The sequence below is a fragment of the Anoplopoma fimbria genome, chromosome 9 (genome assembly GCF_027596085.1).
Source record: "Anoplopoma fimbria isolate UVic2021 breed Golden Eagle Sablefish chromosome 9, Afim_UVic_2022, whole genome shotgun sequence".
NCBI lineage: Eukaryota > Metazoa > Chordata > Actinopteri > Perciformes > Anoplopomatidae > Anoplopoma > Anoplopoma fimbria.
In genome coordinates, this window is record NC_072457.1 from 20,418,013 (window position 1) to 20,562,191 (window position 144,179).

Consider the following 144,179-nt stretch of genomic DNA (forward strand, 5'->3'; position numbering starts at 1 on the left):
CACAGAGGAAGTCAGCGCCTAGGAGGGGAGTGGACACCTTGGCCAAAACAAAATCCCAGGTGAAACGCTGGTCAGCAAAACACAAGCGCTGCCATTGGCAGCCTCGAGGGCGGGGCCCTGTTTCGCCCGATAGACGTCCATAGCCATGCAGGCAGCACGCTCACCTGGGCACCCGTGTCGCACAGGAACCGGAGGCCGGAGAGGGAGTCGGTGACGTACAGCAAGCCTGCAGGATGGCCGACACTCACGGCTGCTAGCGAGTGGTGGCCAGTGCGTTTCCCGATGCACTGAAGTTGCATGGTGGCAGGCACTTTTTGGCTTTGTTACCGAACCTAGCGTGATAAAAACACAACCCTGATGGCTTCGCATGGCGGGCCACAGCGGTGGCGGAGACGGAGAAAGGTTGCGGCACACACTCAGCAATGGCGGCGTTGGGGGTGGTGGCGGGCGTCGCTGCAAAACACTTTTTCCCGGCCAAGAAAAATGTATCCGCCTCCCTGGCCAACTGGCGAAACTCAGTCTTGACAGAATTGGTCACGGCCAAACGAACCTGGTCTGGGAGCTGTTGCAGGAAAAGTTCCTTAAACAGGAAACATGGCTGGTGGTCACCAAGCAGAGCCAACATGTGGTCCATCAGTTCAGAGGGCTTCGAGTCACCGAGCCCAGGGAGGGAAAGGAGCTGGCGAGCACGCTCAGATTCGGACAGTCCAAACGTCTCTTTCAGGTGTGCTTTTAAGGTGGCATACTTGTTGTCTGCTGGTGGATTTTCAATCAGACTCACCACCCTCCCCGCAGTTGAGCTGGTAAGAGCCGCCACTACAGAGTAGTATTTGGTGGTGTCCGCGGTAATGTCCCTGAGGGCGAACTGCGCCTCCGCCTGAGCAAACCATGCGCCTGCATTCTGTTCCCAAAACTCGGGCAACTTGAGAGAAATCGCGTTCGTTGCCATGTTCAGTCAACTCTGGAAACGTCCAGAGAAAATCGGGGTCACCAATGTAGGAGTGTGGGAAACAAAAAGGGCTGAGAAAGGCTTTTTGTGGACGGAGTAAATAAACGTCGGCTTTATTTCACACTCTGCATTCGCACTCACTACACAACAAGCGCTCCCCCGTCCCACATCATTAACTCATCAACCCGCTAACGGTCATGGGTAATGTAGTTGAATAAACCTAACAAGTAAATATAACGTCAACAAGGCTAGCTCGCTGTGAATTCTAACCAATATTGTCCTGCTAGTGAGTGGTCACTACATTTGATTAAATAATATAATAATTAACATAATATAGGGTAATATAAAATAATATAAACAGTCCAACAACGTAACAGTTTTACTGAGGGTGTCACTCTACACTGTACAAATAAAAAGGCACTATTTAAAGTAATGTTCAGCTGGCATCTACTATTATCACTATGAGAGGAAACACCAGAATAACAAATGTTCAACACGGATGCGTTCTGCTTAAGGTCCCCAAATTCCTATTCTTATTTTGAGCTTTTGCCTTGTTAGTCAAATTTAAAACTGAACTGAACTTTTAAACAAAAGTCTGGTTTACACATCAAAATGGTTGATTTAAACTTAGATCCCGCCCCTAAAACAGCAGATAGCCAATGACTTTAGAATGATGAGGATATGTTTCGCTGTCTTCTAACTCTCGGTCAGTGAGTATGCTGGCCTTTTCGACTTCTCCAAATCTTTCTAACCCGTCTTCAACTATCTCCACCAATAAGCAGACATTGACGACAGAAGAACCTTCTTTCGTATGTTAATGGTAACCGTTAGCAACTTTTTCCTCGAAAGCAGCTCCACCTAAAACCCGAACTTAACTTTACAAGCAATTTGAGCACGACGATATTAATTGACTGGTGGGCACTGAGGCACTTTAATGACATTATTTACTCCAGTTTAAGGGTTCAAGTCTGTCCTCTTGAAGTAGGTTATGTAGCTAGCTAATCCACTTCGTTCATGTTCTCTATGGTGCCCTGGCGTTCGCCGAGGGAAGTGACCGCAAATTAGCGTTCGCGCCCGACAGATCAGCCAATCAAATCTGAAACATGACTTGACACTGCAGTGGGGCTACGGGGTTTCCCTGAACACAACCATGGGCCACGGCAACGGGTATGGTCAACAAGTTCATATGATTGAACACTCTGAGCATGCATGTTTAGATTTTTCAAACTACAATCTATCACGCAATCTACACACACAATTAACTGTTACTAGTGTTACGAGAGATGAAATGGCCCCACAGGCCACCGTATGCCTATTACGGACACGAATCGCAGTCTGAAGCACTATCAAACATTAATTAAAATCTTAACACTAATTATATTAATAGATAATGAATTATAGCAAAAAGTGGGCAATTCTTTGATATTAATAGTATTAAAAAGAATGTACACTCAGTTTTTTTAGTGAATTTCTGGCATAACCCCAACTGCCCCTATTGACCAGTCAACACTGTTGCACATATTGTTAAATGTTTTACCACATATGTTTGTGTTCCAGATTCCCGCCCTCACTTCAGTGTGGCTGACCCAAGCCCTGTGTTTGCTGAGCCCTGGATGGTGTTCACTATAGTCTTCACTATTCTCTCCTCCGTCATCTCCTTTATTTTGGTTTATCACTTCTGTCAGGAAACAGGTGTAGTTTACTCAAGCAGAAAACCAAATGAAGTGAAATGATTTCCACTTCCTCTTGTTTGTTGTCCTGTGGTTTATGAAACGCCTCAAGCAAGTGGGTGCAGGCTTTTGGGCCAATCTGTTATCAGGCTTATAATCAACCAGACAGCAATGGTCTCTTTTTTTTTTCAAACTTACATGTAGATACATTTTTAGAAACTGTTTAAAATGTACTTTTCTAACTTTGTCGCATGTTAAGCTAAAGCATTGTACCTTGCTTTTATTTCTGATTAGTTAAAATGAAATATAAGTAATAGCTGTACCATTTTACATGTAGAAAATGTAATGAGTTTCATACTTTTGCACTTGCTTCATTCTTGTTTACAAGTTGTGCGCTAATAAAAACAAAATATTAACAAAAATCATTAGAAGGCTACCTCCTTCATATAAATTGACATTAATTTATGCATGTGACATATCACTACATAATGTGATTGCTGATTAAAACAATATGTAGTCCATTTGATCAGTAAAGCTTGGCAGGAAACCCACAGTGACAAAGCCCTCGTACAACTGCAGAACTCAACACGCAGACAGCCGGAAGCTGCAGACAAGTAACCCTGATGAAGGTGTCGGTGTTCTGCTGTGTTTTGTTTTACAAATAATTTGAGTGTTGTAAACTTCTGTTACATATGCATCCAAAAATCTATGTCTATAAGAAAATGCTGACCCAAAACACTGTTATTCCTACAAAAGGCACTATTTAAAGTAATGTTCAGCGGGCATCTACTATTATCACTATTAGAGGAAACACCAGAATAACAAATGTTCAACACGGATGCGTTCTGCTTAAGGTCCCCAAATTCCTATTCTTATTTTGAGATTTTGGCTTGTTAGTCAAATTTAAGACTGAACTGAACTTTTAAACAAAAGTCTGGTTTACACATCAAAATGGTTGATTTAAACTTAGATCCCGCCTCCAAAACAGCAGATAGCCAATGACAGTTTAGAATGATGGGGTCCCTTCATTTAGGCCGCTCCCTGGACACGGCCCAGCTTTTATCTGGACATTTTCCACTCAAACTTCTGAGTGGAGGTAAAATCATCCAGAGTTTGTAATTGTAGATCTCGAATGGAAATTTTAATTTAGTCCCTCCAAGAGTATTATATCCTCAAAATTAATTTTAAAAGTTGGGTTGAAATCAATAATGAATTATTGGTGAAGATCCTTGTTAATTATATATTTGCAAATGAGATATCAGATCTATTCTCATTGGTGAAAGTGTCAAACTGCTGCAGCAGGCTGACCGGGAAACAGGTTAAAAGATGCTATACTGCAATTTAGTATAAAAATAAATGTTTCTTGCCACAGGAGATGGAAAAAATTGACCTTCATCAAGGACAGGTTTTGTTCTCATACAGTCGCACTGAACAGCTTATATGTGGTGAGTAAAACAACAGAGCACCAAAGGCAGCACGGCATCACACCTTTAAGTTTGGACATCTATACAGCAATGTGTAGACACGCACTCACATAGTTGCATCACAGCAACCACTGTATCAGTGCTATTACACTGTGTCAAAAGACAAGTGTGTTTGGTGGTTCCCACCATGAACCTTTGACACTTTGTGTATTGTTCATCTCACCTCATAAGTCCTCTGAGATATGTGCTGTCAGAAACTGTGAAAGTGTAGCCAAACATACTTCTCATGTTGTTGTGTTTGAATACATCAAACCTACAAAATAACTTTTTTTGTGGGCCTTTTCTGAAAAAACTGATGATGACGGTTTTCCTGGGAGGAAATCTTCTACGGAAGAGGTTGTATTTGTTTGAGTCACGGTTTCGGATCAGCAGAAAAAAAAGGGAGAAAAAATAACTTTTAGAGATGCCACCAATACCCATTGTTGATGAGCCATATCTCAATGGAACTTCTGTATGTAAATCTGTTTCAACACAGATTTGCTGTTCATAATGTAAATGATCAAATATCAGCAACTAGAAAGCAGTAATGTCATAATACGATCTCCTGATATTTTTACTGAATATTTATTTCACACTATGTTGGTTAAAACCTTTGATCAAACCGCGGTTCAGATGTTTGCCGAACCCAAAGTTGACTGTTACACCACTATACGACATAAACTCAGAGTTTTTGAATGGGTCCTACAAATGTGAGCATTTTTGGCCAGTCCAGTGGTAGTCAACACTACTGACCCCCAGCCGAACGCTGCCTACCACATGTTCTGCTTGTAGTGATGGCAGAACATGTGGTAGGTGTCCTCATAAAAGCCTTTTAATCCATTTTAAATACATACTCATCTGTGTTAATTAACTAAGCCAACCATTTACGTGAGTTACTACGAGCAACCACGGATGCGTTCGGCTTAAGGTCCCTAGTTGACACGGTCACTTGTTAAACTGAAACACCTGTTGCTCCGATACGGTCGTAATCCTGTCTGAATTCTGTAGGACTTGAGTCTGCTGTTGGAATATCGATTCTGCCAACTGAACATGCAACAACCAGACATTTTGACACTGTTAAAAGTTTTAATTCAGCTTGCAAATTCTTGGCTGGGGCAAAATGCCACTTCTGTTCCAAACATGCGCATGTGTATTTTTTATGACGTTGACGGTTGTAAAAATGGTCTATATGACAACTTGTTGGAATTGGAAGTTTCTGCCCACTGTACACTGTCTACTTCTCTTCCTTATTCATAAGAGCCTCCAAGTCTTTGATAACCATCAGAATACTGCAAGTCCTACAAAGGCACTACTGCAAGTATTACAAGGTCGGAATCTACCATGTAATGGCAACACCTCAGTTAGATGCTGGGGCGTAGTGTGGTTTATCTTATTGTGTCTGTTATTTAGTGATCACGCATGGGAAACATAAAAGCCCAGACTGCTACATGACTTTACACCAATAGAAAACAACCACAGAAGAAAATGTTCCACTAGACTGGCCAATCACATCGTATATTTCCTTTGACAGAAACGTCTGCAGGGGGCATGATATCTTTGAGAAAGAATGTTTCGCTGTCTTCTAACTCTTGGTCATCATCACACATGGAGAACCTGCACATTTTTCTGGTCGCTCTCCTAGGTGAGTCTTTTGAGACAAATTTTTATTGCAATTTTTAGCTTGCAATATGAGAATAATTCATATACATTCTCATTGTTGTTGTGTTGAGCAGGAAACTACACCTGTTGCAATGTGAACACTGCGCACATTTCAATCTGCTTCTACTATTGTGTTTGTATTCCAGGAGTTGCATCCCACGGTCATGATTTGATTTCTGGATCAGTGTTGGAGAAAACGGTCAGACCAGGAGAAAACATCACTCTCTACTGCGACTGTACATTATCAAGTGGAGTATACATAATGTGGTACAGGAACTGTTCTCATGAGAACCAGCCTTCTCTTGTCCTTAGATCAAGACCATTACCAGAATCCGACGACTTCACTGACAGTAGGTTTCAACTGAAACTTCCCCCTCGTTTTCATTTGGTGAGAAACTATTCTTCCTATGACCTGCTGATCCTGAACATCACTGATTCTGATGAGGGCTTCTACTACTGTGGAACTGAACAGAAAACAGTGGAGAATGAAGGATACATTCAACACAAAATGGATTACAGATATGGCAACGTCACCACAAGGATCCTATTCAGTGAGTATGCTGGCCTGACTTTGTTCCTGTAAGATCTATGTGTGACTGCATTGAATGTATAATTTGACTAAATGATTAGCATACTATAGGAAAATGTTCGCAGGCCCCAGATATACTTATATTAACGATCAAAAAGGGGAACTATCATGAAATCCTAGAGGAAGGTTATGGGTGTCAACAGCGGTCAATCTGTAGTGAAACAGTATAATGGTTTATACAAATAATTATATTGTCAAATCTGAGAGCGCATGTATCTTAAGGGTTGTAAGTAATCCTTAAATGTGCATTTCCATATGTATTTTGACGTATAGTGAGCTTTGTGAACATTTCACATTTTGAATCTGACGCTCCATCAAAGTTAAAGGTTGCACTTTGCACTTCATTCTGAAAGATCTGAACATCTTAGCAGAACAAAAAGTAGTGTCGATGCAGTATAATGTTTTGCTCTGCTCAATGAAAACTTGAGTTAACAAACTTCACTGAATATAATTCAAGTCCAACAGTGTTTTTATTCTTGGGGCTCTAGGTTCCAGGGGTAATGGAACAGCTTTAAAACTGAACAAAGCAAAAGAGCTTTGTTCAGGAAAATTGTGAAAAATATTTTTGACATTTTGGTGAGATCAGGGTTTAATGAAGCTAACTGACACAACTTTGTTTTTGATTTAGACTCCATTGAGCCTCACCATGAGACTCCACGAGACTGTGGTGAATGTTGCATTCTGCTGTTCTCCCTTTGTCCAGCTTTTGCTGTTCTCTCCTCTCTCCTCTCCTCTCTTCTGGTGTATCATCTCTGTCGGAAAAAAGGTAACCACTGTTTTTCTCTCCTTATGAGCTAAATGTCAGAAATATCCATGATAATCTACAAGATGAATTTTTATCACAAAGAACAGACACGTCTCTTTTTTCAATCTGTGTTTGAGTTAGGATGCACCATGTTGTCTGTAGTGATGTTGTATTGTATTTTTGCAGCTAAAGACCTTCAAGCTGATCAGAGAAGACCTGAAACAAGCCCGCATCAGGTAGGTGTAACAGTAAAATATACTGAGTCATGGTAATAAATCAGTACACGATCTTGATTCTAAACAACAAATGTCAATTTTAGGATGAAGATGTGTGTTATGCTGCGCTGGAAATCCGCCAGGCATCACAGAGACCAAAGAAGAAGAAAACCCAGAGTTCTGACTTCAGCACCTATTCAGCCATCAATACTTCTAGGGTGTAGAGAGTCTAAAACAAAACCACAACCATTACTATAAAACATCTAAGGATGGGATCAAACCAAGCGCAACACCAAATCAGGCCATGTAGCTGTAAAGTGTGAGGTGGAAATGGCCTCTTCACCCCCCTTTCGGTTTTCCGTTTGATCACAACTACACATCTATAAAGTTTCCTGAATGCACAGTTACGACGCTATTCAGGTCACAAAATCTGTCCATAGGCATACTAACAGATGGCAAAGTACTACAACCGCCCCTCTGTGGTAGTTCCCCCTTCAGTTGGTGTCTCCAGGACCACATTTTGCCTTGATGACACGCTCAGACTCTCAGGGTGAAAACAATAGACGCCTTGCAGCTGACGGTTACTGCTGGATGCCCCGTATTGTCTTACAGGTTCAAGTCCACTGTCAAACTTTAACATGCTTTCTATAAATCTACTGTGTGACATCAAAAAAGTAGACCTAAATATTTCTTATTATAGACTAACGTCAAAACCCAGCTCAGAAATGGTGTGCAGCATTTAAGAATGCAGAGTGAAAACCGACAGATAGCCATCGTCTATGCAATGCACATTTTGTCTTAGGTCCCAACGCAGTATAATGTATTGTAGCGAGCTAACGTTAGCTAACCTAAGTGTTAGCCGGCTGAATCAGCAGTCTCCTGAGGGGAGATTCCGTCAGGATCACATCCAATTCTGTTCTTTGATATCAAGGTGAGAAATCAGGTACCTCAGTTAACATTGTAAACATTATGGTCTCAATTACTTGTTTCAAGTCTTCTTCAATACAGCATGATGTTCATTCAGTAAATGATGGTTCCATTCAGAGTCAAACAAACCATGAAGCAGGTTATGCTTCACGTTGTGGCTACCATCTAGTTTTCCGGTTTTGGAGTTGTGCCTGTTTTTGTTCAAACAACTTTAAACCTTTCTCAGTGTGTTTTTCAAGCTCATGAAATGTAATTGTAGCCCTTTTGATCGCCTAAAATGTCTTATTCAGCGTTGGGTTGTACTTAGCTCCACCCTCCCTTGTCATCTCTGGCTGCAAAAACAACAACATTGTGACAGCCAAAAAACAATATGGTGAAGGCCTAAAGCGGCAAATTCAAGGCTTCAAAGCGGCAGACCACAAACTTATACAAATTCAATTGTATAAAGATCAGTAATATTGAATGTAATTCCTTTGTAGGGATACGTATTGGCCATTCTGTCACTTATATTCTCCAATTCAAATCTGAGTGACAATCATTACCTAGAAATGATTTGTATAATAAAATGTTATGCAGAAAAAACTGTTGCTTTGTTGTTTGCTGTTTTTGAAGTTGGAAAGCAATGATCGATTTCTTTACACCACTTATAATAAATAGTTTTTCAAAAAAAAAATCCTGTTTGTTGTTGTTGATTACAATTCTGGTTCAGATTCATATTTTTTATTGAAATCGATCTGTAACATATAATAATGCTTTCAGGCAATTTCCTGTTTATATCTCAAGTTTGCCATCAGCCCTCACATATATCCTTCACCGGTGGTGTGATACAATTCCGAATAAGCTTTACAGGAAACCCACAGCGAGAAACAGCTCAGCATACGGCCGCAGAGCTCAACAGCCTGAAGCGGCGGACAACTGGCCTGCTGAAGGTGTTGGTGGAATCGAGTTCCATCTGAGAAAATGTTTTTGCTTATTGTGAAACATACTATAAATAGTACACATGGTAGGAATCTCCACTAGCTCAGTGAAAACAGTGGTTGGTTGTTAGTTCAGATGTTATTTATGTCTACGACAGACGGGCCAAAGCTTTGCAGCTCTCTCAGCTACATTTAGAAGTTTATTTCTGAATCTATGTCATATTAGTGACCACATCCTGGCTTTGTGAGATCGACTGAGGTCTGCTCTGCGCTGCGTGAGCGTTATTTGTTTGCAGAGAGATGCAGAGTGTGGTTTCATACACAGATACTGTGGACAGTGTGGTTATAGTCTCGCTCAACATTTGCTGTTTGTCTGCAACCTGATATCTAAACATCTTATGGCATTTTTGGATGGATGATTGTTGAAATTTGAATTTTTCCACACTATTTGAAGATGTTGTACCAGTACACACATTTTCATACGCAATTACTTGCAATGAGGACGGAGTGGTATTTTGGGAAACACTTATACTTACATACTTTTTTTTCAAGGAAAACAGAAAAGGAAGGGGAAATGCTGATGGTGACCTCTCACTCCTAGTAACAGTTAACCAAACCAGTAAAACTCTCCTGACCTCTAGTGGAGATGTTAAGTAGTAAAGCAGAAAGTACCCAAGAGAAGGGCCAAAGCTAATTGACTTTATTTGCACAGAACAGGTAATGCAATTATCATATGTATGCAATGAATTATCATGAAATCTTTTGGTATATACAATGATAAAATACTTACTAGAAGACAAGTTTACAGATAACAGGGTTTCTGTTCAGCACAGTGATAAAAGATTAAAATAAAGGGGTGAGTGTAGTAAAAAGCAAAAAGATAATGTGCTTAAAACAACGCTTAGCACACCTAAAACAGGATTATGTATATTTATGAGGCTCTTATACTCATTGCTATTTCAACTAAAAGAAATGGCAACTCTAACAACTACTCTTATGTTGGCATATCTTTAGTAGCAGCAGCTAATACTGTAATACTTTAACTCAACAAAAACAAAAATGTCAGTATCGAGATGTTAAACAAAGATTTGTCAAAATGCAAACAGGGTTTTTCAGGTGGAAAAAGTCCTACCATGTGGGCAATAGAAACGTCAACACCAGTATCAAGCAGTGAGTTTGGCAAATCACACATTTTTATGAAACTGAAGTCATTGTTTCAGTAGAAATATCCACATGGAAAATCAAAGCATCTGCGCACATACAGTAACTCCTTTAGAGAAATCCAGTTTATCACATTATGTGAGTGTTGTCGTTGTTAGCAAGACACCAAAACCATGAGCACAAGGAACAAATACTCTACAGGGGGAAGAGGAGTCCTTGTGTATCAGTTAGCACACCTGAGCCGACAGATCACACTCTAGATCTTTTTATCCCATCTTACTCTTGTATTTTAGCAAAGATATATATATATATATATATATATATATATATATATTTTTTTTTCATCATAGGTATACCTAAACTATGAGAGACAAAATGAGAAAAAAAAAATCCTGAAAATCACATTGTCTGATTTTTAAAGAATATATTTGCAAATTATGGTGGAAAATAAGTATTTGGTCAATAACAAAACTTTGTTATTTACCCTTTGTTGGCAATGACAGAGGTCAAACGTTTTCTGTAAGTCTTCACAAGCTTTTCACACACTGTTGCTGGTATTTTGGCCCATTCCTCCATGCAGATCTCCTCTAGAGCAGTGATGTTTTGGGGCTGTCGCTGGGCAACACGGACTTTCAACTCCCTCCACAGATTTTCTATGGGGTTGAGATCTGGAGACTGGCTAGGCCACTCCAGGACCTTGAAATGCTTCTTACGAAGCCACTCCTTCGTTGCCCGGGCGGAGTGTTTGGGATCATTGTCATGCTGAAAGACCCAGCCACGTTTCATCTTCAATGCCCTTGCTGATGGAAGGAGGTTTTCACTCAAAATCTCACGATACATGGCCCCATTCATTCTTTCCTTTACACGGATCAGTCATCCTGGTCCCCTTGCAGAAAAACAGCCCCAAAGCATGATGTTTCCACCCCCATGCTTCACAGTAGGTATGGTGTTCTTTGGATGCAACTCGGTATTCTTTCTCCTCCAAACACGACGAGTTGAGTTTTTACCAAAAAGTTCTATTTTGGTTTCATCTGACCATATGACATTCTCCCAATCCTCTTCTGGATCATCCAAATGCTCTCTAGCAAACTTCAGACGGGCCTGGACATGTATTGGCTTAAGCAGGGGGACACGTCTGGCACTGCAGGATTTGAGTCCCTGGCGGCGTAGTGTGTTACTGATGGTAGCCTTTGTTACTTTGGTCCCAGCTCTCTGCAGGTCATTCAATAGGTCCCCCCGTGTGGTTCTGGGATTTTTGTTCACCGTTCTTGTGATCATTTTGGCCCCACGGGGTGAGATCTTGCGTGGAGCCCCAGATCGAGGGAGATTATCAGTGGTCTTTAATGTCTTCCATTTTCTAATAATTGCTCCCACAGTTGATTTCTTCACACCAAGCTGCTTACCTATTGCAGATTCAGTCTTCCCAGCCTGGTGCAGGTCTACAATTTTGTTTCTGGTGTCCTTTGACAGCTCTTTGGTCTTGGCCATAGTGGAGTTTGGAGTGTGACTGTTTGAGGTTGTGGACAGGTGTCTTTTATACTGATAACAAGTTCAAACAGGTGCCATTAATACAGGTAACGAGTGGAGGACAGAGGAGCCTCTTAAAGAAGAAGTTACAGGTCTGTGAGAGCCAGAAATCTTGCTTGTTTGTAGGTGACCAAATACTTATTTTACCGAGGAATTTACCAATTAATTCATTAAAAGTTCTACAATGTGATTTCCTGGATTCTTTCCCCCCATTCTGTCTCTCATAGTTGAAGTGTACCTATGATGAAAATTACAGGCGTCTCTCATCTTTTTAAGTGGGAGAACTTGCACAATTGGTGGCTGACTAAATACTTTTTTGCCCCACTGTATATATATATATCAGGTAACCAACAAGAAGAACCATTTCTCTTCTCTCTTTCTCTATTTATTGTCTTCATATATCTTAATCTGCATTATAATGATTAGAATGATTCTAAATGTTAAATTGCCTCTCAGGATTAAGATGTGATTTTTAGGACTTGGGTTCTGGGCTCGTGGCCAGTTGAAACTAGTCCCGAGCTGTTCGTTTAACAATGAATCCGTAGTCATTTTCCCATTGAAAATAAATAAGTAAATGTGGTTGTTGCAAGTTATCACCATGGAGGTTTGACACCAGAAGCATCATCTCCCCTCCCCAGGCAGATACACTCTGACGTGAAATGCGCTGTCAGGGACAGAAAGTCAAGACGAGTGTCAGGTTTTACAGACCATTGGGGTCTGATGATAATGTCACTTGTTGACATGTGACCTTTGAAGGAGTAGAGAAAACGTGGGCTGCTGTTGTGCTTCTGTTAAAGAAGGTCGAAATCTCTCTGATCTTTGCTAGGAGGCGACAGATCTGCGGCAGTGCCATTGCTTTCTGAGATGCTAGCTTAATGGCAAAGCATACTATTTGTGGCCCTACACCAGCAATTGTAAATAAAGCGATTGCTTTAGCCCTGTTTTAATCAGCAGGGAATAGCTGCTTAAACGCTGCGGGGATAGTTTGTAGTGTTTGTGCTGCTCTTGGTTTTCATAGTTAGCTAGCTTAGCGCAGCGTGCCTACTAGCGCAAACGAGCCTAAACAGAGTAGAATGTTTTTTGGGTAGTGTAGGAACACCACGTTAAATCATGTGGGTTGACTTGTTGAGCGCAATGGCTCCACCGAGAATATTATAGTTCCCACAATGTAAGATGTTTTACATTTTCCAAATGCAATAGGGTTATACTAAGGAATTGTTCGTTGCCAAGCCAAAAGCTGCGTACCGAACGGTTCGGTACGAAAACGTTTATTATTACACCCCTATTCCTTTCTGATCCACTTCCTTTTCTATTGATTTATCAAGGATTCAAAACATTGATCAAGTAGCAGGGTCTAAAATGAGATAATGTAAAGTCTGTATTACTTTACAGCCACTGTGACATTACCCCAAAACATCGTCATACAGTCATCTTGATTTTCTGCTAAATCTGCAAAAGTGCAAAAGCACCTGGAGGGATTCAGTCCCCAGTTACAAGGTCTGTACAGGTAGAGTCATTTGAAAACATGTTGTTTCTACAACACCACAGCCACATACACCAATAGGAACAACCACAGAAGAAACATTTCCAATCAACCAGCCAATCACAACTTACATTTCCTTTAACGGAAAAGTCATGACATCAGGCAGTCAGACCACTTTTGGTGTCTTTTTACACCAGGCCATCATCTCACATGGACGAGCTGCTTATTTTTCTGATCATTCTCCGAGGTAATTTTTTTAAACTTATTGAGTTATTGATGTTTTTGTTTTGAGCGGTAGTCTGCATCCAGTGTACTGGAAAAACAACCTTTAACCACTCATCTCACTTCTTGCTTTTGCAATTGTTTTGTTTTTCAAATAGTAGCATCCTGCAGTCATGATTGGATCTCTGGATCAGTGTTGGAGGCAACAGTCAGACCAGGGGACAACATCACTCTCTACTGTGACTGCAAATTATCAAGTGGAGTATACATAGTGTGGTACAGGAACTGCTCTCATGAGAACCAGCCTTCTCTTGTCCTTAAAGTAACCCTTGAATCGAGGACTATCGTTGATGCGGCACGATTGATGAACCCCCTTCCTCGTTTCCACTATGTGAGGAACTATTCCTCTAACTCCTACGACTTGCTGATCATAAACACCACTGACTCTGATGAAGGCTTCTACTACTGCGGAACTGGACGTAATAAGGTGGAGGGTAACACAACAATTACTTCCAGACCTGTTTACAGATATGGCAACATAACAACAAAGATCCTATTCAGTAAGTACTCCGATCTGACTTCCTTTTGTGTCGTACTTGAGTGAGAGCAGATAGTAAAGGTGATGCAGCACTAGTTCACTGTTACCGAATAGAAGTCAAGCAACAGAAAACCTAACTAACCCCTAACTCTAACAGAAATATCTTATGATAAACATGCTTTTATGTCTGGGAATATCTAGGTTTCTTGGTTACTGGAGTAGAGGAAAAGCTAATACCTATGTGACTATGTAGAAAGCAACAATGTGTTTGAAAAGTTGATCAACTCTTTTCTCTTTGTCAGTTTGTCTGTGAAAATAAATATATATATATTTATCTAGCAGTTCATCAAGTCATCCCTGCAAACAGTGTTTAAGAATGAATAGTGGTAAACAAAGGTATGTTGGATGGGGGGGGGTGTACTTCTTCCAAGAAGTAACAACATAATACAGAGAAGCAAGAACTTTCCGTCACACACATTCTGTCACACTTCATCAAGCCACAGGAAACCCACATAGCGTATTAGCAACTGATACAGGCGGACTAGAGTTGCAGAGCACACTACTCTGTGACAAAAATACAGATGAAAACACTGATGCAGGATGCCAACATGACCTATATGAAGAAGGTATTGTCTCCCTACAGCTGGAGCAAGACAAGGCCCCCCTCAGGCCCATCATCAACAGCATCAGCTCAGTCACATGCAACAGAAGAAAACACCTTTTACATTAGGTTGGCAACACTGCACCCCACATCCAAAATGTCCAAGGGCTTTGTCATAAGACACAGATGAAACAGTGGTATGTTACAATTCCACCTGTCTTTCTATATGTGTACCAAACACTGGGAACTGTAAGGAAACAGAATAACAACCGAGACAACAGAACCAACCTCAGCCCAGATCAGGTATGTGCCCGCCTTCAGGTCAAAGTACGCATTAAAATGCATAGTAAACATTAAAAATATGGTATGTGATAGCACGGTTAAATTAAAGAACATCTTAAGGCTACAAAATAGACTGCATTTGATGACAACTTCTACACAAGGAACAACATCAGCAACAACCTTTTGTTTAAAACAAATAGACAGGCAGTCTCTGCAGTCTATGCATACAAGTGATTCTGTTTTCAATTATCAACATACAACTGCCTTCATCAGAGTGGCCGCAGAAGAAATAACCAGAAAAGTGACAAAACTCAGACAATTAGACAAATCGATCACCTGAAACTTCTCTTAGAATCAATGATGAATTAACTCATCTCTATATAACCATATAAACTCTATAAACAGATTCTGCATTCACATGAAACGGGGCAGGATTTTGTTATCGGAAGGCTTCTTGTTTTGATTGGTAGTAAATGTAGTATAAAACAAATCATGCTTAATACTACAAATGAAAGCTTACCTAAGTAAAAGTATGCAAGTATATAATCAAGATAATGTACTACAGTATAAAGGCAAGTGGTATAGTATAGTAGGTAGTTTATAAAAGTAAAACTAGCGACTCACTTTGCAGCTAAATGGGTTCTTAAGTTAATAATATTATTAGTGATGCAGTAACATGCTAAATGCAATTTAATGTTTAAACTGGCTGCAATAGAGCTAATTTTATTCATTATTATCTTCATCCACTATTAAACTGTGATCTCTAGGCTTTAGCTTTCAGTGCTGAATGTTTGACATCCTGGAAAAGTCCTTCAAACACATATCGTAGACTCTTCTGTCTGCTTCTCTCTGAAGTTGCTTTTTGGATTTTGAATGACTTTGGTGATCAGATGATTAATCCTCTAATTCCACCATCAGGTTCCAAATCATGGTTTTGCAAGAAATTACAAGTTTTGTATTATGTGGTTTTGGGACGGCTGTGGCACATGAGGTAGAGCGCTTGACCCGCAACCACAAGTTTGGTGGTTTAAACCCCTCTACAAGCAACATGCCAAGGTGTCCTTGAGCAAGACACCTAACCCCAAATTGCTCCCTGGGCACTTCATTGCAGCCCACTGCTCCTCTGTGATGGGTCAAATATAGATAATTGTAATTTCCCCATTGTCAGACTAATAAAGGCTTAATTATTATTATTATTATTATTATTATTTTAGCTTCAGCATTTTCATATCATATAACAAAAAAAATATATAGATTACTTTTTATAAATATTAATTTGATTTGATTGAATAATATAATTATTAATAAAATATAGGGTAATATAAAAGAATATAAACAGTCCAACAACGTAACAGTTTTACTGAGGGTGTCACTCTACACTGTACAAACAGGAAATTTACCCCATAAATGACAAATTTGAGCGTTGTAAACTTCTGTTACATATGCATCAAAATATCTATGCATTAAAAATGGTCTATATGACCATTTGTTGGAATTGGAAGTTTCTGCCCACTGTACACCGTCTACTTCTCTTCCTTATTCATCAGAGCCTCCAGGTCTATAATAACCATCAGAATACTGCAAGTCCTACAAAGGCACTACTGCAAGTATTACATGGCTGGAATCTACCATGTAATGGCAACACCTCAGTTAGATGCTGGGGCGTAGTGTGGTTTATCTTATTGTGTCTGTTATTTAGTGATCACTTATGGGAAACATAAAAGCCCAGACTGCTACATGACTTTACACCAATAGAAAACAACCACGGAAGAAAACGTTCCACTTGACTGGCCAATCACATCGTATACTTCCTTTGACAAAAGAAAGTTCTGCGTCGCTGTCTTCTAAATCTCACTCTCATCTCTCATCATCGCACATGGAGAAGCTGTACATTTTTCTGGTCGCTCTCTTAGGTAATTCTTCTAAATACGATTGTTAAGTTCCAAGATGAGAATAATTCATATGCATTCTCACTGTTGTTGTGTTGAGCAGGAAACTGCACCTGTTGTAATGTGAACACTGCGCACATTTCAATCTGCTTCTACTATTGTGTTTGTATTCCAGGAGTTGCATCCCACGGTCATGATTTGATTTCTGGATCAGTGTTGGAGAAAACGGTCAGACCAGGAGAAAACATCACTCTCTACTGCGACTGTACATTATCAATGGGAGTATACATAGTGTGGTACAGGAACTGTTCTCATGAGAACCAGCCTTCTCTTGTCCTTAGATCAAGACCATTACCAGAATCCGACGACTTCACTCACGATAGGTTTCAACTGAAACTTCCTCCTCGTTTTCATTTGGTGAGAAACTATTCTTCTGAATCCTATGACCTGCTGATCCTGAACATCACTGATTCTGATGAGGGCTTCTACTACTGTGGAACTGAACAGACAACAGTGGAGAATGAAGGATACATTCAACACAAAATGGATTACAGATATGGCAACGTCACCACAAGGATCCTATTCAGTGAGTATGCTGGCCTTTTGGACTTCTCTTTTTATATTAATCTTTAGTATGCAGTAAATGTAACAACTTCACTAGATAGTACAATAATGTGTGACCATGATGTTAAGTCCAAAAAACTAAATTGCTCAAACTGTATGAGCAAAAGGGCCATATTTTTTATTAACATGTTGTTAAATTGAATCCAGAGATATACAGTCATTATTCTTAAATTATGTATGATTCATTCCAATTCCAAAGAGACCTCTTGGGTTTTATATGGGTTGTTTTTAAAGTGCAATATTTTCCACTATGATATTTTTATGCATCTTCAGTTTTTGGAAAAACAATGCATTTGAGCTGCACTTCAATAGTTAATCTACATACCAGGAAAACTATAGAACTATCTTTTGCTACTGATGTGTTTTGTTTTTTTAAACCTCATGAGTCCAAAGCATGCATGGCTGCACAAAATGCATTTAAGTGGAAAGGTCTTGTAAACATGCACAGAGAGAGACAGAGAGAGAGAGAGAGAGAGAGAGAGAGATAGAGAGAGAGCAAAATTACACAAGTAACATAATCGCTGCAACAAGCCTAAACTTAGAATTAAATATTCCGTCGTCATCAACCGACACAACCAATCACCAGACAAATGAGCCTTCAGGGCAATCAGTGAAGAGCTCGAGCCCTATACTGAGGGCCACAACGCAGTGCACAGACAACTTTTTAGAAATATCCATCATCAATCTTATTACAACAACTTTAACAATATGGCAATTGTGCAGACCAGCAGCAGAAAAGCTTCCACTCACCAAAGCTGAGGGCTCACTTGAGAAGACAGGCCGTGAGGCGGTTTCTTCTGGGCAAACTTAAGACAAACTTTATCCTCTTCAAAAGTTCCTTCTGACTGGCTATTATTTCTAGCAGTGGTGCTGTCCTCTCTGTTGTTTTGGTGGATGGATGTTAACTGTGACAGGGACGTCTCACCAGTATGAAGCTCAGTGTGCACGGTGCAGACTTCAACTTAGCAAAGTGTACCTGTCCAAGTAAGCCGAGTTTCACAGCATTAGCTATCCACATGACTCTCACTGCTCTCACTTATTACTATCCTCTCATTAAGATGTTTAATATCTTTCTAACCCGTCTTCAACTATCTCCACCAATAAGCAGACATTGACAACAGAAGAACCTTCTTTCGTATGTTAATGGTAACCGTTAGCAACTTTTTCTTCGAAAGCAGCTCCACCTAAAACCCGAGCTTAACTTTACAAGCAATTTGAGCACAATATAAATTGACTGGTGGGCACTGAGGCGCTTTAATGACATTATTTACTCCAGTTTAAGGGTTCAAGTCTGTCCTCTTGAAGTAGGTTATGTAGCTAGCTAATCCACTTCGTTCATGTTCTCTATGGTGCCCTGGCGTTCGCCGAGGGAAGTGACCGCAAATTAGCGTTCGCGCCCGACAGATCAGCCAATCAAATCTGAAACATGACTTGACACTGCAGTGGGGCTACGGGGTTTCCCTGAACACACCCATGGGCCACGGCAACGGGTATGGTCAACAAGTTCATGTGATTGAACACTCTGAGCATGCATGTTATTATTTTTCCAAGTACAATCTATCGCGCAACCTATGCGCACAATTAACATTGCGTTGTGAGAGAGGAAATGGCCCCACAGGCCACCGTATGTCTATTACGGACACAAATTGCAGTCTGAAGCACTATTAAACATGAATTAAAATCTTTGCACTAATTGTATTCATAAACAATGAATTATAGCAAAAAGGGGGCTACGCTTTGATAATTAATAATATAAAAAAAAATGTACACTCAGTTTTTTTAAGTGAATTTCTGGCATAACCCCAACTGCCCCTATTGACCAGTCAACACTGTTGCACATATTGTTAAATGTTTTACCACATATGTTTGTGTTCCAGATTCCAGCCCTCACCTCAGTGTGGCTGACCCAAGCCCTGTGTTTGCTGAGCCCTGGATGGTGTTCACTATAGCCTTCACTATTCTCTCCTCCGTCATCTCCTTTATTTTGGTTTATCACTTCTGTCAGGAAACAGGTGTAGTTTCACAGTTGTTGTCCCAAATTTTGTTTCAAAGTAAATGATGTTAAATCAATAATTTAAACATGTAGGCAAGCTGTTATTATATCACTTTATTTGCAAGGAAGCAGTAGCTATGCTGTAATCATGTTGTATTCATTTTCACAGACAAAGAATCTCAAGTTCTCCAGGAAAGACCAGACACCAGGGGACAAACGAGACGGGATCAGGTAATGAACAGTGAGAATAAGAAACTTTAATGAGTCTATGTTAAGTACATTAGGTGCTACTCAGCATCTCACACATTTAGCAGCCATCTCTTCTTTGCAGTTGTCTTAACGTGTCACAGTCACACATCTTTTGATATGACAGCACAACAGGTGAACATAATACTTCTTAATAACAAATGTCAAATTGTCTCTCAGGATGAAGATGCGTGTTTCACACGAGTTGTGTTCCGGGCTAAGGATGGACAAACACGCCAATAGGCAGAGGGTGGACGGCACAAGCACGCCTGCTTTACTCAAGCAGAAAACCAAATGAAGTGAAATGATTTCCACTTCCTCTTGTTTGTTGTCCTGTGGTTTAAGAAACGCCTCAAGCAAGTGGGTGCAGGCTTTTGGGCCAATCTGTTATCAGGCTTATAATCAACCAGACAGCAATGGTCTCTTTTTTTTTCAAACTTACATATAGATACATTTTTAGAAACTGTTTAAAATGTACTTTTCTAACTTTGTCGCATGTTAAGCTAAAGCATTGTACCTTGCTTTTATTACTGATTAGTTAAAATGAAATATAAGAAATAGCTGTACTATTTTACATGTAGAAAATGTAATGAGTTTCATACTTTTACACTTGCTTAATTCTTGTTTACAAATTGTGCGCTAATAAAAACAAAATATTAACAGAGTCAGTAAAAGGCTACCTCCTTAATATAAATTTACATTAATTAATGCATGTGACATTTCACTACATAATGTGATTGCTGATTAAAACAATATGTAGTCCATGTGATTAGTAAAGCTTGGCAGGAAATGAAGAGCTTCGTTCTAAAATCACATCACGTGTGTTTACTGGGGAAAATGTAGCCTATTCCTAGCCACTCTCCTGACCTCTAGTGGCCCTTCAATAGAGGTTCGGCCCTGAGATGTCACCCAACAGTTCAAACTGCATTATATGTTGTCATGTTCATAAATTCACTTTTGCTGTTAGAAGTTCAATTTTCAAATTTTCTGTCAGTCATTTTGCTAACTGTGGTAAGTGTGTTATTTGTTTGCAATTTGGAGTATCTTCTTTCTTTTTTTTAAGAAAGAAAAATTCATACTATTCATACTTCATACTTTATTCATTTTTAAGCTGCATTTTAACTTGCTACATTCCCTTCACAAAGGTTTGAAAGAATTTACATGCTGGCAATGTTTAGATTCCTTAATGTTGAATCATGCACAATATTTCCTAATTTCATTTCCTCTGTTGTCACTTGTTAAATCATTAGATAACAACAGCCTTTGAAATCTTACATTCATATTACAATTCAGTGCTTGTCCTTGTCTAAGACAAAGGACACGATTTTATTCATATATTTCTTTCAATTGAAATAACAAAAAATAATGACATGAAAAAAGTATAACCATGAGCAATTTTCAAATCAATTAAAATCTATTTCTGAATTATTTGAATTCCAATAAACTACTCAAGGTACTGACTTTATGCCTGTAAACAATAAAAGAACCATAAAACAAATCAACTATTAAAAAAAATAATATTTAGCAAGCAAACTGTTGATCAACATTGGCAAATCAATGCTGAACATTTGAATAGAACTTGGCTTGTCCCAGAGGATCCACAGGATCAGGACAGATGCTTTTTTTAAATGGGTCAGTATTGGCTATGTTAAGGTTGACCCATTTCCAAGCTCAGAAAATTAAGAAAAAGCAGTCTGCAGTTTACATTATGATGAGTATGTGCATCAGGAAACAATGTGATCAAAAAATGTATTTTTGTGTCTAATTCAGAAACTCTTTAGCAGGTTATCCTTTAAAAGTGTTGGCTTTTTAACTTTTTCCTTTTCTGGCGAGATAAAAAGGCTGTCTAAACCCTAACTAAAGCTTCCTGCCACAACAGATCCACCAAGACACACTCTTTTTCGATAAATAAGCAAATGCATCAGACAATCTGATACAAAATCTGATATGAAAGCATTAAGATTTTTTTTTTCAATTTTGTTATAAAATGAACTATTTGCTGGAGGCTATATATTCCTAGTGCAGACCTATTCAGCTGTCAAATATTTAGGGCATTCAAAACTTGGTAACGAACCCTAAATAAATCCTGAGTAACAATAAATAGTCAAGAGTAAATAAGCAACAATAAAATATGGAGTTAAGAAAAATCGTATTATTTATTAAGAGTCAAAACCTGAAAACTTAACTTATCTGCTGTATGTGCGGTTTCGTTAATATGATGTTAAAACATCCCACAACTGTGCTCAGATTCTGATTGAAATGCTTCTAAATCCTGATCGATGCATAAGATACGTTTTTACAACTTAACTTCAAACCAGTGAGAAGAACACAGAGAAAACACAAACAACACAGAATTCTCTCAATTGAAATAATCAAAACTGTTGCTGTCTTCAAATGTCTTAATTGGAGGTTTATGTTAAATTCAAGCATTGCCTCTGTTAAACAAAAGAACAGTGCAATGTCATACTCTATACGCCATAGGCCAACCATACGCAAAGCCTCAAAAAATCTTCATCTAAAATAATATATGGTATCAACTATATGTCTACATAAGACTTAATAATAAAAAACAAATCAACTTCAGCTTTCCATACCAGATATCCTCAATGAGGTTCTCTCATTTTCTGGTTCAATAAAAAAAGGGAAAACATTCTTAGCTTGTCGTCAGAGTTTTTGTAGACCACTTTGAGGCTTCTCTGGAGTTGACTCAGTTTTCTTTTTGAAAAGATTTTTGAGCTTCAAGGATTTCTTGCTCTTTTCCTTATGTTTGTTTTTCTCATCTCCAGTCTCAGGGGGCGATGAGGGAGATGGGAAAGCAATCATTGATGGCGGCAATGGTGGCTCCACCTCTGCTAGCAGCCCGCTCTGGGGCAGGTTGGGTGTTGAGGAGGAGAGGCTGGTTGGGGTTGTAGCCCCGGAGTCGCAAGACTTCTCCAGGATTCCATCATACACAAGCTGGCTCAGTGGGCCAGTGAAAAGTTCTGATGACGAATCCCATGGTACCTTGGAGGTCACCATGAGGTCTGGCTGTCCAGACCTCATGGTGCGTCCTGGAGATGAACTTGATTCGGATGCTCCAGACTCCTCTCTGAGTATTGATTGTTTAGATATTTCCATTGGAACATCAACTATATCCCAGGAGATTTTTCCTGTGGGAGTGTCTATGGAAGTGTCAATGTCAACTCTTAACTTTCTTGGTATTCTCCTTTTGAGAGAACCAGCAGACATCTCAAGTTCATCTCTCAGTATCCTCCTACTTGTTGATGGTTCTAAACTGAACTCTTGCTTCTCTGGAGAGGACGAGGTATCCATAAGTGCTTCAAATCTCTCTCTGGGCAGCAAATTTATGGAAGCAGTATCCGTCAAATACTCCAGCTCATCTCTGGATATCTTTCTTGGTGGTGTTCTAGTGGCCTCAAACATTTTGTCCATTGCTAACGCCCTTACAGAGGAATCAAGCTGGCAGTCCTCTTTTTCCATACAAACTTTCTGGAACCTGTGTCAAAGGATGTTTCCATTGAACCTCTTGTGATCCTTCTGGACACTGAGTCAAACGGATGATCACCATCATCATCGTCTAGACAAGCTTCAAGTTCTTCTGCCGAAGTTTTGCGAACTGGAGATTCAACAACAGCTTCTTCTTCTTGACTCAAATGCTTTGTGATGGTACTGTCCAAAAACAGTTCAGTTTCATCATGATAGAGCTTTTGAGAGGACGTGTCAACAGTAGGACTAGGGAACATTTTGCTGAGAGGAGGTGAAGTCATATGTTCTGTGTCGGAAAACATCTCTTGGGAGTCTCTATTATTTAGGGAAATGAAAAGTGGAATAGGGGAAGGAAAGGAGATGGAAGAGAAGAAAGAGGGAATCAAGGAATTAACAAAGACTGTGTCATGGATAAATAGTGTTTTAGCATGAGGAGTGTGTAAAAACAAATTGGCCTCTTAAACTGATGGGCAGAAAAACATACTGTTTCTTTAGAGTTTTGAGGAAAAGCCCCTCTTCCTCACAAGGGTATTGTGCTCTGAAGGGGGTAAGAAGGTCTGGGTCTGGCGAGATCATTGCGGCCGCTGGCTGAGTGATCGTGCCGGGACGACGTGACCGACATATGGTGGATCCACGTGTTTGAGGAGAGCGCATCACTGGTTGAACTGGAGGAAGATCAAAGATGAACAAATCATCAGAACAGATTAGACAATTCATAACTTGAAAAATAAGCAATGAATATATAGCCCCACTTTACAACCATAAAGGTCTTTTGTCCGCATATCTTTGAAAAATATATGATTCTATAGGTGTAGAAACTCAGCTAGCCCCCTAGTTAATGCTGCCTTCAAATAGGGTCGTGTTAACTGTGTTCACGAGTAGAGTCCATAGAAACAGCCCCCAATCTTGTGGTGTTCACAACTGCGTAAGTAAAAAAATTAAACAAAGCTCAGAGTTCATAAGTTTTTCCATGAGTTTTCAGAAATGGTAGAGGCCATTGAAGTTCCGTTTACGGTGGATGAAAGGTAAATATATTGTAATTTTAATCAGTTTTTTCTTCCTGATTCCTGAGTCCGTGGAAGATGTTAATATTCCTAATAGCCTTTTCCTTCTTGTCATTATGCCTTTGTATTTCTCAAATTACGTTTCCCGCTCGCTAGCTTACTAAATTGTTAGCATCGGTGGCTTAAAGGCGACGACTCCCTCCATCTTTATGTATTAATCTCCTATTTATGCACATTACTGATTTTGCTTCTTCCCCGGAGTTCTTGTGCTTTCTCGCCTCGCAGGTTCCCAGGAATCGGGGTTATATTTGGACTGTCATCGTGCCACCTACTGAGGCCCTGCTGACACCCACTACTACTACCACTATAATTATTAGTCACATTACTATTATTATTGCCTGTACTATTACGCTTATTGACTTGCTTGTACCCTGGAGTCTTTGTGCTTTCTCGCTTCGCAGGCTTCTATAAATCGTGGCTGTACCTGGACCGTGGTCGTGCATCCTGCTACGGCCCTGCTGACACCGACTGCTACCACCATTATTATTACTAGTCACATTACTATTACTATTACCTGTACCATTAAGCATTTTAGCTTTACTTCCACCCTGAAGCCCTTTTGCTTTCTCGTTCTGCAGGTTTTCATGAATCGTTGTGGTACCTGGACCGTAGTCGTGCCTCCTGCTGTGAGCCGACTGACACCCACTGCTACTTCGATTATTATTATTAATCACATTACTATCCCTATTTTCATAACTATAATTCTACTGTAATAATTGCTGCTGTTATTATAAGTAGTCTTATTATATGAATCATTTATGTCATATACATTGAATGTGTTGTATCTCTGTTATGCTGTTCATTCTGTACACATGACATCTATTGCATTCTGTCCATCCTGGGAGAAGGATCCCTCCTCTGTCGTTCTCCCAGAGGTTTCTTCCTTTTTTCTCCCTGTTAAAGGGGTTTTTTAGGGGAGTTTTTCCTGTGCCGATGTGAGGGAAGGACAGAGGATGTCGCATGTGCACAGATTGTAAAGCCCTCTGAGGCAAATTTGTAATTTGTGATTCTGGGCTATACAAAATAAACTGAATTGAATTGAATTGAATTGACTGTAGCATCCATGTTGCCGTTGCCTAGCAGTGGTGGTATCAGGACTTTACCATTTGAGTGCCAGTCCTATCATGTACAAAACTTCCAAAGTCGTACCCACAAGCTCACAAGTTCCATTTTAAGGTAGCATCAGTTTCAGTTAGCAACACTGTTAGCTCAATAGCTGAAAGGACAATAAGTTCACACTGGTTTTTTAAATGATGTACCATACCATTGACTCCTGGTTCATACCTGCCTACAAGCCATACCAATTGTGGAGCAGTTCTACAAGGGTTTAGTCTGATCATTTAACTCACTGAACACATTTGCAGATTTCTAAAGACTGATAGCAAACATCCCTTGGCTATGCAGAGCATAATAATAATAATAATAATTAATCCTTTATTAGTCCCACAATGGGGAAATTACAATTCTCTGCATTTAACCCATCCCGGAGGAGCAGTGGGCTGCTAAGAAGCGCCCAGTTAGGTGTCTTGCTCAAGGACACCTCGGCACAGTTGACTGTAGAGGGGTTCAAACCACCAACCTTGTGGTTGCGGGACGAGCGCTCTACCTCGTGTGCCACAGCCACCCCAAATAGAGATGGGTGACAAATTAAAAGAAAAACCCATGATGAGTAGAGACACATAAAAAGTGCAGATGTTTCCATACAGAACATGAAGGGTCACTCAATGGTTTAATGTGTATCGAAAGGTTATGTGAATCACATGCTATTGCATGTCATCAGATCCGAACACTTTGTGGACACTGATGGGGATTCAAATAAAGATTCAAAAAGCCACCATTGCTGTTACTCACCTGGCATCTGAGGTATGATTGGAGAAGTGGACTCCTCTAACAGATCCTCCACTGATCCATGGACGGAGCTGTGGCATGACCAAGATGGCTTGGGCACTCTGGGAAACCCCAGGGGGATGGAGTCTGAGTAGAGCTGAGCAGTGAGGTTGGCTATGCCGGGATTCCTGATGATGGGGAAGCCGCAGAAGCGCTCGATCTGCTGCCAGCGATGGAGGCGCTCCCGTAGGCAGGCTGTTACTTCAAACAAGGCATTCCTTTGGGATGTACAAAGACCATATGTTGCATTACTGTGGCGGACGCAGACAAAACCTGCAGAGGTTATTTCTTACTCACTTCGCCTCCAGGATCTTTTGGTCAACTTGGTCTAGAGATGAGCTGTGTGCGACATGGAGAGTCCCGAACAGAGAACTCCTCTTCTTCTTAATCCTCTCTGCCTGCAAGGAAACACAGGTGAAGGTCAGTTGATGTAGTAAAAGGAGAAATTAAAAATGTAAAATGCCCTTTACATGTTTTGTAATCACTTGCTTACGTTAGCGCAGTCCCTCTAAATATCACTACTGTGTTTTTCATGTGTGCCCCCCCTTTTCTCCATGCATTACCTCTTCCTTTGCGATGGCAAGCTGTAGTTCTGCTCTGTGCCTCTTGACGTTGTAGTACTGGACCTCGACCTCATGGGTCAGCTGCAACCATAGCTGGAGGGCCTCGGAGGCAGTCGAGCTAGCCTGCATGTCCTTCTCCGCCTGCTTCAGTGCACCGCGGACCTAAAGGAGGGCGCATCGGTCAAATGTTAGAGATCAGTACGTAGACAAATTGTTAAAAACTGCTGTAAAAGTTTGTATTCTTTCCTTTAAATCCTGAAAACTTTCCAAACTAAACCAAGTAGGACGAGCGTCGGCATTCCTCGAGTGGCGTGTCTACCTGTAGCAGCTCCTCCTCTGCGTATCGGAGCCGGCTGAGCTCGCTGACGGCTCCCTGCCTCAGCTCGTGCAGGCGGTAAGCCTCCTCCTGCGCCCCCATGATCTCATCCCTCATCTTCTCCTCCAGGTTCTGTTTCTCCTCTGCGACGTTGCGTTTCTCCTCCTGCGCTCGCTCGAGCCTGAGCAAGTGAAAGGTTTTTTAAGGCAACCAAACAAAACAAAGTCAACTCAATAATAAACAGTAGGTAAGGGACGCTAATAGCTGAATACTTACTGTTCCTGCAGATCTGTGAGGCTCTGCTCAGCCCTCTGCAGACTTTCCAAATCTTTCATCATCCTGGCTATGTGGAATTTACTGGATTTGTTCTGGGCCGTGGCAAACCAGCAGCCTCCAATTCCCATCACCACCGATACAATGAGCAGCAGGTCCTTCATGTAGTTATGAGGGGGGCCTGTGGGTCAATGGAAGGTCATGAATATTAATGGTGGATGGATCATAAATGCATCATAGATGATGGGATGGGACCATGTCAGTAGTTGTGCTTTATACTGAAAAAAATCTCAAAGACTTGTCCTTACGTGTAGGCGGTCCAAACAGGACAACGTCCAGAGCTTTGATGTTGAGCTTCTGTTTGTCTCTTTGGTCCTGAACCCTCAGATGACCACTCAGGAATGAAGGCTCATTGGCTGCAATCCTGCACACATGTATCAAAGTTTAGCACGTTGATGTGACTCCTCGCAGCAACTGACTACATTTTACAACGACTCGCTCTGACAACAGCAAAACAAGAGATATCCTCACCTGGGGAGAGTGTTTCCATTGACCTTAAAGTCCTTAAAGTTCCTTTCGTACTGGGGCAACTCGACAAAATCCTTCAGCCAGCGAAGCACGTCATCCTGGGTCCAATTATGCACTGAGAGGTGAGACGAGGAAAGGAGACAACGTGAGACAAAGTAGAGCTGGACACTTTGTAACACACACACACACTCTTTTTCTCTCTCTCATACACACACACACACACACACACACACACACACACACACACACACACACACACACACACACACACACACACACACACACACACACACACACACACACCTTCAGACGACTTCCAGCCCCTCCAGAGCTCCTCAATTGTGATGTGTTGGTCTTCTCTGTGCAGGTGGCTGTGTTTGTTGGTCTGCTGCTGCTTCATGTCCTCAATGATGAACTACAAAACGACAAGAGAGGGACAGAAGGACCAAGTGACAACTTTGAAGAGCAAGGTTAGGGGTCACACACTAGCTGAGCATAAACCTCTCTGTCCAAAATAAATTGGGTCTATGTGGCGGTGTGTTATTTATAGTACTTGGATTTCAATCAAGAAATAATTTGTGTTTGTTTTGAGTCTGTATTTATTTAGAAGGCAAGCAGAAGCATATGTGTGTGTTGCAAACATGTGTTTGTGTGTGTGTGTGTGTGTTGTGTGTGTGTGGGTGTGTTTTTGTGTGTGTTGGTGCTGTCTTGGAATGTGTCCTTGGCTGTAAACGGAGGCTACATGTGATGGCTAGAGGGAATCTTGGGGACCGTGTTCTGACGAGCCCAGCCCAGCGCCCCCCTTAAGTCTCTATGGCAACCGCAACCGGAGCCCCTGGATACTGTATCCCTGAACTGCATTCTAGAAGGCAAAGGCATTCTAGAATTTTGGATTCACAACCACTGTAACATACAACCGGAGACTCACACAGTCATTAGACAAAATACTTATTCACTTTGGATATAATTTACTTGGAAACAGTGAACTCAACACAAAAAAATAACAAAGGCAACAATGTGCACAAACAAGCGTCTACATGCAGCAAATGTGCTTTTACACACACGTACCGATCCGTATGCAGAGATGAGCGACTAATCATTTGTTTACATGACCAAATCATTTTTGGTTTGTTTTTGGTTAAGTAACTAAATGTCTTTGTAGAGAAAAAAATATATGTTTGGGGGGGTGCAAAATGTTATATGTCTGCAAAAAAAGATAAGCTTTAACAGATATTTGTATCAGACCTTGCTTTGCAACATCATTATGTAAAATTTAGGAATTCATTGTTCCATTAACTGGTATTTTTTCATCGAATTTCCTGCAGTTAACAAACAAATAATAAGTTTGACATTGGCAGGGTATCTTTTCAGGTTTGTTTCTGACAACTTAAAGAAACTGGCAGAAGAATAAGGAAAGCTAGAGTCAGGAAATATTAAAAGGAGTTATGTTGTCAAGTATGACTATGAAGGTCACCAGTGTTGCAGTATTCTATTAGTGCAAACCCATTTTGTCACTGAGCCAGAAGCAAAAGTTATACCGTTGCTATCCTTGACTCTTCCACCAGCCTGAACACCTGTTGTAGAACTGCATTACCGTGTCTGCCTTGTGTAAATCCTTGTGCGTACATGGATTTACACACAGCTGAGAAAAAGGGGAAAACATCTCATGAAGAGCGAGTTCTGTACCTCCACACTCTCCTCCACCTCAATCCCTCCGTCTTGGTCATCGTCCATCATCTGATGGATGCTCCGCAGGGCCTCCAGGCTGTAGCGATCCGCCTCGCTCATGCATGGTGGATACACCACCATGCAGGGGTCTACATGGCAATCACATTATATCAATTATTATTTCACTAAACTTATCAAACATTCATCCTTTAATGAAGCTCAGCTGTTAAATTAAACTGATGTATAGATTGGTACATACTTTTCTATATTCACTGCTCCTTTTAGAGCAGATGCAAGGAATTCTGTCAGTACTGAGTCATTGTGATTATTTTAGTTACACTTTGAAAGCACATTCCCATTTGTAGGAGCAACAAAAAGGTTCACATTAACTTATTCATCCGTATCTGCTACTGTACATCAGAAAAGTCTCCATTTCTACCTATCCTTAAAATACAAACAAAGTTTGGGCCAGCAATGTCTGTCTCAGTCAATAAAACTAACTCCCGGAACAGTCTTTTTTTAGCTGAAGAACAATGTATATGGATATGTATGGTGTTTTTAATGGATCCCGGTTATAATCATGACATTTTAGTGCAAAGTAATCTACATATTGTAAACCCTACACTGGTTGAAACCTGTCTATTAGCTGATCTGGAGCCAGGTGATGTATATGGAGTCAGCTTTTCGACACCAATGACCTCCCCTCCCCAGCCGTCCCATATAACGAACCGCTAATGCTTATCGCTAGCATTCACATATCCCAGCCTTGCATGTTATCTCAAAGTCATAAATGTTTATAACAGTTTATATTGTATTTTGACAATATAACTGACTCTTTTCAGCACTTAGCAACCAAAAAATCATCAAAACAATAGTCAGCATGCTAACAATTAGCATAAGCGCTAGCAATTAGCAAAAGCTAATTGAAAAGGCAACGGCCATCATGAACGGTAAGTTAAAAACAGCAAAGTCTGGCTACATGTAAAAGTAACATAAACACAGCAGTTCATATGATGCTTTAACTGTGACTGTAGCATGAAATCATGGTGGAATTAGCAAGATAGCTAGCCAACTAATAATTTAGGATTAGCTTCATCCACACACTCTTGTCATAGCTTAGGAAAGCACATTGTTATTGCCAGAGAATTAGTCAATAACACTGAAAAGTCCACAGAAAAGAGAGAACTGGCTTGTGCTTTGCTGTGATTGTAATGCCACACTGGTTACGAAATGAGCTGATGATAGATGCAACTGGGCGTTTTGCCCCCAGCCCTAACCACTTTTAGTTTCAAGGGGAAGAGGCACTTTTCCACAGTCCATTTGCAAAACAATCTCATCTCAAGATGCATGAAGTAGCTACATGGACCTTGCACTGCTGTTTCCAAGGTCAACAATTGAATAGAAATAATGCCATTCAGTCATTCGAAGTTTGTTTTTTGTTAACCACCGTTATCAAGGAAAGTGTTAAAACTTAAACCTTAAGCATCATATTAAAGTCCAAATGTCAGTCTGCAGAGAACCAGGGCTTCCATGTACTTCTCATATTGTTTATTTAAAGATTGAATTAACCATTGAACCTAGAGCCCAGTTTTAACCAACTGTGAACTGGCAACACATATTGCCAATTACAACACAAAAGTAAAATATGTTTATTACAACTTGAACAACCTCGGGCCACATGCCAGCCAGTGTTTAAGAAAATCGTCCATCAGGGCCAAAAACAACTGTTGTAATTAGACTTTAAACCGTACAGTGTGTCCCAGGCTTGGATATAATACGGGAACACTAATGCAAGGGAAGATGACACACGGCTTTCCATCATCGCCACCGTACTTAGTCAGTGCCCATTTTTGTCTCTGTGACTCTTCAGGGAGATGAAGAGCCCTGAGGTCAAAGGTCTAGTTAAGCCCACTATCAAATCCAGTACGGTGACACTCCTCCGCCCCCCCATGTAAGGAAAATTAAAGCTATGGGAAAAAGTGACTTATGAGAAATAAAGTGAATTAATATCTGTCAGGAGGTCTGACATCAATCTCAGAACATTTTGGAAAAATAACAGCATTAATCTCAGAAGTAGCATCTTTATCTCCTTGCACAACTCCTCGTGCAACCAGCCGACGTCAGCACAGGACCGAGGAGTATGCTGTAGGCCTAAATGATGCTGTGACACGGACCACTAGACTGCTAGATAAGCATCGGTCATGCTTGGAGAAAGCACACAAACTGATCATAAGGGGACGAAATTACTGAAAATGATGGTAATAAGTTGTTGAATTTTTTGACAATCTGCTGCTTCACTTGAATTTAAGCCCTTTGAAAGTAATTATCTATGATCCATGATCTCATTACCACAGCCAAGTCGGTACCAGCGTACAGAGCAAAGACATTGATCCCCTGGTTGTTGATGAAACTTGCATTTCTCAACAGTGAGGAAAGCTCTCCGCTGGCAGGGCTATTAAATATCAAGGGTGTTTGCAATGCGTGTTTGTGTGTTTGTGTGTGTGTGCTTGTGTGTGTGTGTGTGTGTGTGTGTGTGTGTGTGTTATCTGTGTCCCTGGGGGACCTCCAAATATGACCTGCTTTTCACTCTTTCCACAGGTGAACTGCAACTCTGGCACAAAGCAGCCATATAAACTTGAGGTTACACTGTTATTATAAAACCCACTGCGAGATTTAGAGTGGGTAGGTTTATTTCTAATGTAATTAGAAAGAAAAGATTCTTGTTTCCAAAATATATTTTTGGTAAAGACTCAAAATTCACATTTCTACCAAATAAGGGTTCTGATATGCCGATGATGATTCACTCTACCTCTCAGTGACATAAAAAGGGCCTGAATGGCCTTAAAAACAAGGTAATCCTACCAAGTCAAATGAATAGATTAACACTTTTAGAAACCATGAATGGTTCAAATGTTTTTGAATGGTTTAGAAATGGAATTATAGTTGGAAAAACAATCACAAATCACGAAAAACCAGTACAGACGCACTACATGTCTGTCATTTTCGGCCTGTGATCATTGGCATATTATTTGCATTAACTGGGCAGATTATAAATACGTTTTAAATACTTTGACACGAGGTTGAGAACTGAGTTTTCCTTTTTTGGATTCTTGTGTTTATACCTGTTGGGTCGAAGCCTGCACTCCCGCCGTGGAAGGCGAAACCTTGGAGGTCCCCGGCGCCGTGCGCGGCCACAAGGAGCGCGGCGGGGAAAACGAGGAGCAGGAGAGGGGACAGGGCCAGCATTTCAGAGAGGGCGGGTGGTACCGTCGTCCAGAGGGATGACTCCAAATGTGTGACAGCGCACACAACACAAGTTCCAACACTCTTCAGAAAGTGTGCAGTGGTGATGTGCAGGCTCATCCAAACACGAGAGGGCCGTGCGTAAATAACACTCCAAACGTGAGCGACGGTATTCCAAATGACAGATACTGCTTTTTTTTTTTTATAAATCCACACTTGGGCCTAATTAAAAAGTTAGGATAAAAGCTTCCCGAGGCTCATCCATCATATTTCAGGAGCCGATTTTAAGGGCGCATGAAAAACGGTTGTTGTTTAAAAAGAAGACAAAAAAAAATAATCCTGTAATCCCGCTGGTGGTGCGGAGGAGCGCTCCTCTGCTCCTCGGGTCTGCTTGGAGAGTGTTTTGGCGAGACACATGATCGCGCCTGTCCTGTCCTGTCCTCTCTTCCTCTCACCCCCTTTCCCAAAAACAGACGTGGAGATGTGACGCTTTTACGCGCAGTGGGATCTGACCGCCCCCCCACCCTCTCCCTCTCCCTCTCCCTCTCTCTAGCAACAGGGCCCCTAACACTTAATTATGTGTCCTAACCCCCCCCCCGACCCAACGCAAGGAGATGCAGCGTTGATCCAGTCACCTCCATATGTAGTTTTATATAGTCTGCCATTTGTAACCGAGCTGAGCAACTGCTTTCTAATCCCCAACATGCGCATACGCGTAAAACCAACAGTCTCTCCCACCAGATGACTGCTCCTTTTACCACCTGTCTGTTTTTTTATGGCTTTATTGGAGGGTCAATTGAAGCCCTCTGAAGCCACTGTGGGAGGTGAAGATCAAGACTATCATTGCTCGGGGAGAGCGTGTCGTGGACAGGCTGTTTTGGTTCCAACACCTGTGTCCTTGTTCGCAGCTCTCCGAGCTACATGGATGGACTTAACAAACGACTGCGCACCTGTTTATCCAGTGCACGAAGACACACACACACACACACACACACACACACACACACACACACACACACACACACACACACACACACACACACACACACACACACACACACAGTACCGTCTCCTCAAACTAGAGTGTGAGGGACACAGACAGATCACAGCAGTACACACACACACACACACACACACACACACACACACACACACACACACACACACACACACACACACACACACACAACAACTTAAAACAGTAACAAAGTGTCAGGTTTCTTTCCAGCAATTCGACTCCTGGTTTAAAAATAGTGGGGCAGCTTTGACCTCTTTAGCCTGTAAAGCATGCCAAAGTGGCACATGTCCAATAAAGCCTCTGCAGGGTCTGAGAGTGGAGAGTACATATATATACATATATATATATATGTACCAGGGGTGATAAAATACACACATATATATATATATATGTGAACTTTGGATATGCTTTTGTTCAGAATCAAACTATTCAATCGTCTTCTCTCTTTTCAAGTATCGTACATTGTAATGGATTCTGTCTCCTCGCTATATATATGTATATATATATATATGTACTAGGGGTGATAAAATACACATATATATATGTGTGTATTTTAAATAATTGCACATACTGTACTCGTTGATAATGAGAGAAAAGGAGGAAAACCGTAAAAAAGTCACATATCATCTCTTAGAAAAGGCAACCAAAACGCTTATGAGTGACGTTCAGCTTCAGCTTGTTTTATTCATCACATTTCACCCAAAAACCTTGGCGAATTGATTTACTTATAAAAGACTAATACAGCAGAATGAAAAGACGGAGTGATGTCATCATGGGGGGGGAATGAAGAATGTGAGTCACTTATTTCCATGAAGAAAGCTGAGCACAAAAAGCTGCAAGGATGCATTTTTAGTTTAGCGCATGGCGACTTGACCGAGCAAAACACAACAGTGAGGCACAGTTGAGAATGCAGACGCAAAGAAAGAGACCAAGCATCCCGACACATCTGCAGAAGCAAACGACCGCTGTGGCCGATTCGAAATTAAAACACTGAATCCAACCAAGAGATGGATGCATCAGTATGACTGTTCTTTACCTGCAGCACAGAAATAAAATGATGGAGAACGCACTGTTTGGATGGGACTTTGTGGTACCATCTTCCATGAAAACTTGCAGCCAGCTGGCCAACCTTCCACATTTCCTTGTAACATGAGCATGCGACACAAACATCCTGATGGAAATCGGCGAGCGTCAGAAGAAAGTGACATTTTTTATTCTCAGGATGCTCAACAAAGTAGGATTGATTCTCTACAAATCATTGCCTCATCGCGTAAAACCACAATCGCCGCATAAAATGAGTTCTGTCGTATTGTCGCACGTAAAACGCCATATTTGACAAAAACAAACCAGATACAAAAAGACTCTATCCCAACGTGACATCGCCGAGTTGAGGCGGACTTTGAACATTGTGGCATACAAGTGACATACATTGTGACGATGTTAAAACTCTTCTTTGACACATGAGCACAAACTCAAAAAACACTTATTTTCCCCCTCTCCTGTAGTGCTCTTTAGCAATCGTCGATTGTTTTGGTGTTAAGTCCCCTTGTTGTCTGCCTTCTCTCTAAATTAACAGGACTATATGGCACTATGCACGCAAAGCAGAAAACTGCTCATATGAGACCTTGTTGAGAGCAGTTTCATGCTGTGGCGATTTTCTTTCAACCAACGTTTCCACACAAAACTGCTCACAATAAAGTCTGTGAATTATCTTGAATAAGCGTAATGAGTCTGTGTTTTTAACATCACATGTATTTTCTTTAAGAGGAACAATAAGTATTGTTGATTTTGGGGTGAACTGTCCTTTTAAGTCCCCTCCAAAATGGCTGTACCACATGAACAGAATGAAATCTTTACTGAGACCAGACGTATGTTAGTTCTCACCTTCCTTCTTAGTTCCATGACTGGTTAGTAATTTACATAATATTGTTACTGTAATAAAAAATAAAAAAGGCTTCACCACTGTGGAAATAAGAAGCACCGCTGAGTCCATAGCTGTGGTAAAAGAGGCACTGATTAGATTTGAGTCAAAGCACTCTGGTACAAAAAACTGCACAGTGATTAGAAAACACCCACCTTGGTCTCCCAGAATACACTGAGAGTGTATTACAAGTTATCACACACACATACATACACTACACTCATGAAAAAATGTAATCTTTGATATAAAAAGTTGGGGAAAGTTTTTTGGGAGTGACCATAAAGATTGAGACAAAAAATACAAATTCTATTTGGTAACAAAAGTGAACTTACTATGCGGTATCATACCGGAAAGAAAAACAAAGTCAACATGTACCTCGGCACAAGCTTATAAAATATTATATGAATAAAATAAAAATAATGATATTCCTTGGTCCGTAAAAACTATGTTACTATTACAACATTTCCCTTGCACACAACAGATGAATCAACCAGCTTTTCAGTCAGAACATGGTTTTCTCAGTAGAAAGATAGCATAGTGGAAATAGCCTACAAACCCACAGTCATTATAAAAAACAAGATGGCTCTTGTATAAATCAGTTTGTTGTGAGAGTTAGATGGCAGATTAGTCTTCTTTCTGGGGAAGATCTTGAATATCAAAGTCCTTTGAGTGCAGCTGTTGACATGTCCAAAACAAACCAGGAGAGGGAGCTAAAGAGTCTTCAGTTATCCCAAGTATTCTCATTAAGCTTGTCTTTTTTTTTTAACCCCCAAACTCTCTTTAGCATCACAGCTGCTCTCTGATGAAGAGCATCCAAGTCTTGGTACGATCCCTCACAGGTCCACGAGCCTCTTCAGCTCACAAGTCCGTGCGCGCATTCTCCCGCTCAGTCATTCAAAGGCACGCACACACACACACACACACACACACACACACACACACACACACACACACACGACAACGACGCACGCGTCCGAGTCACTAGGATAGCAACGACATGGTCGACGCCCCTGACGAGACACCAGAGTCGCTGCCGCTGTAACCCCGTGGCCATCCCCGAGCCCGCCCAGGGAGGACGCCGGCGAGGAAGAAGACGCCGGCGAAGACGAGGAGGCGCTGCGCGTCCGCAGGATGGCCCCCGTGGCGCTGCAGTGGGGCCGCGGCCCGGGCTCGGGGGTGTAGGTGAAGGTGAGGGCGGTGGAGTAGATGACTCCGTCGTTGCGGACCAGCGTGACCGGGACCTGGACCGGCTGTCTCACCCAGCGCCAGCCCTCCCTGAAGGCCGAGATGTCCGGCACCACGCACAGGACGCTCTCCCCACATCTGAGGGAGACAGACAGAGGGGAAAAGGGTTTTATGATAGGAGCCGTTCACACACACATTACACACACACACACACACACACACATCACACACACACACACACACACACACACACACACACACACACACACATTACACACACACACACACACAGATGTGAACGCTCACCTGTACATGGTGTCAGCCTCCACGTCTCCGAACCACACCCTCAGCTTGGGGGTGAAGTTCTGTCCGGTCAGCTCCAACATCGCCACGTCTCCTCCTCCGTTTAACTACAGACACACAAAAATGTTTTGCCCCCTTTTAAAAAAAGGTCCCTACATCTGAGTAAAAACTAAAACAGGAAGTAGTCGGTAACCAGAAAGGCACAAAAAGGTTTGCGTGCCTACCTGCAGACTCTCCACCACGGGGACAGGTGTGACCGGTGTGGGGACGGGGCCCATGCCCTCATAAAAGGTGTACTCTGCCTTGTCGGTGCTAATGATAGTCCAGGAGGCCCCATCGTTGACGATCTCCTTGTTAGTCTCTTTGGAGCACTGTGTGGCCTGGAGAAAAACAACAACATAGAAAAAACAATTCACTACCTACTTTTTTATTTTTATTTTAACAAGAAGAAGAACAAGTGTGCAAGCTACATTGGTGTCAGGCAGGAGACAAAGACTAGACACTTTTCTTCTGTTGCCCCGGAATGCTCATTAAAATAAATGGGTAGAGCTCTCAAGTGGGTACTAATTTCACCTCAAGTAAATATTCTGCTGTGTACAAGCAGAAACAGCAGCACTGTCCCAGCTCACTGTAACACTCTTTTGAAAAGCAACAGACAGAAACTTCACACAGGTAACAAACTACCAGTTTATACATAATACTTATACTTAATACAGCATGATGTTCATTTAGTAAATGATGCTCCATTTAGAGTCAAATAGACCATAAAGCAGGGTATGCTTTAGGGCGGGGCTGCCTTGTGATTGACAGGTCGCTACCACGGCGTTGTCTGGTCTGGGTTAACGGGTTGTCTTCTTACAACATCAACCCCTTAACCGTTTGTTTTCGGTTGATTAAAGTAAGTTATCATTTTTTTTATCTCCTAAAAATGTCTTATTCAGCGTTCGGTTGTAGGTAGCTCCACCCTCACCTGTCAATCCTTGTTGCCAAAACTCAAGGCTTCATAACGGCAATCTACAAACCAATGGGTGACGCCACGGTCACTACTTGCACTTCTTAGTAACAGTGTTTGGGTTCTTACTTAGCAGTAACAATGTTGCCATATTTTTCTACCAAATACCTCTTTTTAATTAACTTAAAATTTCAAATTTGAAAAAAAGGTGAGTCACATTTCAGATCATAATCTCTTAGTTTACACTGAATTTGGTTAATAGAGTGGCAAACTGGGAGGAGATTTGACCCCGGCTTAGATCAGCATGAAACCCTCCCAGCTGAACCATCGGTACGAAAGATGAACTGCTTTAAAAAATATCTGGATAAAATGTTGAATGACGAGCTTGTGTATGTGGAAAATGAACTATGACTCCTAAAGGTGCATTCCAACAAACATCCTCCAATCCTAAAGTTTAAAAATTTGTTTTGACGATGCTAAGAGCAGGTCCAAGCTAAAGTTAAAATGAGATAAGTGATAATACAAGCAGCAGATTAAACCACTTTATGTTTGAATTCTGGGGCAATTTCAAATAGAATTTGGCAACTGTGTTTTTCCGCCAAATGCCCTGACAAAGCCTTTTGAATTTACTACGGCACTGATTGGCGCCGCTGGAAGGCTTTATTTAATTTAATTTAATGGGTGTTGTATTTAGAGCTGACGGTCACAGAAAGACAAACTTGTTTTCTCAGAGGCGGAGTATTCAAATAATTAAAACTGATGACCAAAACATTCATCTGTAGCAACATAACATTATGCAGAGGAGTTACATGTTTCTACGGTCAGTGACATTGAAAGTATTATTGAAAAAAATTGTATATTCAGAAATAACACATTCAGAACAGAACTGCTGCCTGTATAGGAAAACTCAAGATTAAGAAAAATAAGGAACCAAGATCAGGAAGCAGAATTAAAATCCCTCAAAAAAAGAGATCCTGGAACACGTGTGTGTGTGTGTGTGTGTGTGTGTGTGTGTGTGTGTGTGTGTGTGTGTGTGTGTGTGTGTGTGTGTGTGTGGGGGGGGGGGGGGGGGGATTGCACACCTGGAACTGGATGATCCTCTCCTGGGAGAGACAGAGATACATTTTGTCAGTATCCTTCAGGTAGAAGGCACACTTGTGAAGCTGGGACACCGGGTCATCTGCATCCATCGAGGCCGCCTGCTTGTCCACTTTGCGAATGACCTGAGGAAGCGAGGCGATCACACCCATCGGACATAAGCAGAATTAAAAAAATGTACACTTTAGGAGTTACTAACACTCCTACATTACATGTACTGTAAGCACATCAGCGGTGTGACTGTGCTTTTTCTCGCTGACAACAGACGGCTGACACATGAATAGACACAGACATATGCATACCAGTCTGGGCAGGGCCATGCCAGTGACAGAACAGACCAATTTGACCGTCTGGCCGTAGTGAATATAGCCGTCTCTCACAGCAAACTCCTCTCCTTCAGACTCCTCGTCGTCCACTAAAACAAAAAATAACACAAAACTAATTTACATTCCCTCTTTACCTTTGAATAGGTGTTTCAGATCAGCCCAAACAGTGGAGGGACACAAGAAGAAAAACTACCAATAATCAATTATGGAAAATAGGAAAATGGTCCACAGAGATAAAAAAAAAAAAAAATAAAACGCAGCTAAAGACTTACAGAGGTGAATGTAGAAGGCTCCCCACTGTTGGGAGCTAGCGAGAAAGTTTCCCCCCTCCACATGAAGATACCTGGTGCTGACCGTCTGGGAACGCAGACGGTTAAACAACGCCACCTTAGTCCCTGAGGCTATACACACTGGGGAGAAAAGAAAGAGCGAGAAGAAGGAGAGATAAGTGTCAAGTGCGTGGTGAAACCGTACAGCTGTCTATTTTTTTTTCCTGCAAGCTGGTTCAACTCACAATCTGCATTCTTCAGGGACTGCTTCTTCTTGGAAGGCTTGGAGATGACCTTGATCCTCTTGCTGAGGAAGAAGCCGATGTTGGCGCTGTTGCCGTACAACATCTTCACCGACAGCATGAAGTGTTTCCTTTTGTCTGAGTCGCTGATGTACAGTGTCTTAGCCGTGCAGTAGTGCTGAAAGAAAATACAAAATACAAGTTTTTGTCCCTGTTTCACTTCCCTCTCGTATCCTTTGGGGAGTACATTGGTGCAGTACTGCATCGTCATAAAATCCTTCCCACCTTCCCCTCCAGATGGAGTTGCTGCATCTCCTGCTCGCTGTTGCCGATCCCTATGAACGCACACGGCTGGGCCTCCTGCTCCGTACAGCCCTCCTTCTCCATGCTCTCCAACTTCTTCTTCCAGCCACTGCCCATCAGGTACACGCACGGCGGAGGGCAGAAAAACCTGATTGAAGCAAGCAGACGTTTTAAAAAAAAAACAAACAAAAAAAAAAAAAAAACATACAGTGTGTGCATTTGAGATTTTCCAACTAAGTCCTCCCACACCAACCTCTTTTCATTGCCGTATGACTTTTGTGCAACTTTTGCGTGCAGTATGAGCACCGTTTGGTCATCTTTGTCCTTCAAGTAATTCCTCATAGCCTCCCTGAAATGAGGGTGGGGAAACAGAAGAGAGAACAAATTATTACATAACATCCACATGAGTCAAGTTGTTTGTACTTCAGATTCTCGCCCCCGATGTGAATGTTTTTGGGGTGGTTTCTGCACTGTGAAGGGGTTGCCCGTGTTTCTCTCTCTCTCTCTCTCTCTCTCTCTACCTTGTCAAACGCTGAGGTCTCTCACCGAACTTCCTGCGAAAACAAAAAGAGAGAACATCAGGGTGTTTACATGTGGTTTCAGTGCTGGGTGTAATGTGGAAGATAAGACAACAGCAACAAACTAGACATTACCTGGGGGAGTAAAGTGAGTTGGCAAAGTGACATCTGTAGGTAATGTAAAGGCATTAAGCCATCATACTGTGTGTAAAGGTGTTATCCCTCTGATCCACACTTAATAAAGGACTTACCTCTGTTGGTTTCTAAGCAGTTATAACACTTATAATAATAGTGTAACAGTACAATGGCACAGCAACATTATGAACTTCTCAATTAAACCTATTTGTTTTCGGACTAACATGTATTTAAACCACTATACGTGTGCTGGAATAATGCAGAACCAGTGTAGCAATGCTCTGCTGAGGCTGATTGGCGCAACTGCTGTAATGACTGTAACGCAACAATGTAGCGCTGCGTGACGCGTAGGTCTAACATGTTACATTGTAGCCGTGCTCGAGCAGTTCAAACGCACCTTTAGAAACACAGTAGATATGAGAGATCAGCAGCACAACTGTTACGAGCTCCAACCACAGAAAGAAATAATAAATAAAAGTTTCACAAAATAGTTCATGTCGCGCGGACAACTCAACCAGTGGCAGAGAAAGCTGGCGACACCACGGAGAATAGTTCAGCACAACCGGACCCCACGTCAAGCCGCAGAGTAGCGCAGCGTGCGGGGAGGTCACCGCGCGCTCCCAGCGCCCCGCAAACGTCGCACTCTGAGACCCCCGCAAAGTGGCGGTAGTTCACCGCGAGAAAAAACTTTTTTTAATATCATTATGCTTTTGAATTTCAGCACTTACCCCGTAACAACGGGCGCCATCTTCCAAATAAAGTCGTCGTTCCCCCCCCCACCCCACACCCCCCCCAGAAAGAAAAAAAAAAAAAAAAAAAAAAAAAAAAAAAAAAAAAGGAGTCCAACAATCGCGAGATCCCTCCCACGAGCCCCCTCACCAGAGCCTGCGGTAACAACAGAAGAAGCAGACTGAGAGGAAGAGCGAGAGAGAGAGAGAGAGAGAGAGAAGAGAGGGGGAGGTGTGACGGGGCAAAGGGGTGAGAAAAGGGGGAGGGAGGGAGGGGCGACGGGCAGACGCCAAAACAACAGGCGTGGGAAAGTTGCAAAGTCGCGCGAGAGAGCAAAAACTCTCACAATAGACACGAATGAAGAGAGACCGAAGGTATCGCGAGACCGAGAGACACTTTTTTTTTTTCTCTCACAAGGCACCCACACTGTAACTCGATTCCCACGGCTTATTGAGCAATAAAGCAAACTACACCTGTCTCCACGCAGAAGAGCTGGAAACACAGCATGAAGAAAAAATAATAATGTTCCGAGATCTCTAACTCGAAAAAATATATTCTTATGTAAAAGGTTTCACATGTCAGTTATATAACTAGTCATCAATCTTAGAGACAGTCAGAATGTGCCCTGTTTTAAAAAGGCCTAAAGACTGATCAGAAGGAACGGATTAAATCAACATTACAACTCAAACAGAAATATTTTGGATATCTACATTTTATTACATAAACTTATTTTCCAAAACTGTGAATATAAAAAACGATGTATAAAAGATTGGAAAAAATGGAATTTCAGCAATTAAGACAGTACTGGATACAGTTTTTTTTTCCAAAAATCACACACAGCATTTGGATATAACACAGAACATGTGATTTTGTAGAAAGAGTTATAAGTAATACCTGCCAATTGTACATGTATACAATATTGTTGAGAGTAATGGCAACTTTTTTATGGTGACATAAGACATCATCCAATCTCTGAATCCCATAATTAAACTACTGTGCAGCATAATTGCTTTCTATAAACTTGTGAAGAAATGGTGACTCAAAAATAGCAAACTTTTGCCATGAGAAGGGCAAATTACTTCTGCCAATGCCAACAGGGCCATGTGTTACAAAAAAAAAGATGGTTCTGCATTAACCAAAATGCAAAGCAAGTGGGTTATAGTCATCTGACATGCCCTCCTCCACTTCCTCTCAGCACTTGGTAACACGCAGCTTCATATGTGACACCACTGTGGGAGCAGAGGATTTTAAATTTAAAAGAAAAGACAAAACTGAGGCATCATCTAGTGCAGCAGATAGTTTAACTTTCATATTTTAAAACCTCTGGGTTTCCCCTTGTATAAATATCCCTTCCATCTTCCACTGCGCAGTGGAAATAACAAGAGATCACAATGCATTATTGGTAGCCTTTTCTCTCGAGGGTGCATGATTTAATGTCTCCTGCTCTTGAAGGGTCCGTCTCATAAAAACCCACTTCAGCTTTTCAGAGTAATGCGACAGTACTTAAGATGGCAGCAGGGATTCTCCCGAAAGGGAAGTCGACAAACCACTACTGCAACAGCCTGCTGCTGCTGCTGCTGTCGTCTGCGGTGCTAGATGAGGAATGAAAACCAGCCTCTATAACAGTCAGATGGCAGATTAACAACGTCAGTATTCACAAATTCTCACACTATCCTTGTAGGCGACCTTCCTGAGTCAGTTAAGATGTTGTGCAGCCACTTCTTTTCTGGAGATCTTTGGAAAAAAGTCTGGTAAATTAGTGACTGAAATTAAAAAGAAATTAAAAAACAAAAAGATGTGCTGTTTGAAAGAAGAACCCTCCGATATGTTCAGAGACAGATAACCACCATAGTTTCGACAAACTCAATCAAGTCTCCAGTCTCCTGCTCTCCAAATGTTTTCAGATTTGAACTCTTTCGAATCCGATGTCAACATTGTCCTCCGCTTTTCAGAGTGTCCCATCGTTTCGGGGCCTCCGCCTTTAAATCTTCCAGAAAATCTTCTTCCTGTAGAGCATGTAGGAGATGAAGACCCAACAGGACGTGGCCACGAGGTTCTGCGTGAGGTGCTCGGCGTGGGATTGGCTGTCGGCCATGCGCCAACGGAAGGGGAAGTACTCCTCGAACACTTCGTGGCCCACGTACACGAGGATGGAGTTCATACCTGGGATAGGAGTGAAGAGTGGATTTAAAAAGGTGGAGTATTTGGTGGATCTAAATTCTCTGTGCCCTGACATACAGAGCTTAGTCACATCGATGGTTGTGTAGACTAAATAATCATACAAGTACTAATACTGAACAACATCTCCACAATCGCCTGGCCTAAATTGGTTTTAACGTTAAAAACAACACTGGGTTGCAGGCCCATCCAGTCTCTACTCTGCTCACCAGGGTAGTAGAAAGGTGCTCCGGACCACCACCTCTTTACATCCACCACGTAGTAGACCAGCACCAGCAGCACGTACGCAAAACAGGCCAGTGTGGTAACATAAGAGAGAGACCTGGAAGAGAAAAGAACAGACACAGCACTGTCAAAGACATTCTGCAACCATTGATCAAGGATATCCCTGTATGTGTGGGGAGCTTTTTTAATTATTTCTTTACAACAAAACAAAAATTGTTTAATAAAAAAAAAAAAATGGAAAAAATTCCATTATTTGCAGTAGCTGAAGGTTAAACACGTCTGACTATGTGCCAGTTATCTCATGCACTGGCGTTGCCTCGGGCTAACATTTGAGCTAGTTACACTGTTGGACTTGTTTTCTGGTGGAACATTTGTGTGTTCAGTATTGAGGACGAGGGAGGCTAGGAGTGAAACGCAAATGTGGAATACCTGGAACACACTGGGATTTTGTTAATTCTATGCAAATGTGAAGTTGGGGAGGGATCTCACATAGCACGCATATAAAACAGAAAAACGTAGGCACCACAAAATGAATTGTCCGTCCACAAAGCCGGCCCACCAAAAAACAGAAAATTGAAGTAGCAAAAACAAAACAAAACACACCATATAGCAGAACAAGTAAAAGTATCAAAGCCGCAATCATTTTGTTTTTTTACTGCCTTTTCCTTGCAGCTTCTTCCTCAAACATTCAGAGTCTTTACCAGAGGTTTTTGTTGACAGGAATGAAGCCCTGGTCCGTGGAACACTTGGTCAGAACTGCTGATATGACTCCCTGTGTGTCACAAGAGACTTTATTATTCACTCAGGAAAGCAAAATTAAACTCAATCAAATATTGAGACGCGGATCATATTTAAAAAAAACAAAAAACAATGACTTATTTAAAATAATTAAAAGACAACAATAAATTGATACAGGTGTGTGCAGACACTGTAGAAGCATAAGACGTGATTAAACAAGTGAATGTGCTTACCAGGAAGAGACCCCATATGAGAAATCTTGACATGATACTTGTGTGGAGATCTCTGTAGTGTAAGATTATTTTTCCTGCCTGGGGACAATAAAAAGAAAAAAAGAAAATTACCGGCTTTATCGTTGTGAATTAGGACTTCAGAAATCTGAATAAACACAGGAGACAAAAAGCAAGAGAGAACCAGACAAATAGACATTACATACCTGCAATCCAAGAAAAGCCATGAGGACGGAGTTGATGCTGCCAAGAACACCTTCTGGATCGTATGGCATATGTGTTGCGTAAATCACCTTTTTGTTTTGATAGAGAAACAGAATTTGAACTCCAGTATAAAGTACAGTATTGTATGACTATTCTTGGCATGGTTTGCGTTGTGTTGCTGGTCACTCACCCGAGAAGAGGGAGTCTGGTAGATGTGGCTCTCTCCAAGCAGCCATCGGTCAATGAAAGCGGCAGCGCCACCAGTACAGTTGGCGTACTGGCCCATGTCCCCGATCCCACCTGGACCCAGATAGCCGCTGTTCAGAACCAGAGGAGACGGCAAGTCAGTGTTATCAATGCGGGATAAAGCATGGGCCTCTCAACCTTTTGTTCACATCCCTTTCACTGTTTTTCATTTCTTTGAATGTTGAGCTCATTTAGATTTACATATATTACTTTGTAAATGACCAAAAACATATACAGCGGGTATTATAAGTATTGAACACGTCAACATTTTTCTCAGTAAATATATTTCTAAAGGTGCCATTGACATGAAATTTTCACCAGATGTCGGTAACAACCCAAGTAATCCATACATGCAAAGAAAACCAAACAAATAAATTCAGAAATTAAGTTATGTGTAATAAAACGGAATGACACAGGGAAAAAGTATTGAACACATGAAGAAAGGGAGGTGCAAAAAGGCATGGAAAGCCAAGACACCAGCTGAAATCTATCAGTAATTAGAAAGCAATCCTGCCCCTTGTCAGTGCAAATTAATATCAGCTGGTTCAGTCCCAACTGATGGCCTTTAAAAAGGTGTCTCATTACCAAGGTGTCACACAACAAACATCTCATGATGGGTAAAAGCAAAAAGCTCTCTCAAGACCTTCGCAACCTTATTGTTGCAAAACATACTGATGGCATTGGTTACAGAACGATTTCTAAACGTTCCAGCGAGCACTGTTGGGGCCATAATCCGGAAGTGGAAAGAACATCATTTCACCATAAACCGGCCACGACCAGGTGCTCCTTGCAAGACTTCTGACAGAGGAGTGAAATAATTATCAGAAGAGTTGTCCAAGAGCCAAGGACCACTTGTGGAGAGCTTCAGAAAAACGTGGAATTAGCAGGTACAATTGTTTCAAAGAAAACAATAAGTAATGCACTCAACCGCCGTGGCCTGTATGCACGCTCACCACGCTCACCACGCAAGACATCATGGTGTGTGGCTGTTTTTCAGCATACAGCACTGGCAAACTTCACATAATTGAAGGAAGGATAAAAATCTGCTGCCATCTACCAGGATGATGAAGATGAAACGAGGGTGGACATTTCAGCAAGACAATGATCTCAAACACACAGCCAAGGAAACTCTCCATTGGTTTCAGAGAAAGAAAATAAAGCTGCTAGAATGGCCCAGCCAATCACCTGACTTGAATCCAATAGAAAATCTATGGAAAGAACTAAAGATCAGAGTTCATAGAAGAGGCCCACGGAACCTTCAATATTTGAAGACTGTTTGTGTTTGAGCAATGCATGCGACTAGTTTCTCCATACAGGAGGCGTCTTGAAGCCGTCATTACCAACAAAGGCTTTTGTACGAAGTATTAAATACATTTCAGTAAGCGTGTTCAATACTTTTCCCCTGTGTCATTCTATTTTATTACACATTACTTAATTTATGAACTTATTTGTTTGGTTTTCTTTGTGTGTATGGATTCCTTGGGTTGTTACCGACATCTAGTGGAAATTTCATGTCAATAGCACCTTTTAGAAATATATTTACTGAGAAGAATGGTGACGTGTTCAATACTTATTTTACCCGCTGTATATTAAATTTAATCTAACAATTTGGCAGTACTTCTGCAGCCCACTAGATGGTGCTCTGAGGCTGACTGGTGGGCCAGCAAAGTGGTAAAGAAAAGATGGGAATAATGGTGTGGTTTGAAAACAGACACAAACCTATAGATAACATTTTAAGGGATTCTAGGGTTTCTTATTTAAGCAATCCCTTTATGATATTGGCTCAGTTATTCCCTAAATATATTTCAGCGACAGAAAATCTTAAAACCTCGCTCTGAATTAAAAATGTCCTTGTAGACACTAGTAAAGCATCGCCTGATAATCACACTGAACTGCCATTACATTTCACCCAGACACATACAAACACCAAAGAAGACACGTAGACAAAAATTTCAGAAGTGGTCAAATCCTCGTGGCTTGCTGAGCGTTTCTCTTTTTTACATGGACACAAACATGCCCGGTTTTACTCACGTGGGGCAATCTGGCACAGGAAGTAGGAAAGTGAGGCACAGCCACATGACTTCTAAGAGAAGCACACACAGCCAGGCAGGCCAGTACAGCAAGATGTCAAGGCCAGGGGACCACCAAGCATCCTGGAGCACAGAGACACAGCTTCAAGCAAACACTTTTGAAACACACATATTAAAATACATCAAAGTTAAACAAGAAATCAGAGCATCGGAACTCATTTGCTGGCTAACCGTTGTAAGGATGTCAAGATGACCTCTCGCCACCAGCAGATCCAGGCTGGCCACAGCTAAGTAAGACCAGGCCAGGCGCTGCAACACACCAGGGATCCTCAGGTTGTCCCAAAATACTGTGGAGTGGACGAGTGTCAGCGTGAGGCAGAAAAAATTGGAACGATATCAAACAACATGGCTTAATTAATCGTCTAAATGTTTTTTTGGGGGTATTGAAGCGGTGTGCTTATACTCACACGGTCCCTGGCAGTAGTTTGGGTTGATGATGAAGACGCCGATGATGAAGAGCTGCACACTCCTCCACACAACTTTCCTCAGCAGCGATTTGCGGGTGGAGCCGGCGCGGAGCATGGAGTTGATCGACAGGGCGACGGACGTCCCCATTATGAACACGAACCTGGTGAAGGAGGCAAAACGCTACGTGTGAGAAAAATGAGGAAGGAGGTGAAAATGACATAAAAAGGATCCAATTCTAATTAGCTCACCAAGGGAAGACTAGATCCGCCACAGTCAGGCCTGGAAGAAGACAAAACGGGAAAAACAGAGGCTTTAAAATCAACAGCAATGCCAAGATGGGCGACAAAAGATCTGTGAATTTTTTTCTGCTTGATTAAAAATATAAAAGTAGAACCAGGCGGGGCTCACCATTCCAGCTTTCGTGTCTGAAGAACCAGTATCGCCCTCCTCCGTAGTTCACAAACACCATGATGACTAAGGACAAACTGACAGCACAGAGAGAAAAAGCATTGAGGTTATACCAAATGAGTCTAAAGTTACATGGACATATTTGTTTTTAAAATGATGCATCAACATTAAAATATGACAGGAATACAACCACACGGTTCACATTAGGAGGAAAACTACGACGTCAAGTCTGCATCAATGTTAATCTCATCAGTAGAGGCTCATTTATGAGTCGCATTTCCAGCGTCAGTCGTACTAAAATGTCCCTTTGCAGTGAATATCACATGATATGACGGATCAAACCCTGTGGTAATTAAGTTAATATCTAATAAGTTAATATTGAGGAAGCGGAGCTGGAGGGCTGATGACTGGAGGGGGGGGGAGGAGGACCTTACCCTCTGAATGTGTCCAGAGATCGCAGCCTCTTGCTGGGGCTGGGAGATGGAGGGAGGATGTTGTCAGCAACTAGTGACACCGCCCTGCCAGGGGAGCCCAGCTCCTGAATGAGGAAAGTTAGATGTCAACACTGGAGTAACAAACCATGGTTAATAAAAAATCCCATGAACATTTGACCACTATGAGGTTTTTTTGAAGAACATTTTTAGACACATGCAATATTCAATATTTTTGTTTTATTTTGAAAGAGTATTAAAACTCTCCACCAAAACCTTAAATCGTATACTGTTAAGAGCCAATGAGAGCCATGTGATACATAAGAAATAATACATTTTATTCGTGTCACATGTTTCACACTCTTAAAGAGCTTTTTAATGCAGAATAAAAATTCAGACCCCAATAAATAAATCGAACATATTTGGTCGGCAAAATCAGGTACTGGAGTTTGTTGTTGGAATAAATATCCTCTGTACACAAACACTCACGGAGTTGATGAGCCTCTCCGTTTCCATGGAGCCGGCCATTCGGAACAGGATACCCCTCACTATGTCAAGCCTGGACAAGAAGGGAATCAACCAGTTTAGGACTAAGTCTATAATACGCACACGCTCTAGACACACAAATACAACAGGAGGGTTTATCTGTACTTGGCAGAAATCTTAGCAAGACATGTTTATCACTTTACCCTAATACTTTTGTTCCGATGGCAGAAGCCAAGGCCAGCCCAGCGAAGACCAGGAAAGCTACCAAGATGGCTGTGTGGAGGGAGAGAGGAGCGTTATTTAAACGTGCCATGTTGTATGTACAGCGCGACAGGGATGAAAATGGCATCAAAACAGTGGACATATGTGCAGGTCAAACATGCGTATGTGTGTGAGGGACTCACGCATGTAGCTGTTGACGGGGTCCGCATCAGTCACTACGGAGCAGTTGTACACTAAGGAGTCGTTCAGATCTTTCACCCACAGAGAGTAGTTCCCGTGCTCCTCAAAGTGGAATGGAACCCTGAAATGAAGAATGATGTGTCATAACCGCCAGCAAACCAACCAGACCGACATATGCTCATAGTCATTCCACGGTGCATTCATTTTATAAATGTAGATTGTCATTCAACAATGGGGAAAAAGTTTGGCAAATACACGATCAATCAATCAATTCTACTGATATAGCACCTTTCAAACTAATCACATGCCATTCAAAAGGGCTTTACAAGTGATTGATATAAATATAGGAAAAAAAAGACAAAAATGAGGCTAGATGGAGAGATTAACGCACACTAAACGAAATTATGAAGATAATAAGAAATAAAATATGTATAAACTATAGCCTTAAAAACACACCAGACACTGTAATATCAGAAAAAATAATAAGCAATAATAATTATTAAAACCCTTAAAATATAAAAGACTAGATAAAAGCCAATGAAGCAAATAAATGTAAATTACGTCCACTGCCATGTAGAATTTAAGGGTCTGCTCTTTGTAAATATGTATTTCCCTTATTTGCTGCATGCTTTGACAGTGAATATTATTATTTAGATGTACAACAGCATCTCAACTGTGAAGTGGAACTGTGAAGGATCTGTAAAGACCTTCAGATGTTATATTCATGCATAGCCCTGCTGTACTATCATGTCCACGAGGGCATACCGCATGGTAAAACCCCATCACAAATCGTATTCAATACCCCTAAAAATATTTGTTTAGTTACATATAAAGCTCAGAAATGTGTTGTAACATATTTCATGAAACATGTTTAGGCTCATTTATAGATTTACTGTAAATGAGACTTTAAGAATGGATTACAAGGCAACATATCTGAAACGTTTACACAGTATATGTTTTATTATGTTGCCAGTTCTGGTGATTGTGAAAGCAATGTCTTAGTTCTTAAACTCACGTGCAGAACTCCAGGTTGCCAGAAGTGCCGTTGAGCTGCAGTGTAATTTCATGCTGTGTGCTCACAACGAAGTCTGCCGAACTGGGCCGACCAGGACCGGGCGCTGCGGGCAGCACCCCCAGCTGCTGATACAAACACTAGCACACAGGGACACAATGGGCTCCAGATCACAACACCGTCCTCCTCTGAAACAAATCATACAGCCACAGAGAATACATGGTGTGTGTGCGTGTGTGTGTGTGTGTGTGCCTACCTGATAGCATCGCTCTGACACCCAGGACACCACCACCTCTTTGTCCAGCTCATTGTTGACTGTCAGTATCGCCTCATCCATCTTCCAAGCTGTGTGCTTCTGATGAGGGCGGCCAGCTGGAGTAAGAAACAGCAGCACACATTAGATAAAACCCTTTCCCTCTCCACATGCATCAGCATGAAGTGTAGCCGACCACACCCAGCTGTGTGAAGCCACTGTTCACTGAGCCAACCTTGTGATCAGCATTCACATAAACCAGAGACCGATAGTGCTAGTGATCTGGTTGGAACCAAAGGGCACATGTGTAAAATAATCCCCAGCTTCCCTGATTCCTCGTTGACCTACATACCTTTTGAACAAAACACAAAAAAAAAAACCTTTGCAGAGGCTACAGATGTGCAGATGGCTTTTCTGTAACTTACCCCAAACTCACTGCTACCCTTATGGACGAGGAGCCTCTTCCATACCAGAGTGACTACTGCCGGGACAGGAGAGCATGTGAGAGGGCTGGAGGTTTGGCCCCGTGGTCACATGCTCTCTGCTAATCCGCCAACCACCCCCAGGAGGGACGATTAAACCACTGGGACTGACAGCTGTGCCTTTCAGCTGTTTGAGCTCAGCTACGGGTAGCCACGAGCTTCATGGCTCGATACTTAAACGACATATCTACATACATAGGACACTCAGATACCTACAGGCAGACACGGCGGCGGTCAGCGGGACCACGCACACGGCTACGACCAAGGCCAGGGCAGCGAGGGACCACATGCGTGTGTCTGGCTGGGTCGTTTCTTTCCGGCTTGCCTGGTTCTTCCCTGAGCCTGAAGATGCGTCTTCTCTGGTTTCCCTTTTGCCATAACAGATGCTACTTCCTGACATCGTAGTGGGAGCGACGAGGGTCAAAGTACATCGGTGACGCTTTACTTAGTTACCTGTCTGTCGCCGGTCACTAGGCTGTCTGTTACTATGGTAACGTGTATATATTAATATATATTCTTAGATTTATTTATTATGATTAAATTAATTCATTTATTTTATTGTTTTTTTTAGCGTTTTATTATTATTATATTTGATTATTGTGATTGTTTTACCCTGTACAGCACCTTGAGATTTCATTGTATTTTAAAGTGTGCTATATCAATTATTATTATTATTTATTATTATTATTTCATCCAATAATGAACACGTTTGCGTCTGTATTTATAAGATTTTTCTTTTTAGTTATTGTGGATTTTTTATTTATTTTTCTTACTTACTTATTTAAAATACTTGTTTGTTTTTATCTACTATGTACCTTGTTTGCACTATATCTATGCTGCTGTAATCCTGTAAATGTCCCCGCTGCAGCACTAATAAAGTATTATCTTATCTTATTATTTCATCCAATAATGAACACGCTTGCCTCTGTATTTTTGAGAGTCTCCCCGACAGACTTTGGACGTTTCTCAAGTGAGCAGAACTCTCCTCAACCCCGACCTTTAACCAGATAATCACCATGAGCGACTGACGCATGCGCACTGCGATGCGACAGCAAGGACACCCAATCGATAACCGAGTGATTCATCCGTGCGCCTCCCTTCTGATTCCATCCGTCACAATGGCTGATAAACAGAAAAGGTAAACATAATGTTAGCCCACTTGTAATGTTTAACTGCTCAACACAGTGTATGATACACAATGATGACTAAATAGTCACGTTGAAGTAACTATGAATATAGTTTAGGAGGCTAGCAAACTGGCTAGCTAGCATCGTTAGCTAACATTTGCACCCTGTTTTTCTCTCTCGTGACCTACACTGTTGTACTTTTTTCTTGTTTACAGTGTCAAAATAGCAGCTGGAGCCGTAGTGTGTGTCGAAAGTGAAATCAGAGGAGATGTCACCATAGGTAAGAGGTTTCCAAGTAGTCACTGCTGCTGCTGACTGGACAAAACTTGCATTTCTTAAGTCTTAACTTGTTATTATTGTTATTTAAATGATCTGTGTTTGCTCAGGCCCCAGGACAGTAGTCCACCCAAAAGCTCGCATCATCGCAGAGGCAGGACCCATCGTGATTGGAGAGGGCAATCTGATCGAGGAGCAAGCTCTGATCATTAACGGGTAAATCAATGATCCCTCTGTACCTGAATGTACAACATGTCGACTGTAACACTGTTTTATATATGTCTCTGTATTCAAACTACCCGTACCTGCATCATGATGGCGATAATAAACTATGTTTGTTCTGCCCCACAGTTACCCAGAAAACATCACACCAGAGTCCGAGGTGGAACCAAAGACGATGACCATTGGCATGAACAATGTGTTTGAAGTTGGCTGTGGTATCCTTTATAATAATAATAATAATAATTAAGCCTTTATTAGTCCCACAATGGGGAAATTCGGTTCTCTGCATTTGACCCATCCCGGAGGAGCAGTGGGCTGCAATGAAGCGCCCGGGGAGCAATTTTTGGGGTTAGGTGTCTCGCTCAAGGACACCTCGGCATGTTGCCTGTAGAGGGATTCGAACCACCGACCTTGTGGTTGTGGGTCAAGCGCTCTACCTCATGTGCCACAGCCGCCCCAATGATGACCTACACGACCAGTCGTATGCTAGAAGTCACATTGTTAGGGCCCCGAGCCGACAAGTAATCCAAAGAATTCTTCTTTTTTGGTTATTCACCCTCTTTTCAGGGCCTAATCATATTCAAAGTCTCACCACATTATTCAAAAATGATATATTATGTTAACCATTAACTATATATATCTAAAAAAAAAATCCTTAGCTGACAACTTACAGTATCACAAGCCCTGAAGATTGGTGACAACAACATGATTGAATCCAAAGGTAGGATGTTTTGTGTCTGTATGTTCATGTGTGAGTAACCCACATCTGCAGGACCGCAATAGAAATAAGCCTCTGGCCTCAATTGCGTTTTTCATCTTTGTTTTTGACATGTGTTATGACTGCAGTGCATAGTTGTGTTGTTTTTTTTTTTACATGATCAAGTGAAATCAATCAACTCACCTTATCAGAATGTCCTCTCTTTTGTTGTCTAGCTGACGTTGGCAGGAATGTGATCCTCACCAGTGGCTGTATCATCGGAGCCTTCTGTCAGGTCAACACGTGTGAGGTCATACCTGAGAACACGGTCATCTACGGCTCTGGATGTATGAGGCGGGTCCAGACGGAGAGACCGCAGGTACGGAGGTGTCCCATTACGTTTTCCGCTCACAGGGGGACCATTAAAATGTGGTTTTCTTTACTGAACCTGTAAATCTTTGCTCTGATCTAACTAATGGAAGGATGGAAGGAGTCTTTTGCCTGTCCTTTGATATTCTCCACAGCCGTTCATCCGATCAACTTCACACCTCCGGGTGTGTTGCTCAGGACCAAAAGAAGTGCAGCATCCAGTGTGAAGTTGTTTGGATGAGCCGTTGCCTGTTTGAATAGGCCCCGCCCCTAGTGTTTATATGATCACAGATCTTGCTCTTCTTTGAAGCACATCTTTTTTTATGTCAGAGCTCCTACATTAATCCATTTTTGAAAGAAGTTGTCTTTTTTCAACCATGCCTTTTGCAAAAACACATTGTGTGGAATACATAGTACATGTATTGTTTTTACAGCCCTGGAGGTTCCTATGAGAATTTGGACATTACTGCATCTGCATGGAAGGAATAACAGTTAGACCTCTGGGCACCATACATTTAAGAAATGTGTTCCAGCATGGCAGCTTCTAATTTGCACTGAGAATGTTTTTCCCCCCCATAGTCTACTCAACTTGATCAGGAAAACCAATTATTAGTCATGGTTCTTCTGATCTACTGTGGTTTTAGGAGTGAAATATTTTAAAATCGCCAATGTCTGATTTTGAGAGCATTGTGAAAAAACAACTCCTATATCCTCAGCTTACTAACGAGTCTTTATTGTCACCTTTACAGCCCCAAACTCTTCAGCTCGACTTTCTGATGAAGATTTTGCCAAACTACCACCATCTGAAGAAAACAGTTAAAGCCGGACACATTGCCAGCTAGAATGTAACTTAATGCCTTTTGAAGTCGACTTGTAAATGGCTAGCAAACCTGTATTTAAATAGGTAATTCTGGAATGAAGCGTGAATGTATATAATTATATAATATGTACCTAGCTTGTCACTCTCTGAGAAATATTTTCTACTCTAACCACAATGCATTTCATCTTCATCCTGCTGGGCTCATGCATCCTTTTCTATGATTGATTCATTAAATAACCTCAGAAAGGTTGATGGTGTGCTTCATGTTGTTTTTGATCACTAGGTTGTAATAGTGCAGTTAGAATAAATACAATTTAGAGTAAGAATGTTTTCAGTGTTTATCCACATTTCTCTGAATCAGACATTTTATATATTTTCATTGATTTTCAATATGACTTTAATATATATATATATAAAAACTTAAATGTTAGCATTTAAAAAGGGAAACTTTTTTCACGGCAGTGCATGTAAATCAAGCATAGAGGCTTTATCTTGTAACAGTGTCATTTATTAAAATAAGTTCCAAAAAGTTTTAGTATTTTAAACCACTACGCCGCATCTTGCTGCAAAGTGAAAAGAATTGAAATACTTTGAAAGTCCACGAGAAGTAAGACGGTTCATGCTGGATGAGGGAGCTCAATGTGTGATGCACTGCACAACACAAGCCTGTCTTCTGGTGAGGACCGCTGCCCTTCAAAGTAAAAGCTTCCACACACACCCTCACCAACCCTTTGCGATACACTAAATAAAATGAAGAAACCTCATTTCAAGAGAGGTGCTTTTGGTTAAATGGTCTCAGTACTTTTTTTTTTTTTTTTTTTTTTCTTTTTCCTCCAGTTATCACTGATCAATAAACAAACTAAAAGGGATTCCACAACACAGCTGCTGTACACTCCATGTAATACACGACCACTGATCACTGAGAGGAGTGCAAAGAAAGGAAAACAAGCTTAACAGACAGCCATGAGAAAGTCTCTGTTGTCGTGTGTGGCCGGGGGCTCCATCACGTCTCTGAGGGGACGAGGCAGCGAGGGGAAAGCGTCTCACTTCTTAACGGGGACGCCCTCTGAATAATCCTGCAGAACGCCTGCCAAATGGTTGTTGTGGGTCTTGAAGTGTCTCTTCCTCTGCCCTTGCTTCTTTCTCTTTAGAATTGGTAACTGCAGGGAGCACAGGGACACAAACAGCACTGATTAAGATACTGGATTAACAAAGTACAAATGTCAACTCCCAGTGTTAAAATGTTAAAAAAACCTTTGTTTCCAGTAGAAATAAACCAGGGAAACGTATATACAGAGTCGGGAAGTTAGAATGATAATCAAGCAGGTGGGAGACCCGGGGAACACTGACCACTTTCTTTGGTCCGGTTTCTTGCATGGAGGAGATGCCCTGTTTCTTCAGGTACTCATCAATCTTCTCGTCATCAATGGAATCAACTGGAACACTCCTCCACAATTTCTGGAATTCTACAAGGGAAAGGGCAATTGTTTTTTGATTCCAGAAACATACAAATCCAAAAGATGGTCCCACAATTATTTCAGGATTTTGACCAAACATATTAGATAACAAACCAGGCCTGGATGAAATGGACAAAATTATGATATGAAAGTAAGCTTAGATAATGATATTGGTAAAGATCTATAGCTATATATCTGTGTGCTAAAGTTAGGTGGACTAAACATGACAATGAGTAAATTGCATACATACAGTGTCTGTCTGTATATTTAGATATATAAAAATATATAATTATATATAATTTGTAAAGTCAAAAAAGTAGGAAAATGCTTATTTTATATGACCAGCAGTTTAAACTGAAATATTAAATTGGTAAACATATTTATTTTCCAATGACATCAAATGGATTGAGGGAAAATCTAAACCCAAATCTTTTGTGTGTAAGAGGCTAGTCTGAACATCTAGCAGCCAAATCTTATAAATACAGAGTGTCAATAACAAACAGAAACACAGCCAAGACAGACAACAGGGGGGGGGATAAAGAGAGAGAGAGAGAGAGAGAGAGAGAGAGAGAGAGAGAGAGAGAGAGAGAGAGAGAGAGAGAGAGCCATGTTACAGTTGACTGACTGATTAAGCTCACCTTCGTCTACCGTAAACTGGCAGTGTTTGTCGTTGTAGAAGAGGATCTTCTTCTTATCTGGTTTTGTGACAAAGATGATCTGATCCCCTAAAGCCTGCGAACACACCAGAGCTTATGTTTCTGTTCATGGTTCCCACAGTGTTCACTCACCATACAAAAGGCGTGACACACAAACGGATGTCCCTTTCCATTAATAAACACAATGCACAGCATGCACTAGCTGGCAGACACACGTGTGCTTTAGCCTAAACTTTATTTATCGAGTGTCACCTTGATGGCCTTGGCTGAATTGGGCAGCCCCTCCTCCACGTCGTCCAGCAGCACTCCTCCCAGGCCCAGCTGGTCGTGTTTGTCCAGCAGCCTCAGGAGGGCTTTCTTGTCCTTCAGGTTGTATTTGGGCTTGAAGCCGTACGTCCCGTCGCGGACGTCGATTTTGGGGTTGTTGACCAAGGCCTGACATTGTCAGAAAGGGAAGCGGTAGATGTCAAGCCTCTAGTTCAAGCTACTGTGAGGAACTTTTAACTGGTTATGAAACGGTCTCAATTTAATACTGGTTCCTCTATATGACCAAAACAACAGAGAAAAGGTTATCTATTTCCGTATAGTCGTGCTCAATGCTCGTCATCAGCGCCATCAGGTCGGATCTGTGCAAAACCCGACGAAATCAGGAATGAACCTTTAGACCCCGCTGCAGTAAAATGGGAGGTTTTCTGAAAGGACTCCGGTGCTCTGAAACACTACCACGTTTCTCCACAGGGACAGACGAAATGATGCAAAAAGTAACTTTAATTAGTGGACCAGCTGGGATATGTGCATATAAGTCAGGGAATAAACACTCCCCCTGCATCTGTTTCAGCATCCAACTGAACAACTGAAGTCAGATGTGGGAGAATAAACACTTACCCAAATGCATTCACCCTCTAAAAAATGCACACACAGTATTGGATGATGGGTTAAGTGTGTGAATGCTCAAGAAAATGTAAAGCGCACCTCGGTCATGAGCCACTGTTTCTGTTTCATGCTGATGTCGAGAAGTTTGGTCTCATCCAGGATCTCCTCCAGGGTCAGGTGGTGTGTATCGCCATTCTGATGCCGTGTCTGAGAGAGAAGCAGAGAGAAGCACGCAGATTTACATAAAGAAAAAAACGCACACACATTCACAGAGTCAACAAGTACAAAAAACTTCCTGAGCACTCCTATTAAGATGTCAGCGGTTCTCAGCTCCCAACTTTCGGCCAAATGTCGCCGACGATCTTTGCGGCACACATCCAAATGTCATGGTGCGTTAAAACGGTTTACGAAACTGTGCGCTCAACAGATGGCACAACAAATGCACACATTAAAAGAAAAATCTGTCGAGCCGAGTTTCTGTAGCGAGGGATGACTCAGGACAGCTAATGTGACGGGGCCTGGCTGCCTCTTTGCAGTGTCACAGCATGACAAACAAGCTGTTAACATACCAAAAGAAAGACTGGGGACCAAATGTTACGCAGCGGACTGACTCACTGGACACGCAACACACAACAAGACACGCTTCTCAAGAGCTTTGATGGAGATGACGACGAGCTTAAAATCTAGCACATACATGCCTAAGAGTTCCAAAACGATCTAGATTGATAAATAGCACTTCAGGTAAGAGGGAGAATATGTAGTTTTGACTACAGGGTGAACTCTCCCTTTCATACAATACCCACTTAATTGCTAAGTTCCTTTTCTGGGGGGGCTTACCTTCATGTAATTGACTATCTTGGCGAGGCAGCCAAACTTGTACCCAGAGCTCGTCTTGATGTTAATGTTGCCATTACTGGACTCTGTGGAGAAAGAGAGAAAGAAAAAGGTTGAGGTAGAAATATTTAAATGTCACACATTATTGATAGTAAAGGCTGACACTATTAACCTAAATGGACGGACAGAAAACGATCATGAGCCAAAGCCCAAATGGCATTCATTTCTAAGGAGGTCATTTATCTTTATTTAATGGGTCGAATATTTTAATTACATCCCTGTTATCGTCAACAAATCCCATGAAAAGACTAAAACCAACATACAGTACAGTCTGTGGCAGTCAGGTCGATTTGATCCTACTGAAGATATCATTCGTTTAAAAAGGATCACAATACGTACAGTAGCGGTCAAAAGTTTGGACGCACCTTCTCATTCAACTACTTTGAAGAATGTAAAATATAAAACATATTCTAGTTTGTTGAGCATTTGTTTGTTTACCACACAATTCCATATGTGTTCCTTCATAGTTTGGATGTCTTCAATATTAATCTACAATGTAGAAAAAAATAAAATAAAGAAAAATAGTAAAACCATTGAATGAGAAGGTGTGTCCAAACTTTTGACTGGTACTGTATATCAACCAATCAAATCCATGGCACGAGAGGGAAAATGACACTTTTTTTGTGTGTGTGTGTGTGTGTGTGTGTGTGTGTGTGTGTGTGTGTGTGTGTGTGTGTGTGTGGTGGGGATGGATTCGGTGACCATAGGAAAAAACTACAGAACATCATCAGCCTCATCCTTTAATGTAACCCAAAGACACTATAAATACTGCAGGAGTGGTACATGAGGCCTGTTCTCTGAGGCCCCGCCCCCGGCTCCTGAATGATTCACGGTGTGGGCGGGACGCTGAACAATTGTGACAGGCCGGTTAACGAATGGTGCAGAGGCTGGGCTACCGGGGGAGAGAGAGAGAGAGAGAGAGAGAGAGAGAGAGAGAGAGAGAGAGAGAGAGAGAGAGAATGACGGGGAGACGGTTTTGAGACCAGCGAGGGAGCCGCAAGGAGTGGAGGGGGTGCACGAGCGGCGGCTGGAAGTGCGCGGTCCGAGAGCGGCTGGAGAGAGAGAGAGAGAGAGAGACGGGAGCGGTAGGTGGAGCAGTAGAAGCACGGGAGAGCCGCATCTGTTGACTTGCATCTTTGCATCTTCTGGAGACTGAGCCGCATACACCGGTGAGTGTGCATATCTCTCTCCCTCTCTCTCTCTCTCTCTCCCCCTATAATAACACCATCAGAACAATGTGCGCACGTCTGACATCATCACATCACATCAGTCCACAGGCTCTCCTGGCTCTCACTGTGCGGCTATGATGACCGTCATAGGTGTGTGATCCAGCATCCACAGGGGCAATCATGCTTTTCTTTTTTTTTTTCTTCAATTCTTTCCTGCATCAGGAAAAAAAAAAAAATCAAAAATTGCAAATCATTATATCTATTAACTATGTATGGAAAAAAAAAAAAAAAAAGGGTGATTTATATACTGTAACAATAACTATACGCTGAGAGCTTTTAGGTGGCACCTGTAATATTGAGGCCGAGGCTGAGCAGGCACGCAATGGATTAAATAAACATGGATATGTGTCTGCACTCTTCCCCGCTGGAATACCAAACATCAGAAACTCTCTCTCCCTCCCTCCCTCCCTCCCTCTGTTTGTATCTGTGGATGTGTGGGTACTCCTATGCATCCTGTCTGTTGTTTGTGGAGATGCAAACTGCAGCTCTCAGGACAAAATCAATGAGGGGCCGACAGCTGTGAGGAGCCAGCCAGGGGCATTAGGAGTGCATAAGTGTGTTTGGTGTGTGTGTGTGTGTGTGTGTGTGTGTGTGTGTGTGTGTGTGTGTGTGTGTGTGTGTGTGTGTGTGTGAGAGCAATACACGATCCCCCCCCCAACACCTTAAGAGCCCGACTGGGGTGGGGCTCATTTTGAGGGGGGATAACAGATGCTGTAAGGAGCCAATCTGTCATTGTGTATGTGACGGAAGAAAAGGAGCAGAGGGACCACGAGGGGGGCAGTACCAGCCGAGACAAATTGGTAAAAAAAAGAGGTTGTTGTCATGGCAATGAGTTGATGTTATGAGCTTGTGAGAGGATGCTAAAGAGGGAGTAAAGTTGCAGTCACATTCCGTGCGTTTAACGGATGCGCTTCAGTCTGCTCCCTTAAACCGATCTACCCCTTGACAGTCATTATGCCTCACCTAGCCTACTTAAAAATAACCGCACCATCATGTAAGTATTTGGGCTTTTAGCTTATTTCCTGAGTTGAAAATCTCTTGAGACAACTGAAGCCACGACAACAAACGGGGTTCAATCCCATTAGTGTCAAGTAACATGGAGAAAAAAAAAAAACCTCACACAAGAAGAAGCACTCATCCGAATACACACTCTCACACACGCAGGGTCATACGAGACGCCAAAACCTATTGCTTTCGTACACGGTAATGTGTGTTTTTACACGCAGTAAGCCAAGTTGCAATAATCGTAGAACAAAAAATACGCAAAAAAAAAGAAAAAAAGAGTAACCTTTCAGCCTAAAGAGAAGCACTTATGCGTCCTCAACTCATTTCTGTGGCTCATTCGAGTGTAATCTGGGTCAGCTTCCTTGCTCCCAGTGTGACATAAAAATGTCTGTGCTTGTGTGTGTGCATATGTGTGTTTAGAGCATGCATGTGTACACGAGTGAATGTGTGTGTGTGTGTGTGTGTGTGTGTGTGTGTGTGTGTGTGTGTGTGTGTGTGTGTGTGTGTGTGTATATCGGGGCAGAGATACTGGCATGGATTTGGCTTGAAATGTAAAAGGATATCTGAGGAAAGACAAATGACCTGACAATGTTAAAAATTGCAGAGCACCTTTTAGCTTCATTACTAGATCACTACATTCCCTTTTCAGGTTTTGTGGCCAAAGAGTCGCAAACCACAGAGCGCAAAAGCCACATTTCCTCCTGCAGCCATCCTTTTAAGTCTATTTTGGTTCCGAGCAGATGGCCTCAGTGGGGTTTTTTTGCTCCTCTGCCATAAAAAAAACTTTTTCTCGAATAACACATTGTCTTCTCATTTAACTCACGACTATTTCTCTGGTTGGACTAATGTACTCGTTAAACAGTACATTATCTGCGTAAAAGTGAAAATGAAAAATTCAGGCACACGATCTGTAGGGAGACATTCTTCTACTTCTACTTTCATTTCTTAAATCATCCTCTCACCATGGAAACAAGTGTTTACTCTCGAGGTTGTGCTCCCTGCTGCCGTCACCGAAAACCCCCAGAACTAAACACCGCCACAGCCGTTTAACAATCTGTCTCTCTCCCTGTTTTTTTTTCTTGCTCCGACCAGAAATCATGGCCAACAGCACTGCCGCCATACACCCGAGCAATCTCCCATGGCACCCGGAGGCGATCCCTCTCCCCCGCGTCTCCCTGCAGGTCCAGGAGGTCTACCCTTTCCACGACGGCTGGAACGTGGCCTGCTTCATCATCCTGCTGCTCTTCATCCTCACCGTCGTGTCTCTGGCCGCCCTGGCCGTGCTCTATGAGCTGCTGGACTGCGGGTGCTGCGCCAAAGGGAAGACACACCACCAGCTACAGGAGGAGGGACAGGGAGGCTGCGGCAAGCTCATGACCAGCATTTGCAAGGAGCCCGAATCCCACACTGAGGTGGTGTAGTGGGGCGGCGGGGACGAAGATGAGGAAGAGTAGGAATTCAGGTTTCTGAACTGGGCCAATACCCCAGCGGTGACCCCGACGCCATGAGAAAAGAACTTCTAATAAAAAGTGCCCAATGGTGGTTCAGTTGCTCACACTTAAGAGGAGACGGAGGATAGATATCAGAAGAGGTAACAGAGCAATGTTGACAAAGGAAGGGGGCAGTTTGTCACTGATTTGGGGTCAGTCTAATTAGCTTTTTATTTTGGGAAGGAGGGAATCTTCACACAAATACATTCACTGCCACAAACACACAGGTTGGACCCTGAAATATATATTTTACACTAGAAACAGACAGAGCACCGGGCAGTCGATCAATATTATTGCTAGACATTATTCTCATAGGGTGGCCATGTTGACATAAAAACACTAATATGATCCGATATCAGCTAGTTTAACAAAAAAAAGAAAAGAAAAAAGTATTATTGTCCTTTGGCATCTGCCCTGTGAGTACTGCACTGAGCCGGCTGCAAATGGGCTTATAAGAAATACGGTAAATTGTTGTGTACAGTTAGAAAATGCTGTCCTAACTTAAAGACACCATCCATTGTTTTGCAACAGGACTTGAGGAACAACGAACAAAAGATCAAGCTTGCTTGGACAACATTGTTGCTTTGAATAAATCCTGCGTATCTCTGTTCTTTAGTAAACTGTATGCCAGTGTTGTAAACATGCTTAGCTTTGCAGCATTATCTCATGACACTTGGTTACTGCACAGTGATGTAATTTATCATGCCGTTTTGAGCACAATGTATGATTTCGTAGGCCTAACCGCAAAATGCCTAATAAATTGTCACTGAATTATGTAAAAGCCTTTTTTTTCCCCCTAGGAAGACGGATTAAGTGTTACTCGAGAAAGTTGACATTGAAAAGCAGATGAGAGCATCGGGGAGGACGACTGGCTAGTTAGCTAGCTAGCTAGCTAGCTCCTTTTCTGTAACCAGAATTAGCAAGGTATCTAGCTAACCAGCTAGCCAGCTGCTAAATGCTAAAATATAACAACAGTGCCATCGCCTGATGAGTGACCTTGTTCAGCTCCTTTTTCTGTTCCCAGGGTACCATGAAAGCATGGGGAGCTTGACAGTTCCACCACGCTTTCATGCTACCCCTCTTACAGAAAATGAGCCCCACAGCGAGTGTTGGCTAGCAGCAGCACTGTAAGGACATAGTTAAGACAAATTGAGAGTCAATAAATAATTCGATGCCTGTAACTGAAACGCTTCGCCGATTTTGTAGCTTGAATCATTGTTTGACATCTCAGATGTATGAAGTATCTATCAATTATCGGCAGGATGAGATTTTAGATGTCTAACTTTAGCCCAGGCGATTGGTGTTTGCCTCCAGTCTTTCCATCGTTTCGCCTCTCGCTTACATGGTGACGTAATCATGACGTAGGCTGTAAGGGTCTGTAAAGGGTACGGGAAATGTAGTCCTAGGTGATGAAAATGAAGACGTGTTTTGTTGTTGTTTCACTTTTTAAATTGCTTCACCAGAGCCTTCAGATTCTCAAAGAGCAGTGCTTGCTGACTTTGATCATTTGTGCTGACCCTGGGGTGTGCCTACCATGCTGTGCTAGTTGGAGGCGTCTCTTCAGGAGGCACCGATCAGATCAAAGGCAGTTCTTGGCCACAAACATGACAGACTCATACTTGTGTGGACATTGATCAGACAAGCAAAGTTTCTATTTCTGTATTTACTTGTATGTATGTGTGGGTGGGTGTGGAACACAACAGTGATCACACTGCAGCTTTCGCTCTAATTAACTCTAATGCATACCTCGGGTCTTTAGCAACCCGGGAATTACACCCTGCATAATTTATTCATTTAATTCCGTTAGACCCTCAACTGCCTGCTGTTTCTCTAACTATTTCTTTAACAATGTTCTGGCATCAAAATGTCTAAAATGCTTTTGTTTATTTTAAGCATTGTTTTTTTCTACAAAATGTTTTGGGTCTCTAGAGACCTGAGGTATATAAGAGTCTTCATGTTACATTTGTTATTCTTGGTATAGCAGCAGGTAACGTGTTTACACTGTCTGGCCTCATGGTGGCACTGTTGTTCCACTGTTAACTATGAATAAATGCTGACACAATGGTGAAAAGGTTTGCTTACTGTCTCTGTCAAACGATGGTGCAGCACCTGAGTGTCGGTATAGTGCATTTATAGCAGCATTTTCTCGGATATCGGAGGGCTGTGATGACAGTAGCCCTGGAGATGAGGAGGTACCTGAGGCTACCGATTATGAGGAATTTGTTTTTGTGCCATTTATGAATCAGGTGAGTTAAAAGCAGGACTAAAGCATGAGAATGACAAAGGTAGCTCCGACGACGAGCTGTGAATGGGACAACGGTCAAGATTCTGTCAAAGTGGTGGTCCAAAGGGAAGTTGGGGCTGATGAGGGAACCACATGGAGCTACATCAACTGCACTTTCCTGGAAAACAGCCCTTAAGCTGATGGGTGCTTAAAGCAGAAGAAACAGAACCAGTCCAGCTGAGGAACTCCCACCATAAAAACGCAATGTGCATGCAACAGGGCCCTCCATTTCTTCAAACCCATCCAAAATCTGTTTCCTACTCTTCTGACATAAATATAAAACTGCAATACATTCACCGAGTAAGAAGGTCAGAAGTATGAAACTGATAATAGAGATATACATTATTTTGGTGGAGCAACTCAGATTTGGAAACGTAACGCAAGTCAAAAGCTACGTCTTGTACAGGGGCTCTTGTGTTTGAGCTTGCTGTTAAAAATCAAAACCATTTAGACTGGGATTGCTAATAATGATGTTAAGAAACAATCTGTAGCTGCTCTAAAAATGGTGATGGGTGAATCTCTACCGATACTTAAAAGCACATCGATGGATGGGCACCACAATTACATGTTTCAGTGGTGGTGCGTGTCAGCGGCACCGTGGCTTCCCTCCCTACGCAACCCACTAGCAGCACTCTGGAAGTCTTCTTCACTTACCGGCGCCGTGTTTGGAACCAGAGGAGCCCTCCTTGTCAACTTTGGGCTTCTTCTTCTTGTGCGAGTCGGAGGCAGCCTGTCTCCTCTCTACAGCCGGATTGGACAGCGCCCGTTTCTTGAACAGCTCCCGCTCCCTCAGTAAAGCTGGATCCATCCTGGCTGACAGGGCACACAAAACATATATATACATTAAAAAAAAACAGCAATGGTAATGGTAAATGGACTGTACTTGTATAGCGCTTTTCTAGTCTTCCGACCACTCAAAGCGCTTTTACATTACTAATCATTCACCCATTCATACACTGATGACAGGGGCTGCCATGCACGGTGCCACCTGCCCACCAGGATCTATCAGCCTTCGGGAGCAACTCGGGGTTAAGTGTCTTGCCCAGGGACACATCGACATGGACTGCCAGAGCCGGGGGGATCAAACCGCCGATCCTCTGATTGGAGGACGACCCTGCTCTCCACCGAGCCACAGTCGCCCTTATAGTCGCCCAATAGCTTTAAGACAAAATCAGCAAGTGGTCCATCATAAATGACTATATTCTGGTCATTAAGGCAGGCAGACACTCCACAGAACCCAGACACTTTGCATCACACAATGAGGCATCAGAGGATAACCAGGCTGTCTTCATACAGGCTGGTGTCACATTCTCTGGCCCTACTGTCTCCATGTGTGACACAATATGCACCCAAGACCTACATTAATGAACCCAGGCCTTTTAGGGGCCCTAGGGGTCAGGGGCTCCAGGGGCATTTGCCTGGCTCTTCCACCAAGCTACACTGGCGTCAGAGAGGGAAAGACCCCCGAAATGTGAGGCTAGGCTAACTAGATATCTAATGTTGACACCAGGTTAACCAGGGTAACCAGCTAACGTTAGCCTCGGCTAGCTGTTAGCTCGTGTGTTTGTTGTTCCTGTGAGCATCACGTTACCTGAGTCGTTCCTGCTCTCAGAGAAGCGACGGGTTGGTCCAGCAGGACTGTCTATCAGCGGAGGGGGTCCGTCAGCAAGTCACCGCCTTAAACTGCTTACTTTAGCGTTAATAGAAGTTCACATCAGCTCACTAACTTCATGCACAACACATCTATTTTCCTCCTCATGCTGCACTTCCGCTCCTTGTTCGATTGGTCGGTCGTCGACAGCAAATCCTTGGATGACGTCACCGCGTGTGATAATAAAGAGAGTTCAACATTATTCAATAAGTCCTTTGATAATGGTTTATGAAATTGTTTAAATGTACAGTACCAGTCAAAAGTTTGGACACACCTTCTCATTCAATGGTTTTTATTTATTTATTTATTTATTTATTTATTTATTTATTTATTTATTTATTTATTTATTTATTTATTTATTTATTTATTTATTTCTACAGTGTAGATTAATATTGAAGACATCCAAACTATGAAGGAACACATATGGAATTATGTGGTAAACAAACAAATGCTCAACAAACCAGAATATGTTTTATATTTTAGATTATTCAAAGTAGTTGAATGAGAAGGTGTGTCCAAACTTTTGACTGCTACTGTATTAGGCTTTTATAACATTAAGAGAAAAAGCAATTGTTGAGAACAAATTATTATTATTATATATATATTAAAAAAAAGAAATAGATAATGAGATACACTTGACACATTGGATTTGAATGCACGGTAATGGAACCACTGGACTGGAAGATAATGTTATAAAACCAGGGGTCAGATTTTGAGGGAGCTCAGTGTAGTTTAATGTGCTGCTGTCACTACGCATTTTGTTCATGTAGCAGGAGAATGAATGGCACAAAGGGAAGGACGCCTCTCAGTGGTTCGTTTGTGCTACTACACCACACATGAACAGCTGTACAGTAGGTCTGTTTCATCTCTGGCTTCCAAGGATAATGGAATCATTTTTTCCCCCTCAGATTTAGTCTGCTGTGACTGAAGAGCCACCCCAAACTGCACACGAAGGCCTTTATGGGTAAGTATGAAGAGACTCTCTATTCTGACTCTCAAATTGACAATAAACAGATGGGCCTACTGCATCTCCGAGCTCAACAAGAATGCCTGATTTTCAGTGCAGGGAGATGAGAGAGAAAAAACATGTGACTGACATAGCCTGCTATTAGGATGACTATTTGAAAACAAAGAAATAATTGAGTGTCAGATGACCACCACCAGTGCACTGCTTTCATGCTGCCTAGTTAGTAATATCCGCTACATTATGCAACAAAGCGGCAAAACCAGGATTATGTTAATTTGTTGTTTCAACTGTTAAAAATACATTTAAAATAAATCATGTTTCATCAGGAACAGAGTACAAAACATAAAAGCATCAAGGCAAAAATAAAACATCTAAAGTACATCAAATGAAGTGCAACAAGAGATCTGTGTTTTCTTCAAATAACTTACAAAGATGCTTGATTGTGTGGGAATTTAGAGATTGCAATACTGAAAACCCCCTGGCATCCACTGTGTTAGAACGCGTGCTGTATCTTTGCAGTGTGCTAGGGAATAATGTATAGAGGCAAACCCTTCAGCACTCATAAGCCCATTGGTGTCCTCTGGCATCCCTTCAAAGAAAGAAATCCACTCCCTAGAGGAACTGATATTATTATGTGCCGATACTGCAACTTTGGCTTATAATCTATTCTGCGCACTGATCAATAAATATGATTCAGCGTTACTTGCCAGTACTCGCTGCATTCAAAGATGTGCCATGTGGGAAGCTGGAGAAAAGAAAAAAGCCATAATGTCTGCACTACAGAGGCGGTTGCTATGAAACCGAGTGCATCAGTTCATCCGGCTGAAGCTGGGCTTTGCTGACAGAGGAGGAGAAAGGCAACCCCAGCACCGGGCCAGTCAAGTGAGAGAGGAGATGAGATAAGGCCGCTGTATAAACCAGGTCACCAAAGCAAAATAGAGAGCTAAGCAGCCAGGAGCAGCAGAGCGTGGAATATGAGACGCGGTGGAGCCAAAAACTATGGGAGGGGAGTGGAGGGCATTTTCCCCCCAAAACGAGTTCTCCAGGCCCGGGCATGCATAAGCTTTCACGCATAGATTAATTGGCAAGGGATTTAACATGAAATATGCTGCCTCATGTTATTCAAGCATTAACTTGTTGCAATGTGAAAAGCTCCTTAGATATTAACATAAAGAAGCATTTCACAGTGGGTGTGATTGGCTTGAACGTGCCGTTTAAAGTGTTTTCTTTTGTGGATTGCGAGGTGAGGCGCATTGAACTTTTGTTCTATAGTGTTTCTGAGTGGGTCGTCACATTTGGTGGGCTGTCACAGTATTTCTCTTAAACGTTTTATCAAGTTTAATACTCAAAAACTCTGAAACTAATCTGCTTCACCTGTGTGTGCGTGGTATAATCAGAACTGATTTGACAGTGACCAAACAACCCACCAGATTCCAGCCGATCATATTCTTTACACATTTCTCAAACCACTGAGAAAAGAACAGAAAGAAATGGGAAATAACCACAACTGCTGTAACCTTAATAGTGTCTTTATGAACAATGAGGAGATGATTTTATAGGCCATTTAAAGAAATCTGAAGAGCATTTGTACAAATATATTCGACACAATCATCTTACCAGTTGTTTAGCCATCTGCAGATCTACATGAACACACAACCCTGCTTATGAAGGTCGTTGTGTGGTTCAGAAATGTGTGAAATAACAAATCAAATGTCATGAAACGTTGAGAAGCTAACAATTTCACCGTTGCCATTCATACACCACTCCCACGGATGCTTTACATGCTCTTTGAACTGGTTTTTACAACCGACAGGGAGAGAAAATGACCTAAATTGCAAATCGCATCTCTGATTACTTTTGATGTGTATATTGTATTCTCAGTTTTTAAAAGCCTTGCCAGACTTTTTCTTTTTTACACACCGCACAACACAAAGTGTAGCACACAAAGTGTATTATTAGCTACTCCGTAGGGATATGAAAATTTGAATAGGAGGGTGAGTGCTTTTTTGTGCACATCAGTTGAATATTCTGGTCTGGACTCATCTTATCTCCTATCCTCCATCTTTTCCTGCGCCTTAATATCAAAAGCTGGAAATGTCGATATTAGAAAAATCTGCCTGACCTTTGGTTTGTTCGCTTGTGTGGGTGAGTGGACACAAATCCTTAGGCTGGCAAAAATGTATTCAAGGTCCTCAGATAATAAATATTACAGAAAACTATTTCCGCAGGCCAAGGGGGAGCATGGGGGGGGGCACCCTGATGCAACCAGTCTGTATTCACCATTACAATCATTAAAAAGCAAAAGCAGCACGCAAATAAATTCAGTGTACCTTCAGTAGCTAGCATCAGTGCTAACTCTAGTTAATGATTTGCTAATGCACTCTGCTAATGTTAGCTCAACAGGTTTTTCCACGTAGAACGTAATGAGGACGACCGTGCATGTAGAAGCAGCCTCCTTTTTTTAAACGTTATGATACCAAGAGAATTGCACTTCTGTTGTGCACACCCTGTGTGGCATAATTGCAATAATTGACCCTTGTGTTGTTGTTTTTTTAGAAACAATTAACCAGGACTAGTTTAAAATGATTGCATTATTCATTTGCTGGCAGATGCTAAACTATGACTGGCCAGTCTGCCTAACAGAGCGGGACTTAGCGGGGGGTCAATTAGTAGTCTGGCTGAGCTCCAATCACAATCGTCTTGGGCGGGGCTAAGCACAGGTTGCAGCGGCGTTGCCCTTGCTAAACATATAGCGCAGATTGCGGAAGGGGAGGAGATACGTGGCTAATGGGCACCCGACTTATTCCCCGCAGGCTACATCGGGCGAGTCAGGCCGAATAGTTGTAACATTAACTGTGAAATAAGAAATCATAGTATGCGACTCTCAAGTTTACGTCTTTGTTTTTACAGCCTATATTCTACAATAGAATTTCTGAAATTCAGCTTGGGTTTTTTGGTTTAGGTGTGCCGACCCTACAATTTCTGTGGCCCCCATCTGGCTACCCCATTGAACAATTTCCGGGGGTGCCACTGTATTTATGTGCACCGAGCGGGACATAAAAACTGACATCTGTTCACCCGACTTTCAGATGCTCCTGCGGATCATAGAGCAAATTAGCATCTCCAAAACTCCTAATTAATGATTCAGCAGGCCAGTCAAAGAAGTGAAGCCCACATGAATGATTAAATATGTGCTAACCTAATTTAGGGCCTTATCCATAATGAATGAATTACACTGTTTAGTCATAGCAGAGAGAGAGAGAGAGAGAGAGAGAGAATGGAAAGAGCGAAGGGGAAGATTTAGACATCAGAGAACAGCGAGACTTGTGAAGTGACAAACATAAATTATTCTGCCTCGGGAGGCCTCAAGCCCACCATTACCTCATCCGCAGTCACTTTAGAGCCACGGCAACCGGGGCAAGTCGAGGTGTAACCGCAGCCAATTAGACCGATGCCCCCACTATGGAGTGAACAGAACTGGATTCATTTTAGCAGTCACCTTGTTCCCTTCATCAATCTGTGGAGCTTTAGTGTGCTAAAATTGCGAGGGACGGTCATTTATTAGCAGTTCTCTGTGCGAGAGAGGAATGAGAGGGGGAGTTGGTGTACCAAAGTAACAGAGAGAGAGAGAGAGAGAGAGAGAGAGAGACTGCACTGTAATCTAGAGGTGAGGAGTAATATCAAAGAGAAGAGACAAGTGAAATCCTGGAGCTTCAGCCAACCAGTGCAAATCCCCTGTGGAGGAGAAAATCTCAAAGTGACAGCTTTCAATTACAACAGTATTCGGAAACGTGTGTGTGTGTGTGTGTGTGTGTGTGTGTGTGTGTGTGTGTGTGTGTGTGTGTGTGTGTGTGTGTGTGTGTGTGTGTGTGTGTCCTACCTGTCAGCACTTCTGGGCTTCACTGACAGTTCGATGTCACAGCTTCTGAATTGAAAGTACCTCGTGTACACACAAGAGCAGACACACACAAGCGCACTGTTTCTCTCTCTTTTTCCATTTGCTTTCTCTCTCTCTGTCTTGTTCTCACATTTGTCTGTGCTGTATTCTCAGGTGTCTGGGCCCCAACTGCTGTCGGACCTAAAACCAAAGAAACAAAGAGGCAGGTACTGCACACTGGAACTCAATGTACTACTGTGCGTTGTGTGTGTAGGTGTATGTAATCTGTGCCCATGAGTGTTTGAGAGTGTGTGATGGATATAGATTGAGTTTTGCAGCCTCTACTGAGGGGATCCACAGGCCAATAGTGAACAAAGTATGAGCAAGGAGAACAAACCGTTCATTTATTTCTTAGTTTATTAAGTATAAACACTATATTCACTCTTCTGGGAAAACCTTTCCCCAACATTTTGGGAACCTGGCTGCAGGGATTTGTCCCCCTTCAGCCCCAAGAGCATTAGTGGAGCCAGGTAGTGATGTCGGGCAGATGGGGCCTTGGCTCGCAGTCGGTGTTCCACTTCATCTCTGTGGTCAGAGCTCTGTGCAGACCAGTCAGGATCCTTCCCCTCAAAACTCTAAAAATCATTTATTTATATTCCTAGCTGTGTGCATATCATGTTGAAACAGGATTGAGCCTTCCCCAGACCTGCGCCTCAAAACTGGAAGAACACTATTGTTTTTTAAAAAAAATTATCCATCTGTTATATAATTTTACCCGAACAGAATTAAAGGAATCAGGAGCATATGAATTTGCTTCCTAACAGCTCCCAACATTGCGACAGCTAAGTCGGCGGCTCGCAACCAATGATGCTTACAGCGCTAACAGCGCAAACTACGGCAAAGTGCTGACAGAGCTAAACAGTGTTGTAGCAAACTAGCAATTGCTTTCTATATTTAAAAATGCATCCAACCTAAAAAAACGAACTATTTTCCAATGAAAGAAGCTAGCAGCGCCAGCTCCAAAAGTCGCTAAATCTAGCAAGAAATTTGCGAAGTTGGCAACACTGAAAGCCTGTCCCTTCAGGCCTCCCTTTCTTGTTAGATTTAGCAACTTTTTGAGTTGGCGCTGGTAGCTTCTTTTATGTAAAAGAGTTGGGTTTTACACTCACAATTCTTATGATAAACCTAAACAACAAACATGGCTTTTGCTAGTACTCACAGCTGTTAAGCTAGCAGGTTGTGGAAGACAAGGCAGGTAGCCCGTCCAGTGATTACATTCTGCCCGAATGGAATTATACAGGCTTCAAACAGTCCTGCGGCAGCCACAGATACCGGATTTATTGCTAACAGAATCTAGCACCTTTAAAGCTCAAACTATGAAACATTACCCTAGAACCAAACCTAACAAAGGTATGCGTCCTTTTACTTTTAGCCACATCGTGTTTACCCCATTACAATACTCGTATCAGCTTCATCTTACGTAAGCCTAAGTGTGATGTGTATGTTAATAAAACAGTAACTCTACATTATCTATAACTAATAGTGGTATAAAAATTCAAGGTAATATGTATTCAATTTGTGAACACATTACTCATATGTATACGTTTTGTACGTGTGCTCATAAACTGTAATGAGATTTTAGGAATGGAACTTCTACAATTACAGTGCCCACTAGGTGGCAGTAGAACGGCATAATTTTCTGCTGCAGCCCGGCCGAGTGACTCATCGAACCAGAGGAGCTGCAGCCTTTCTCAGACAGACAGAGAAGATGAAAACAGCCAAACCTGCTGTGTTGACCCCCGGTCTCAGGGCTGCAGCTCATATGCTAACCTCTCAGAGTGAAAACAACACCGTGGCTGCAGAAGCATCCAGATTTCCTGGTTAAATATAAACAGAGAAGATCACGTAACGAAGTATCTCTATTAGAGGAGACGTAGAGGTCTGACATGCTGTCACGCCTGAAAAACCGGGGCCAGCAGTCTGTGGCTTTGTTTAGACACTTTTCCAGAGTGCCCTTTATTCAAACCCTGCAACAGAGAAATCAATGATCTAAATTTGACCGACTGGGGAGAGGCAGGCAGTGCTTTGCTAAATCTGACAATTTAAAAGAGGGAACAGGCGCCTCTTAAGGATTTTGAACAAGCTCACTTGCTGTGAGGTGGCTGTTGAGGCGTCGTTATGTAAGGTAGCACATAACGAAGGATGGGGCAGAGCTTTGTTGCCGAGGCAGTTTTTCCCAACCGTACCTTACTTGGTAGCAGAAATAATGTCCCAGAATAAGTCTTATAGGCTTGTGAATGTGAGATGACGCCATCAATGCATTATTCTGCTGTTTATGTAACTGGAGAAGGGGGATTTTCATGAATTAACTGCGACGGTCAAAGGCCTTTTCCACTGTTTGTCCTCTGAAAAACACACACACGTCTATGTGGCTATACTTGTGAGGACCTTTGGTGACTAAATTTGTTCCCCTTAAATTCATGTCAGCCTTGATCAGCAAATGCCAAACAATGACTCTCATATCTGGCGTGTGCACATACATCTGTGTGTACCGCCACCAGATGCATGTGCCGCGGTTGCGTGGGCGGCACCCGAGCGCCACGGGGTCGCCAGGTGAGACGAGTGTGAGCTGTCCAAAAAACCTGCAGGGGAGAAGCTAATCCCGGAGCCTGATGTTAATCTGAGTATTGAGCTTCTGCATGGGAGGGTGTGTGTGGTGGGGGGGCATGCTGACACCTGATGGTGTGGAGGTCAAAGCCGTATGGCTGTGTATGTGTGTGTGTGTGTGTGTGTGAGTGAGTGATGCTCCCCTTGCCCTTTCCAAATGTCACAGAAGGGCCAACTCCTGAGAAGCGGGCCCGTAATGTGGGCCCACACATTATGTGTGTGTGAGTCAAGATAATCTCCAGTATTAAGCCTTTCAAACGCTACATTTCCACTGATGTTTATGTGTGTGTGTGTGTGTGTGTGTGTGTGTGTGTGTGTGTGTGTGTGTGTGTGTGTGTGTGTGTGTGTGTGTGTGTGTGTGTGTGTGTGTGTGTGTGTGCAGACAAGAAAGGACGTGCCTGTTTGCGTGTCACTTCCTCTTCAGCATCCCATTGTCTATTCCCTTATTGCATCTTTAATAACTGCCGTCCACAGTACAGTGCAGTTCGCAGACAAAGTCTTCAAAACAACATCTGCTTACCACAAGAATATCAAAATGGATTTTCATATTTATTTTCCCCAAACGTTTTACAATCAGGTCTTGATTTATATTCACCCACATCTCTCCTAAAAGTTCAAAATAAGACAGTCAATGTGCTATGCTGTCAGGCTTTCAAGTGTCACTCTATTGAGTGAATGGAGGCCTACTTTTTTCTCATACTGCCATGTTACACTGACTTGATTTTTCATGGATTTGCAGAGCAGAAATGCCCCTGCTATGAAAAAGAATTGGTTCACACGTGTATATAAAAAACATTGTCGAATCCAATATGAACAATCCACAATCGCTTTCATGAATCCCCGGTTATGTATTTGCTCACATTTATTCTTTACCCATGTGACTAATGTGGGTGAAAAAAAAGAAGAGCTCCACGGTGCTCGATCCAGGCTAGCATTGTCCGCCTACAGTCTGTCACCAGTCGGTCCTAATCTATTCCTCACGGCACAAAAAAACAATTAACAGAGACACAGTGTTTGCTTCATAATTGTTGACCATCATTGCCAAAGACAAACAGGAAACGAATGTGTCAGCCTTTGCTTTATGATGCGAATGTTTGTTTGTTTGTTTTTTCATTCAGGGAGACTTCTCAGCAGCACATCATTTTTTGCCAGCTGGGAGTGTGCAAAAAAAAAAAAAACAGAACACAATGATCGACTTCAAACAGGCAAGGTTTGATGTATTCCTTCTCTGCTCTTTTCACTGCTTGTGCCTCATTTTCTATTTTCTCCCTTTGCTTTATTTGGTTGTGTTTCTACATTCGAGAGAGTGTTGTTTGTGCCACAAACACTGATTAAGCTGTCTAGAATTACAGGTATATTGCAAGATTGGTTTTCCATTTTTGCCACATCTCTAAAGCAGGATTTTCACTGTAGTTTAGTTAGAGCAATAGAACGATTTGAGTTGCAAAGCACAACAAACTGCATGTCTCATATTAAAAAGCACATATGGTGTGTTTCTAAGCTTATACTTTGCAAAGAAAACTATTCAAATGCTTCTATATTTCATTAGTGCATCCTGATAAAAGGTGAATATTTACAGCTTTTAGACTCAGGCTCTGTGGGAGACTGGGAGTGGGGGTGGTACCGATGGCAGGGGGCCGCACAAATAAAGCAAAGTGCAGTTTATAAAACCGTTTCTATGACAATCGTAACACGACGGGTTGTCTTACTCATGAGCAGAACCCATAATGATGCTGTTTGAATTCCACAAAATACTGTCATTATTGGAGCAACAAAACTCCCAAGACACTGCAACTGCCACGTTACTAATAGAGGCACGGCAACTTTTAAGTTACCAGAGGATAAAGTGACTTCACAGTGAAGTTGTTACATCGTTAAAATGGTTTAGTGTATGTTAAAAGCAAAACAACTTTGGAGAAATACTGTATTACATCTCTTGCTCGTGTTCCTTCAAGATACAGCATGGTTAAAGGATAAGGCACTCCTCAAATTGAGCAAAAAAAGATCTGCTTCCCATAAAAATACCCACAGAAAAACAAAAAGAAAGATTCCTTCTTTTAATGCAACTCATTTATTGCTATATGTACTGTATATGTGTGAAGGTATAAGTGGACCATGAGAAATGACTTGATAAAACGATCAATAGGTTAATATATGTGTTGACAAATAAACACATAGCAGTCAATGCACAGGCAATTTAGTGATATCCTGGCACTGCATTCGTGTCTTCGACCGATCTTGGAATAAAATCCTTAGTCTCCTTTTCCGAGACTGAGACAAGACAGAATAAAAATACAAGGTAGCACAATGTCTTAAAATCTGCATTCTCTCTACTGAGCAGCAGGGGGTCCAATTGTATAGATATAAGTCTATGAGAAATTAACCTACCTCTTACTTGATTTATTGCCTCATTAAACATTGTCAACATGACTTTATGGTCTCAATCTCTAGTTTCAATTCTTCTTCAATACAGCATGATGTTCATTTAGTAAATTATGGTCCAGTTTAGAGTAAAATAGACCATAAAGCGGAGTATGCTTTAGGGCTGGCTTACTGTGACTGACAGGTAGCTGCAGCCAAATCAGCTGTATACTGCATCTCTACGTCACTCCTCTGCATTACAAATATGGTAACTTCTGTTCATTGGTTGCAAAAAAAAGGACATCATGGGACTGGCCGTATTCCAAATTCGGCGAACTCAAGGCTTCAAAACAGCTGTCCGCAAACCAATGGTTGACTTCATGATGACTACGTCTATGATCGAGTACTACAAAACTGCTGTACACTAATCCAATGCGCCATGGATATCCATAGGCCTTTTCCACAAAAGGCATGCTGGGTTTTCACAAAAAGCACGGGTGTAAATAATAAAATAATTGATGGCTGAAATCAGTTTAGCTGCTTCGGTTTCAAGGTTCTGGTGCATGGCTAGCTGACTTAATGGCACACTTGAACAGAACAAAGCCATCGTTAATGTTAACAGAAACGCTTTACTGGGTGACATATTCCACTTTACAATGAACCTGGGTACTGTAGTTTATTTTGAGTCAAACCTTCACACAAACCTGCAGAAAGTAGTCTCAAACATACGAACATAGATACAAATGCCACTTTACAATTTTGACAAATTTGACAGATTCTCTTCTTCATTAGCAACTGTGTCTCCTAGGAATTAAGTTTACATACACTTAATTTGCAACATACAATACTTTTTGAAGGAAAAATAATGCTTCCCCTTACCCTTCGCTAAGCCCCGCCCCACCGCTTCTACTCAATCAAGCTGTCAGAGCTACCATGGAGCCCACACGGTCACTAACTGCACTCCCTGCATGTATATTATCACATTTTTGGAAAAACAATAAAGCGGATTCCTGCTTTATTTTGAAAGTCCTCTACTCTTGTGTCATTAACTTCCTGCCTTGTGTGTTTTCCCACTCTTCCGATTGTGGGCCTAGCCCTGACTAGTTTCACCTGCCGCTCGTTTTCACCTTCCTTCCCCGGTGTGTTTAGTTTGTGTGTTTTCCTTGTCTTTGCGTCAGGATGTTTTCTTTGGTTTGCTGGTGTCCATGTCTGTGTTTGTTGCTTGTTTCTTGTCGGATTTCCTTGCTGAGCTTCTCTTGCATACTTTTTTTTTGTGTGTTTTTTTTCTTTGTACTTTGTATTACTTAACCTGCTCCCTCTGTTTTGGTTTCTTGTCTGTTCTACCGTTTGATCCCAGCTTTTTGTTCTAAAAGCTTGCTTTTTGTTAAGCCTTGTGTCCTGTATTTTGGTCATTTCTCTGAGCTGACCCCTGCAACAGAGAGAAGCAGACAGAAGGGTCTGCCATATGTTTTGAAGGATTTATCCAGGATGTCAAACTGATTCAGCAGTGCAGGTTCAAAAAAGATCAAGAAAGAAGCTAAAGCTACAGATCACAGTGTGAAAATGAACCATCACGTCACCTGGTGTTCGACAGAAGACTGTGAAATTAAGGAACAACAATATTCCTGTAAAGCCGGGTAGGTCTTTATTCACCGTTACCATAGCATAGAAGTGCTAATGATAGTTATTGATGTGCTAACGTATTCTGGTAAAGTTAGCTCCGTAGGGTTTTACGTAGAAACGTAACGTTTTAGAAATGTACATCTTTCCTCCAACTTTTTTCGGGGTAAAGACTATCATTATTACATAATGTTTAACCACGACTAGGTCCAAAGCCACTAAAACCAGCCTGAAAATGAATACCATCATCGATTGGCTAGTATGCGTTTGAAGGGCGGAACTTAGTGAAGGGTCAATCACGTTTCCCAGTAACCTAATGAGGAGATGTTGTTGATTAACATATCTGTCATGTGGCAAAATGTTGTAAAATATCCGATCTCAGAGAACGCTTTGGTAGCCAAGTGGTTTCACATGCCATATAACTGCAATGGCTTAGGTTCCACTCCGGCCTTTGAACCTTTGTTTCATGTCATACCTCTGTTTCTTGCAATTTCTACATTGTACTCTGTAGAATAAATGTGAAAAAATGATCAAATCTTGGCAAGCCATATAACAACAATATATCTCACTAGCCTTTTCCTAAACTCAACCACAGACGGGACTTGGTAGTCTCTGGTGTCAAAGTTCGGTGCTTGTACGTCCAACATCAACCCTGACCACCGTTTGCAAGCATAACATAATTGGGAAACCAATTTAGTAAAATATGAACACAATCTCTTGGTTGTCAGTAGGAATGAGTGGACTCGGAATTCAGACAGCATGGGTTGGGATGTATTGAAAGACAACACATTATAGGCTTTTTGTCTTTTAATTAGATTTGTTGACAATAAGAAGATCTATATAGAGAAAGACCACCCCTATGCTTGAAACAACTCACCATGGGTTATTTACTAAGTCGAGAATATGTTTGCTTTGTCCATGGCATACCACTGCTTTATTCTTAGTATAACTACATTACAAGTACAGCTAATCATCTGTTAATAGGATGACAAAAATGGCACAGTTCTATTTCTGTTCTGGGCCAACTCACTCATGTTTTTGTGAATCATTGTGGTTTTCCTACGCGACCAACTAGACTAGATGTCGTGGGAACAGTAAGGGTCAGTCATACGTGTGATTGTGTATGTGCTTGCAAGTGCATCTGTGTTTGTGTGTGTGTCTGTGTTTGTGTGCTGGATTTATTCAGGAATTCCCATGATATCAGCTGGCAAACATTACTGTCCCAGCCTCTCTCATAATCCCCTTCCCCTTTCATAAGTGTTTCCCAACCAAAGTGGAAAAACCAATTGAATAATGAAGTACAATCTGGTACTTCACAAATTTCCTCTTATCATATCCAAACACGGTAGCTAAGTAGGCTGTTTAGGTTGGACGTTATGGATAGTTTAGGGCTGTCCCTGTAGAAAATAGAGCGTGAGATTCATATTCAGTATAACTCTGCTTGTTTAAATCATATTCACAAGGGTAGTAGGTAACATTTTTAATGTACCACTAACTCAAAAATGAATATAATATATATGGACAAAATTATTATACCAGACCACAATCTCATTTGAAATAAACACTCAGAGACTAGAATAATTTTGGCACTCTGCCAGCCCCTTTGCAAACCTAAACCCATGATTCATCAAAATATTCATTATTTATATCAGTTGCAGATCGTCATAAGTTTTGTCAAATAACAGTTGATAAAAGGCCTTGATTACATAATCTACTGGATGTGGTAAGTCTCCTCAACCCTTTGCAACTGAGGCCAGGCATTCCCTTTAGAGGGACATTTTAAACTTTATATATTGGAAGAACTGGAAAAACAAGGACTGTTGTCAAGGACAACAACCATTTTGTTACTGGGGGTCTCATGCTATCCAAAGGCTTTGTTATGTTTGTATAGTATATTGCCCTCTTGTTTGTTGTGTTATCTTTCCCTTTGCTATGATATTTTTTTCATCATAATATAAAGACTGCAATAACTGATTTTCTTAGCCAGGTGGGGCCAGCAGAACAAACTGTAAACACAACATCTAACATTATCATCTTCTAAAGTTGATATGGAGCATCAGCAACATTAGCATTCATTTAGAGTTGTGTTTCTGTCCACTTGACGAATGTCATAAAATATTCACTCTTCTTTGAGCTGTTTCCATCCATGATTGAGAAAAATATATTTTTTCATCTTGCTAGATGCTCCGCTGTATTCACAAGCTAGTTGCTAAGCTAAACAAATAGCCACAGGTAGCTAAATAAACTCCATACCTTTTAAAATACAGCAACTCTGTCTGTGATAATTTTCTTTGAGTGGAACACTCAACATTATACATGTTCTATTGTAATAAACACGGCAAAACTAGCTACAGCCATGAACACGCTGGTGTTTAGCATGATGATTACCTCATAAGTTTAACATTTTAGCATGCTAACATTTGATTATTACCACTACACATAAAGCACAGGAGCATATGGAAATTGGTTGATCAGGTATTTGAGCGAAGCCCTGAACATATTGAAATATTAGCCACTGTCAGCCGCGCCCTGAGGAAGACCTAGTGCAGGTCGAAACGTGGTTTGCGTTCTCCTTTTTTATTTTTTACTTTTAAAATGCCAAAAACTGATGGATGCATTTGACTACAGCTTTGGCTCGGTGCCTGAAGTAAGCCATGTGGCTTCCAATAGAAATATTGACCTGATTTGGCGCTAAACAAATATAATGGCAGTCCATCCAATAGCTGTTGAGATATTTCATTCAAGACCAACGATGTCTACCTCACGGTGGCGCTAGAGAAAAAGTCAGGGGGTCACCAAAGTCAGTAGAGTTCTTCCGCTGGGGACCATGAATATCTGTACAGAAATTCAGACAGACCAAAATTGCCACGCTGCTAGTGTGGCCAAAAATATTGTGTAAAGCTTTAAGATATTTATACATTGTGAGGATATTAATTCTGACATGGGCAGAGTCATGACTAAAACCCTCAATATTTTGATCACCTAATGAGTGGTAATGGGAACATGGTGCATGCTGTTGCAAAATGAAGACAGCCATGTAAAGTTGGTGAGGATCAAGCTCTCTTCCACTCTGGGTGAGATTTAACAGTCATTATGAGGTGATGATTGTCTCTATCCAGCGTTCTCCCCCCCCCACACTCACCTTCGTCTCCGTCCTCATTGGAGCTTCGTCGAGCACATGCAGCCGCAGATCCTTCAGAAGACGCTGCAATAACCGCTCATTCAGTACTGTGTGTGTTTTTTGTGTATGTGTGTGTGTGTGTGTGTGTCAGTGTGTGTAAGAGCCTGCATTACCACACAAACACTTTACACAGACACATATACACATATGTGGTTGCACACAGGGTCTAACATATTAATTAAGCTAAGCCCAAGCTATCACCAGGCACTTTGGCATCAATAGATGAGAGTATGGAGGGCACATGAAAGGTGTGTGTGTGTGTGTGTGTGTGTGTGTGTGTGTGTGTGTGTGTGTGTGTGTGTGTGTGTGTGTGTGTGTGTGTGTGTGTGTGTGTGTGTGTGTGTGTGTGTGTGTGTGTGTGTGTGTGTGTGTGTGTGTGTGTGTGTGTGTGTAAGACAAAGAAAATTACAGCTGAGGGAAAGTTGCATGAAAATATGTATTTGAGCATTTCCATTCCCGTGAATCTCTTCAACCGTTAAGTGTGAATGTGAGTATTTACATAATACTTGCCATGGCGAAACTATGTGACACCATATGATTTCCTTTGGGATCAGCATATGGAGGAAATCAGTATTATACTAGGAATAGTGTTTGTGTTTGTTAGCGTCTCTTCCCTTACAGCTGGATGTTTTTTTTCAGGCAAACAATGTTTCTAAAAATTCAGCAGCTAACAACTGTACGCTAAGATAAATTGGTGTTAAATCTACCTGAGCAGAGAGTAAAGTTGCTCATCCTCTTTGTATGTTGTTATGGCATTGTGCTTTTAGTGCATGTGAGCCTTCCCCCGCTGGTTAGCTCACAGCTGCTGTTCTGCCTTGGTCTTGAACAGTGATTACAGCTGATGACACCGTCCCTACCAACAGCGTGTGCATGGAAGCGTGGCACCCATCATCCGGTTCCACCTCAGGTTAACACTGTTAGCTCTTTCAGTACTTTTACACATAGACTGTATGTAGGAAGTGGACATAGTCATTGTGACATAACTCATTGGTTTGTGGACTGCCGTTATGAAGCCTTGAGTTCGGCAATTTCTCCGTTTCCATCTTCGATTACGGCCGTGCTGTAATGTTTCGCAACCAATCAGCAGAAGGTACCATATTTGGCGAGTGAATTTGAGACACCGTATACGGCTCTGGTAGCGGCAGCGATCTGTCCATTACAGTAAGCCCCCCTAAAGCATACTACACTTTATGGTCTATTTTAGTCTAAATGGGACCATAATCTTCAAAACGAAAATCATGCTGTATTGAAGAAGACTTGAAACTAGTAATTGAGACCATAATTTCATGTTTACAATGTTTACTGAGGTAATAAATTAAGTAAGAAGTAGATTAATTTCCTCATAGACTTCCATGCAATCAGACTTCTATTCGCCTCCTGCTGGACAGTAGAAAGAATTCAAGGTTTAAAACACTTTTTGCATTGTCTTCACTCGGCAGAACCGGAGGTTGCCGCCTGCTTTTACCGTAGTTTAAACTGTCAGCGCTGTAAGCAGCATTAGCTGTAGCCGCCAGCACCCCGTCGACATGTTGAGAGCTGTTGAAAGGCAATAGATACGCCCCCAATCTTGGATCTTGCACCTTTTGCACCGACTCTCTCTTTCTCTGTCTGGCTTTTTCCATCCAAAAACTGTCTGAGGTGTGTGGTGTAGGCAACAACGATGTTCAGTTGTGGGTATTATTAGTCTGGAGTGCTCCACCTGTAAACAAGTCACACATGGGAAGGAGGTGAAACCAACTGTGAGACATGGGCAGCAGGGGGGAGCCGTGGGAGTAGCACACTAATGAGAAAATAATCATAGAGATGACACGCTGATTAATATTAGAGGAAACGTCACCAAAATTAGCATTTTTTTGTATAAATTACTCCTCCTATGAAGACATGCTTGATGAAAAAGTTTGCAGCAAAACTCTCCAAATGTGGAAGACCATTTCTGATTCGAAGTTGATGTTGAGGGCACTTAAGCAAATATCTCTCGTCTGGTGATGCTCAATGGATTATGACTGTGATATGAGGATTATGCTGGTTTATTATGCAATATTTTAATGGAAATATGGGGGGATTGAATGCTAAAGGAGAAGAGTTTCTTCAGATGATATGATGTTGTTCAGACATGTTTTTTTTTTAAAACTCTTTCATCTGGCATGCTAAATGATTCCTAAAGATTTTTGACGCTGTGTGGCAGTCTTTAGACTTTAGTCTTTTATGGACGGAGTCAATCTAATGGGTAACCATAGTTACATTCTGTGACCCTGGCTGGACGTCCTTTGTTTGTAAGTGTGTAATATCAACTATCAAGCAGGATCTATTGGCTGACATGGAACTATACTGTTTTCTTGAGTGTATAATCACTTGAGAATATGAATTGTTACCTTCAAAAGAGACATCTACATCTACATACAGGGCGGGTCCCCTTCACAGAGTCTGCCATGTTGCACTGCCAGGTTCTACAGTAGCCCAGAACGGACATATCAAACACTGGACATTCGCGATTTCACGTTTTGGCGTCGGCCACCGTAGCTCTTTTACAATGAGTTGCAATCTGAAGCCTCACCACTATAGATGCCGCCAAATCCCACTCACTGCACCTTTAAATTAAAGTGTGGATGAAGGTGAAACTTTAAAGCATGTGGTATTATGTTAATACATAAATAAAAGGGACTACAAAATGTAAAATTAAAACCCCTTTTTAAAATCCATCTAAAATTCATTAATTTATTTATAATTTAAAGACAGAATAATGAAGTGGAATTGTTAATTGGCACATGTAAAGATAGTTTTAAAAGTTCCTTTTTTTAAGTAATTGTTTTTTAATTGCACAATTCAAATGCTTATTTCATTATTCGCATAATAGCTTGTTTCAATGTATCAATTAATTAATCAATTATAATTTTAGCACTCATAAAAGCCTATAATTAATTCAGTGGCACCCCTTAGCTGCTATACAAACTGCCCCCGGGGGACATAAAAGATATATTGAATTGCACTGAATGGAATTAACCTTGGCCATGTGAGCGTTGACAGGAGGCTACAGGCTTCTTACTCAGTCACTGTCACAACACAGGACAGCTGTTCTCAGAGACGTATGTGGTGCTGGACAGGAGATTTTCTGGTCACTAAAACATATCTTTCACGGTCCAATGTGTGGGGGTCTCTTGTTGCTGCAAATCAGCCTCGGCAGCTTGTTGATAACACTTTTTAGTCCTTTGCAGTGGAACAGTTTTAAAGGAACAGTGTGTAGTATTTAGTGACATCTAGTGGTGGGTATGCAGATTGCATTCACCTGAATACCTGCTCCGCGAGCCCTTCTTTCCAACCGTGTTGGAGAGCTACGGTGGTCATCAGATAATGCGCCCTTAGTTTATCATATCTCAATTGATGGATTAAAGGCCTTTACACGGGGGACATTTTTTTTCATTCCATTAATTCTTATTTTCTCATTTAAAGTATTTTTTTGAACTTTTGTTTTTTGTCATTTGTACTGATCAAATGTTTTACGCAGCAAAAAAGCAACATCGTTTTTTCATTATAGGTTTGAAAAACCTGGTCGCTCCATGGTCCGAACCAAAAAAGAAAACTTTATTACTCTTTTAAACCTCGACAAAGACAGCGCAGACCAGATCCCCACCTTCTGTTCTTACCTTTCAAAGTGAAAGGTCTTGCCGTATACACTTTGTAAAAGTTCACCAGAGGGAACTCAAATTCACTCAGAGCTTTTTCTCTAAAAGGAAACTCAATAAAATAGATTATAGTAGCTTAGGCTATACAACGGATAACCTCAGACAGACTGCCACACACTGCTCAGGGTCAGTGGGATCCTGGTAGTTGTTCCTCTGCAAATCTATTCAACCTTAGTGCAAAAAGTGTTGCTGTATAAATAGGAAAATCTGTCTTTAATGTGTGTAAAGGCCTTTAGGTTTGGAAATGCAGTCCTGCATAAAGCAATTACTCATTGTTGTCTCTAATGTTGATTAAATCAGAAATAGCAAGTAGTAAAAAAAGGCATTTTTATGTCAATGAAGACCAATACAACTTAATTAGTTGTAAGTGAACTGATACATCATTATGAACTTATTTGTCTTTGCTACAGCATATTAGAAAGTACGTTGTTTGATGTGTTTTTGTGGAAAACTTATGTCAATAATGTAAAAACTAAGCGATAATCAACAAGGTAAGCCAATAGAAGTGGGAGAAGTGATTTAGCTATTATTTTTTCATTTTTCCGCAACACGTTTTCCGTGAGTGCACACATTGCCAAAGCAATTTGTGATGAAGCCGAGCTGAACACAGCGTCTGTTCCTCAGACGTATCGCATTCACAACTTCTGCCACCCGACCGCCACTCGCTCTCTCCTTTTTAACTCCTGCTTTTTAATATCACTTTCACTTTTGCTATCCTCACGAATCTTTTAACGCAGCCATCTCTCTCACACACACACACACACACACACACACACACACTCTCTTACTGTCTCATTTCCTCACACACCCGGCAATCTTTTCAGAATCACTTCCTTGATTCACATCTTTGCCCTCCCCATTTATGAGCACTTTATTGAGAAGCAGAGAGGTGGCAGGAAAAAACAGACATAATTGCCTCGGGTGGTACGTTATTGGAAAATGGATGAATTGCTTTCTTCAGGGAGGAGCTGTGAGAGTGTCAGGAATAAAGAAGGCTCCTTAATAACACTGAAGGTCAGGTGCAGGGATGTTGGGGAGTGATTTCTTTATGCCGCAGCAGAATGGGGGATGAATAAACACGCATAGCATTTTTCTCTCTCTCCCTTCCTGCATATGCAATTCATCAGTGTGTGTCTTTTGAGGGCACGTGTGTGTGTGTGTGTGTGTGTGTGTGTGTGTGTGTGTGTGTGTGTGTGTGTGTGTGTGTGTGTGTGTGTGTGTGTGTGTGTGTGTGTGTGTGTGTGTGTGTGTGTGTGTGTGTGTGTGTGTGTGTGTGTGTGTGTGTGTGTGTCAGGGCAAGGGGATTGGGGCAGCTGATATTGTTATTCTCTGCCAGCTGGGCTCGGCTGACTAAGGTTAGGGCTCCTTTTGATGGGGTCGTTTAAGCTCATCGCCATGGTAACCATCAGATACCCACAAGGTGGCACGGTTACGTTTAGTGAGGTTGGGCGTGGAAAACAAAAGACCATTGAGGCCCACATAGTCAGCTTAATAACATTATCAGTCTGCTGAGTTTTTTTAATCAAGTCTCTGTGTGTATTTTTGTCACTTTGTGACATTTTCATTGTCTCCTTCACACTTTAGTTTTTGAGTTTTGAAAAGCGCAGCACACACTAAAGGTGTTAGAATGTGTTTGAGCGCTGTGTCTTTGTCGAGGAGTGTCGGGTTGTTTACAAGGTTTTCTGGTATATTAGGATAGTTTTAACGAAGCATTTTATGCAGTCATCCCCTCTTTTACATTTTGAGGGCGACTGAAGACACATTCTTTTTTTTTTGCCTGCGCTTTCAGTGAATTCTGCCATGCCATACATTCAACAGTTAGGAAAACAGAAACATTTATGATAAGGAAACATTTGTATAATATGTAATCAAACGCTGTACGTGAGATGAGACATGATAACCTGGTCACACTGTTAAAAGTAGTTCAGACTAGCTGTTGAAATAGCTTACACTGTTCACCTCCCAGCATGATTCAAACCAAATCTGATCTTATGTCACTGCAAAGGCAAAATGGAATATTTGCTGCATTTGGTTTACCTTTCTTATGGTCATAAACTGTGCAAAAGTGCTCGGGGAAAATTATCAACATCCCATCGCACTGGTCAGCTGATTTCTTTGAGTCGGACGGTTAGTTACTTAAACTGGAAAACAAAGTCCACGCGGGGTGATGTTCGGGGCGCTGGATGGGTCAAACAAACACAGGACCTTCACCCAGGAGGCCACTGTCTGTGTCCCATGTAACGTAATGTTACATTACATATGTAGTTCATTAACTGCAAGTCAGGTAGGAAACATAACAATCACACTTATTTAAACCCATACCCATCCTCTTCCTAAACTTAACCAAGCAGTTAAACCAAAGATGTTTTGTTTCACCCAGAACATTAAGTCTCACTTTCACAATGTAGTAGGTGCAGTTCGGTCCGTCTGAGGCATTAGAACGGCAGTAGCCCAATCAGTCAGCTGATGACTTTTCAAATGGGTGCAATTGCCTTATCTGAAGCACCCTTACTCTCTAACGTCCTGGAACTTTCTGTGTGAAGTTGATGCTTTCCCTGCAATTTAAACCAGGCGCACGAGAAAATGTATTATTCAGTAATACGTGTCTGAGTGAAATCAATCACTCACTCAGGCCCTAATGCCCTCTCTTTCTATTTATCGCATCTCATTCACTTACTATCAAATTAGTCAACGCTGACAGATGGACACCCCGATGAAAATTGATGTTAAGGGAACTATCAGCACGCCCAACAGACCGGGGACAGTGCTGCCATGCTGTGGGTGGACTCCCTGCGACCAATCATAAGAACTGCCTGAGAGTGCCAGGAGTTTTAGCTGCAGGAAGTCCCAAGAGACTTGAGAAGTTTTTGATCGCAAAATGAGGTCTTTATTTCCCTGCCTCTGATATTGCTCTCTTATTTATTTGTGCATTGCTTCGGTGCATCTCATTTTACCCTTCAAAAGGCACACCAATCACCTGTCACTGGTGTCTTGTTCAGAATTTGACAAACGAAGCAGACATGAGTAGCGGTCCCCCGTGTTGCTGCTGCTTTACCTAAAATGATGTTCTCTTCCAGCCATTTGACGCCATTTTTCTGACGGGGTACTTGCTTGATGGACAGGTGTTTTTATTTTTTTTTTGCATTTTGATACTGACAGTAGAGCAATGACAGGAAATGAGGAGAAAGGACATGAACCGCGGATGTCGAGACGGCACGATGGGCGTCTTAAAGCCCAAGGCCGCCAATCCCAAAACGGGATTGAGCTCACGTTCAAAAATCTATTCTTCCTCAGGAATTCAAATAATGACAAGATTTTCCTTGCAGTGAGGACAATGAGCCAAGCCAGATTTATTTTCCTTGATATATATATATATTTAAACAGGTTTTAATTAAATGGAAATAAGCTTCCACTGGAAATGAAACGGCAATGCCTTACACTGCTGTGTTACAGAGGGAAAATAAGGCGTTAATTACATTAATGACACTGCTTAGTGGTGTTAGGATGGTGTGTTGGGAATACAACAACACGATAGAAGTGAGGTAGAGAAGTGTGTGAGTGTTACAGAGGATGGGATTTGTATGGACTGAAGCCTATCCCAATCACAAGCATTCCACCAACACCAAAGCAGTGCTCAGTGTCACGCATATTTATGTTTATATACAGTTGCAATCAGAAATATTCAACCCCCTCACCTCAAAATACATTATAGTGATGTGGATGAAAGATAATGACAATAAATGACAAAAAACCTCATTAAACAACAAGAAATATTTATTGATACATATTTGAGTTATTTTGACAACAGAAGTTGACTTGACTTTGAAGTTCAAATGAAAAATGTAACTCTTTTAACACATGTGCATGTGCAGTATTATTCAACCCCCAGCTTCAGTACTTTGTGGCGCATCCTTTAGCTTTTATAACTTCTAGTAACCGTTTTCGGTAAGTGCTGACAAGCTTCTTACACCTCTCGATCGGAATCTTTGCCCATTCTTCACGTGCAAAAGCCTCTGGCTCAGTGATGTTTGATGGCTTCCGTGCTGCAACTGCCTTCTTTAAATCCCACCAAAGAGTTTCAATCGGATTTAAATCTGGTGACTGAGAAGGCCACTCCAGGACGTTCCAGGATATTTTTCTCAACCTAGCTTTGGTTGACTTGGAGGTGTGCTTGGGATCATTGTCTTGCTGGAAAGTCCAATGATCACCAAGGTTTAATTTGCCAACAGAAGGCATCACATTCCTCTTTAACATGGCCTGGTATTTCTGGGAATCCATGATGTCAGGTACACGATCAAGATTGCCAGTTCCTGCCGCAGAAAAACAGCCCCACATCATCAATGACCCACCTCCATGCTTGACCGTGGGGATGGTATTCTTCTGGTCATAAGCCTGGCCTTTCGCACGCCAGACATACCGCTGGTCCATATGTCCAAACAGTTCCAGTTTGGTTTCATCAGTCCATAGAACTGTCTCCCAAAACTCTGTAGTCTTATCCAAATTCCTCCTGGCATATTCTAGTCGACTTTTGATGTTCCTTGTGGTCAAGAGTGGAGTGCGTCTTGGAGTCCGGCCATGAAGTCCTTGTTTATTCAGTGCACGTCTTATAGTTGCCACTGAAGCACTTGTACCAGCCTTCATCAGGTCATCCTGTAGGTGTCTTGCAGTCACACAGGGGTTTCTCTTAGTTGTTCTGACTAAGTTGCTAAGGGCCCTTGATGAAATTTTGGGCTTTCTTCCATGGCCAGGCAGGTTTGCAGCTGTTCCATAAGTTTTAAACTTCCTTATAATGCTCCCAATGGTGTCTCTTGGAATATTACATTTTTGGGAAATCTTCTTATACCCAAGGCCCTTCAGGTGTGATGAAATAATCTCCTCTCTCAGCTTTTGTGGAAGCTCCTTTGTCTTTCCCATGATTGCAACTCACCTTGAATACCTTCATGGGTGGGGTTTATATATGCATCACAGCTGAAGCAAATGAAGGATCATTATAGAGTTCCCAAAGGCTTAATTATGTTTCAACTCCACTTTAGGCCATAAAAACTGTCAGACAGCTTTAAAAACAACAATATTATATCGGGGTTGAATAATTGTGACATGGCTATCTTAACAAAATATACCGTTACACACAAATACTACATCATGCATTTTCTGTGTTGATTTTATGTATCGCTCAACTCATAAAGAAGTCATCCGAAGCAGAATCTTGCTGTTTGAAAAAACTTTAATTGATAAATCCTTAAAATCTTTGGGGGGTTGAATATTTCTGATTGCAACTGTATATAAATATATAAATACAGACATTCAAAATGCCTGCATGTGCCCACACACATTTCCCAACAAAGTCCATAAGAGTCTCTCAGTGGGAAACTGGGACAAACTGTTCTGGCATGGGAAAACGTCTGTGCTCAGAGAGCTTTGGCAGCCAGCGAAGCGGACGGGTGGGCTAGCATGTGCGCCAGAGTGGCTGCACACACACACACACACACACACACACACACACACACACACACACACACACACACACACACACACACACACACACACACACACACACACACGTACTCTAAAGTAGCAGGCCACGGTGGCAGATGTAAACTGGATGTAGCACGGCTCTCTCTCCGTGTGCACGTTTTTCCCATTACCCTGAGAAATGAAGGGAGAAGTGGCTGAATTTGGCACGACTCATCAAGATCCAGAGGTAAACATCATGGAAGAGTGTATATATATTCCATAACTCCAACGTGTGGAAGATGAGCAGGAAAAGATAGCAAGAAGAGCTGGAAAAAGAATGTTCAGGAATACAAAAGACAAAATATGTGACCAGAAAAAATGCAAGGGAGATGGGAATAGTGAGGAGGGGGAAAAAAACCAGAGGAGGGGAAGCTGGAAAAAAAGGAAGAAAAGAGAAACACAGCAGAGCAAAGGATTTATTTATTTTTTCATCCCGTTTTCATCTCACTTTCATTCAATCTCACTTTCTATTTCTCTCCCCCACTGCTGCTCTCATGGGAACCAAGTTTTGAGTTGCTTGAGCTGTTTTGCGGTGCTGCGAGTGTTTACCAGTGTGTTTGTGTGTGTGTGTGAGTGTGTCTTGGTGCGTGCGTGTGCACGTGGGAGGTGGTAAATTGAGCAGGTGTATCAGGAACAAAAGAGCGCGGAGGATCAGTGAGTCAACTATCGCCATGCTGCGTGTGTTCGGGAGCGTTTTGTGTGTGCATTCGACTGTTTGTGTTTGTGTGCGACGGAGAAAGAGAGAGCGTAATAAAACTGCCGACCTGGGGGATTTGTCGGGGGAAACAGCACACGCCGAATCCCACTTAATGTACAAGTGAATACACACACTCGTGCATGTAGACTCAAACACGCAAACGCACCCAGGTGCACAAACACAGCACCGGATTATGTTGATTTTTTAAACATTCCAGTAGGCACTCGGTGATGCAAATATGTTTGTGATTGTCTCCTGGTTTGAGGTGAAGGAGCGGCTGTTGACAGAGAGAACGCATTCCAAACGCTAAGTTTTTATTCATTGAACATCAGCCTTTATAAACTTTAGAAAGTGTTGCTCCCCCTGAACACGCGGGACATATCGCGTCTTCTGTTCACATACGAGGGGAAGACAAATGACTAAACATTACTAGATCTCAATGTTCGCTGATTGCACAGGACACAATGTGTCTGTTACATTATGCAAATCCTATTCAGATGCAATAACCTGAGCACCAGTGAGTCAACAATAAAATTGGGTTGGAGAAACTTGAGCTCCAGGTAATAGCAGGAAAGAGCTCCATCTATTTGGGAAACAAAGAAGCCTTCAGACATATAAAGACTTAAGCAGATACACAATTTGTCAAAGAAGAAACAACAACCAACAAACTGATTTTATTTTTGTTTTCTCCTTTTTCTTCCTCTTGAACCCTCTCTTTCAGAACTTTAATGAGGTGCAGCGTGGGTGCTGTTTTTCTCTCTCACAGTTCTCACTTTTCCCGCATCCTTCCACTCCCACTATTCCTCTACCCCGGCCCAGTGAAACTGCCTCCATTTTCCACAGAGGTAGTGTTCAGAAAGATGCTGTTTCTTATTGAGTTGCAATGAGCTGCCTTAGAAGGTCTAAGATGAAACATTTAGTAAAAACATCACGTTTGGGCTTTTATAAGTACTTAAAATTTGGCTCAGGCAACAAATCCACTTAGTTAGGTTTAGGAAAAAACATCACGGTTGGGTTTAAAATAAGTACGTAAACTATAAGTGAAATACTTACAGAAGCAACATAACACACAAACATCGCTAACAAAAACCAACCACTCTTTGGGACACCGGTCTCGAACACCAACCTCCTGGTTACAAGTCCTGTGTTTGTTTGGCTCACACGTCCCAACCCGTCAACCACCAGTGATCTCTCTCACATTAAATACTACATCAGAGAGAAGCATATTCAAGCCGATGCATATACATTACAGTCAGAACAGACTACATGGCCCACAAATTACATAAAAAAAAAAAAGAATGAGAAAGGTGTTCTTATTACACGGGCTGGCAAGAGCATTGACTGCCAAAAATCATAAATTCAACCTTAACAAATTGACTTTCCAGACCCGTATGCTTTTAGTGAGTGGGGTAGAATACATAAGCACATGGCACGATATTTAGTGGCCAGATACTGCATATATATGTATTTGGCGGAGAAACAGAATCTGTAAGGTTATGGCAGCAAGAATACAAGTCACTAGATGGTTAGAACTACATTATCTGTTCTCATGTACAGAACTTCAAATACCGTGACATAGACTCGGCTTTTACTTTTTTGAGTTTTAGAATGGGCGCTACATATACAGGCATTTTTAATCAGCCCAGTATAAGTTACACATCGTTAATATCTTGCAGCCATAGATCCCGCTGGTGGATTGGTTCAATGAGTGACCGTGTTTAGCGGAGACTCAGACGGAAAGCGTCGTAGTTCCTCTTATTGAAGGCCGATTTCCTCTTAAAAGCTCAATACATTTCAAATACACACTCGTCTGTGTTTATTATCCACGGCCAACAATTTGCGTAAATAACTACGAGCATACCACGGAAGCATTGGGCTGAAAGTCACCAGGTGAAACGGTTCCTGAGTTGAACTGAAACACCTGTTGCTCTGAAACAGTCTCAATACTGTAGAGCTTCAGTCCGCTGTTGGAATAATTGACCCTGACAAACGAACACGCAATAACCAGACATTTGTATGCTGTTAACAGTATTAATTAAATGTTTAAAGCTGACCACTTCCGTTTCCAAAATGCACAGGCATATTTCTGATGACTTCGGCTGTAAAAGGGTCTTTATACACGGTCAGTCCATGACTGTCGGTTATTATGGGGGACTGGTTCATGGTGAGCTGGTCTTTGGCTGTTCAGTGCTGCCAGACTATGATTACAGCAGTTAAAAGCTACGGACAGGCTACAGGTTATTATTTGATTAAAACAAACGTTTCATTGTCATAAACTTTGAAAGTCAGTCAACACAGAAATAATCTTTGAACAAAATATACATGTTAAAATGTATTGGTTTTGGTAAGGTATTTTTTGGTGTGTATTCTTGGTGTGTTTTGATGCATCTTGGTTATTTATAATATATATTTTTTTTTTTATAGTGACTAGCACATTTTTAGACTGTTTTTTTTCGTCCTATTGGCTGTTCGGACAGATTTATCACCTTCCTGTTTTTTTTTTTATTTTTATCAGTCACTTCACCTTGTGTGCTTGCTGCTTTTAACTCGACTGGGATTCGATCCATGTTCACCATGTTCTTCTGGGAGATTCTGGGGGCGGCGAAACTCTTTATCCTCTGCAGTGATAGACACACAAAACCAGAAAGAAAAAGAAGAGCAGGCTGACGGAGGAGCCTACAGAAAATGTACCTTTATCACGATAAGCTTACACGCATTCTGACATTCACAACACTCCCCCCTCCTCTCCTGGCTGCGAATCAGCTGTTTTGGCCAAGTATGCGTGTACGTACAATGAATTTGACACTTTGTTATTATTCTTTTTTTGCATCTCCTTCTGTTTGGTTCCACTGCTGTTTTTCTGTGCTTTCTGTCTCCAGGGCTGCAGACCTGATTGAGTGTAATCAGCGGCATGGGACACACCTGGGCCCTGTGTGCTCCATGCATTAAAGCCTGAGCAGCAGTAGCAGCCCTTTGTTGGCAGTACTCCTCCGTGTCGTGGCTTTTGGTTTCTCCCGCTTCTTTTTTTACAACACAACATCCACTCTCCACATAACCGACTTTACAGATTCCTTCTGCTCGTGTGTTTGACTTAATTTGACTCACTTTTTGTTTAATAAATCACTTTATTTGTCGACATGAGAGAGGCAGCCTCGATTGACATTTTCAAGCGTCACTTAAAAACTTAAAAAATCTCTTTTGCTCTAGCATATAATTTATAATAACAATAATAATAATTATCCTTTTTTATACAACACATTTCATACAGACTTTATAGCTCTTTGATCTATAAAGTCTGTATGAAATGTGTTGTATAAAAAAGGATAATTATTGTTATTGTTATTATAATAATTAGTTTACCAGTGTGTTTACCCATTTTTGTCACAGTTTAGGAGCCGGACTGTGACACACACGAAACACAAAATAACGCATTGTATTTGCTTTATTGCAAGGCAGCACTCTCGTCAATAAAATTCGTGTCGGTGGGTGTGTTGGTTTGTTCGTTTTTGTGTGTCTGTGTCGCACTGGTCACGGTGTAACAAAACTTTTCTTGCTAAGGATTAAGAAAAGTGTCACATAAAGAGAGAAATGACATTATCGGTGTTAGGTTCGCATGTGACAGATGGGATGTGGGTGTCAATATCTCAGCCTGTGCTGCTGCCTTTATGTATGCATGTTCTGTAGGCGTTCAGACCTTCTTACCTGCATTCTCTCTCTCCATCTGTATGTCCCGTCATCCCTCCTTTTCTCTATAACTATTAAGTCAATTTACGTGGTAGCACAGATAAGTCAGAACAGGAGGGACGGAGTGGTTCTATGTGGGTGTTTTAGAGGGATGGATAGAAACGATGGAGCAAGAGGAAAGAGGTAGAGGTAGAGATAGAAATAGAAGAGATATTTGCTCATAGCCATGCAGGTTATATGCAATTTCACTGAATGTGTGTGCTCTTTACAATGGTACATTTTGTATCCAGCATTTTACACCTCTAAATTTAGATAAATACATTTAACAGCAGAGGGACTTTATTCAAGTCTTTATAATTGACACTAATTCTAGGGAAGCTTTTGGTGCAGCATTTCTCTACTTTTGACATTTACAGGTCCCCAAGCCCAGACTCTGTGATGCAGAATGATGTGATGCAAACTGGTCCAAAAAGCCTTTTTACCATATACATTACATCAGGAGTTATCCCTACAAACACATTCTGCAGTAATATGTAGAAAATGTAGGCAACCTGACAAGATTTTGGTATAGGAAGCGTACTGGTATTCGTTATGCCAATCCGAAGGAGCAGGCCTTGGTTGAATGCAGGTAAACGGACCCGTTTTCATACCAGCTGGTCACAAACTGACGCTTGGTCTGGCTTGGTCACTTTCTAAAGCACGTCAAAATATGACGCTCCACTACTGTCGCAGTTAACACTTGGTTAACATTGTGAATTCAAACCAAAAAAGGCAACAAAACCAATTTGTAAGGTTTTGGTTGGGCTTAAAATAAGTATTTAAATGAAGTAAAACTTAAACAACATAAGTAAGGAAAACAGGTCACAAACATTGCTAATGCAACTTTTAGGGACACGAACGCTGGGCTCCTTGTTGAAAGTCCTGTGTTTGTTTGCCCCCTCCATTCACCCTCGGCTGGGTTTTTACGGTCTTTATACTACGTCATCACCTCAGCATTTTCTTAGAGCATCCCTGTGCATCTCAAGGGTGCCTTGTGTGTCGGTATCGGACGCAGAGAGGGGATAGTTGAATGAGAACTGGTTTGATAAACAGTTTGGGTGGAGAGCAAAAGATTCGTAACACATTGGCCCAAAATGCAATCTTGGAACCCGCCTGCAATTGTCTGGCTATGATTTAGCTTTTAACTGGTTTAAAATTATATATATATATATATTATATTATTTAAAAATATAGCCCTTCTGGCAGAAAGTTCGCCCATGTGTGAAATATAACCCCTCGCCACTAGAAGCTTATCCGTCGTCAGAGCGATAGCCAATGGTTTACAAAATTGCATAAGAGGCAGCTGTAAAACGTCATTAACACCCCAACTTGCAATGTTTTGAATAGGATGCTATCTTGGAATGTGGTATTCAAACAATGTACTTTGTCATTTAATTTGGGCGACTTGTTGTTTTATTACCATTAAATCAGAACGTCATTAATTTGGAAAATGAAATCAATAAACCCATCTCTGGTATTTCTCCTGAGAACCTCAGTTGGCTGTGGCTCATCTCACTTCATCCTAGAAGTTTAAAGTTTTTTTTAAATGCACATGTGCCTGCTGGGATCCATGGTGTCTGTAGGCGGGACTTTTTCAGGCCTAAGGTGTTGTTTTTTTGTGTGTTGGTGGACTTTCCAACTTAAAGTGTGATATAAAATGAATACGTGGGCAGACAACGGTGTCTCGTGTGGGCAAAAGCCTGAAATTAAATGCCTTTTGCATTGTACTGGCCACCTGGACTGTTAGTCCACTTATGCTATGTGTGGCAAAAACTTAGCAGTGCTTGCTTTCATCAACTCCAGCTGCTCGGTTTACATTGTAAACAGTGTAAATGTATTGTTTGCTTTACTCTAAATTAATCTTAAAATTCAAAAAAGTTCAACCCAGATTTGAGTTTGATTAAAAAGAATAAACACCTCGTACTGTTCAAAACGAATGGGATCTTTCTGTCCAGGATCCATTATGTACGTAACTGACAGACATTTGCATTGGATAACAGAGTAAGACTGATTAAGTGCTCAGACTTGACCAGTTATTTCAGAAAAATATCACTTCAGGCATGTGGCACCAGTGACAAGTCAAGCTTGCCAGTTTTAGCTTGGCATGTCTTCGACAGGAGGCTGTGCCATCCAAGGTCATGTAATTTATGTGGAAATAACAAAATATAAAATGGAACATTTCAACACAGTGGGTTTAGGTCAGTGAGACATAAAATGTGTCGGAAAGAGATTATGCCAGCAAAATCAGATAAAAGATGAATGAAATACACGTTTTCAGATATGGAGAGACTCAAGACAAGTGGCCCGATGAACAGTGGAGTATCTATTTGGGTTGACACTTGCTTTGCCTAAAAGCCACAGCTGAACTCGTTGCGGTTTCCAAACAGTCAATGGGTTTACCATTACTTTCAAAAGATGTAGTGTTCAAATGTGCTAAATACTAGATTGGGAGCATTTCTATTGACTCTCACAGGCTCTCAACATTGCAACTGGTGAGCCGGCGGCTCGCAGCTAACAGTGCTAACAGTGCTAACTGCAGAGACAGTGCAAACCTCGGCAAAAGTGCAGGCAGAGCTAACAGTGTTTAACAGGGGGAACTTGAGGATAAGTGCTACGCTTCCGCATCAACGCTGTTGGTTTGACATTATCAGCTGTAACCACCATGAGAGTAGTGCATATCCGGCCATAACACGCTCACATGCCTTAACGTGCACGAAAAGCACACACGGCCGGCCCGGCTATGTCAACAAAGCAAGGAGAAGCATGGATGACAACCAGGCGGCAAACCTCCGGTTCTGCTGACTGAAGCAAATGCGGAAGTGCCTCAAAACTTGCATTCTCTCTGCTGACCAGCAGGGTGCGGCTCCTCCGGTTGTATGGAAGTGTATGAGAAAATAACCCTACTCCTCATTTAATTTATTACCTCAGTAAGCATTGTAAACATGAGTTTATGGTCTCACTCTCTTAAATTGAATGTGTTGTATCTCTGTTATGCTGTTCATTCTGTACACATGACATCTATGGCATTCTGTCCATCCTGGGAGAAGGATCCCTCCTCTGTCGTTCTCCCAGAGGTTTCTTCCTTTTTTCTCCCTGTTAAAGGGGTTTTTTTTAGGGGAGTTTTTCCTGTGAATGTGCAGGTTCAGGGACAGAGGATGTCTCATGTGTACAGATTGTAAAGCCCTCTGAGGCACATTTGTAATTTGTGATTTTGGGCTATACAAAATAAACTGAATTGAAATTGAATTTAATTGAACTCTTATTTCAAGTATTCTTAAATACAGCAAGTATGTTGCTTTACTGCCATGGTGTGTGGTATTTACTTTCCACATCTGTACATGCATTTAACACGGACCACTTGTTTTTGTCTATTCGGCCTGCAAAAAGAAACAATATGCAAAGGTGGGGAGGATAATTTACAATCTGAAGGGTTTTTCCTTTTAGGCCCATTTATTTCTAACTGGTGTTTCCTTGCAATTTTACTTATCCTTATTGCAATATTTACTGATCTGAGCAGGGTTCTTTATAAATAACATTCAAGCTTATATGCCAGATCACCGTGTCAAAAAATTGAAAACGTGTTTCATATATGCCATTACTAAAGAATCCTGGAACTTCCTAATGTAATATGACTGGAATGCCATTTTTATATAATATTTTTTATTCTAATTCCATGTTATAATCTCTTTTTTTCCTTCATGGATTTATTTGAAATAAAATGTGCAGTTTGGGAACCCAAGAGGGGATAAAGAGGAGGAGAGATACAACATGAGGACCAGAGTTAGATGAAGCAAGGAGGAGGAGACGTGGGATTAAAACGAAGACATGAGGAAGGAGATGAGAAGCGGAGATGCGGGCTCGAGAATGAAGATTTTTTTTTTTTTTTTTTCTGCACAACTCCCACCAGCAGTGAGCAGATGTTGGACCCACAAGCCTCCACCAGCATGGCGCCCCTAAAGCTGGGACTGCAGCAAAACACACACGTACAGCACATTATCATATGCATACATGCTCTCATGTGTGTGTACTATGGCGAGGTCTTAGAGTTGCACAGTCAGGTGATGAAAGCAGTGTCAAATACATTAAACGGTTTCATTCAAGCACAGTTGATCGTGGGTTAAAAGTGCAACGGTTATTATTTTGTCAGCTGTTTTTCATCCCCAGGCCTTCATCGGAGTAAATATGAATTTGAATTATGAAGAAACTACAAGGCTCATAATGGCATTCCGCATTAATTACAAGCAAAGTGAGCTTATGTTTTCCTAATGTAATAAACGACATACTGAAAAACAATCAGTTTCCTATAAAATCCACTCCCAGGGGAAGCAATGAGGTTCTCATCCCTCTCGTTGATGATCTCATTTGTTTGTGTCCTGTCTCAAAATCAATCACTTATTGATATTGATGGTAAAATGCTACATGAAGCTTTAATAAAAATGATTTTACACATAAAGTTAAGCAGCAACTTTGGCATCTACCTTAATAACCATAAGAGATATGACAAAAGATGACACAAAAACACACTCGTGTTTTCATGGCTTTTGGGGACGTTACATTGACTTGCATCCATTTCCTGGAGACTTACCCTTAACTAAACCTAAACCTACCCTTAAACCAAACCTTCACCCTAAATAGTAACAATTTACATTACAGTGACTTGCGTTTTGTCCCCATAAATATAAGCAAATCCCCACAAAGTGAATGTGTAAACAGATTTATGTCCCCACAACATGAGTAAAACGCACACACCACCGCCAGCCCAAACACACACACGGAAATGACAGCGGGGGCACTGGGTCGATGAACATGTGGCAGAAGATGAGAGACCACAAGAGTGCATGATAAATATTTGAAGCTTAGCACAGCAGATCTGCAAGCCATCAATCAATCTGTAGATTCCATGGCGAGATGTGTTTGTGTGTGTGAGTGTGTGTGTGCCAGGGTTTTTGTACCTGTGAGTTGCAGAGACAGTTTACAAATGCGTGTTTCAATGCCTTTGTGCAGTTTACTACTGTGTATATGACGGCGGCCGGTGTCCCAGTAGCTGACAGTAAATTTAGCTTGAAGTTTCAATAAATTTTAAAAGGCTTCACTTCTGGCACACACATCTGTGTGGCCTAGCAGTCTTTATGTCCTTATACCAGCTGAGTGATCCCGATGTGAGAAAAGCCAGGTCTTCAAAGGAAGGTCAACGATGTCATCCGGTCAACAGGTCACACAGCTTGGTCCCTGTGCTGTACTGGCAGCTTTTGTAAGCTCTTCCTTTAAGGCCATTGTTCGCCAGCACTGTCTCACAACAGACAGGAAAGGTGATCCCTTTCCAGCCCTGTCTCTAGAAATGACCTTCCCATACAAATGCAATGTGAATCATGTTAGGAGGGAAAAATATTTTGTCGTGGATTATGTTTGCTTTTTGACGTATCACAAGTAAATTTCAAATAAGTCCACTTAAGTAGGAGGTTGGAGTGGTGGAAGGATAAAAAACACAGGCCTTTTACCCCTTGGAGACCGTTGTTTGTAACTAAGTACTTTTGATGCCTAAACCTAACCAAGTACTCCTTCTGCCTAAACCTAACCAAGTACTCCTTCTGCCTAAACCTAACCAAGTACTCCTTCTGCCTAAACCCAACCAAGTACTCCTTCTGCCTAACCAAGTACTCCTTCTGCCTAAACCCAACCAAGTACTCTAAAAACCCAACCAAGTACTCCTTCTGCCTAAACCCAACCAAGTACTTATTCTGCCTAAACCCAACCAAGTACTCCTTCTGCCTAAACCCAACCAAGTACTCCTTCTGCCTAAACCCAACCAAGTACTTATTCTGCCTAAACCCAACCTTCTTCTGCCTAAACCCAACCAAGTACTCCTTCTGCCTAAACCCAACCAAGTACTCCCCTAAACCCAACCAAGTACTCCTTCTGCCTAAACCCAACCAAGTACTCCTTCTGCCTAAACCCAACCAAGTACTCCTTCTGCCTAAACCCAACCAAGTACTCCTTCTGCCTAAACCCAACCAAGTACTCCTTCTGCCTAAACCCAACCAAGTACTTATTCTGCCTAAACCCAACCAAGTACTTATTCTGCCTAAACCCAACCAAGTACTCCTTCTGCCTAAACCTAACCAAGTACTGCCTAAACCCAACCAAGTACTCCTTCTGCCTAAACCCAACCAAGTACTCCTTCTGCCTAAACCCAACCAAGTTCTGCCTAAAAACCCAACCAAGTACTTATTCTGCCTAAACCCAACCAAGTACTCATTCTGCCTAAACCCAACCAAGTATCATTCTGCCTAAACCCAACCAAGTACTCCTTCTGCCTAAACCCAACCAAGTACTCATTCTGCCTAAACCCAACCAAGTATCATTCTGCCTAAACCCAACCAAGTACTCCTTCTGCCTAAACCCAACCAAGTACTCCTTCTGCCTAAACCCAACCAAGTACTCCTTCTGCCTAAACCCAACCAAGTACTTATTCTGCCTAAACCCAACCAAGTATCATTCTGCCTAAACCCAACCAAGTACTCCTTCTGCCTAAACCCAACCAAGTATCATTCTGCCTAAACCCAACCAAGTACTCCTTCTGCCTAAACCCAACCAAGTATCATTCTGCCTAAACCCAACCAAGTACTTCTTCTGCCTAAACCCAACCAAGTACTACTTCTGCCAAACCCAACCAAGTTATTTTGTTGCGTCTTTGTTTTATTTTAATTGTCATCAATTGAAGCCAAACGATGATGATCATTTTGTACCAAACCCAACCAAGTAGTTTTGTAGCATTTCTTGTTTTGTTTTGTTAAATTTACAATGTTAATCAAACTGTTAAACCTGCGACCACAACCCAGGAAAAAACTCTCACTTTTTCCTTGAAATGTGATTACGAGGACAGATCAGTTGAATGGGAACGCAACTTTGCAGGAGACAGGGTTGCCCATTCAGAGGGAATGGTTGCTACACTATGCACACTGCTTCAGTGTGGTTTCTTTGTATTTATTTTAATTATCAACATCTGAAAGTCCGACCAGGTTCATTTGATTAGCCTAATATGTTCTCTTAGAAGAAAGAAACAATTGCACATGAGGGAGAAAAATGGAAGTAACCTAAGGGAAGGCAGTTCAAAGAGAGATCCCCTCCATGGACATCATTAGGAGCAATATCAAAGTCATTATAATTCATCCTAAGGGGAACATGAATATCTGTGCCAGATTTCACAGCAACCCATTCAACACCCTCAAGTTATTTCAGTCTGAACCGAAACGATCAACCTGCTGGTGGAAACACACTCTCACTCCCTACTTACTGCTCTTGGTCAGTGGCCCCACGCTTCCATGGCGCTCTAGGTTCCCCTCTAGCGTCAGTTTTGGACATTTCAGGGACGCCGTTTCAGTTTAAGCTTGTAACATTCATAGTGTCTTTACACTGTAAATGTCAGCGTTTTACATAAGTGTCTTTTCAAATTAAACTTCTGTGTTCACAGGAAACGTACGGTTTTTGCTCATTACATCCATACTGTCCTTTCAAAATAAATGTCTGTGTTCACAGGAAATGTACAGTTTCTGCTCTTTACATGCATATTGTCTTTTCAAAATAAACTTCTAATGTAGGCTAACTTAGTTTTTAGTTATTCTTACACAACAAAACTACTGATAGGTTTAGGACAAGATTGTGGTTTGGTTTAAATTAGCATATGTGTTATGTAACTGGTGTTAGTAAACTATGTAAGTTATCTTACAAAACTAAGTTCACTTTGACTTTTGGTTTTGCAACAAGACCCGGACAGCGGTCTCCTGGGCCTCCTTGCAGGTAGAGCTGGAGGCTGGAGACATTTAACTACAACCAAAACTTACAAATGGTGGGAGAACCAGGGGATCGACAAAGTCAATAGGCTTCATCGTCTGGGACCATGAATGTCAGTCTAACATATTCATGGCAATCCATCCAATATTGCTGAGATAGATTGACAAACTGACATGTCCCCTGAGCCTAACAGCTATTGTGGCAAGGGAAGGCAATTAAAAGAGATAACCCCCCGTCGGACAGCTATATGAACCATAGGTAGCAAGAAGCCATTAGAAAATGATATTGAATAAAATTGTGAGAGTGTATGCAATCATATGACACAGCTATGACAATGACAACATTAGTGAATCTGTACTGTAGGTGTTTTTACTTCTTATTTTGACATCTATTGAAGACATAAACAGGTCACATCTATGTGGAAGCACCTGTTTCCTTTCTCATTGGTATTCAGCCCGGTCTACTCAGACGGATACAACAGGATGATATTGGTATTCAGCCCAGCAGTCTGAATTCTGGGTATCCGTACACAGCCCAGCAGTCTGCTGCCCCTGATCTGATGAGCTGCGACGGCTGTCTGTCCAGATGAGACCTTGGATCCTTTGGGTTGGATTTGTTCTGATGACGGTGCAATCCCCAGATTGTCGTCCTGCGCCAGGCCCTGTATGATTGGATCAGCAAGCATGGACTGTGTGTGTGTGTGTGTAGGTGTGTCTCCGATGTGCCAGTGTGAGTTTGCATGACGTGAAGGTAAAAACGTTGACCCCCGTGTTTCCCCTGCTGCTTCTCTTTCCTTTCTGGGGTTTAACTGTTTTCTTTCATTCTTTTAGTTTGACAAAGATAAGCTTTACCTGTGCTAGCAACCAAAAAAAATAGACTGCATTGGAATCACATTGAAAACAGAAGTCTGAGCTCAGTTATTAATTAAACATTTTTGGTTGGGAAATTGAGCTTGTTGACAGGGTTTATAAGTGTTTTTTTAAGATCACCCACCACAGAAACACGGAAACAAAATGGGCAAATAACAAAAACAGATAATCACTAGTTTGTGCAAAATCCAAAGTTTAATATATATTTAGAGATTAAGCAAGTTAATTAAAAGGGAATAGTTAAATAATTCATTATTTAAGTGGCTTAGCTTTGGCTAGATAAAGGGCAATAAATGAATACACCAATATAAAAACAAGTTAATGCATCTCTAAGTTGTTGTGTACTTCCTGATTTTACGCTTCTTAAGTTACGCAGTTACAATCTTGGTAACTGGCATAGGCACTGCAGTAAGCTGACAAACCAATCAGGATACCTTGAGGCCTGTTGCAAGAAGTTTTCATTTGAATTTTTCAGCAATAATATTCTCAACCTAAACAGAATTGACCCTTGGCTGAGCCCCACGTACTGCTCCTACTCGGTCAGTACTATGGAGCCCACACTGTCACTAACTGCACTCCCTGAAGAAATGTTGAATTTTTGGAAAAAGGAAAAAGCGATTTCAAAGAGAAGCTGACACAAGGGTTAAAAATGTGTTTTTAAGGAGATATCCAGGATGTCAAACGGTTTCAGCAACAAAAACAAGTTAAAAAGATCGGAAGAAGCTAAAGCCTACAAGGTGCTTTGCTATTGTTAGCTCTTCAGGTTTTTTACGTAGAAACGTTACGTTTTAGAAACGTATATCTTCCTCAAACCTCTCGGGGTAACGAGTATCACTATTACGCAGCGTTTAACCATAACTAGTGTCAAATCCCAAAAACGTATAATGAAGAAAATTTGAAACAACCGCATGAGAGTCTATGGACCCAAGCCGGATAGTTGTTGTACCCTGGTAAGAGCTGGCTGATGCTAAGCTATGACTGGCCAGTCTGTGTTTGAGGGGCAGGACTTAGCGAAGGGGTCAATTGACAAAAAACAAAACTTCAAGAAAATCATTTATTCCTGGAGTTTAACAGAAATGGTCTTCCCGTCGCCCGTCCTTGAGAGTCTCTTCTCAGTCAAACAGCCAAGAGATGAAAACCCTCCTCTTGCCGTCCCTCGATATACAGTGGTAGCATTTGTACAAAGCGATCCTCAATCAAAGGTTGAGATACGCTTGTAGATCTGAGGGTTAAGAGTCTGTGTATGCGCGCGTGTTTGTGTGTGTGAGTGTGCGCGTGCATCCGAATGAGGGGTAATCGAGGCGCTTCATCCCTTAGTGTTTTGATAAGGGGACTAATGGTGCATGCGGTTGCCGTGGAAACCTTTGTTTGAGCATAACAGTACAAGGATCTTCATTCCTGCACACATATAGCCCCCCTGTCATATGAGAACGTACTTCTTGCATCAGTGATTTGAAAAGAGGCAGGAGATACATAATGAAGAGTCCTTGGATGCTGCAGCAAACAGCCAGCTTTTTAATCCTTCCCCTGCCGTTGAGGGTGGCATATCAACCAGCACACAGCAGTATCTGGACTTGAGTCGGGCCAGATCTCGGGAGGATGTTGAACGAGTGCAAAAAAAAAAAAAAAAAAAAAAAAAAAAAAAAAAAAAATACGGGCCGCAGCTCATCAAAACCCATAGAAAAATGAATGTAGTGACATACACAATATAACCCACACACAATTTATCTTCCCAGGTGACCGGCATTCACGCTGAGAGCGTGTTGGTAAATTGTTAATATTGCGAGGTGCATGGCGCCTTATACATTTGAATGGTTCTTAAATTACATTTTAAATTTAGATGAGCTGCTTCGGTTAGCTGACAAATGTGTTGTCCTGTTCGCTGAGGGAGGGCTCGGGGGCACCTCGCTCCTACAGAGGCAGTTCAGGAAGGACCCAGCAGCCAATTGAAATGCACGACACATCTCTTTTTTTTGCACACAGCATGCGCCTGTGTAATGTTTAAGTCTTTGGGCTGTGGAAATTAATTAACAGTCTTTCAATCAGGCACATCCATTAAGGCAGGTAATCATGCTAGCAAAAAATATCATCAAATTGAATGTTTGATGATGCCTCTCCAATTTCTTCTGTAAACTCCCAGCATTTGCACAGCCACTTCTCGCACAAAACCCCTATCGGTTATTGTCAATACTCTACTGTACCAACCCGGCCCACCCACCAACTCTATGCAAATATCTGTGAACTATGCAAATAATGCAGGTACACGCAGGATGGAGATATGAGCCTTGTAAATGTTTGCACCCAAAATTCAACCCACATGCAGTGCACCCAAAAGCCAAACACTTTGTTTTCAGGATCCTTGTGTAGGTGCTCCGTATTCTTGCATTCACTGATTTATGTGAGCTAACTATAGCTCACATAAATCTCCTGACTGGAGTTGGAGATTCAGAGCCCTGCTGCTGCATACATCTTTATATGTATGTATATATATATATATATATATATATATATATATATATATATACACATATATATACCAGCATACGGCGTATAAATGATTTTCAAGGATGTGTTCAATCTAACTCTGAGGACCTACAACAGAAAAATAGATAAATAAATAAAAGGAAAACCTTGAAAATGTGACCTAATAAACCTTGGGCTTGAACCTTCAATCCTCACACTACACACTCAACTTAATGGGAGGTTTATTCACGTAGTGCTGAAGAGTGGACGATGTCAAGGGCCAACTGGAACGGCGGAGGGGAGAGGAGGGAAATACAGACTAAAGAAATAAGTCTCACCGGTCAAATCTATCTCACAAGGTGTCTCTCTCTGAGCCACGACGTACTGTAGCCATAGCAACTGGCGCCCAGCATCTCCTGAAGGGAATGCGAAGAAAAAAAAGGATCCGTGATTCATATCCAAACAACAACAGCCTGAGAATCCAAATATACTGAGGTAAACCGCCACCCCCAGACAGTCAAGCTGACAGCTGTGAGGAGGAGGGGCCAACAGAAAAACAAACAAACAAAAACAATCGCCCTTGTCCTCCGTTCGTTTCATCCGAACCTCATCACTCGTGGTCATTGTTTTTCTGTTTGCCTCTTGTGATCTCAGCCGTGTTGACTCGTACCGACAAACTGCATGATGGTAAGAAGTAATAACTTCGTCATGCCAGCAGAGTGGAATAAAGGACAGTAAGACTGGCAGCTTTAATACACACTATGGCCCTGTTCAGAGAAAGGGCCTCAAAGCAGCCTTGGGCAGCTTATTTAGGGGTCGTTCACACGTCGGTTTCTTTTTTGCGCCCTCAAATCCATTGGTGTCACCGTAGAGAGAGCTATACCGTCGCGGTGTGCGAGCTTTCCCCACGGGCCTATTTTTCATGTCGCAACAGCTGAGCCCCGAGATAAAAATAGTTAGACTTAGTTCAAGGGGAAGTTAATCATCTTAGTCCAGGACTACTCGAAGCTTTACTATCCGTCCCACTGAATATTTTACCCTTGCCAGTCGAAGGACGTCACAACATCCGGTGGAAAGGTCAGACAAATTGTCAAGGACAAATCAAGCAGTCAAGCTACTCTGCAGGATATATGGTGCTGGGAACCCATTTATCTTTGTTTAGTTTAGTCATGACTCTTACTGCAAAATTACCGCAACTTCATCATCATGTGTCATCGCAGCGCACAGGTTTTGGTTGCTTGGTAACGGCAGGTCTGACAGTAACGCCTACCTCCCCAAGCACCTTGGATAAATGGAGGTAAGCTTTATAGCTGGCAATGTCCAATTGTTTTTAGACTCAACATGCAAACAGCCCCTTAATTGTTCTCAATGAGAATGAAGCGTTTTGGGCGCTGTTTTGCTTGTGCAATGCATTGGAGTTCGCTCCATGCGCCTTCTGCAGGAATGCCCAGAATACCTTGCGTTGAAAAAAAATCCTCTCAGAGCAAGAAGGCTCCCAACATTATTAGCCTGGAGGCAAATCAGTGTCGTACTTGAGGTTTCTGTTGTTCAATCATAGTAAGTGTACTATCAAATATAAGGTAGGGTTCTGTTCATGGTTTGTGTCAAGCCAACGTTAGCACTCATTCGGTAGTTGCCTAGCAACAATAAAGTAAAAAGAAGCAGCAAACTGCAAAAAAAAAAACCCTCCGTCTGATGAGTCACATATAATTGTATGTACAGCATTCAAAAATAATAACTGTCAACATCCCACTACAGCTGTTTCACCCCACTTTCAGCATCGCAAGCAGTGAAACTTTTATTTTTAATTTTTACAAAACCAGAAACCAGAAAGAACAGCCATGTTAAAAAACCCTCACAAAAAAAAGAAAAACTTCAGTTTTATACGAAAAAAAACTCGTATAAAGCTGAATCATAATTACCAAGATTTGGGATCTCTTCATTAGCAAAAGTCATCCCGTCCTCACACTCGCGTTGCAATCCAGCCGGCCTCGCCACATTTAGCCTGCTCAAGGAAGCTGCAGCAATCAGGGCCCTGCCTGCTGGGCCCACTATAAGGCAGCTGTGCCTCATTTCCAGTCCCAATCAGAAGCAACGAGGGAGACATGGTCCCTGGGGGACGCCCTTTTGGACTGCGGTGCGACAGCATGTGGAGATAAAGCACAGAGGTAGCTCTTCCTTTCTCCTGTTCCTCGTCTGCATGTCACTCGCACCGCTCTGTTGCTAGGTAAAAACATGTTGCATTCATTTTCCATGGTGTTTGTCTTTTCCCATCACTATTTTTACCCCAAAAAACCCTAAAAAAAGAATGCATCTGGCACAGTAAGAAGCTACTTCTGTATGCTCTATTACAGATATGCCCTACTTTCGAAAATGCATTAAAACCACGGTTTGCTGCTTTTACCTAATTTAATACATCACGGCCAAAGTGATGGGAACAGATGAGGGCTCTTATTGGATATTTCAAAACCCGGTGAATTAAAAATCGTAGGCAGGCTGATTCTCCATCACATTGTAAATCACCTACTAAAAGTATTTATTATTTATAGTTATTATTATTATTTAACTACTCCTGTCAAATGCTTCTGACATCCTTTCAAGGCTAATCTTCTTTCCTTGCTTTTATATTTATATTTCTCTACTGTTTAACATAGAATGAGCAGGTTGTGTTCCTGGTGCAATGAAACTAACAAACAGACAGCTCCTTCGGGAAATGATTGCTGTGTAAGTATTTTAAAATAGTGCAAACGAGCCACAGCAAACAAACCAGTTAAAGGCGAATTAAAGGTGAAATTGGAACACTGAAGGCAGAGAGAGCGAGGTTTCAAAGATCTCCAAATGAAGTCGGTGAAAGATAAAGAGGCTAGCGAGGTTAGGAAATAAAAGGAGAGGTTATCTTGGTTACAGTGCGAGGTGCTTGTGCGTGCTGCTCAGCAGTCTGTGCACTACAATAGAGAACACGTGGATGGAGACACATTTCCTTTTCTCTTTTTTTGCAAGACACAGAGGCTTTTTACTATTCCGTCAGCTGGAAAAAAAAAACCCACTCAAGTTCTAATGAATTAACTTTGGACCAGACCGAACGTTCATGTCATCAGCTACAATCCCCATTACAGCTTAGTGATGCATGCAATTACCTAGCATTGGTATTTAAATCATACCAATTATGTCTAATTTAATTTCATTATACTGGTGGTAGAGATCAAGAGCAAGGTGGAAAAGGCACAGTAGAGCCAGACACACTGGTTCCGTTTAGCATCCAGTAGAAATAAAAAAAAGTACACTGCAAAAAGTCCTCTGTGGTTAGGTAGATAGAACATGCCTCTATTGTCAAGTCACTTAATGCTTTAAAAGGGGCTCATAAGTTCAACTAAATGACATCAAGGTAAGGGGGTGCGTCATGACAAAAACAGAAAAAGCACATTCTAGGTTTAAAATGTGCTCCAATACCTTGCGACTGGAAAAATGTGCCGCGAGAGCTCTCGGTACATCTCTTCGTTTGCTCTCGTTCTCCTCCTGTGCGACTACTATATGTTATTAATTGGAAGAGTTCCCTCATCCCAACCTTTTTCTCCCTTGTGTCATTAGAATGAAGTGTGATTTGTACATCCTGGGACGATGTAATCACTTCTTTTGCTAGTGGAGCTCGCTCCGTTTTTTAAAAAGTAGCAAATGAATCCATTTCCGAATAGTAATTTGACATGGGTCTGGCCTACTGTACTGGCTCCCCACAAAAAGCACACTGGCAATAACCCCATGTCTATCTGTCATATACACTAGTGACTAGCCCTCTCTCCCTCTCCCAGCCATCCCGGCGATCGTCTAAATGTCAGTGTTTTCCGGGTCTCCTAATGCGATCCTAAAATAGCATCCCCATCGCTGAGCCCCCGTGGAAAAAAAAAAAAGAGGAGCGCTCCAGAGAAGGCACAGTGAGTGTGACTCACAGCAGAGGCAGCAGAAACACCATGCCATCCCAAAGCCAATTAAACATGCATGGGGGTGTGTGTGACCTCAAAAGAAATCCGATGGATGGCCAGTCTCTTCCCCCGTCTTTCCCACTCTGCGTCTCACCCTCTGTCACTCTTTTTCTACAGCCCTCTTTTTGCCAATTAGAGTGAATTATTCAGTTTGTCCTGGATGTACCTGTTGAGTGTTTTTTTTTTTTTTTTTTTTCCTCCAACGTGCACACACATACAGCGGAGGGACCCCTGTCCATTTCGATGTGTCTCCAGAGGTCAGGGCAAGGCTAGAGGCTAATGTGATGGCCTGGAGAAGGACTAATTAGCTTTCTCTCATGGCAAGCCTCTAATCAAGTAAGCAATGGCTGCACAAAGATGGATGCAAATCCCAGACGGTACAATTAAAATCCTGTAATTTGATACAATAAATTCCAATGACAGGAATTCTAGAAAGTGAGGTCATGTGTTCCATTCCATTCTCTTCAATCAGAACCTAAACTGGATACGCCAGAACGGGAGATATGCCTCTTGTGCTTTATAATGCTTAACGGTGCAGAAGAAGGAAATGGGATGGAAACCTTGAAATGTCATACGGTATATGGATGGGCTGATTTTCCGCATTTAATCAAATTCAAACTCAGGCCTTAAATGTCATAGTTGCCTTAATTAGAGGAGACCACAATGTAATATCCGTTTCACAATGGGGGCTGCTTGATGCCGCGCCATTCATTCGCATTCATCGCCGACGCCGTTTCCACTCGCGCGGCAGGTTGCATTTGCATTTAAGGGGGCTGACTCGCCAGGAGAGAGGAGCAGGCACACTGATCGGCTTCAGAGCCAATTAATCAACCTTTGCTTCCATAAACGAAACGAAAACTTGAGTAAGATATTAGCAGCCGCTCATCGCAGGCCGTGAAATAGCCACGGAATGCAATATACTGGTTTTCTTGTACACGGACATATATGTCACTTAGGACGAAAATAATGCCAATGGATGGTCAATTAGAATCCCGTCTTGTACTGGACACACAAATGAAATGCATCCAGGTGACTAAGCAACAGTCAGTATTTAATAAAGGACTCGTATGTTGGGTGGGAGGGGAGGTGTACGGGTCTAACTATCACAGGACTTGCATAAACCTAACTGTTCATAGTTATTTTAAGCCCAGCCATGACATTTTTACCACCAACTATGTGGTTTCGTTGCGTAAATCCAACTTTCATTTTTTAACGTAATGTCCCCAAAAAATAGGGACAATTTGTGTCCCTGTACACCAAACCAAAATATTTTGACTATCTCACAAACTAGGAATTTTTCAACATTAATTTTTGTCTTCTAATTGTGCTCTCAGACATCCTGGCTTGCTTGAGTTCCTGTTCCTATTTCTCAGCATAGTCAAAAAGAACTGCGAGAACATTTTTGATCATTCCTCTCAGGACTATTTTGAGCGACGAGCGGCTTTCCAGGAAGAATTTGCTACTGCGCTCTTTGCTCTGTTTGGCTTTTTGTAGCTCCCTGCATTGTAGGTGCCACATTTAGATTCCCCCAGCTTGCCACAGTCATTAATTAATCATACACAATAAACAGATTGATTCCCCCCTTTAATTCACAGCCCCTGCTCATCCTTGCAGCAGTCTGCTGCCTTCTTGGTTTCGTTAGCCGAGTCTGAGAGACGTGTCACCTTGTAAGACACACCGAATGCCTTCCCTTGAAGGAGGGAAACAGAGAGAGCGGGGAAGATAACACAGCCAGGCAGCACTAACCGATCAGAGCGCTCCAGCAGAGATATGACCCACATAGAGCGACGCTCGTTCAATCAGCCCGCTACTGGCAGCGTGGCGGGGAAAGCGAGAGAGAGGGAGTGAAGGAGGGACAGTAGGAGTGTCAGTCAGGGGGCTCCTGATAGTTTTAAACTCAATCTAGTTTGTACTGTAAAGAAAAGACCAATGTGCAAACATGCATGCAAGACTCCATCATTTACAAATCTACTACTACATACACCCTAAATCCATCACGCACCGAGGGCTTTTTTTTGTGCGATTCATTCGCTCCTCAATATATTTTTTTGAATTCTTGTCATTCCTATAAATACTCTCACACAGAAACACTGCAAAAGAGTGGAACAAAGGCGATTTTTATGAGCTTTCGCGCCGCAAATAAAGGCATCAGCCAATCGGGTTGCGTAACGGGTTGAGTTGCATCTCCGTTTAGGAAACAACAGCACAGAGGCTCTCAGCACACTGAAACCAAGACGGCAAACTTTATCACGCCTTTCAACCTCAACAAAGGCAGCGCACACCAGATCCACTCCCTCCATTCCTTACTTTCACAATAAAATCATCGAGCCCCCTAATTGCAAAAGCCTTTAGGCCCGCAAGTACTGCCACACACAAGTACTGCTGCTGAAAGTAAACACGTCAGATGTTACCAAGGTGTTGCCAATCTCTCTAGGCCCTCGCCATCCTGCTCGGTCTTCCCCTCAAGAGGAAAAAGTAGAATGGAAAAGGGTAACTCGTCATCCCCCATGTGGGATTTACCACAGTCCACCCGGGGAATCATTAAGAATGGTTATTGCTGGGCAACGCTCAACCCCTGCTCCCCAAAGGAGGTTCCTACCGCCACAGTACATTAAGCAGGTAGTTCTGTGTAAATGTTGAGTCGGCAGACCGAGTCTCAGCGAGAGCGTACCTATACGCCACAATGCCCATGATGCCAGGGACAGAACGAGCCCTAACAACTAATGGTTGATGCCAAGACTTGTTGTGTAGCATCCAGCGGGGAGTGATAGGTTTGAAAGATACAAGGGAAACGGTTTGATTTCTGGTCGGTTTGTCTTTTATGTACAAGCACACACTTTTAGAGCGCTGGCAGGACTGACTCCAGGATTTGGTTTGCAGGACCACACCCTACATGTCAGGCAGAAGTCTGCATTAGACGGCTGCTTCAATTCTTGGAACACGAGAGACAAGAGAGAAAGAGTAGCATCATATAAGTGATATTTATCAATTTGTATTTTTAGCCAGCATTTGCTTGAGAGTAGAATGTTACATCCCAGAGTCTAGGAACCCTTGAAAAGAACACAAGACCACCAGCCAGTTCTCATTACCAGGGCGACTAATACCGATGCTTTGTCTGATACCCACGCACAAGTGCCCTGAAGCTTTTTAAGTTTCTGTACTTATGTAACATTGTTTACATTTTACTTCATTTACATACTTATTTTAAACCAAACCATAATGTTTTTTCTGAAACCTAACTAAGTGATAATGTTCCCTTAACCTTAACAAGTGCTGTTTTAGATATTCACAGCGTTAACCACGAGTGTTTGGCAACCAGATGGGTTAATAAGTGACGCCAAGGGGTCTGACAAATCGTCAATATGAGACAAGTTGGAAATAAGGATGTGTTCCCAAGGACGCAGCAAAGTCTCCACCTTCCACAAAGCCACAACTCAGAGGCCAGGTTCCAAATCTTGGTCTAACCTGTCACGTGTCTGTACACAGCTTTTTTCCGTAGAAGTCTAACAATGGCATCGTCAATAGCTCACTTCCTCTTTCTGCGCTGGAGAGAGGAAGGGAAGGAAAGACATGCAACCGCGATTGAGGCAGTGCCTTAGTTTCCAAGGCGGATTGTTCCCTAGAGAGGAAGACGGCTGACCATCAGTCTGTCCTTCTAGATTATTGGATTGTCCTCTGACATGGACCACCCTCAGGGATATAAAGCGATCTTCGGGCCATTTTTGCAGAAGCTTGGGGAGAGATTCTAAACTGCCCTAACTGCTTATGTTGCTGTAACCATGCCTTGCAGACACAGAGGGACACCGCAGAGGACTCTCTGTATTGTCCTCATCTCCAGTACATAAGCAGAACTTCCTTTTAGACTACACAATCTTGTCCCATGGGCACTACACCACGTGGGTTCATCACGGTTACCTCTGTTTTCACAAGTCTTAATATCGAAACGTATTTTTTACCAAACCAAGAGCACAGCTGCTGATTTGTCCCTTGTTTCTGCACGATCCAGCTGCCCAAAAGAGTATGCTATAGCTTTCGTGACCTTTAGGGGACTGATAAAGTACACATAGAACTCATACCTACACCGCAACATAAGCGATGTACAGGCGAACAAACTGAATCTTGTGTACAACTTGTTTTCAAAGTATCCTACTGTTGTGCCATCAGGGAATAAATTACATTCTGCAAGGGACATTGTTTCAGATGAAAGATGTTCCAGCAGGTGTTTGACCTCTGACACAAACCTACATCTGTTACCACAACCTGCTCTCAACCTAACCCTCTAGTGACCACCGAAGGTTGGGCACACAGGTGCTTTCATGATGTGCGTAGGATCTTCACAGGTGTTTAGTGGGAAAGTAATTATTTGCGTGAACTGATCTTTGGGGGTCAGCCCCTCCATGCATATGCAATATGTAAATAGATTGGAGAGTTAGTCTTAAAGGGACAGTTCACGCCAAACATCTAAAACACACATTTTCTTACCTGTAATGCTATTTATTAATCTAAATAGTTTTGGTGTGAGTTTCCTAGTTTTAGATATAACTGCCGTAGAGTTGTCTGCCTTCCCTCCAATAAAATGGGACTATATTGCAATCAGCTTGTGGTGCACAAAGTACATAGAAAACATCATTTTAATAACTAAACAATTCATGTCTGATACCAGAGATTGTAAAACAGTAACTAAATTAAGTAAAATAATCCACCGACCTTGTTGTGAGCAGTTTCATGTAGGAACTACTTTCTTTCAACATTAGTTCTTGGCACTTTGAGAACCACAAGCCGAGCGTCATATAGTCCCATTATATTGGATATTGGAAGGCAGTCGATAATTCCAAAACTTGGCGACTCACACAAAAACAATCTGGACTGATGAATAGTACTACAGTTAAAAGGAACAATATATTTTATTGATTTGTTGATGAACTGTCCCTTTAATGCAATTGATAACTGTGGCATGCCAGACAGCCAAAATTCCTCAAAAAAGAAATGCTTGATAATAATCTATACACGTTTGCCTTCCCATACAGCCAGGATACTGAAAAGCTTTTACAGAATATTATCCCAGAATGAAACAGAAATGTTGACATACTTATAGTGTGTCATCTTCATAAATGACTACAGTAGAAATGAATATCTGAAGTAAAAACACTGTTGGGTGTAACTCATGTTTGAATGTTTGCATTCAATTTCAATGCAATGACCGATAACACTCAAGAGGCGGGAACGCCGCAAAGCTATGTCAGTAATTTATTTGTTGGCAAACAACTTTCACTGTTACAACAAATATTAGTTATGAGATCATTCAACTTGGAACCCATACAAAAAGAATAAATAATTAGCAATAATATTGTAATAATAATCATGGTCATAATAATTTAAAAAGAAAAAGAACCATAAAACAAACCCAGTGCCGTTTTATTTACTCCTGCCTAAAGCCAGCGTTCTTTCCTCCAAGCCTGTTTTGCCGCCTTCAAACCAATAAACAGATAAATAAATAATTTCTCTCGGGGACATGGAGGGGGCTTGTGGGATACATGTGCAAGCTACACTTCATACACTTATGATTTATTTTTCTTCTCCTAAATAAGTAAATATTGGCTTTCCACATTGGACAGTGCTACCGTGTGCAGAGTTTTCACATCTTCACTTCACATATATACGGTGACGTTTTCTTCCTTTTTTAGTTTTGAGAAGGACATTTCTTTATTCTCAGCATTCTTCTTTTGTACAATCTCAAACAGCACAGCAAGGTAATATCAATCGGTAGAACATTTGGCAATAGAGAGGATATGCTTCATAAACCATTCCTGTGTTGCTCCAAATAGCTGCTATCTCTGTAAAAAAAAAAAAAAAAAAAAAAAAAAAAAAAAAGAGCCTAGAGGAAGGAAACGCTTTATTCAAGAACAAATGAGATGAGACCCACTTCCAGCAAAGACTAAATGGCAGCATTTCCATAGCAACCGCCTCTTTCATAACTTGGCCACTTCATTGCCCCTTTAGTTTTCCATCGACACAGTGGTAAAGTATATGATAAAAGTTGATTTGCAAAATGTAAGTGACAGTGGTGTTGCTATAAAAGGACCAGAATGAAGTGTGCGTGGGGTATATGAGTATTAATTAAGAAGTGCTTAACTGTCTCTGCATTTACCAATGGACGAAAAATTGTTCCTCAACGGTTCTGCCATCTACACGTGGCCAGAACAGCTCCGCGGACGAAAGGTTTGCAACTTAAAAAAACAAAATTCAAAAAATAAAAGACTTGGTCATACGCAACATTTGTATCTGTATCTGTATTCTGTACAATACATAGAAACAGTTTGTGAATTCTTTATAATCCTTTGATAACTGAAAACTTTTACAGAAGAAAGGAGAAGAAACGGAACCCATTCTTTATTTCCTTTTTTTTTTTTTTTTTTTTTTTTTTTACTCAGTCTATTGTAATATGATCTTCCTTCTTTGTTTTCAGTGAAGTACACAGTAGCCGCAGTCACTACAACTTGCAGGAATGTTACACCAGCCCAGACACAACTCCAGTTTAGCAGATACGAACGGGAAGGGGAATTCAGAACATCGGCGTGATATGGTTACAGTTCGGTTGCCCAATAAAATAGTTCTTGGGATGATCGGTCGTGAGGGCATATTTTATACATCCTCCACTTGATTGGCAGGTAGTGGGGCGGGGCCTCTTCAAGGCCAGTTTATGTTGCGAAGAGCGGAGTTCGATACCCTGTTCTGAGGTGGAAACATCATCCCAACAAGTGTCTTTAAGAGTGAGATGGAGAGACAGACGATCAGACAAACAGACAGGCAGCTCCTTTTTAACCGGGGCCACGCCCCCTGTTGTGGTGGTTGTGGAGACTTTTACGCTATGATCTGCTAGAGGTCATATTGGGGAACTTGTAGGGCTACTGTCAATCAAAGATTCCATATCAAAGTAACAGGTAGGGTGAAATTACAGAATCCCTCCCACCGTCCGCTCCTTTCCGGGTTTTAAAGTTCCGTTTCTGTTTGATGTTCCCAAACAGTCTCTCAAAACTGCCCTTTGGCTCTGCGCCATTTGTGACAATACATTCAGTCCCCGCTTTCATCAGACCGGCGAATTCCCAAGCCTATAGTTATGAGCCACAGTTAATGTCACACACAGTATATCGATCCAGCGGTGGGCCAGCTCAGTCTGTTGGTCAACAACACAGAATGTTTTTTCGTTGGAAGGTTGGAAGTGTGAGAATGGGCTGGGGAGGGATAGGAGTCTCTCGATCGGCTCTATAGACTGGTGACCAGGTGGGAAGGGTCTATTGGCGGCTCCTCGGGCGACGAGTCGGACTCGTCCTTGCTGCCGGACACCATGTATCCATCGCTGCCACCGCGGCCCATGTGGTAGTAGCTCTGCAGATCGTGGAGGTGATTCCGGGAGCCCAGGTTCGGCATGCTCTTGTAATAGACGTCGTCCAGCTCCGGCGCGGTGGCGCTCTTACAGGGCTGCAGCTCGCCGGAGCTGTCCTCCTCTCCGTCCGTCAGGCCGTTCACCTGCCCGTCCGGAAGGTCCGTCAGCACCGGCATGCTGGTGTACAGCGAGTCTCTGTGGTTGGGCGAATGCGTGTGCTCGTCGGTGTGCTCGTTGGTCAGCAGGGGGAAGAAGCTCTCGCTGGTCTCTTGGGGATGCGCCGCGGCCGGGAGAAGCTGTGCGGTGGTGGCGGAGGCGGCGGGTGGCTGTCGGGCGGAGGGGGACGCGGTGGCAGGAGCGGGGCGTTGGACTCCTCCCTGATGATCTCCAAACCCAGGTTCTCCTCGTGGGGGAAGGCCGCGGGGTTGTCCAGCACCATGGGCCCGTTGTCCTCTTTACCGCTGCCCACGCACCCACCAACCCCACTGCTGCTGCTGCTGCTGCTGCCTCCCGCCAGGCTCCCTGAAAAAGAGCCAATACAGGAAACGTAGTTACAGCACACAGTTTCAACAAGGAGCAGTGATATGGCTAGAATGGTGACGTGGTCATGATTTCATTAATAGCGGATACAATGTGTAACATGAAAGGGATTGCTTGTACAAAACCACAGAAAATCTTCCCCACATCTTTATGGAGGGTTTCAGCATCCGGAGCACAACTTAACCGCTCTCTCATCAGCATTGTCTTAGGTAGCAGCAAGTCGCTTTTACAAACCAATATACACGTAGTAAGAGTGTTTCTCAGTGCAGACTGGTTTGGTAACAAGACTTACAATATTTTCAAAAGTTATTTTTTGTTACTACTACTCTTTTATGTGAAAATGTTTATGTTGTTTTTAACTTTTTGCTGTTTTTGTTTTTAAGTCTGCAATTTGTGATTTTATGTGTAAAACTTTTATTTTGCTGTGTAGACGATCCTAAATAAGTAAGGCTTAATAAGATCAATTCAACATTTTTGGTTTCAAGTGTATGATATGTTGGTATTGTGTTTACAGGGTGTTTCAGCTGCCCCAAAGTGGTGATTATTTATTTTTTTAGGTAAAAAGAAGCCACTGAACACCCACACAGGTATTTTCTGTTATGCTGGCTGATTAGAACAGCTATGTTAATTAGTTTGTAGTTCAAAAATCACATTTTCCAAATACGTATACGTCTATCAATAGCGTAATTGTTGCCTTTCAAACGCATACAAAGTAAAGTTAGTAGCCGTCTCCTGGTTTGGAAAATTTTGAGGCAGAAAATTGTTTTATGCACCCAACTTAGTTGTGCACTTTACAAAGTAGTGTCCCTGTCTAAACCAGAATAAACTGAATCCAAACCAGTCACCTCCGTTGGCCATGCTGCTGTTGACCAGCTTGTTCATCAGGTTGTGGTTGCGCTCGGTGGTGGCCCTCTCGTGGTTGTTGAGGTAGGATGGGATGTAATTGGAGGTCAGCTCCTTGAGGATCTTCTTCTCCAGGGTGGTCTCCTTGTGGTTGCCGTGGGTACCGTAGCCGCCGCTACGGTCCAGGATCTGGACGCAGTCGCTCAAGTACTCGCTGCTGGCCATGCTGTAGTTGTTGGCGTGGTTGCCATTGAGAGGGAGCGTATCCATCACACTGGAGTCTCTGGCGTTGTTCAGGATACCCTCTGTGGAACAAATTATTTTAAAAAGGTCTTAATTATTAGGATTTCTTAAATAAACTAAGTGGATCCCTCAGACGAGAGATTTTTAATTATTGTTTGATATCATAGCGTGTGCTGTGAATTGAGGATTAAAAAGCTGCAATGATAATTTTCTTGGAGGGAGAAATGCTCCGAGCGTACATAATTCATTTAAGAGAAGCCTCAGAAGTACTTTTTATTTTCTCAATTACTGCCAGCACTACTGCGAAACGCACAGAAATAATTACACTGAAAAATAAGCATGTTCAGAAGTGACATTTAAAGTTATTACATTGTCAGTCATTTTGAGAACAGTTTGCACATTTGATTAACAGTGTTTCAATTAAATAAGATTCAATTGTAATGCTTCTTTTTTTGAATACTAGAATCTGTGAGAAGAAATCTTTCACAAATATACAGTATCACATGGACTGAATGATTTGGACAAAAAAAAGTTTCAGCTGATGAAATCAATGTTTTTGAAGCGGTAGTAATAATTTAGCCCATACTTGTGTCTCGGTACGGTGCTAATGGGCAGCATGAGGGAGAAGAGAGAAAACAAACAGACGTGAGTTCAAACACGGAGAGAGACAAACTTTCAGCAGCAACAGAATCAACGGTTGGATGCCAATTGGAAGGCGTTAACAAAGAAACCCTGTCTGGTACTCAATATCAAAGTCTGCTTTTCAAGGCCTGATTGGTAACTTGCTATTCTATGGTTCATTAGTTATTTAATACAGAGAAAACATTAAAAAACAACATTTAAAATACCGTAGACGTGCACTAAGACAAGACCGACACACAGAAAATGACATTCGAAACGAAGCGCATGCTGCATGAAAGGGACCATTAACACAAAGTAATACAAAGTCATCATGGCTCCCAAGTAGCTTATAAAACTGCAACCAGCAACACATGCGGCGTGCATTGATAGCGCGCACTAAATCAGCACGTTACGCTGTTTTGGTAAATCATCACCAGCATTTTCGTCTCCACATCGGAGCGCTGTGAGAGCTGCCCGGTGGGTGTCCTTTGTGCGAGATTGTTGCAGTGTGATTGATCGCCTCCACTCGGGAGCCACAACGAGGCGAGATCAGATATACGCGGCCGAAAGTGTATCACAGCAGCAAAGCGTTTAAAATGAAATAACCATGCAAAAGCAACGTAGTGCAAAAAACATTATAAATAAAAATAGATGTATGTTTTATAGTAGGAACATCAGGCACACCTTGGGTGTTGTACATGCCCACGGCTGGGTTGTTATAGACTGCCGAGTCCCCCAGGAGAGTGTTATAAGGATTGTTAGTACCATGGGGACGAAGGAGAGCATTAGTTATAAGATGATTAGCCATGGCTCCTGGTACAGGCAGATAGAGGAAAGGGAGAGGAAGAGCGACAGCCGGAGAGGAGAGAGGAGGAAGAGAGAGAGAGAGAGAGAGAGAGAGAGAAGCACTCGAGGATAAGAACAAAAAAAGAAAGGGCAAGAGGGGAGAGGTTGAAGGGGAGAGAGAGAGAGAGAGAGAGCGCGTAGACGTTGCAGGGTGGAGGTAAGTGAGAGGGAGAAAAAAAGAGAGGAAGAGGGAGAGGGAGATGGAAAGGTGAGTGTGTGGAAGAAGGAGGGAGAGAAGAGGACAAGTAAATCAAACAAGCAAACACAGTTTGAGTGTGAAAGCCAAGAAAAAGCTCGACAAGTCATTCTCGCAGCCGCCGCATACAGGCCGAGGGAGGGGACGAGAGAGAGAGAGAGAGACAGAGAGAGAGAGAGAGAGAGAGAGAGTAGTGTGGCTTGGAGAAGACTGTGCTGCAGTTCAATACGCTCGAGCAGAGCAGCATGACTACATGATAGTTAATGGACAGAGGAGCCACAGAAAGAAAGTGGTCTCAGTGCATTTTCTTCCCCAGGTGGGAGACAGATCATGTACACATGAAGACACTGCAGAGCAGCAGAAGACAAATGGCCGCCACAGTTCTGTGCATCCATCCTCGTGTTGCGTCAAACAACACACTACCTCTCCCGCCGCTACCCCGAGTGCATCCAAAAGTCTCTGTGGTGACATTTATTCTTTTTTTTTTTTTTTTTGCTAAGAGGCTCAGTGTCGAGGTGTTTGGCTAAAAGGAAATGCCACAACATTTGAGTTATCTGACTCCTCTATGTAATGTTTTAGGATACCACAGTTTAGTTTATATTAGGAGGAATTCAGTACAATTTTGGAAACGAGAAGTTGGCCAGCAGCCCAGAACTTGGCCGACAAAATAGAGCTCCAGGGAGAATAAATTAGAAACGATGGAGAAAGTGGCTTCAGAGTTGATTATCTGGTTAAAAAAAATAAAAAAATTAAAATAGTTGAGTAAACATCTAAATAAATAACTAAAATAAAATGGATAAATAAACAGATAAATAAATAAATTAAATATGCATAGATAAATAAATAATATAAAATAAAATGGATGAATTAATTGATAAATAAATAAAATAAAATAGATAAATAAATAAATCAAATTAAATAGATGAATAAATAGATAAATACATTGAAATAGATAAATAACCAGAGGTAAATAAATAAAATACATAAATAAACAGATAAATAAGTAAAATAAAAATATATTAATACATAGATAAATAAATAAGTTAAATAATACGTTATGAAAAAAAAAGAATAGATAAATAAATAGAAAAATAGATACATAAATAAATAAATACGTAAATAAATATATATAACTATAAATGTACTTATATACTTTATATATACGGTACTAATTTGCATCCCCACACAACTAAGAAGAGACAAAAGTAATACTCTATATTAGACATAATAATGTCTTCAAACTGAACTTCAAAGTTCAAACTCAAGTCAATCTCCTATCAGCACATCCAATTCATTCCATCCCATCCTTATTCACTACTAAGCCACAGTACATAGCCATTTTAAAATCTACTGGTTAAGTAGCTCTCTGCATCATACTTTAAAGTGTGAGGGACTGAGGAGGAGGAGGGGGGGGTGTCTTAAGCCCTGCCTCGCTAAGTGTGTGATAATTCAGGCGCTGACACACACCGTGTCCGCTCGAGCATCAATCTGTCATGCTAACAGCTTATTAGTGGCCCGGAGGAAGCGAGGGCCACACCTCGACTTGGAAACTAACAAATGGCAGTGTATGCGCGTGTGTGTGTGTCAAAAATGTCTAGGTGTCTGTATCCTCGTTACCCTCGCCCCCAGACAGCTATGCTCATGGAATCCATCCTTACAGAGACTTCCTCCTGAGGGGCGGCTCAGAATACAGTGGAAATACAGCGAGCTAGGCCTAATGCACACTTAAAAAGCTCGGTAACCAACAGCGGCCTTCAGATAATGAGATGGACAAGCAATACCTTACTGTACAATTCTGGTGCTGTGGTGAAAAAAAGAAATTTGAGAATCAGAAACCTGTAGTGGCAAGTTTGGCTTGTAATAAAGAATTATTTTAAAACTTAAAAGTATAATAATTAAAGGGACCACTGATGTTCAGCTCAAGACTCGCACACATACTTTCATTTTAAGGAATTATCAACCACAAATGCTTCAAAAGTTGACTCCTAACTCCAGAAAAGTCAACCTTTGAAGCATGCAGCAAAGAAAAAGAAGTATTAAGTGATATTCACACTCTGTTCTGCTAATCTTCCCCTCTACAAGAACACAGTACCATTATCAGAAGTTTAGGACTCCTACCACTTCACTAAATGACAGTGCTGCAGCAGCATCCCCGCTATTAAATAAAGTAGATATATTGACAGTGATGACATTGTGAATGGTAGGTATCCCGCGGTTACCTCTGTTGAGCGTGGCGGAGCTGTTGATGTCTCCGGTGATGAAGGAGGACTCCTGTTTCCTCACGGTGTCGTTCCACATCCGCCTGATGCGACTCTGTGCGCGGGAGAAAGGAAGCGAGAGAGAGGGAAAGGGGGAAGGAGTGGACAAAAACAAAGAGGAGTAGCAATAATGAGAGAGAGAAGGAGTTAAAAAAAAAAAGGAAGGAGCGGGAGGTTCAAAAGGGATAAGAAACATAATTTATGAAGGTGTGATGTGCCAAAGCAGGGCAGATTAGTGAGGGAGAGGCAGTGAGGGGAAAAGCGAAACGAGGACCAGCAAGAGAGAAACAGGAGGGGTGGGGGGTGAGGGGGGGGGAATAATCACCCGTCAATGCAATTTATACTCCATCTGTCAGCATCAATATGTGCAGGTGTAAGTCAGGGTTTGGGCTAGCTCACTTTCCACATTTTTAAAGGAACAGTGTGTAACATTTAGGGTGTTAATTGGCAGAAATGGAATAGAATATCCATAATGATGTTTAATTAGTGTATAATCACCTGAAATTAAGAATCGGTATTGTTTTATTTAGCTTGAAAAAAGGAATTTATATCTAAAAAGGGAGCGATTCGTCTTCAACGGAGTCCACCATTTTTGCACTGCCATGTTGGCTGTGCACTTTGCGTTTTACGTTATCTAAAGGTAGGGTAGCGTTCCAGAAACCACGTATTAAACGGAAGTGTTGAGTTACTGGTATTTTAAATTAGTACTTTTTTTAATGTTTTGCTGTCATTTACTATCACACAAGACACAAAGACACAAACACACACTTAGAGCAGAGAGGCCGCATGTGTCGAAGTGAAGCAGGTGAAGTGGAGGATACTCGAGTTGATACTGTTCGTGCAATGAAATATTTGGGAGTAAAAATCCAATACTTTATCAATACATCTGTGCAACAAGGACGGACACGTAAACAAAAGTGAAACCTAATTCTTTCAGCTCTATCGCTGACTGATTCAAAGCAGCCAGGTGGAAAGGAGACAGGAGGATGGACTGTTACTCTATGATGTCTGTTCTTCATTCTTTATAAGCTTCACTCAGAAATGTTATTTATTTTACAAACATTTTACATTTGCTTCCAGTGAGATATTAATGACTTTATATACTGATTTTGCTGTTAAAAACATAATGAGAGAAGCTCTTAGGAGTAATAAAATCCTAAAGATGCCAATCCCTCCCGCCGTGTTGTTGCTTGCTATCTGCAACCTCACCACTAGATGCCGCTAAATCTTACACACTGTTCCTTTAAACTATGCACATGTGTCGTTTTTGTCACATAGTTTCCACATTGAAAAGTTGTTTTTTTTTGCTCTGCGATAAACCCCCGCCCTTCTCAGGGCGCTCTCTCCGGCCTCACCTGAGAGTCTGCTGTGCTGTAGCGTCCAGGTGTGCAGGCAGGTAAGCTCACCTGTGAGCCTGTGGAGTAGCGGCCTGGCGTCCGCGAAGTGGTGGTCTTGCTGGAGGAGGAGATGGACGTCTCCACGCTCTTGCCGCTGCAGCAGTGGGTGCGCAGGCATTTGCCGTACTCTTTGCGCACCTGGGCGGCGGAAAGGGAGAGGGGGAGAATGTTACGGACGGAAACACATAACATATATATATTTAAAAAAGCACTGATGGTTGACTGAGTTGACTGATGGTCCACTTTAACTTGCGTTTACTGAAGCATATTTCTTAGATTACGCACTAGAAAAGTCTGGAACGGCTTAACTTGATATAGTGTCCCCCGTTACCTTCTTGTACTTAAATTCCTTGTGCAAACACTAACTCCATTAAATTTTTTTTAGACATTAACAGATTAACTTCATAAACTCCTCCCCCCCCCCCCACCCCCACCCCCCTTCCCATCAACATCCACCCCAAATGTTATTACTGCCACAAATCCATCTGAAATGGACGTGCTCCTCCCGAGGGAGCCACCCGATGCGGCGCGTACACACTGAACATCTGCATTTAGATCCCAATCAAGTTTCGAACAAACAGGGCCGTGATTGCTTTTTAACAAGCTTGTTGGGCTGGCGGGTGTGTGTGTGTGTGTGTGTGTGTGTGTGTGTGTGTGTGTGTGTGTGTGTTGCCGTGTGTGTGTGTTTGCGCGCTCTGTTTGAACAGCTGCGTGGTGAGCTGCTCCAATGAGTCTTGGGAGAAACGGTGTTGGATCGCGGCCAGAGAAAACCCCAGCACTGTTCTGAGGACATCTCTCAGGACACCTGATCCCATGGCCTGACACATACTTAAGTGCACTGCACACACACACACACACTGCACTTGTTTACTGGTTGTACACTTAAGACTAAAAACTCTCTGCGGGGCTGCAGCCAGACAAGAGTATTAAGCATCTGATGAAAATCTTTCCATGTCCTACTCCTCTTCTGTACTCCCCGGCACTGACAGTGTGTGGGAGACTCCCGAAAATATCCCAGGTTGTGTAGGCTCTCTACCCTGGAAGCCACATGTAATTCAAATACATAAATAATAAAAGTGATAGGTATGTGTGCACAACTCCTTGGCGCCAACCAAACGCTGATCATATATAAAGCAGATTATCTTTTTACAATAAACAAAAGGGGGGATCGTAAGGGGGAGCTGTGCGTCGATAAGATAAGATAAGATAAGATAATCCTTTATTAGTACCGCAGCGGGGAAATTTACAATGTGAGTCGATGTGAGTGAGGTTAAATAAAAAGCTTGTTCCAAGTTTTGAAGCAAGCTTTTGAATGCGACGGACAAGAAAAAACTCCAAAACTGAAATCATGAATCATGTTCTGGCTATTCTCTGAGATGAAATGTGCAAATTTACGCGAAAATAACTCAAACATTTGCAAGATTCTAAAGTAAAAAATTAGAGCGGAAAAACTTGGAGCGCAAAAAACAAGGAGACCGCATCGCTTTGCTTTGTGAAGTTGAATCGACCTCATCGCACCACCGCTGCCACGGTACAGGAGCAGCGTGCCCTCTCTCTCCAGCAAAAAGAAGAACATAATACACCATAATCAGTGCTTCACAACACACGCAGTGATGTCATGACTTTTAAATTTGACAAATTTCTGAGTTTTTTCTTGCAAATTTGCCACTTTAACCTCTGAGAAGTTTTTTACTCTTAAATTTATGACTTTAATCTCAGTTTCTACTTAAAATATTATCCCCTTTCCTTCGGCTCTGTCTGTAATCCCTAATTTCAGGCCTGATGTTGGACATTTTTATTTTCTGCTGGGGGAAGACAGAAACACTGTTTATTACCTGGACACGAAGCCAGACAGACAGTTAAAGAAAGAGAGTAAGTGAAGCAGTCGGTATGCAAACGTGAGAGAACCGAGCAGCCGGGTGGGGATCACAGAGCGTCTGATCAAACCTGTAACAGCTCCGCGGGTATTCCTCGGTGATCCCCCCGATTGATGTTATAGTGTGTGTCTGGGCAGCTTAGTCTCGCTCACCTTCTTCTGCAGTATGCAGTGAAAGATGAAGATGAACATTCCCTGCAGGGAGTTAAAGATGGTGAAGAGGTAGGCCATGATGACGGTGCTCTCGTTGATGTACATCAGGCCGAAGGCCCAGGTCAGGCCCAGCAGACACAGCAGGGCTATGGCCCCGATCACCCAGGACCTGGAGGAAGAGGGGACACCACTTGAGACAAAGAAATTGCGTCCCTATCAGTTCAAAATGTCATTCTATGTCCTACATGTTGACATGTGCTATGTCACAGTACATATTGCAGTTTTCATTTGTAACATGAGAGGCTTTTTTTAATTTTTTTATCCTGGATCAGAGAAGCTGTTCAGCCAAGTTTAATGCATGTTGGATCACGAGGAGGGAGAAAGGGGGTTAGCGAGGGTTCATACGGAGTCCCAACACCGCGGGGAGTGGAATGGAGAAAAACAGCGGGAGGTTTTGGCCCTAAAAGAATCATACTCTAACAAAAAAGGGTGAGAGGGAACAGAGAGAGAAAATGAATTTGATATCATCTCAAGAGAGCGAGGCGGAGGCCAGAAGCCAGCTGACGTCAGCCGGCCGCAAACGCAGAGAAGGGCCGAGGCGCGCGGGACCCCATCCAATTTACATCCAAGCGCCGTGGCTTTGGAAGGGTCGAAAGAAGTTTTCCCAGGCAGAAGTGGGTGCAGGAGTCTGTTAGCTCAACTGACTATAACGCTTTAATGGAACCGACTTTAATACAAGTTTTTAAGGCCGTGAACCTCCGTTTCATATAAAGCCTGTTATGCAGGAGTGAGTCATTAGGGGCAAATGTCAGAGGAATGTGGTTGTGTCGAGGCATGCGTATGCATCGTAAGTCCCTGTCTGAGAGCATGCATGTGTGTGTTTGCGTGTGTGTGTGTGTGTGTGTGTGTGTGTGTGTGTGGCCCCTGTGAGTGGCTCCACTGGGCAGTAAGTAGAGGGACATTACAGCCATTATAAATGACATTTCCCCACTAAAGGTCACCGTTTTTGGTCTGCCGAGGCCGGCGATGATGTGCTGTTAATTTGATTGGCTGACTGGACAGCGATCACCTCTCATGCGAGGAATGGGAGACGAGGGGTGGGGGGGCAAGAGGAAAGAAGAGGTTGAGATATTAGAAGAGTTAGCAGGAAGGAAGAGAGAAAGAGGAGGAGAGTAAGTGAGCGAGACCGCCGGTGATTGATTCGATGTTGCCCTCTGTGGCACCGCTCAGGCGAGACAGAACCTCCAATAAAGCTCGTCTGACGACCCTCTTCGATAAAGGGTACACTCATCCCTCACTCCCCCCACCCCTCAGTCTCTCAGTTCCACCTCTTCCTTCCAGTACTCCTCCCGTGTTGCGTCATCTCGCCCGGCTCTGTCCCTCCCCCCCCACCCTCGTTTCACATCGCTCCATTATAATATTTCAATAGCGCGTCGGGTTTATGGGTCAGAGGGGAATCACAAATCACACATCAACACTTAATCCATTTCACAAGGCAGGTTAATGGTTAATTTAGGGATATGCACAGACTCTGGGAAGGTGCTACGGACCAACACGACGACAAGCAAGCCAATGAAAAATGTCTCCAGGAAGACGGAAGGCTCCGTGGTGGAGAGAGGCCTTACCGCAGCCAATCCACAACTAAGACAACTTGTGGTGGCTTGGAGTCAGAAGGAAACAAAAGAAAGAAAGAAAATAATAAGACAAAAAAGGGCACGATGATGATGATGATTAACAAGTAAATGAACCACAACAAAGACATGACTAATGAAGTGAAATAGATTAAAATCCATTCAGCCTTTCGTGTGCTCAGAAAGACAAACGAAAGCTATTAAAAAGGGAGGAAATAAAATGCGTCATGATCTGAATCGTCTTTGATTTTTCCTTTCATCAGAGCTTTTTTAAATTGAGCTCCCCTGAACTCGCACAGAAGCGAAGATCAGATGGTTTCATAAAACTTGCTTCCCACTTGGAAGTCCAACTCAAAACCGCCCGTCTTTAAATATACATCCGCAGTAATATTTAAATGATAAATCAAACGGGTAAGCCACTACGTGATTTACATCACAAATTCCGAGCTGCGCCTCAGTCGGGCGTCGAGCTAAAGCCACGGCACACTGTTTGAATTAGACGGGGCCTTTTGTCTTGAGCTGCACTGGAACGAAATACAACACAGTCCTGATTGGTAAGCTTAGCAGACAGAGTTCAGTGGAAATGAAGTCATATTTCAGCAACGTTCTCTGAGGGCTATGTGAGTAATGACATGACTGGGAACAACGTGATGGATTCAATGAGGAGCATCTTGAACTGATGTAAGACAAAAAGAATCTGCTTCATGTTCATCTTCTTTTTTTTTTTTTTTTACAAAAAAAAAGAAGATGAACAGTAGATTTAAAGGAATAGTGCACTTGGGGAACACACTTCCTTGCGTTCTTGCTGAGAAGTTTGATGAGAAGATGGATGCCACTCAAGTCTGTAAAATAGATATGAAGTTTGAGCAGCAAGACTGGAAACAGCTAGCCTGGCTTTGTTTAAAATGAATGCATTCTAAAGGTTACTATTAACATGTTATAGCTTGTTTGTTTGATCGGTTCAAAAACAGAATAAAACAGTGATTTGCTATTTTACATGAGGTTGAGGGAAAGACAATTTCTCTCCTGGCTAAGAAATAGTCTTGCACATAATCTCCTGTAAACCCACCGCTTTATGTTTTTACTATTTGGTTAGTGTACAGAACTAACAAACAGGTTATAACGCGTTAATTAGTCAGCATTAAGATGCTGGTAGTAGAATTTTGTTGGCAACCATCAGGTCTGAAAAGTGAAGCAAATGCATAAGTGCCTTAAACTTGCATTCTCTCTAGTGGCCATCGGGGGCGACCCCTCTAGTTGCTAACAAAGTCAGATTGTATAGAAGACTATAAGAAAATGACTCTACTTCTCACTTGATATATTACCTCAGTAAACATTGTAAACATGAGTTTATGGTCTTAATCTCTAGTTTCAATACAGCATGATGTTCATTTAGTAAATTATGGTCCATTTAAAGTCAAATAGTCCATAAAGCAGGGTATGCTTTTGGGCGGGGCTACCTTGTGATTGACTTGGCGCCTATCATTGCCCCACCCTCTTTTTTCACTGGTTGCATTATAACAAGATGGCAAAGGCGAAAAAAAAAACAGGATGCCGTTGGCCAAACTTCCAAACATAAGGCTTCGGAACCACATTCCGCAAACCAATGGGTGATGTTACTGCGACCACGTCCACTTCTTCTATACAGTGTTTGATTCTGACAGAGTTTGGCTGTAGCTGTTTCACCCTGTTTCCAGTGTTTATGCTAAGCTAACAAACTGCTCGCCCTATATCTGTATATTGAACGGACAGACACGAGAGTCCTTTCTATCTTTGCATTTAACTCTCGGCAAGAAAGCAAACAAGCCTATTTCCCAAAATGGTGAATTATTCCTTTAACTTCCACATGTACACACACAAGCATGCATAATCCCACCCGCGTTCAGAACCAGGTGCTCCGGTGTGAAAGGCAGCACTACCTGCATACGTGTACTTACTTGATGTTGTCCAGACATCCAGAGTCTGGTTTGAGAATGGCCGTGTGATGGAACATCTTATAAAGAGCGATGCCGAGGAAGATTACATTCAGCTGAAACACACGTGCACACACACACGCGCACACAAGTTAATATTCTGCAGCAACAAGCCTAATTAAAGACACAATGTCACCACAACAATTCACTCACTCACACACACACACACACACACACACACACACACACACACACACACACACACACACACACACACACACACACACACACAGTGCATATCATTTCATTTTCCCACTTCCAGCAGTAATTGGCTCTGGGACACAGTATCAGCCTACAATCAACGGCCCTTTATGTGCTCAAAATACTGCAGCTCCAGCATCGGGGGGAAAATGCAGCAGTCATTACATCCATCGACGATCATTGTTACAATAGAAAATCCAATTCCCGCCAATGCGGTCTATTCCGTCGGCCTGGTAACGCACGGCCTGGGTGGTCTAATAATGGCTGTGTATGTTACCAATGGGCGTAGAGTCATAACATAGCGGTCCCACCTGCACCGCTCCCACTTAGATCAGCGATAGCCTGCCTGACATTTCCTAAATGAGTACAGAGCATCGGTGTGCAGGCTGACATTCACCTAATTGGGAACATGTCCTCATTGCTTTCATTCTCTCTTACCCAAACGCAGCTTTTTAGATATTCTTTTTTGCCATTCGTCTAACTCTTCTGTCTGTGTCTGCTCGTTCAAGGTTTAAGGACTGTTCCCTTTACTTTAGAACTGTTAGTCGTCTGATGAGGCATCGTTCATAGCTATGAAAGGAAACTCATTTCTCCCTCTTCATACTCTGTAATGGGCTGCCTTGTTATAAAGTAGCCAGGCCAGGAGGAAGCAAGCACAGTGCCTGGATCATCAAATAAGTGGCAACATAACTTTTCGAGAGTTCTTGTCGTAATCTGCGGTTTGCGGCTTGATCTCCTTCTGAAGATTTCCAGCCCGTTGGAATACGTGCCCACTTGAGAGTTAATCCACGAGTGGGAATTAAAATTCCCCATACAAAGTTCCTTCCGCTTCCATGTGCACTGCCGAGGAGCTCCGGCGTCACCTCACGTGTGAGATTAACAAACATCTTAAATGTAAACTTTCCCGCGCCAATATGTGGCAGTCGACGTGTGAGTATGTGTGTGTGTGTGTGTGTGTGTTTCTCACCATAATGATGAGCGTAGCAGGGCCTATAAAGCTCCAGATAAAGTATGTGTCCAATCGCAGCCAGCACCTAGAGAGAGACGGAGACATGGAGAGAGAAAGAGTTAGCGAGAGGGAGAGCCATCGTGCACGAGAAACAGAGGGGGAGAAAGACGCACAGGGGATTAAAAACATGCTCCAGACTCCAGATGGATGTAAGGCAGCAAGGATTTACCATCGGAGGAAGGGGCATGCATCATAGTTTTACACACACACACACACACACACACACACACACACACACACACACACACACACACACACACACACACACACACACACACACAGAAGGCACATCATTTTACGCCATATATCAAATGAATCACAATGGAGGGAGGACAAAAGGAAAAAGTGAGAAGAGAGTTGTGGGGAGGAAGGGAAAAGGCTAAACGCACATCGCACACAGAAGGGGGGGCAGCCAGGGATGAGCGCCCACGGTAAATTCACCTTTACCCTTAGGGCACATATATATATATATATGTATTTAAATACGACACAGCCACATCCCCGTGGTCGCAAAAAATATGACGCTATTCATTTGAATAGTGAGTTATGGATGCAGCACTCGCACCGGGGCTATTTATGGAGTCTGGGAATGGGCTGAGGTGGGGCTAAAGGAGAGAGGAAGGGGGGGTGGACATGCATGCATGAACACACATACCCACACACACACACACACACACACACACACACACACACACACACATTTACATTCACAGGCCACAAGGTTAGCATTGGTAGGAGAAGATATACTGCTCTATGCTAAATCATATCAGCCCCCAAACATCTTTACTCGTCAGTCGCAGTGAGCAGGGGAGGGGAAAGAGATAAAAAAAAAAAAAAAGAAAAGTGCACCCCCACCCTCCTCTCCCCCCAGTGCCCTCCACTGAGGTCAGGCTCGACGGGTTGCAGGGGGGGGGGCACGGTGAGAGAAAAAGCCGCTGGAGCAAAAAAAAATGGCCGACTGATTCATGACCAGCTGCTTTTGCATTATTAATCTTTCAATTTCCAGCACATTAGAGAGCCCTCCATTACGGGTCCCCGGCCGTGTCACCGTATCCTCCATTAGGGCTCCTTTGCGAAGTCACTGCCACCTTCATTATGGGAGGCGAATGAGAACCCAGCGCCACGGGCTAATAAGTGGGAGGAGGGTTGGGGGAGTGTGCGTTATGTGACAAGGTGACACAGCAGGCATGGCAGATGATATTTCCAGAGGTTTTGTCTCGTGTCGCGTCGTGTCAGACGTGATGAGCGGCGCCATTTTCCTGTGGTTGGACCGATAAATGAGTCATAAAACTTATATATCCTGGTTTGATTTTCCCATCCAATAAGGAAACTAAAGGGAAAAAAATGGATTGCTTGGGTGAATTCTTTTTTAAACTACAAGAAAAAAATCATTTGGTGCCTTTTATATTCACTCCTACTCACTTCAGTGTGACTACGTTATTTTCACCAAACACATCACCCCATTTTGGATATATATATATTTTTTTATGCCAAACCACAGCTACCGTCTCAAGGCAAGTCTCCCAGTCTGTTAGCTAATGGCACGAAATCTGATTATTCATCCCGAAACCTGGCATTCAGGCTCTCATGTTTTAGTGATCATCGCCACGATGAAATATTGATCTAAGTGGCATACGGATTTGCGCGGCTTGACGGTTAAACAATGTTAAATCCAACCCCCCCCCCCCCGTGACGTGAAGCTTAGCGGAGAGCTAGCAGGTCTTAAACACAAAAGGGCCCCACGGAGCATGTGAATGATTTAACAGTCCTATAGTGTCCTGTCACTTTACATTTTTTCTTCCTCTTTCTATATGGAGCCGCTCATTTAGAAGTCATTGAGGGAGAAGATGTTTCTGCAAGTTTTTAAATGCAACGTCCACATAGCTAATGTCCCCCTTTAGTCCTTATGATGTCATGCAGTCTCAGAAAAGAGCAGAGGTCGTGGACACGTATGGTGACCCCGCATGCATTATATGCGGATTATGCACATAACATGCATATGTTCAAAGAGACCGTGTGAAAGCCATATTATGTTAACTCTGGTGTATTTATAGGTGGCCTACCATGCATGTGCCTCATAGGAGCGAGACGCCGGCTGACTTTGATTCACCGTATATGTCTCGAGCATGCATGACTACGTAACCGTGTATATGTCCCCCGTCCCTCTTGCTTCCTCTGCACTTCCTCCGGGGGGGGGGGCAGGGATGGCAGAGTGGACGTGTACACACCCTGACAGGCTATTCCATCACTCCCGTCCCTCCGTTCTCACACTCTCACTCCTTTTTCTGTCCATCCGGCCATTTAAATCCTTCCATATTCACACATTGTCGCTGCTGTGCTCATGCAGGCACTCCACGGCCCGTCATCCCCTGCTTCGTCCGCATCCTTCCCTCCCCCACTCTCCCGTCTCCTCTCCTCCGCCCCTCTCCCCCATCTCAACCTCGCCGTATTGACTCTTCAGAAGTGCCACATCTCGCATAGTGCACTGTGGCAGACGCAGCCAAAGTGACAGCAGGCACTCCAGCCTCCCTCCCTCCCTCCCTCCCTTTCCTCCCTTCACGCTGTACGCTCTCCTCCGTCCTCCATCCTTACACTCTGTCGGTGCCATAGCTCCTGTAGTCCACCGCGGCGGAGACGGCCACTATGACAGCGGGCACTCCGTAGCCTGCCAGGTAGAAGTACTTAGTCCTGGAGTGTTCGCTCTCAAACACCTCCACCAGCATGATGTAGAGCTGCACCCCTTCCAGGAACATCCAGGTGAAGGCTGCCAGGAAGAAGAAATGGAGCAAGGCCGCAAACACTGCACAGGCAATCTAGTGAGGGAGAGAGAGAGAGAGAGAGAGAGAGAGAGTAGGTGGAGGGGATTTAAAAACACTTCCACACAAAAAAATGCACAGGAAGTATTTAATCCGAGTGAGTTAGAAAGTAGAAAAAAAATACACAAACAGTGCGGAGCGATAAGGGTGTGAGTCAGGCTTAGAAAGTAATCATTTATCACATAAAGAAGGAAATGTGAGGGATTAACAATTGGGCCGCCAATACTGGAATAGACAGGAGAGGGAGAGGATAAGGCAAATAGAAAGGGGAACTCACAATCATAGCACACCATAACAGCAATTACAGGCGACAGACTGACTCGAAATCGCTTCCAGATAGCGACATTAGTCGAGCCCCCCTTCACATTTTTACTCCACGTCTACATCTACGAGTCATCTAAGAAGATAAATGAGGAAAATAGAAGTGACAAGTTTGTGCCGCCGCCGCCGCTGATTGTCCACATTTCAAACAGAAGTAGCAAAGCACTTCTTTCAAAATGGGCTGAGATAGAAAGAGGGGGGTGGACGTGACTTCAACACTGTTGAAAATACAATGTGATTGGTTTTTTTTCTTTCAAAGCCAACGATGAAAAGAACGAGTGGAACCACTGCAAAAATGACTCAGCGGCTCGGCCTGAAAGAGACGATTCGCACACAAAGTTTGGCATATTTTCGGGAAAAGCCATCAGTTTACATAATACTGGATAGTCTGCATTCAATGCCGAACTGTATGTTTTAAGTGAACTACATGGTCATAATACTGTAGGCTGATCATCTACTGTCAAAAAAAGTAGACCATTGGTACCCACCTGTACCAGCCAGTTGTAATACGTCCACACTGAAAGTGAGTGAGCGGATTTTTTAAATCACATTGTTAGTAGCCAGTGGAAAGTGACAGATGAAAGGAATGTAAAAGAGTTGGAGAGGCGGATGATAAAACACTTAGAGAACCTTGTGAGAGGGATTGTAAAAAAAAAAAAAGAAAAGAAAAACACAGAGCAGCAAAGTGATGAGCAGCAGGAAAATGAAAGAGGGGTATCAAACCTAAAACCGCATTAACAATTCAGGCAATAGGATGGGAAGAAAAGAGGGGTGCTTAAGAAAAGCAGGAGGGTAGAGAACAAGCGCTGAGATGTGGTCCATCACGTTCATGGAGATGTTCTAATCTACAGAGTCTCTCCTAAATCATTGAACGGGAGAGCTTACAGACACACTTTTATAAGTTAGGGGCTTGCAGCGAGAGACAATTACCTAATGTCTGAGAGACAACGAGTTTAGGGGGCGAGGGAGTCACTCATTTCCATTTCTAATGATCGCACAGTGTAGCTTACACACACGCAAAGACACGCACACGCACACACACACACACACACACACACACACACACACACACACACACACACACACACACAGGTAAAACAAAGAGTGGCTGCTTATGCAAAGTCATTTAGCTTTCCCTGCTGGAATTACTGGCTTAACCGTCTGCGAGCTAAGTGACGCTGAAGATGTTAATGGAGGTCACAAATAGTCACCAGTAATTAACGGCACACACAAATACGCCGGCGCACATACATACAACACAACGCAACGTTATCCCTCCCACGCAATACACACACAAACATACACAGACGCAGAAAGGTAAAACTCAATGTCAAAAGAAGTATATAATGTTCTTTTCTTATTGACTGCTCGGCAGGATGCGAAGGCCTGAGGCGGCTCTAAGGCTTCAGACAGGGAGTAAAGGATACGGCTACAACTAAATCAAAGGCCACCTAAGACAAAGAGTTGAACAATGTACAGTAAGACCGTGAAAGCACACATCAAGGTTTCCTAGAGTATATATAGACGGTTTGGTGACCTTGCCCAGTGAAATTAAAGGACAATGTCTCAGCCCAGAATATGCCCCACCAGGTTTTTGCATCCAAGTGAGTTTTAAAGCACTGGTGGACTCAGGGTTCGTCCTCCTTTACAAAACCAATGTTCAAAAGAAACAAAGCAAAAGTGCCCTCTTGGACACCCCTATGGTAGATAAAATATGATGAAGTGCCCTCAATTATGCCCTTCCAGTGGAGAAAACACGATGAGGTGCCCTCATGGACGTTCCTATGATTGATCAAATATGATAAAGTGCCCTCTAGAGTGCCCTTCCAGTGGAGAAAACATTATCAAGTCTCAGCCTGAAGCCCTTGCATTGGAGAAACATGACACAGTTCCCTCTAGGCTACCCCTTCCAGTGGAGAAAACATGAAAAAGTGCCGTCTAGGGTTCCTTCCAGCGGAGAAAACGTTACAAATTGCCCTCTAGGGTGCCCTTTCAGTGGGGAAAACATGAGGAAGTGCCATTTAGGGTGCCTTTCCAGTGGAGAAATCATAATCAAGTGCCTTCTAGGGTGCCCTTCCAGTGGAGAAAACATAATTATGTGCCCTCTAGGGTGTTCTACCAATGTAAAGAAAATATGATAAATCGTTCTGTAGGGTGTCATTCCAGTGGAGAAAATAGGATTAAGTTCCCTCTAGGATGCCCTCCAGTGGAGAAAACATGATAAAGAGCTGTCAAAGGTGCCTTGAGGGTACCCTTCCATAGAAGAAAACAAGATGCCGTTCACTAACGGATGCCCTTAAAAGGTGAAAATGTGATGCAGGGCCACAAAGGCTGCCCTACCTGCTAGAAAACTTGGGCTGTGACTGGAATTCAGACTATGTGTCCGCTGATGGTTGAGCCAAAACTGCACTTTGCATCATTAGGGACGGAGCTTGATATCGTTTGTTCTTTTCCCACAAAGCTTAAGTTTTGTTTTTGTTCTTCCTCATCTTCTGCAAAAGCTGAGCACAATTCCACACAAGCAGCAGGGGTCATGCATCATTAACCGTAATAGGAAGTCCAATCTGGTAAGGTTTTGGTAGCGGGAGTGAAACATAGAAAGTGAGCAATTAGGTTCTAACTAGTGAAGTTATTTTAGCCTCAAAGACTGCAGAGAGTGGCACCACTGTTGGAATCAAATTGAGTCTACTTAAGCCAGTCAACCTGCTCCTCTAAAGAAGGTATTAGCATAACTGCTCAGTGCACAGAGAAGTGGATCATGCTCTATTCATGAACAGGTTGTACTTGAATGCATAGCTGACTCAGAAGAATTAGGATCATGATATTACTTCCTTGACATTTTGATGCAAACAATGACACACAGCCAGTTCAGAGTGACACAGAGACACAGAATTAACCCCAAGGTTGGTCTGAATGTCAACATGCATCATCTGACCTGGCCTTGACTGTGCTCATGAGTCCTTCACAACACAGCACTGTATTTCGTCATCTCAGGTTTAATGCGAACAAGTGTAACTATGCAATCAATTCAATTCATGAGGAATTTCTGTAACACTTGCTTTGACCCCAATGTCTATAACGCATTATAAACATACTAATAATGCATTATTACCTGCTTATAGCACTGAGTAATTACAGTTATAAGCACTCCTGTATATGAATCATACTTTATAACATAAACAAAACACATTATAATGCATTTTATAATGACCTATTAGGTCATTTATCATAATATTTGATCATTTATTTTTCTTGCAAGGCTCATAGTATATTTGAATTAATTACTAATTAAAGTAAAACATAATTTTACAATGTTTTATGTGTTGATCTTGCAAAGGCTTAATGATATTTTGCTTTTATAAATTATGAATATTTATCAGTGCTTATGACTATACTATACTTCAGAATAACCACAGTGTAATAAGCAGATTAAAACGCATTAAAAGTATGTTATTATGCTCTTGTCATAGAGGGTAACTCTACAGTTTGAGCAGTGATGTGTGTACTCTCTGGTCCTGTGTGAAACTCTCATGTCAACGGCCAAACGCAGGTTGAACTCGTATTCACTACCCTGCCTCATATGGGCTTTGTTTGTGAACGTTCTATTTTTCTACAAACATCCCCCTCACAACCAACAGGATTCCCTGGCAAAAGAGATAGACTGCAGCTTATTTAGCCTGAGGGGGGATGACTAAAATAAAAGCAACAGAAGACTGAAGCACAGCATAAACATCAGCTAAGCTACAACAAAGCAAATACACAAGCCTTAATGCATTATCTAGCCAATGAGGAAGTCTCTGTAATATGCGCTTTGCATTGTAAATCCCTTCCTTTTGAAACTGGGGACACCAAAGAACAGGCAACCCTACATTTCAGTTTATTTAGGTTACTCATTCAGGGAGTATGATAACTTGACTGTGCTAGTAACCCTAAAGTTAAATCAATGTTTTTGTCTGCATTTCTGTATTTTGTTGGCAATCCTTTCTGAATTAAGCTTTTTCAACAATATTTCATACCATATGTCATTTATTTTTGTATTCGTTATCGTATTTCTGCCTCTTCCTGCACTGTAATATCATTTATCAATGTTATTTGTTATGTTTCAATTGTGCAAATAAACTAAACTAAATTAAAACTAAACTAATTAGCCGCAGACTGTAAAACGATTAATATGAGGAGGGCTCTTATGCTCAGTAAAGCAATGATGTCATGGACAGCTGAGCATGTGCAGTAAAAACAATGCAAGCAAACTCTGCTTTTTCCCCTTTACAACAAAAGTTGCAAAATCCAGACTGGCCTGTGTACAAAGATATGGTTTATTTAACAGCCTCTCAGAGACATTTCTGTTTTCTGTTCATTCCTGGAACACTTGAATGTAGCAAATCTGCCATATTTATGTAGCTGCGACGTGGTCAACCATTGACAGCAACAGTTTCCTCTGCCAATGATGCAGTTTGATAAGCGGCATTGGTCAGTGGACGGTTACGCTAAGCCCTTGCCAACACAGCATGAATAAATAACTTTCGAAATGAAGCCTGTGTGCAAAATATTTGGCTTTATTTATCTATATCATCTCTATTCCAATGATGATGATCTGTCCAAAGCTTCCAGTCAAAATATAAAATATTGCATGTCCCGCGTGATGCATGCCTACCGGTTGATCGGCCCTGTTGATCCCCACCAGGAACAGCGACTCGGCGATGAAGAGGCTGATGCAGAGGTTCTTGTGGATGGTGTTGCGATCGCTCTGCAGCCCGCGGAAGAAGCAAAAGGTGAAGATGCAGATGAGCAGGCACACCAGCGACAACAGGATCCCCACCCACGTGATGACGTCCAGGAGCAGGTCGTGCATGCTGTCCGCTTTCTGTGGCGAGAGAGGCAAGTGAGAGATGAGTGGATTACTGTGTTGATTATTCCATAGCCATTTGCAGCCACTATATTTAGCTATGTTTTGCTCTGGGTATTTTCTACAAACATGCGCGAGTCATGTTGTTGTCCCATGAAACATACTGTAGGAACAGACACACTTCCTCATCCCATCCCCTCCCCTGACTGACTCTTTGGCTGAGTGTCGCCGAGCGTTCAGGGCCACAGCGTCACGCCGTGTTGCACAGGTGTGCCGGCTCTATCCATCAGTGTCCCGGCAACCTGGCAGGAGGAGCAATGTTCAACACGGCGCCGCTGTGATGGATCTACTGCTCAAACCCTCACACTGTGCTCACAAAGGGGGCTGCCGAGCTAGCTCTGACCATGACCCCTTTAGAAGTAACACACATCCGCCGGCCCGGAGGGAGCGATCGGGTGTCACGACAAATGCAGAGTTACAAGAGCCGATTTTGTGAGGAAGAAACTTAATGTAACAAAAGAGCGGAGACAAAGAGCGCTTATCCCACACGCAGCGGGACAATAAGGTTCTCATCCACCGCCCACAGCGGCTCATGGATATCAAAATAAATGGGCCACTTTCACCTTCTGATCAGTCATTTTTTACAATAACATATGACCTAAAGCTTTTGTCTTTCTGGTTTCTGTTTTGGAAACTCCAGAGAAGTGCATTTTTTTTTGTCAACCCAATGTCATCATCCGGCTTGACGAATCAATTGTAAAAAACTTCTCCTGCCAAGTATGATTACTCAGTACTGGAGAGTCTGGAGAGGTCTAATCTATTTTCCAGATGTTGTGGTCCCCCTTCTCTTCCTTCCTCCCCCCACCCGTCTTTTTTTTTCTTTGAATCCGTTGACCAGCCTTGGCCAGACACCGCTAATCGAGTGATGAACAACTGACCCTTTAATCTTGCCCATCCCCGGGCCTGGCTGTGCGCCGCGGAACGAACGCCTACCTTCACCTCCACGTGGGCCATGAGCACGGCGAAGCTGGTGAGGTGTGTGCAGGAGCAGGTGGTGTGTGTGCGATTGGTGGCCAGCAGACGACAGTCCTGGGTAGACCAGATTCCCGTCATGGTGCGCTTGGAGTAGCTCCAGAACGAACAGTTGGGATTGAAGTTCTCTTCCGAATGCTGGGGGCGAGGGAGGAGGAGGAGGAGGAGGAGGAAGAGGAGGAGGGAGAAGGAGAGGGAGAAGAAAGAGAAGGCGAGGGAAAGAAATTGATAGAGAGGGACAAAAGGGAGGAGGGGGTGGGGGGAACAGGGAGGCAGAGAACGGATAGTTAGTCATGGGGAGGTGGGAGGTAGAAAAGATGGAGCATCGGGAGAGCCAAGGAAAGTGAGAAAACGGTGGGAGGAATTGGTGGAGGAAGGGATGGAGAGGAAGGAACACAGAGAGGGGAGTCAAGCACACACAACAACAAAGCAACAAACAGAAGGGACAGAATGCAGCAACAAATAAACACGGAGCCGTGGCAGGAGGCGCCGGCGCCGCGTCCATGATTACTGTGTGAGATTCTGAAGTGTAGGAGCCGCTTGTGTTGTGTAAACTGATGGAGCTGTGTGTGTGTGCGTGTGTGTGTGTGTGTGTGTGTGTGTGTAGTTTGTAAAGTTACTCTCAAAATGAGCAAGTGAAACAGCGAGGAACTCTTCTCCGCCAACAAGCTGGATCACCAACTGGATCAACATTTGCTTGGTGAATGAGCAACACAACATAAAAAGTGTCGCATCGAGCACCACAATTCATACAGTATGAAGCAATATGGAATCATACCCCTAATATCAGTCTGAAGTTGCTGTCAATACCGGAGCGCTTCTTGGGTCACGTCAACGTCAATCAAGTTGAGTAGTGTCAAAGCAAATCACAAAACTTGTTCAGAAATGTGCAAGTCAGTTTTTTTTTACATAACTACGACCAAAACCTTTTTATGAAATAAGCATAATTATATATAAATATCCAAGTAAGTAAAGCCACAGCTATGAAATTTACTTAAAGTCTCAAGTCCTAAGTCTAGAGTCTATTAAAGGATTTCGTTATTCAGTATTGTTCTTATTGTCAACAAATTCCTTTAAAAGGACCTAACCCAACAGCGCATTAGTCCATTAGTCAGGACTTTCCAACTTTCCCCAACCTGTCTGTGGGACTCTAGCCCGAGCCCACTTATATCCTAATCCTTAAACAGCGGGGGGGCACTGTAGATTTCAGCAAACGTAGTTAATGGTGCATCTGCTGGGAAACTACTCTCAGCTGTGGATTATCACACATTTTGTGCTCTGGTGAGTATTTATAGCATCAAGACGGCATGTGTGTGAAATTAAATCAAAATACACCACAGTGCCCATGTTCATTCTGGTGAAGGAACATATCAACGAGTTCAACTGTGTGTCATGTTTACGTGTGTTTTCTAAAGTTTTTGGGTGGCAGTAGAGGTCTATGGCAAATAAAAAACAATGACGGTCCAGTTTATGTGTGAAAGAAGTCCTTGGTATTGTTTGGCAGTTTGAAAAACATCCAAGGCCCTCTGATTATATGCTAAACAGCTGAACGATGTGTTCAAATTTTAAAAAGCAATGGGTCATGTGACCTGTGTCACATGGCATTGGACACTTAAACACTTCTAAGACATGACGGTGAGAAAATTCAATGCAAACATGTACTGAAACTGACTCACATAAAGGCTTAAAAAAAACCAAGACATTTTTATCATCTCCACCAGGAGGATTGTGTGCATGTGTACGTGAGTGAGTGTGCATCTCTGTGTCTGTCCAAGGCTAATCTTGCATTCTGCCGCAGCAAATATTTTCAGTGGCCAGTTATGGCTGCATGCTCAAAGACCTCTTGTAGTTGCGGTGACTCACACATTATCTCAAAACACCTTATATTCCCTGTTCAATACTGCTATTGGGAGGAATACATTGATTGATGCTTGTTTTTGAGTTTGAATGAAGTGTGTTTTACGATGCCTTTCAGCTCATTGGTTCTAGGGGGGGGGGGGGGGGGTTAACCAATTACGAGTTGAAATATTTCAATTGCACAATACTGCAGTGGTCGTTGCAGACACACCTGGTGGAGCTCTTCACTCAACTGAGGGCACCTTTCTATATATTTATCAAATCAGAAATTGAGGTAAATCATTTTCAAATATAAACTGTAATACTCACAAATTGGCAAAATGGAGAGTATTATTTGATGTATAATAAATACAATAAGCATAAATATAATGAGTTAACAATAGTGTAAACTGACAACAGACATATTGAGGCCTACAATGTGAAAAAAGTCACAAGGGATCACCCTAAATTTGGCTTGCCCATAGTCTTTGCGATGCTGTTTAAAATATTTGTACTTTATTAGTACTTGACTACTTGCCCTATCCTTAAAGAGCAACTGATCTTTACTTTTAACATTACCAACATTGAGTTTCTTGACCCAGTGCAGCACTCCCTAATTTTCCATGAAATCGTTTGGCTGCACAGACACTATTGGCCTTTTCCTTTAACCTCCACTTCTGTCCCATTATCTCACCGAAAGTTACCCTTTCATTGATCGCAAAAAGAAGTCGTCACCTTGCACCCCCCTCACCTGCAGGTGTTTGACGGTGAAGACCACGGGCTCAGACAGGTAAACCTTATTGCTCTCCTTGTTGATGGAGGCTGTGATGACCGGGGAGTTGACGATGACGGAGTAATTGGGGTAGACCGCCTCGCTGCTCAGCCGGACGCTCGCGTTCTCCGTGGACAGGTAGGCCCCCAGGTTCCTGTACAGGACGAATGCCATCCTGATCTCACCTGTGAGGAGATAACACGGAAAACAAAACATTGAAAGAGGGTTGGACAAGAAAGAAGGAGGCGGGTTTGGGGGTGGGCTACAGACTTCATAGTGAGAGAGAATGTGAGATTTCTCTTTTACCGTTTCTGCCGTGCTGCTTGAGAGTGCTGGCTGACAGCTGGATGGAGTTTCCATGTAGCTCTGATTGAGGGAATGTCAGGTCGGCAAGGTTCCCTTCCGTGCTTAGCCTGGCCACTTCCAGCTCTGGAACACACAGATGAACACACACACACACACGCGCACACACACACACACACACACACACACACACACACACACACACACACAATGTCAAGTCGCAGCATTGCACACATCAGGTTTGTTTTGTAGCCTCTTGTAATAACCATGTTTTCTCACTAAGTGCTTCACAGCCGAAAAAAGAAAAAAGAAAAAGCTGACACACATCAAAGTGAAATAACTTTTGTCTCCAGGCAACTGGGTCCAACACATCGAGGTAGACAATCCAGCCCCTCTCTCTCTCTCTCTCTCTCTCTCTCTCTGCATTGTGGGAATCACATTCCTCCATCCAGGTTCGTTAGCACATTTCCCGATCACGGTGGTGTAATGTATTAGATAGAGTTTCTAATTAAGGACTAATTACACCTCCGCCGTATCGCTTGTGCTTCTGAGTGATTTGGTGATTTAGACACTGCTTTCGGGGGTAAAAACGGCTCCTTGATCGAATAAACAACACAAGGACGTGCTCGGATGGAAATGAGAGCGAAGGAGGAGGAGGGGGAGGGGGAGGATGGGGAGAAGAGAGTGGAAGGAAAGGCAGTTGAGCAGAAAAGAGGAAGATGAGCTAGAGCGAGGTAAAAACAAAGAAAAAGGGTAGTCAGAAGAGAGGGTAACGAGCAGATTTGAGGTCGAGAGGAGTGGACTAGAGTGGCCAAGGGCAAAAAGAAGACCGCATCCTCCCATTGAGTACAATAGATGGGAGACGGAGGCAAGAGATGCTGAGGCCTCAGAGAGGAGGAAATGGATGCAGAGTGAGGCAGGCAGACATAAACACAGACACTGATATGCAAATACTGGCAGAGAGGAAGAGAAAACACCGCTTAAGTGTCCCTTACTTGCGCACGAGCCAAGCCAAACACACAAGTACACACAATCACATCCACGCCCACGCTCAAGCAGCGGGGCATCAAAAACAAGCTGAGTCTAATCTAATTAAAGCATCCCTGTCATGACAATCCTCCTCCG

At 42.3% G+C, this 144,179-nt stretch overlaps 8 protein-coding genes and 1 long non-coding RNA gene across 11 annotated transcripts in view; 4 read left to right on the forward strand and 5 right to left on the reverse strand.

The window, feature by feature from the left end:
- Positions 1-6,965: 6,965 nt before the first annotated feature.
- Positions 6,966-8,810, forward strand: LOC129096384 (uncharacterized). Its single transcript, XR_008531420.1, has 3 exons — positions 6,966-7,096; positions 7,262-7,311; positions 7,395-8,810. It is a non-coding gene; the product is annotated as an uncharacterized LOC129096384 (long non-coding RNA).
- A 4,665-nt stretch (positions 8,811-13,475) lies between these two features.
- Positions 13,476-20,477, forward strand: LOC129096391 (uncharacterized). Its single transcript, XM_054605166.1, has 5 exons — positions 13,476-13,552; positions 13,686-14,087; positions 19,339-19,473; positions 19,624-19,685; positions 19,881-20,477. The coding sequence occupies exons 1-5, from the start codon at positions 13,516-13,518 to the stop codon at positions 19,941-19,943; spliced, it is 699 nt and encodes a 232-aa protein (XP_054461141.1). The 5' UTR covers positions 13,476-13,515; the 3' UTR covers positions 19,944-20,477.
- A 1,887-nt stretch (positions 20,478-22,364) lies between these two features.
- On the reverse strand, positions 22,365-32,731 carry stim2a (tromal interaction molecule 2a). Its single transcript, XM_054604304.1, is given in 13 exon segments — positions 22,365-23,170; positions 23,173-23,501; positions 23,671-23,851; positions 26,102-26,355; positions 26,435-26,535; positions 26,701-26,862; positions 27,020-27,197; positions 27,293-27,470; positions 27,598-27,713; positions 27,821-27,932; positions 28,121-28,232; positions 29,504-29,634; positions 32,635-32,731. Coding segments are annotated over 13 exon segments (2,757 nt in total).
- Positions 32,732-36,560: 3,829 nt separating this feature from the next.
- LOC129096224 (recombining binding protein suppressor of hairless-like) lies at positions 36,561-41,770 on the reverse strand. The gene is given in 12 exon segments (XM_054604940.1): positions 36,561-36,710; positions 36,713-36,990; positions 37,159-37,262; positions 37,380-37,535; positions 39,190-39,330; positions 39,508-39,620; positions 39,804-39,941; positions 40,046-40,220; positions 40,328-40,493; positions 40,599-40,694; positions 40,867-40,899; positions 41,727-41,770. Coding segments are annotated over 12 exon segments (1,482 nt in total). The 5' UTR covers positions 41,747-41,770; the 3' UTR covers positions 36,561-36,648.
- Positions 41,771-42,430: 660 nt separating this feature from the next.
- Positions 42,431-52,004, reverse strand: hgsnat (heparan-alpha-glucosaminide N-acetyltransferase). 2 transcript variants are annotated; one of them, XM_054604938.1, is made up of 18 exons: positions 51,737-52,004; positions 51,042-51,157; positions 50,789-50,925; positions 49,776-49,894; positions 49,575-49,644; positions 49,375-49,444; positions 48,889-48,992; positions 48,455-48,531; positions 48,295-48,325; positions 48,046-48,206; positions 47,810-47,925; positions 47,580-47,701; positions 45,493-45,619; positions 45,305-45,391; positions 45,102-45,179; positions 44,832-44,902; positions 44,115-44,227; positions 42,431-43,890 (listed from the first exon to the last, which is right to left on the reverse strand). In XM_054604938.1, exons 1-18 carry the CDS (start codon positions 51,918-51,920, stop codon positions 43,709-43,711), a joined length of 1,965 nt encoding a protein of 654 aa, XP_054460913.1. In that variant the 5' UTR covers positions 51,921-52,004; the 3' UTR covers positions 42,431-43,708. The 2 variants fall into 2 exon arrangements, with proteins under 2 accessions (XP_054460913.1, XP_054460914.1); XM_054604939.1 differs by lacking the exon at positions 51,737-52,004 and adding an exon at positions 51,464-51,716.
- Positions 51,933-55,276, forward strand: LOC129096226 (dynactin subunit 6-like). Of its 2 annotated transcripts, XM_054604944.1 has the most exons (8): positions 51,933-52,010; positions 52,473-52,658; positions 52,863-52,927; positions 53,034-53,139; positions 53,275-53,360; positions 53,819-53,866; positions 54,079-54,221; positions 54,961-55,276. In XM_054604944.1, the coding sequence occupies exons 2-8, from the start codon at positions 52,552-52,554 to the stop codon at positions 55,051-55,053; spliced, it is 648 nt and encodes a 215-aa protein (XP_054460919.1). In that variant the 5' UTR covers positions 51,933-52,010; positions 52,473-52,551; the 3' UTR covers positions 55,054-55,276. The 2 variants fall into 2 exon arrangements, with proteins under 2 accessions (XP_054460919.1, XP_054460918.1); XM_054604943.1 differs by lacking the exon at positions 51,933-52,010 and having other exon boundaries at positions 52,459-52,658.
- A 253-nt stretch (positions 55,277-55,529) lies between these two features.
- Positions 55,530-66,710, reverse strand: gtf2e2 (general transcription factor IIE, polypeptide 2, beta). Its single transcript, XM_054604942.1, has 8 exons — positions 66,511-66,710; positions 65,574-65,732; positions 58,855-58,937; positions 58,117-58,224; positions 57,397-57,579; positions 57,127-57,220; positions 56,382-56,497; positions 55,530-56,191 (listed from the first exon to the last, which is right to left on the reverse strand). Exons 2-8 carry the CDS (start codon positions 65,725-65,727, stop codon positions 56,075-56,077), a joined length of 855 nt encoding a protein of 284 aa, XP_054460917.1. The 5' UTR covers positions 65,728-65,732; positions 66,511-66,710; the 3' UTR covers positions 55,530-56,074.
- On the forward strand, positions 59,990-62,642 carry smim18 (small integral membrane protein 18). The gene is made up of 2 exons (XM_054604946.1): positions 59,990-60,080; positions 62,238-62,642. The coding sequence occupies exon 2, from the start codon at positions 62,243-62,245 to the stop codon at positions 62,564-62,566; it is 324 nt and encodes a 107-aa protein (XP_054460921.1). The 5' UTR covers positions 59,990-60,080; positions 62,238-62,242; the 3' UTR covers positions 62,567-62,642.
- Positions 66,711-116,398: 49,688 nt separating the features above from the next.
- The window catches only part of adgrl3.1 (adhesion G protein-coupled receptor L3.1), a 109,288-nt gene continuing 81,507 nt past the window's right edge, over positions 116,399-144,179 (reverse strand). The window contains 13 exon segments of the mRNA XM_054605184.1: positions 116,399-117,618; positions 117,621-117,863; positions 118,727-119,029; positions 122,850-122,943; positions 124,244-124,423; positions 126,315-126,483; positions 129,883-129,974; positions 131,087-131,153; positions 133,721-133,941; positions 138,920-139,129; positions 140,105-140,281; positions 142,731-142,936; positions 143,058-143,180. Of these exon segments, the coding sequence (XP_054461159.1) occupies positions 117,221-117,618; positions 117,621-117,863; positions 118,727-119,029; positions 122,850-122,943; positions 124,244-124,423; positions 126,315-126,483; positions 129,883-129,974; positions 131,087-131,153; positions 133,721-133,941; positions 138,920-139,129; positions 140,105-140,281; positions 142,731-142,936; positions 143,058-143,180 (2,483 nt within the window). The 3' untranslated portion in view covers positions 116,399-117,220.

Bases quoted from the DNA above. Each gene is read 5' to 3' on its own strand.
- LOC129096391 (XM_054605166.1), top strand. From the start codon at position 13,516: ATGGACGAGCTGCTTATTTTTCTGATCATTCTCCGAG. The intron at 14,088-19,338 runs GTAAGTACTCCG...TTTGTGTTCCAG, and splicing joins AACAACAAAGATCCTATTCA to ATTCCAGCCCTCACCTCAGT. The intron at 19,686-19,880 runs GTAATGAACAGT...ATTGTCTCTCAG, and splicing joins GACAAACGAGACGGGATCAG to GATGAAGATGCGTGTTTCAC.
- hgsnat (XM_054604938.1), bottom strand. From the start codon at position 51,920: ATGTCAGGAAGTAGCATCTGTTATGGCAAAAGGGAAACCAGAGAAGAC. The intron at 49,445-49,574 runs GTAAAGTGATAA...CTTCTTGTCCAG, and splicing joins ATCGGAACAAAAGTATTAGG to GCTTGACATAGTGAGGGGTA. The intron at 44,228-44,831 runs GTAAAGACTCTG...TTTCTCTTCCAG, and splicing joins CCTGTCAACAAAAACCTCTG to GTCTCTCTCTTATGTTACCA.
- LOC129096226 (XM_054604944.1), top strand. From the start codon at position 52,552: ATGCGCACTGCGATGCGACAGCAAGGACACCCAATCGATAACCGAGTG. The intron at 53,140-53,274 runs GTAAATCAATGA...TCTGCCCCACAG, and splicing joins CAAGCTCTGATCATTAACGG to TTACCCAGAAAACATCACAC. The intron at 53,361-53,818 runs GTATCCTTTATA...GACAACTTACAG, and splicing joins TGTGTTTGAAGTTGGCTGTG to TATCACAAGCCCTGAAGATT.
- smim18 (XM_054604946.1), top strand. From the start codon at position 62,243: ATGGCCAACAGCACTGCCGCCATACACCCGAGCAATCTCCCATGGCAC.
- gtf2e2 (XM_054604942.1), bottom strand. From the start codon at position 65,727: ATGGATCCAGCTTTACTGAGGGAGCGGGAGCTGTTCAAGAAACGGGCG. The intron at 57,580-58,116 runs GTGCGCTTTACA...TGACAATGTCAG, and splicing joins AACAGTGGCTCATGACCGAG to GCCTTGGTCAACAACCCCAA. The intron at 56,192-56,381 runs GTCAGTGTTCCC...TGCTCCCTGCAG, and splicing joins AAACCGGACCAAAGAAAGTG to TTACCAATTCTAAAGAGAAA.